The following is a 139960-nucleotide window of genomic DNA, read 5'->3' as shown; positions in this document are numbered from 1 at the left end:
CGTTCTTTTAAGCAGCTCGTGCATTGTGACATATCTGCATGCAACAGTATTATTTGAATTAGGGCACGCGGTAGATATACAAATATAGTTTGTGCAGCTGAGTCACTGACTGTTTAAATCCGGGATCAATAAAGCTATTGTTCCGGCCGGTGCAACAGACTGCAACTGACCGCAGATTAAGACATCAGCACGGAGCAGGGATTAGGAGACAGCTTTTATACACATGTATCCTCAGAATAATAAACTCAAGGAGACTCAGGAGAAAAAAGAGCTGTCTTTTGTATCGCTATAGGCCTCATCTGGCTCATCTCTATTGTTTCACAGGGGGAGTATATCGGAGAGATAAAAGGTGGGCTGCGGCCTTCAATGAAACTGGTTGTGATGGGAATTGTTGACAAAAAAGCCAAGAGGTTAGTGCACACCTGTTTTCATTTTAAGCGTCTAAATGTAGGGGGGGAGTGATTACATTACTATTAAGCTACTGTTGCGCACATTTCAGAATTACCAATGAAATTTTAGAGGGAAAGATGCTCATTTAAAGCAGCTGATGTCTGCAAGTGCTTATGCCAGTCAGCTAGTTCCTGTTTTGGGAATGTCTTGGCAGTGCCAATGCATTTCCTAATTAGGGTTAGTCTGTGAAATGTGCGTGGGAGAGGAGCAAATCCCATGAAATCTAAAGAGTCACTGGAATTTCTTTTGGTTGATAACATCGGCTAGCTATTTTTCCTTAGTAATTTAATAGCCTGAGTGCAATAAGAATTAAAATAAATAGGACAGATTTTACAGTAAGATTAAGCACAAAATAAACTGTGACAGACTTTTTTAAATAAGATTTTTTTTTAAAGTTATTTTTGGTCGAAGTATCTTTAAAGAGCTTGAGGCCAAATGCTGTTAAGTTACATCTTTGTTGTCCATTTAAGGCTATAGATTTTCTAAGCTTCCCTTGTGGATTTATCCAAACAAAGTGCTAATACACTGCGTCCTGATAATAAATACTTCATCATCATCATCATAAAAAAAAATACTGATGCCACACACACACTTACTTTATTATGCTGGTTCCGAGAGAGTATGGAAATAGATTTAAAATGCTGAAGGCAAAATTTAAATTGTCACTGACGCAAAGTTTTGTTGTTTTTTCCACACGAAAAAACTGATTTGACTCAAATCTATAATTTAGAAAACATACAGTCTCCTGCAGGGATTAACTAGCATGCCTTTTGCCTGTTTTCTAGATAGTCACTATGTTCTGAAATGGTCTAACACTGATCAATACACTATGTAATTCAGGAGTGGGGACTTATTTTTCCCAATGGATCACATGAAATTGTGACTAGCTAATACTATTTTTTCTGTTTATGAGCTAGTGGTGCCAGTCTCTGCAACAATCTCAGTTTCTTATGTGGCCCCTTGGGAAAATGAATTGCCCACTCCAGATGTAATTTGCTATTCAGTTATCTCCTTCTTACCTTGTTGACTAATACAACTACTTGTAACAGAGACCAGAGGATGTCACTGTTCTGCTGATGACTGAACTACTTCCTTTAGAAGAAAAGATGACAGAAAATCTGTCACTCCTATCTTTAAACATTGTCTTTGTTTATGTCTGATTTGGCTTTCTGCAGCATTGAGGTGACTCTTTCCACTAAGCCACAGGAAGAGGAAACCGAGGGTGATGTGGGTCTACAGTTAAAAGTCAACTTTAGAGATAAGGCCGTCCAAAGAAATGCGCGCTTGGAAGGAAAATGGGGCTCTTCTGAAAATACCCTCTCCTTCTTTCCCTTTGCACCTGGAGAATCCTTCAAGGTAAAGGTCAAAGAAAAGATTGTTGGGACAAAATTAAGGAAGGTGCTGGACAAGCACAGTATTATTGATAACTTTCAATCTGATTTTAGAAAGTTAAACTCAATGGAAACAGCTTTCCTGAAAGTCTTTTGATGGCTACAGATGAAGTGATTGCTCAGTCGTTGTTTTGCTGGACTTTAGCTCAATTGCCATTGAAACAACTGATACTAATTCATCAGTTAAGCCACATGGTGGGGAACTCCAGCCCTGTCTTGGAGTGGCTCACATCACTTTGGGTCACAGCTGGAAATTTTGGTCTGATGTGGCTGCATTTTCATATGGCGTTCCACAAGGATCCTGTTTAAGTCCCTTGTTATTTTCAATTTTTATTAGTTCTTTTAACCCCATTTTTTTCATCATCTGTATGAAGATGACATTCAACTGTACCTCTCTTTTAAAGCTTGGATAAGCTATCCATTTTAACTGACCGACCTAATGCTATGAATAGTTTGATGGCAAGTAATCTTTAGCGAGTTAGCACAGGAAAGAGACAGAGTGTCTAATTCTTGCTTTGGAGAGCGTTTTCCCCAAATTAGAGAATGTCTGGGTTCTATCCACTGCAAAGCTAATCCACAAAATCTTGGGTTCATTTTTGAAAAATTGCTAAACTCAGGACCGTTGGCTAAAAATGTGAACTGGAAAATCTTGTTCATGAGCTCACCTCCTCCCACTTGGATTATTGTAATGCTCTATTTTCTTGTGTGTCTAAAGCATCTATTAATCACCTCCAATCTGTCCAAGATGCTGCCGCTCACACTCATAGATTCTCTAATATTTCCCTATTCCTAAGGTGTCTACAATGACTTCCGATTAGGTTTAGATATCAGTTTAAAATCTTGATTCTTACTATTATGACTTTACAAAGTGAGACCCCCCACTCACATCAATCTACTCCATCCATATTCTCCAAACTGGAGACCCACAGATGAGGTCTTCCCGTCATCTGAAAACTAAGGGAGATTGTGCATTCCAAACCTTAGCACCAAAACTGTGGAAAAGCCTATCTTTCTCTGCCCCCGCTACCTTGTGGCACCTTTTTTTATAAAAAAAAAAAAAAGAAAAAAGAAAAAGAAAAGAAAAGCTGAAAATACATCCATTCAGACAAGCAGAGTAATGTTTCTTTGTTTTGTATTGTTTCACTTGATTCAGGTGTCTTTATTTGACCTTGTTTTTGATACCCTTATAAAGTACTCCGTGGCAGCTTCTTGTCTTAAAAACTGCTATATAAATTAACTTTACTTACTAGGTACCTTTATAATCTCTGGATTAAGATTTCAAGAGTACAATAAGCTTCAACGCTACAATGTTAAATGTTGTCTAAGTTTAGTCTGTAAAACAGCATCCATGTATTTCATACTGCTGCACCCAAAGGTGAGAGTGAAACATGGTTCATATGTTTACACAGTTTTATCTTTCTTTTTTTTTTAACTTGTTGCCATAACAACACTGAATCTTGTAGTAGTGTGTATGATCTGGCAGTTACTTTTACCTTCATTTTGCATAGTCAGCATTTAAAGCTGTATTATAGCTGTTTGTTTTGCTGCCTCAGTAACAAGTTACTGTTTGCCACTGTTTCCCCAGCATGAGAGAGTGCAAGAGGGGATATGACTGATAGAAAGAAATGCCAGTTATGCTTCTGCTCTGAATTTTCTGCATCATAAAACATTTACAAAAGATGTTTGTGCAAGACTTTGAGTCATAATGCATGGTTGTAAAAATGAATGGGAACTGGACGCTAAAGCCAAAAATGGCAACTGTTCACTTGAATAATAATAATAAAAAAAATTTCTAGCTTCCAGGTTTGCTCATGTTGGTGACTTATAAAAAAATACTCCGTGGGCCACAGGGCATTTTTCCATTGCGATATTGGATATAGGCTGAATAGGATGGATATTTTTAGAATAATTGGATTGTGGATGGCCTCTAATCTGGTCATGGAGAGGTGTTATATATTTGTAAAAAGCTATATATCTGTAAAAGCTTAAAAACCAAACACGTTAGCAGTTGAAGGTATTGTAACAACAGTTTTCCACACAGTGTCTAATGGGATTCCCCCCTGTAATATAATGAATGGCAGCTGGAAAAAAATGTCTACAACTGATCCAGCTTCCTAATCCATCAGTGGTTGTTACATCCAGGGGTCTTCCTCAGTCCTGCCTTTGCTTACTGTTTCTTGGCACATTACTGCTACCAGCTGTCAGTACAAAAAGAAGTAACCATCATGTGGCTGCATGCTTGTGCATACAAGATGTACAAGGCAAAATAGGCCCTACTAACAAAAAGAATTCTCTGCCTTGCAGATAAAGGCTGATAGCGCTAGTGAGTTTAAGTTATAATAAATAGATTTAAATGTATTAATCATCTTAGAGTCATATTAGCAGATGTCATTTTCTGTGAATGGTATTTTTCTTATTATCTTCTCTGATGCAGCATTAGTTTGTGATTCAGGCTCTAGCAGTTTGTTTTTTCACATAAACCTACATGTAAAAACTAACTTTGACTGAATCTATATTTTCTTAGATGGAGATCGTTTGTGAACACCAGCAGTTTCGTATTTTGGTGGATGGGCAGCCTCTGTGCGGCTTCACTCACCGCCTCTCCCAGCTCGCCTCCCTCACAGCCTTAAGAGTTTTTGGCGATCTACAGCTTACCAAGGTGGCCTAACTCCAGCGCCTCATACGCAGACACCTAACATGAGGATGCCCTGGGACAGTATACTATACAATAAATAAGATTAGAATAGACTACTACTTTCTGAGTGCATAAATTTCCCCATGAGGGGAATGTTGTGTTTCCAATTTCAGACAAAGTTACACCTGCCTCGTAATCACATGTTAAGACAAAGTGCCTTCACTAAGATCACCTGTTTGGAGACTTGAAGCTCTTGACTGAATGTACCAGTCATCGATCTCTCAAGTCAAATGAGGAATGTGATTTTAACTAAAGTGAATTAAGTTATAAAAAATGCGATCTGAGCTCTACTATTTTTCCTGAACGTACATTTGTACAAACATGATGTGTTACATCAAAAATGAAGTTTTTGTGATCTAAAAAAAAGAGATTTCAGGCATTTTGTCTTTGATTTCTCTGGGGTTAACCTTTGAAAGCACTTATGTTTACGAGCGCCCACATCAAGGTGAATGTTTCTGAAACTGAATACCTAACAAAGATTGTCATTCTGTGCCAACGAAGTACTGTAACAGGAATAATAATGTAAAACAAAAAAGTTACCCTCCATTACTGCATGCTAGTGTGACAGTGTGCTTGTGTCTTGATCAAACACAATGGTGGATGGATGTGAGTCTGTCAAACCTTCAGTTTTTACCAACTTTGACTTTGAAATCACCCGACAGTTTGTGTGCTTCATTTACAACTAGCACTTTTTATGTGAATGTCTCATAATGACTTTAATTCATTGCAATAAATCAAATTTGTTGTTATGTTTTTGATGTCTGGATTTTTTCCAAAACACATCATCATCTATACAGCTTCATATTCCTGTAGAAACTGCATCATGATTGCTGTGAAAACAAGCATTAAAACACCGCCACCTCAGCTTGAGTCATTCAAATAAAGGCTCGAGTCAGCTTGCTGAGTGGGAGTGTCTGTCTATGATTCCTGGGAGTGTCTCATGCATGCACCTCTTGAGGCTTTTCTAGTCTGTACTTGTATTAAACTTCCCCTTGATGTCATACCCTTTACTTAAGAAAAAGCACCATTGAAAAACAGGCTCACTATTTAGGGATTGCCAGATTAGATTTATGACTTTTTAAGAAAATTTGGCACAACATAGAATGTAATTTAACGCCAATTACACGCTCATGTGGGCCTTCGCATGAAGCTATAGCTAAAACCAGTTATAATGATGTCCTCTATAACTGTTTCCGAGCAGTATGTTACTATTAAGTTGTGCACCTGGACAAACTGTAAGAATAAAGGACAGTGTTTCCAATGAAAAGGACTGATTAGTCACCTTTTTGATAAAATACACACCTTTGATACAATAAACCTCCACTACACCGGCAGTAACTGTGATTCATACAGGTCTTATGGTGCTGATAGAAAATGATTAAACAGGCTCTGTAAGCACCATGCACTTGCACGTGCTTTTAGTTTCTTGTATGTATATAACTCTCTCCAACAGTATGTGCTTTTTATATGTAGTTTATTTTATTTCATTAAACACTGTTTAATAATGTCTAAAGAATTTCTTGAAGGCATCAAAGTCCAAACTTCTTGTTCGGGCAAAAATATGTTTGTTTTTGACTGATATGTTATCATGTGATGCATGAATAGGTTGTTTTTCATTGTTACATCAGGTCTTTTGAAGCTATTCCAGGTGGAGTAAGCGTAATGATCTATTACACAGGTAGTTTAATCCAGTGATTCACAAAGTGTGGGGGTTAGGCCTTATTTACTTTAGTCACAAAGTAAAGCCGAGGCAAACTTGAAACTGTTCAAGCAGTTTGTTTTCCTCTTAAGGCCTTGGCTGTTATTCAAATTAAATAATCTGAGATGTTTGTGACAGCAAAATGTCTCTCAAAGACCTCTATCAACCTCAAAGTCGATCATGGCTTTCACTTTTGCAACTGATTAAATGTCAAAATGTTCAAAACCACTAATTTTTTTAATTTTAACTTTTATTTATATGTTTTTAAGAAACAATCTTCACTTGAAAACCAGTCAAATGTAAAAGGACAAAATACAACCCCAGTTTTTTTTAAAAAAAGTAGTGGCACTGTGTAAAATGTAAATAATAAACAAATGTAAAAATGAGCAAATCTCATAAACCCATTTTATTCACAATAGAACGGAGAAAACAAATCGAGTCGAATCAAATCAAAATGTACCAACTCAATAAAAATGTTGGCTTATTTTCAATTTCATTGCAGGAACAAGTCTCAAAAAACTTTGGACAAGGCCATGTTTACATCCGTGTAGTATCCCTTCTTCAGTTAACAACACTTCGTAAATGTCTGGTAACTGAGGAGACCAGTTGTTGTTTTCCAGTTTTTCCTCAGTCATTTTAAATGAGCTTTGGCAAGGAAAAGACGACGGGATTTCTGGATCATATTTACATACGGTTTCTTCTTTACTTGATTTTTGCTGATTAGTTGCCGCTTCTTTTTAGTACCACTTACTTTTCCAGCCTTTTGTCGCTCCTGTCCAAACTTTTTTGAGACACAAATGCTGCCATTTAACACAAAATAAGCTAATATTTGTCATGAAATTGTAGAATGCCTCAGTTTCAACATCTGATATGGTTTCATTTATTGTGAATAAAATGCGGTTTATTAGAAACACAATGCAAAATATTGCATTCTGATTTTATTTATGTGGCAGAAAATGGAACTGAGAAAAAAAGTAAAGGAAATGTACAGTAAAATTTTTTGTAAATGTACTTTTCACTACTATGTTGTATAAAATTCAGCAAGAGACACAATGTTCATATGCTTATGTTTAATCATTTGCATTTTATTAACACGTAAAAAAAGGTTTAACTTAAACTGTTTACAAGATACACTGCTACAACTTTCAAAACATTCATATCCATTCGTATACTCACAAAGAAAACAATCAAACCAAAAATTGTATTATAGGCACAAATGTACAGAAATGTTATGGAACCAGTAGCTCTGACACTGCTACACATTCTCTGAATATTTAACTTGAATCGTCTTCACCTGCTGAAACATGTTTTTAACATGAATCAGCACTGTGATCTCATTGCATCTAACCAGTCCATTTTCTCCTGGTGAGTTGGTGCCTGGATGAAGTAATGTGTGTCTGTCTGAGTTATAATTTTAAACAAGTTGCCTTGAACGTTGCCTTTAACACCTGCATGGGAAGAGAAAATAAGGTTGGTGAAGTGCATCTGCATGGAAATATCAAACCTGATTTGGATGGAGAGACTGGCAAATAAAACAGACAAAAGCTTAAAATGCTTTTTTATTTCGCTGAGCTTTTTGATCTTAAATAATATAAAAGATAAGATAAATTTTATTAGGAGAACAGGTCTGTAATTGGATTACACAGAAACTTAGCATTGATACACAGGAGGAGTAGGAGCATGTTAGCACACTCACCTTTTTAGTCTTCATCTCAAAAAATGACAAAAACTTAAACAGTCTTATTTAAACTGCATTTCTGATAGTTGTTGGTCCTATTTTGTAATTGTTTGACAAAATGAAACTAGATATTAGAGGGTAACTCACCTGAGGGAACGCCGTTATCCTCTAAAGATGACACAAGGCACCCTCGCAGTGAGAAACCACCAACAGGGCTGATGTCATCCTGCCAAATGACATAAGACAGGAAGTAGATCAGACTGAGTCACTCATGTAGAAGAATTATTGCTAATTATGAGTAGTTACATAGTTTCCAACACATGAAAACACAACAGTTTGGGCAGTTCGGTTTCTCTTATCAAACATATTAGAATTTTATGTCTTTCATTGTTTAGCTGATTTTAATTTTCTAACAGGTATTTTTCTCATTAGCATTGACTTTGCACTCACCTTGGTTGGATCATAATAGTGAAGGAAAGCAGGTTCTGATCGCAAAACAAACAGTCTCACTTTCCAGTTCTTTCTTCTGTGTCCCTGCGTTTAAAGATGAATAAAGTTTGACTAATTCATTCAAACACAGTGCAAACAAATGACCACCTTTAAGTCAAAGTACATGCACATGGTGCAATGCTAATTTTTGAGCTGCTACGACAGTGTTAATAATATTAGTGAATGGTTGATATATTTAGTTTCTTCAGCCTATTCTGTGCCCTCTTTCTTAGGAATTATTAAAAGGTCCAGTCACCCAGCGGTGTTTTCACAACCTGACAACTCAAAGTTCATAAATATTATTATTTATAGCATCTTAACACATCTTCAATACAGTAGTTTTACCTGTTTAAGCAGATATCCTCTTTTTATCACCTTCCCACTTAGCTCCACTGCAGACAACGATGTCTCTGCTTTCACACTGCCTCTCTTCTTTAAGCTGTCAGACTGTAATAAATCACAAAATATATTCTAAACCAAGAAAACGCCAAGTTTTCATTTACTCTCTCAGATCAATGTGATTAATTAATTAACACTAAAAAGCCACACTCAGTGTTTAGAGCCTGCTAGTTTGCCATTATCCAGTGCTACATACAAAGCTGTACAGAGCAGTGGAGTCATCCATGAATTGCGCGCTGAGGCCGGCAGTGCGAAGTGCCTCCACACTCTTCTGACCAACAGTTCGCAGGAAACCCTCCTCCAACAGGGCCGAGGCCAGCGTCACAGCCTCCACACGGGTAAGAACCAGCTGCATGAACACCAGCCAGTCCACCACCGCTGAACCTGTGGGAGGATCACACATGATAGCACATCCGTAGTATAAGATCAAAAGAGCTTTGCAATTAGTATGAGGCTGAAAAACATTGCAGAAGGTCAAAGGTGTGCCTTGTTTCAAATGCTCACCTGAGAAGCAGTTACTATAAGTGCTGCCCTGCTCCACAAGGTTGCTCAGCTTGATGCCACTGTGCACGTCATACATTGAGTCCAACACCTTGCTTTTTGAAAGAAGACAAAACAAGATTGAGACATTTGGAACAAAATATACTAAATAAATTCGATCAGGAGACAGTGAAAACTTGTTTTTTACCTCAAGCTAATGTTGTTCAACTGGGATTCAGCCGGGTCTGGCTTGTCTGTCTTGGACTTGCCATTAGTTGTTTGCAGATTGTTGACTGCAGCATTGATATCAGCTGCCCACTCATCTCTCTCCTCCCTGGAACAAGCCTCCAAATAGTGATCCACCCCATGCTTTGTCTGGAGCTTCATCACCAACTATTACAACAACAAAAAGAGACAGATGTTTGCTTTAATTGGTGCCAAAAAAGAAACGAAAACAAACTGTTCTCAGCAGAGGATGGAAATCAAGTCCAGGCAAAAAAGAAACCTGGGGCAATAAATTATCTCTCTGAGTAGGGTATAAGCCTCACCTGGAGAAACACACCTTCAAAGTGGCTTCTAGCTATAAGGAAATGAACAAAGGACTGACTAGAAAATTAAAGAAACAGTACTGGGAACTATGATTTAAAAAGTACAATATTATATGAATGAACATTAAACTCTTTGTGCATATTAGTCCTCTATCTGCACTTAAAGCAGACTTAAATTTACTAGTTAACTCCTATGTTTTTAATAATTCTTATGGCAATTTTATTATTACGTTAAAGTTTGGAACTTTATTTGATCAATCCACACACATATTATGTCAGAGAACATATTTTTTCAATATTTAAATGAAATGTTCCCTTAAAATCAATTTTTATTTTATCTATTTTGTAATCTTTTGAATTTTTTGCAACTCTCTCATTTTATTTGCAGAACGCAGTTTACAGTAACCTACCGGCCGATTTTCATACTCCAGGAAAGGACATGTAATCACACAGTCCTTCAGCAGGATTTTCCCTCGCTGGCATGAGTCCCTTTTACTTCCTTCATATTTGTAATACAACAATTTGTCTGGGGTCAGCACAAACCAGCGTGCCTTCCAGTTTTGTACAACATGACCCTGTGAAGAGATCCAAAGTTGGAGTTAAAGTTATTAATCATGTCTTATGTGCCAGAGAGCAACTCAATGAAATCTGTCTTACCCTTTTCACCAGAAATCCTTCTCGAAGAATATTGACTTGCTTGTCTGTATCCATGCTCCTCAGTGGGATCTCAACAACTGAGCTTGCCTGTACATGTAAGCTCAGGCTTTTAATGCAGACGGTAAATGTGTCACCCGGTCTACACCCACATTCACACCCACACACTGAGCTTGCTAAACAGTGTGAATAATCATATATTCTGCAATTTCTACGCATTACCACATGAGGGTACTCTGACTCACTTAGAAACTGAGAGACAATGTTTTCTAATGGTATCCACAGATTTAGTTTTCCATCAGTTATAGTATGTGAAAAATTCAGATTTAAGACATGTGACTGTAGGGAACATCCTCCTAACAGACCAGAAAATTTTATCCTATTATGATTTTAAAAACACCAGCTGGTGGTCCACCATAGCCCTTAGGAGCAGCTGTGCCCGATAGGAATAGAGTTTCATTCAAGTCTCCTACAGATGTTTATTACTGCACAGAGCACATCTGCCCAGTTAATGAGACTCCAAGAAACAAGCATTTTACTCAGACCCCTGCTTTCACAACCATCTGTGGCACTGTCTGCTTCATTTTCCTTTCCTGATTCCTGGTTGTAACAAAACTGATAACCTTTGTGGCGCTTTGGAATACATACATTAAAATGATAATATAGTTTGTGTTTATTTATTTAGACTTAGATGTATTATGGCTGTTGTAGTTCTCTAATGAATCAAAACGCTATATATACACACAATATAATAGGCATGAAATTCCAGAAAATTACTTTTCAAAAATGATTTATTTAATATTGTATTAATAAGTGAACAAAGGGCCCTTTTCACATTAAACTGGTGAAGATGTTTTAGGAAAGATTTAAGCTAAATATAGACCTTGGGTTTTTTTCATTGTGACTACTCAAGCTTGTTCTACACAAGTGGGGACTTTATGAACAGAAAATTTGGTTTTGAATTGTATTTGTTGTAATTTTGCATTTTGTCTTAGATGCATTGATGTGCAATATTAAACATTTAGTTGAACTTCTGATCATTCTTTGAAAATGTTTTGTTATATTTTACTATTGAACTCAAGCAGTATGAAACCTGTAAAATGCAAATATTTATAACACTTACAGTATTTTAAAGGAATCAAAAGTTAAATAATCGCCATCCATTCACACCAATGGCCAATTTAGAATGGCCAATTAACCTGACCCCATGCCTTTGGACTGAGGGAGGAAGCCAGGGTACCTGGAGAGAAGATGCAAACTCCACACAGAAAGACCCTGGCGTAGTGGAATTGAGCTCAAACTTCTTCTTGCGAGCCAACAGTGCTAACTACCATGCCACCATGTCACCACATAAACTAAAAGGACTAATAGAAAACTGCCCTAGATCTCTTGTGGCTTGGATAAAGCTTTTTGTAACCCTTTCAGCTGCTCACTTTAGGGTTCATCATCATCTGCCTTCATCTTTTCCTATCCCTGCCATTCACCTCTGTCACGTTGACTCTCTGCATCTCGTCCTTCACCCCAATTAATCTTCTCTGTGCTTTTCCTTCTGCCTGGCAGCAACATAGTCAACATCTTTGTCCCATGTATTCACTACCCACTAACCATCTCAGCGTTGACTCGCTAACTTTGTTACCAAAATGCTCAACCTGAGCTGTCCCACTGATGATCTCGTGTCTAACCTTGTCCATTTCGTTTGTCCAATTTTCACATCTTCAACGCTACCTCCCTTCTTTTTGTCAGTGCAGCCATCTCCACCCACTCTGTCACGCTTTAACTATGTTCTGTACCTCTCTTATGCACTGTCTGTTGCTTTTGAAAGTTAGATCCGAGGTTTTAAGTCAACTTTCACTACCTTGTATCTTCCTAATATTTATTACAACGTTTTTGTAAAACTAATAAAAAACACCCAACGTAAATTACGTAATCTACTGTCTTTCTTGCTTAAATTGGTCAATAGAAGAAAACTTCAGATACCAGAAATCATGATCCTTGCCTACAGATTTTGCACATTCGTATCACATCCATAGTGCGTGTCCAGGGCTTTTATTATGAAAGGTAGGGGCAGGAAACATGTTCTCTTATCGACGGACCGTCATGTTTCCGGTATAGATGCAGGCTCTAGCCTCCAGATGTGTTGTTGACGCTGTGTGATGGCTCCAGGTGAGTCTTTTAAAGATGTTGAAATAGCTGACTACTAATTACCTAGTTGGTGCGTGTGTTGTTAATAAAAATCACAGCATACGCTTCGTAATAATTACGTCGGGCAGCATTGACCGGTTGTGCTATGCTAATATATAATCAGCTACACGAAATTGGCTGCAAAGGGAGGCGACTTTAGCAGAGATGCAGCTCGGAGAAGCACAACTTTGGTTGAAGCATAATTATTTTATTGTGAAAAAGATCAGGTTTCTACCTAGAACAAATTGAAAAAAACAACAAGGACGAATCCAAAGTTTAAGATAAGTGTGCATAGCATTTGGAATGACTTTCATATTTATCATAATGCTGATGAGTATTTTCAAATTTGGCTCTAACCCCAAAAACTCTAGTGCAGAAAGTGTTGCAGGGTTTTATATACAAAACTTGAAATTTCCCTCCAGTATAATTCTTGGAATTCACCATGAATCATTAATGGCTCTGCCACATTGCAGTAAGAATGGACAATGATGATTGCATTATTATTATTATTATTATTATTATTATTATTATTATTATTAAATTACATTCATGGTGGTTGACCAATTTCGATTGGAAAGTGTTTGGCTTATTGTCTCAGACTTTTTGCAATTCCTCCCAGAGAGATTAATGAAGGTCTGCCCATGAATTGCCATCTAATCTGTAACCACAGAAACATTAGCAACATGTTGCAATCAGTTTGAGTCACTCTACAGTGAAGAGTACGACTCTGTGTGTGGAGGAATTTTATGAATTTCTGTGTCAGATCTATGATATCTAGCTTTACTCTGAATACAGATAGTTATCGTTAATTTCTGTGTATATAGACTGCTACAGATTTGCAATTTATGCTTATTTATCACAGCTAATTTTCATATTTTCACAAACAGACTGACCTCATTCGATAGTAAACTGAGTCCATCAAACTGTCTTTTTTATCAGGGCTGCAGTTATTGATTGTTTGAGTGATCAAGCAGATTATTGCATCAAATAAATGTGACATATTTAAATCAAAACAAGAAAACATTTTCTTAATTGCAAAAGTAAATAACTTATAATATCAGTTATAGTTATGTCAGTATATCAGAAATTTTAAAAACGTAAGACATACATACAGCCTAAATTAACTAATAAATTAAAGTAGTTTTTACTCTGTCTTGTTGGAAGGCTTTCTTATATTATTAGGGGGGGGAAACTTATAATATATGTTTTTCTGTTTAGATGTGCTAATAAATGAGCCTGTATGTGTCTGTAAACCTTTAAAGGGTAATGTAGTGGCTGCAGTAAAGAAAAGTGAGCATATTAACTTTCTCAGAACTGAGGTTTTCCCTGTGCAACGTTCTGATGGTGTACATGTTAATAATTAATATTAATAATAACTTAGAGTCCAGCATCACAGCCCCAGGTCAGTAGCTCACAGTTTTACTGCAGCAGAGATGTCCTATTTTGAAATAAAAATATGCTTTAATCAATATAATTTATTGATATTTTATTTTTATATTTTATATGTTCATATCATATCATATTATATTATATTTTGTTGGGCTGTCTTGGTTGACACGCCTCTACAATGTTGCGGTGCTATGGTCCTCAGCTGGAAAAAGGGTGGAGTGCCCACTCCGGGTCAGGGATGAGTTCTTGCCCCAAGTGGAAGCGTGACTGGAGAAGGGTGCGGGAGAACAACAGACGGATTGGTGCTGCGGCTGCAGTGATTCGGATGCTGTACTGGTCTGTTGTGGTGAAGAGAGAGTTGAGCGTGAAAGCGAAGCTCTCAATTTACCGGTTGATCTACGTCCCTACCCTCACCTATGGTCATGAGCTGCGGGTAGTGACCGAAAGAACGAGATCGCGGATAAAAGCGGCAGAAAAGGGCTTCCTCTGAAGGGTGGCTGGCCTCTCCCTTAGAGATAGGGTGATAAGTTCGGCCATTCGGGAGGGGCTCAGAGTCGCCAGTTTGGCATGTGACAAGGGAACGCCTTGGTGTTCCCCCGGATGAGCTGGAGGAGGTGGCTGGGAAGAGGGAGGTCTGGGCTTCTCTGCGTGGGCTGCTGTCCCCGTTACCCAGCCCCAGATAAGCGGAAGAAGATGGATGGATATTTTATATTAATCTTAATCTGCAAAATAATGTTATGAAAGCCTTAAAATAAATATGTTAGCAGAACGTGATGCCCCCACTTTAAACTCACCCCTGCTTGCTTCAGGTGTCACTGCGATAGAAAGTTAAATAAATCCTCTTTTTAAAAACACAACAATTTGCAAACTTTTTATTTACACTTCTGCAGCATTACTGTTGATTTCTGTCATGTAAAACAAACAGCAGCTGTTGTAGTTTGTTGAACAGGTGGTTTAAATTAAGGTTGCAAATTACAGCATCAAGTCCACCTGAGCTCAGAGTCTCGTTAAAGGCTCCTCTCTTTGCACTGCACCACATCGTTGTAGACGGTCTCTGGCTCCACGTTAAACTATGACAGGTTACTACTGCTATTGTGTTATACACACACACACACCTCGGTTTCTATAGCAGGTTGATATTTAGTTGTAAATGTGGGTGAAATACTTACATGGTGACAGCTGTGCGATGCAGAGTCGTGGATTTTAAAAAAAAGCATCGAAGCAAAGAATTTCCATTGAGGATTTTTTTGCAGTTTTTGAATGAGTCGAATGGTTACAGACTCGCATTTCATCGGCACTTTGCACCAAAGTCTCTGTGAACACAGCACCTGATTGTGAGTGGTCGTGGACCTGAAGCAACCATTTCAAAGACAACAAGATCACAAGTTCACTGCACACGCCACAATAATTTTGGTGTCTCCAACCTCTGCTTTCCCTAATCTGACTGTAGTGTAACCAAGCTACAGTCAGTGTTCATGAAAGTTTAACTGTGTCCACTAGAATGTTTATTAACTTCTTTAGCTCAGAACAGTATCTTCAACAGAAATCTGCATTGTTTGCTGTTAGTTCAGGTTACTTTTTGATCATTTAGCAAGAAGAAGAAGAGTGCATATATCGCTGAGTAAATTAAACATCAGGTACATCATAACATTTTATTTCATATTGGCTAGGGGTGAATTTTTATTTCTAGAGATCAATTCCAGCTGTATTTGTGCACTTTTCTTTAGTTGAGATGAAAATACAATTTTTTGAAATTAAATTGTTTAGTGATTTTGAACTAACAGGGCTCTAGACTAACTTTTTGCCATGGGCGTACCGGTACGCCTAACTTTAAAAAGTTAGGCGTACCGGCACAAAAGTTAGGCGCACACAAATTTTATAATAATTTATATAATATAATGTGTTTCAAAGCATTCAAAGATTGATGACACCGTGTCAGAGCACTGGCTATGAATTTCAGAAGGATCAGGCCTTAACTTAACAGAAAAGTTAGCAATAGTTCTTTTCCTATTACAGCTACATCCACTTTTGTCGTGCCTAGGCTGCTCACTAGGGCTGGGTATCATCACTGATTTCTATAATCCATTCGATTCCGGTTTTCAAAGTCCCGATTCGATTCAACTTAGCCTCAGACAGTCAGAAATATTATAATTCTGATCATTTATCAGTACTGACTTCATCAGAATTGTGAACATCACAGCAGATGTTTACGTCTTTGTGTGGAATCCGTGTACCTGCTCTCATTTGCTGTTTGGTTGTTGTTGAAATGGTTTTGTGAGCTTTAACCCTTTAAGACCTATCATAGAACCAAGTCCGCCAGAGCTTATATTATATTTTTACATGCTGTGGAGCCATTTTTGGGAGCATTTCAAGTTGCTATACATCAATACAACCATTATAGCCCAAACTTTAATAATATGTCTGCATTAGGTGCATAATATTTAATTACATAAATTGCAAAAAAGTGCAATAAACTACAAAAAAATTGAAAATCGTTTTTGTTTTTTTAACATATATTTCTAGTTAGAGAAATTTAAGAGGCTCATCCCTCAAAACTGTAAATACAAAAAAGTTGCACAAACTAGTTTCCCACCACAGGAAATTTCTTTTGAGTGTCTTCATAGTTTTATTTTTGAAATACACCAATTTTTATATACTGCAGGAAAAACGAAAATAAATATTATAGTGCAAATTTGCAAAATAACAGTATATGCATCAAAATAAACTATTTCCAGCAGTGCAATATGAGTCCTAAGCATCCCAGAAACGACACAGAAAGGCATAAAGTCAAACATAACTTTTTAAAACACAAGTATAGGCTCATAAGGCCCCGATCGTAAAAAAAACTACATTTCCGCAAAATGACGTCACTTCCGGTTTTGGGCAGGTCATGTGATAGTTCGCGCTGATGGACATAGGAAGTGTTACAAACAGCTGATCGGATCGGCGAAGCGTGTTTCTGGAATATCATGTTTTTGTTGCTGCAAGTGATTTTTATGCAGTTTTTGCAAAGCTTTATGTGGAAGGAAACTGTGACCTAGGACAAGCTGATGGCATAAGATGTAAGTACAACTCCTCCGGTTTCATATGCAAAAAAAATTATTGCGCTAGCTTACGTGGTTGCAGTGCTACCGGGATTTAAAAATGGAGTGTGCCCGCTCCGATCGGCTGTAAAGGGTTAATCTTAGAATCTGACGTTTCTGGCAAAACACAGTTATATTTAAAAGTCGATTCAGGATTTAATGAATTGATATCGCTTTATTCAAGCTACTCACCTCCCACTTCCACCTACACTTTCAACTGGACCACGGCCAATCAGAGAGGTCCCGCCCCTTACTAGCTCTGATTGGTTTAGTCCACAATAGGGGCAAAATGTGTGTCTGTTGTTGACCACAGGGAAGGTTGCAGTTTGTTTTTTTTGTTTTTTTTTGCTACCCGAACATTTGGTCGCACAGGTGCAACCAAATATTTTTTTTTAGTCGCACCACTGAAAAATTTGGTCGCATTTGCGACCAAATTGGTCGCACTCTAGAGCCCTGACTAAGGAAATATATAAAAAGGCAGCCAGTACGGCCCAAATATTTTCTACTGTGGGTGAGAGTGTAGGCCAAAGGGAGCTAGATGGCATCAAATGAAAGGCAACAACTATGTTGTGTTCATTCTTAGGCTACCAAACAGCAAGTTAATTTTTAGCAATAATACTACTAATATTTTAGTTTGAATATTAGGGTAATCATATTATTAAGAAAGCTTCTGGCACCTCACAGAATTAACTGTAACACTTAATTTCCTCCTTCAGTCCAACACTAAATCCACCTTAATCCACCATGTAAGTGAGCAGGATTACTATTGCATAAAAACTCCATCAGTAGAGTAAAATTAACCTGTGTCACAACATTTATAAGGCCTGTGCTAATCTTATAATTCACTGGTGGAAAACCTTAAGTGGTCAAGTTGCCTTCAAATCATAGTTACTTAGGAAACATTGTTACGTTATTGGTGGATTTCATTTTGGCATTTTAATAGTTTTTGCTTTATTGGTTTCTACAAGCAGTTTTATTTAATTTGATCAAATTAAACAGTACTGTGTGTTTGCAGTAGTCATTGAACTCCATAACATAAGGTAATAATACCAGCATGATTACAAAGTTGCCATTGTTCATTATGAGTGTGTGTGTGTTTCAGTGTTTCCTGCAGATGTCCAGCAGCTGTTGGTGATAAAAGAAGAGATTCCCTATGAATGCAGCCCTAATCTGGACCATCATGACTCAGAGCTTCTTCACATAAAGGAGGAACAGGAGGAACTCTGGAAAAGTCAAGAGGGAGAACAGCTCAGTGGGCTGGAGGACAATATCTCTGGGTTCCCATTCACTGCTGTTCATGTGAAGAGTGAAGATGATGATGAGAAACCTCAGTTCTCAACGCTTCATCAAAGCCAAACTGAAAACAGCAGAGAGACAGAGCCTCCAGCTAGCAGCTCAGCTGAACAGATAAAAACAGAAATCAATGAAGAAGACAGTGGACCACCAGAATCAGAACCACATGCAAACTGTCATTTACAATCTAATACTGATGGAGAGACTTCAGAGTCTTCTAAGACGGAAGTCAGTGAGGACGATGATTGGCAGGAACCTTTGTCAGATTTTGGACCAGAAACTGATGACAACGACAGCGGGTTAAACAACAGCAGAGGGTCAAGTGTAAATAAGGATGTGGGATTTAAGATTGCAAAACAGTCTTTAGGTTGCTCTGAGTGTGGTAAACAGTTTGTCTGCAAGCAGTCTCTTCGGAAGCATGTGACATGTCACTCAGAAAAAAGGTCTTCCAACAGTTTGGTTAATGAGAAACATTGTAGAGTGGATCAAAACTGTGATTCTCATATGACCGTCCACACAGGAGAGAAATCAGTTAGCTGTGACGATTGTGGTAAAAGATTTAATCAAATGAGAGATCTTAAAATACACACACGGGTCCACACAGGAGAAAGACCATTTGATTGCAGTGAGTGTGGCAAAAGATTTAGATATCAAGGAAGTTTGTATGTACACATGAGACTCCATGGTGGAGAGAAACCATTTTCTTGTAATAAATGCGGTAAAAGGTTTAACCTCAAGACAAATCTTAACAGACACTTAAGATCCCACACTGAAGAGAAACCGTTTAGCTGTCACATTTGTGGACAAAGATTTAACTATAAAAGAAATCTTAACATGCACATAAGAGTGCACACAGGAGAGAAACCTTTTAGTTGTGACGATTGTGGACAAAAATTTAACCAAAACAGAGATCTTAGGAGACACATGAGAGTTCACACAGAAGAGAAACCGTATGTCTGTGGCGATTGTGGTAAAAAATTTAGTTATCAGTGTAATCTGAAGAGACACATGGCACTTCACAAAGGAGAGAAACATTTTACTTGTGGGGTTTGTGGTAACAGCTTTAACAGAGAGGGGAATTTAAAGATACACATGAGAGTCCACACAGGAGAGAAACCATTTGGCTGTGACACTTGTGGTAAAAGGTTTAACCAAAAGATACATCTTGAGACGCACATCAGAGTTCACACAGGTGAGAAACCTTTTGACTGTGAGTTTTGTGGCAAAAGATTTAGACACCAGTGTAATCTAAAGATACACATGAAAGGTCACACAGAATAGTTTAGTAATAGATACAAATTGAATTTCAGCTGTTCCTTTATTCGCTAGGGGTTGCCACAGTTTTTACACATACCCTTGCTTACGCAGTTGTTCCACATTTTATTCATGTTACAGTTTTACTTCAAAATGTATTACATTTATTTTTCACCTCAAAATTCTACAAACAATAATTTAAAATCAAAAAGCAAAATATAAAATGTACAAAAATACTCACACCCTGTGCCGTGACAATCAAAAGGAAGCTCAGGCAGCTGAGAGATTATGGCAAAAAGGCTTTAGTCAGGGAGGTGACCAAGACCCCAATGGTCACTCTGAGAGAGCTCTAGTATCATTCTGTAGAGAGAGAAGAACCTTCCAGAAGGACAACCATTTCTGCAGTACTCCACCAATCAGGCCTTTATGGTATAGTGACCAGTCAGAAGCCACTCCTTAGTAAAAAGCAAGTGACTGTCCACCTGGAATTTGTCAAAAGGGACCTGAAGAACTCTCAGACCATGAGAAACAAAATTCTCCGGTCTGATGGAACAAAGATTGAACTCTTTAGCCTGAAGGTCATGTGTGGAGGAAACCAGCCACCAATCATCAACTGGCCCATACCATCCCTACATTAAAGCTGCTAGTGGGGGCAACATCATGATGTGGGGATGTTTTCAGCGGCAGGAACTGAAACTAGTCACGGTCAAGGGAAATATGAATGCAGCGGTGTTTAGAGATACCTTGAAATGAGGTGAAGATTGATCTTCCAACTGGACAGCAATCCAAAAAGACTTGAGGCTCTAATTGTTGCCAGAAGTGCTTCAAGGTATTGAAGAAAAAAATGTACATAAGTATTCACAGCCTATGTTTTTCATTTTTTATTTGCAAGAATTTTGAGCAAACATTTTTCACCTTGTCATTATGCGGCAGTGTTTGTCGAGTTAAGAGGTGAAAATGAATTTGTAACATAACAACAAGGAGCAAGAAAACCACTGTGAATGCTTTTCAGGTGCTCTGTGTGTCTCTTCCCAGGATCAAATCTGAAAACCACTACACTATGGAGACATTCATAAATTATATAGAGTAATATATATATGAAGCCATTTGGTTCTGTAGCATATTTTGAGAAACTCCTTCAACATTTTTAACCTTATGTTTTTATGAGTGTGTGACACCAGATTATTAAAGCAACTTCAGATGATAAAGTTCTCTCCAATCTGTATAGGATTGAGGGTCTAGAGGGTATCAATACTTTTTGTAACAGCCTTTTATCTTAATGGAATGATTTCAAGTATCTTTCAGTCATAATTTGTAGGTATTTTGTTGTTTGTAGCGCATAAATAACTCATATGTTGTTCATATGTATATACAGCATGTCACTATTTTGTACATTTATGAGACATTTTGCTTGAATTGGGTTGTATTCATTTTACATGAAGTAAAGTTAAATGCTGATAATAAAAGGAGAGATGTGGTAGTAGGTGAAGTGTCAATAATAAGATCAGTGGCGATGTTACACTGAACAGTAAATAATGTGTTAGTTTCAAACCACAGTGTTGCCATTTTAATGTGTCCTGTGTAATATTTAGAGTATTTTTTTTACTGAATTTGAAATGTGTATTTTTAAAGTTAATATTTGTATATTATGTTTTGAGAGTCAACCTGGAAATTGCACACCAGCAAACTGCATGTGCATCACCTGGGAGACCTGGTCTTCTCTGATTGGTTATCATGTCCATAGCCATCTGAAAAAAAACTCACTGTTTAAGATTAAGACAGAGGCAAATGAGGTGACGAGTGTAAAAAATAGTCAGTGCTCCAAATCCATTAAAATATTTATATTTCACTGTGAGATGTTGATACTTACAGATATTACTCACCAGATTTTGGAGTGAAATAATGCGCTCTTTACCTCACTACACTTACCCGACAGCTGGGATATTAGGAAAAAGTTATGGCACATTACTATTACTCATTTATTTCTCATACCTAACACCTGTTAATATTATTCGTATGAGGTATGAATGATTAAATAATATTTATTAATTATTCATATGGTAGAGTTATATGAATACATATGGTGTATGTTCTTTTTGTTTGCGTCAGCAATCTTTCTTTAGTGTTAGTTCTGTGGGTGTGCATTTGCACATGTGTTTTGTTAAATCTTTGATTAAAATGACAACATGTCTTTAATACATGTTGAGGAAATCTGCTCATTATAATTTCTCAGTTTAAATCATTTTAGGTGGGAAGTCATTAAATATAACTTAATATTTATTACAGTTTTCATAATAGAATTTTTTTCTTCATTTTTTTAACAAAACATAAATAAATGGCTCTGTTGTACCTCATGCTGGATGATGTTCACAACGTAAAAAAAATCTGTAGTTTTTTCACAGGAATATTTGTTATTATTTTTTAATCCCAGAAATATCTGTAAATTGCTTTAATAAACTTCTTCATGAGAGTGTTGCTTTGGTAAACAATCAGTCTGGTACTCTATTACTTCTGCTTAAGTACAAACATGAAACTGCAGAGACAAAGCTTCAATCCTTTTGGTCTAGCCTGTATCTTCAGATAATGGATAATATATCCAGATTGTTTAAAATACAGATAATTTAATCCGGTTGTTCAGTTTGACGTCACTAGCCGTGTCTGGGTCTAAACTCCGCTGCAGGTCCATATATCAAACGATCACTGTGGCATTACTGAGAGTTGAAAAACTGTCTAAAGTCTTCATCTTTAATAAAATGATCAGCGTTCTGCTCTACCAGGTGTAACAATTGAGTTTAACATCCAGGCATCCATGAAAACGGAATTTATGACATTTAACGGAGTTAGAAGTTAGCAGGAAGTTATCAAATCAAATCACAAATCACTTTTTATTGTCACATCACATGTGCAGGCACACTGGCACAGCACATGCGAGTGAAATTCTTGTGTGCGAGCCCCACAAGCAACAGAGATGTGCAAACACAACAACACAAACGAGCAAAATACAAGAATGGCCAACCTGAAACTAATAAATATATGTACAATATATAATAGTGTATGCATTTCTGGATGTGTATACTAAATATTTTCCTACGTGTGTGTGTGTGTGTGTGTGTGTGTGTGTGTGTGTGTGTGTATACACATTTTTACAAATTAAATAGTAAAAAAATAAAATAAAATAATAATAATAATAATAAAATATATAAAATATACAGAGTTGAATATGTGCAAAACAAGTGGCATTTATATACAGTGTGGAGTGCAGTTAGCTCGCTAGCTTCTATCTAAATACAATATAGCATGTCCTGACTGCGGGGTTTTGGAAACAAATTAAAACGTACATCTCTGTTATCACTTCCAACATAAATGAAGACAGAAAACGAAACAGTAGTGACGTTTGTAGGGTTACTGAAGTTTGGCTAGCTGGTATATAATGATGTGCTACGTGACCACTAGCGACACAGCTATGTTAGCATAATATGAACAAACTAACTTTTTTTCCACTCGATAAAAGTTAACGTGAGTGTTGTCGGTGGTCAGGAACAAATGTAATCGCATGGCAGGATGCTGTAAAAGGACAAAACTTCAGCCAGGAGAACAACTGAAATAATCCATCCACAATACGAGGTTAGTCATTCATATACTGCTGTATGGGCTGGGCTGTAGTTACATCCTAAGGTTTTAAAAACTGAGCTTAAATAAATGATTAGTGGTAATAAAAGCCGAGGGAGGTCAACAGTGATCACTGACTGTTTTAGGAGCTTTTTGAGATCAAATAGAAGAAAATACATAGCATTAAATATGTTAACAACACAAAAGCCATATTAAACGCAGACTACTTTAGACCCGGAAGTAGGATTCGTCGCGTCATCACTGAACAACCGGATAGTCATCTATTTCAAGCTTGCATTTTGACCTAATTCATCTCCTTTGCTTCACACACACTTTTTTTTTTTATGTATGTGTTACCGGCACCAGACCTAGGGGAATCTGGACCGGCAGCAAGCGGCACACAGGCTAGAGAGCACTGCGTAGCCAAATATGAGCAAACTGTGGATTAATAGAGAGGACACCGAAGTTAGCGTCTTGCTCAGGCCGGAGCTCATTTATTTCTACATATACACAATACAAATCACACTAGACCATGCATTCTTCCCATAAAATAACAGAGTTCATAAACATAAATAAAGTTACAAAAAGCATTCTCTCAAAAGCAAAATAAATACAAACTAATTCAAAATGACTTTACATACTCACAACTTAAACAAAACACTCGCGGTTAAAGCATAACATCATACCAAAATAACCCATCTCACATTCACACAACCTTTCCCCACATTCGCGCCATATACGCTATTACTTTTGAACATGGCGTCCCCTGAACGCAACACAACATGGCGGCAGACGACTGCAAACGTTGTTTCACCAACAAAAACCTTTCCCCTTAATACATGTACTCAGTACTGCTTGGCTAAAACTAAAACAAACACTAAAACACATTTTCGGAAGTCGCAGGTTGCCACTATCATAGCATATACTTATAGTGCTACGTAGCATTATAGCATTATGCCGATGATACACTAATACTCATTACAACAAAATACCACTCTCATCTCAAAATATAGCCGAACAGTTGTTACTCAACTTACATGACATTTATTACCAGTTCGGTAACATAAAAGTTTGTTTGTCAGTACCTGTGGATTAATAGAGAGGACACTGAAGTTACCGTCTTGCTCAGGCCGGAGCTCATTTATTTCTGAGCTGCGCATGCGCAGAGCCTATAGCTAGAGTCTCTCTGGTAGTTTCACAGCAGTGCAAGAGCACCATCTACTGGCATAATGAAATATAACCATGGTCTGGCAACACATAACAATGTCAAAATAAGTCACAATAATAAACAAAAAATAAGGGGGTAATTGGTTTTCTTGCAAAAACAAACATGTAGCTTTTTCAACCTGCTACATATGCAGCAAAAACCTACTTAAACGTAACTGGTCGAGAAAATTACAAGCCAACTACAGGAAAGCTCATGGTACAAAAAGTGATGGTAGTTTCCCTTAGACAGAGTGTTTTCCTGCTCATTGTACAGAAGGCGATGGTCTTTGCCATACAGATTCACTAATACAGTTTAAGGATAGTAAAGAATGTATCTATGGCTTTTATTATGAAAAATAGACCGGAAGTATGTGCATTATTGCACAGGGGAAGAACAAGTTGTGTTTCCAGTGCGGGTGCGCATCATCAGGCAGGAGCATCCAGAGGTAGAGTAGAAGGTGTATAATGGCTGCGGGTGAGTGTTTTGAACTTGTTGAAATAATTACCGGGTTTTTTGTGAATGAAAATCTCCGCATATGGCTCCAAACAGTGCGCAGCTTGCCACGTTTGCGTCAGTCTGAACAAGCGTCCCCCTAACATGTAGTCAGCTACATGAACTGATACCTTCCAATAGAAGGAGAGAAGGAGCTAAGGGAGGAAGCTAAGCGACACACGGACATTAAGCATGGTCGTATGGGAGCAGTGAAGGCAGATACTCGTCTGATAGATACAACCCCATTTCCAAACAAAGTTGTGTAAAATGTAAACAAAGACTGAATGCAGTGGTTTGCAAATCTCATAAACCCATATTTAATTAACAATAGAACACAGAAAGCATACCACATCTATAAACTGGAAAAATTAACCGTTTTAAGAAAAGAAATGAGATCATTTTGAATTTGATGGCAAGTTGGGACAGGGTCATGGGCACGAGAGCATAGGAACAAGAGCAACCAACTTTGACTGAGGGGCATTTGGCTCAAGTAAATTTACTATTCCATTAAAAAAAAAAAAAATTAAAGGTGCTTGCTCTCACACACAGCCTGCATAACTGCAGCCATGCATGTACACTCAGAGAGCTGTAGCCACAGTTATAAAAGTGCATACATGTCTTTGATTGCAGAGGCAACAAACAACAGAGACATTATCTGTGCAAACAGCTGACTATGAGCTAAAAGTATCCTCAAAACATTAGCATTTGATTTGCAGAATTTTAGTAGACTGATACTTTAAAACTAACAGCACAAGCTGATGTGTGACCTCGTTTTAGAATCAAAGACAAGTCTTCCCAAAGTCTGACCTGCACCTGTCCATCAGCTCAGGGTCCCCCTCGGTCATGCTCGTTAGCACTATTGCTGTACAACCATTAAACCACTGTTAACCAGATAAATAATCTAAGCTCGCAAAACATTTAGCTGTGACATTTGACAGGTTGTCTGTGTTCTATTGTGAATTAAAAAAAATGTGGATTTATGAGACTTGCAAATCTGTTTTATTTACATTTTATGCAGTGTCACAACATTTTTACAATTGTGATGGCATATGCAATTCCTCTAATATTGGATCATTAGCATACAGATTACAGAAAAATTGTACACAAAAAACTTCATAAAATGCAGAAAGTTGAAGTATTAAAAACAAGAAATCCAGCTGTGCAAAGAAGTCAACGTCCATCATTAGCTTGTCCCAGAGGAATGAAAATACTCAGTGAATGTTACCTGCATTTAAAAATATGGAGAAAAGGACCACTTCAAATGATTGATTTTGTATTTCCTGGTCTAAAATGTTTGCCAGTGGATGATCGTTCTTTGTGTAATGGTTAAATGTTAGCTAATCAATCAAATGGTTCACCCTGACAGAGAGAAAAAAATACATTTATAAGTATTCCCTGTTAACTGAAACAGTTCAGTAAAAGGAAATCTATCCTGCTGATTTTTATGTTATAGGTTAGTAGTAGGTAGCAGTAGTGGGTGTAATATTCAGCAATAGGAAATGGTGGGGTGAGAATAAATTTGGAGTATTGTAAAGGTGTATGATACCAATAGCTGTACACAGAGGTGGGACCAAGTCATTGTTTTGCAAGTCTCAAGTAAGTCTCAAGTCTTTATCCTCAAGTCTCAAGTCAAGTCTCAAGTAATGTCAGGCAAGTCAGAGTCGAGTCTCAAGTCACTGGTGTAAAAGTCCGAGTCAAGTCACAAGTCTGAAACTTTGAATTTCAAGTCCTTTCGAGTCTTTAAAAAAAAAAAAAACGAAAAAATAATGTTGCAGTTATATGCTAAATGTAAATATTAGACCATGTAATTTTAAAATCTGTGTTTTTCTCAACACATGACAAAATAGTGAACTTAGAAAATATACACAAATTGTGAAATTGCACCTCTTTAAAATGCAGCTCAATTAAACCTAGCTCCAAGAATAATTTTCACTGATAGTTCTGAGATAAGCTGCATGTTATTCTTGGATGCGGTTGTAGGACTGGCTTTAAAATCGCATGACAAAAATATCATACACATTAAAAAAACTGTATCACCAACGTAGCCTGGACAACATTTGCTAGTTAGATGAAGTCAGCTATCTCATCGTAGCATATTTATATGCATATTTATAATCATACGGTTCTTGGAGTGAGTGCATACACTCATGAAGTTTAGTAACTTCAGGTCACTGCAACAAGCCCAGGTACAGTTTACCGACGGATGGGTGCAGGACCTTGAAATGCACCGTGTAGAACGAAAGACCATCGTACGTATCATAAGTTTACCAGTCTCACAAATCGTCGTCATAAATACACATTCCTTAACCGTTTATTAATAGGACCTTTGAGCTCAACGGTAATTAATTAGTAGTGGAAATAATTTCTGGTACGCGTTACAGAAATGTAGCAGTGACAACAATATTGTATGCTGTAATCGCACTGGGCAATTAGTGATACAAAAAACCTGTTTTATCCTGTGAATAAAAGTATATGTTTTTGTCAATGTACCATAATAACAGAAGCGAAACGCAATATTGTGTCAGGACAATTCACTATTTATGCACAATAAACAAAGGAGCATAGCGCGACAATTTCTGTTCAGCGCCAGACTTGCTTGTAACCTATATCACCAATTATGTTATGAAAATGACGTATTAACTACTAAAAAATACTGACCTTCGTGTAAATGCTTGGAGCAGACTAACCTGTGAGCTGGAGTGTTCTGGGACGTTATATTTGATCTTTGAATGGCTGCAATCCAGGCCATCCGTCACGTCTTTGTTACTTCGGAAACATGGCTCGAACAATTTCTCTTCAACGACGTAATCCGATAACAACCGATCTCTTTACCCGTCGGCTTCCCGTGGCTGTCATGCGACCGGCTATTGCAGTTAATAATACAACAGCTTCTTGACATTTTTGTGTTTCTTTTTATCGCTGTGTGACTGATTTTAATTGAAAGCCTGCGTGCGCTACTACCGCTTGCCACGAGTTCCCAGAATCCTTTGCGGTTCTACCCGTGAATGACGTCACATTTTCAATCTCTATATAATATGCATGTTAAATTTTATATTTGGGGTAAAATATCAAGTCTTTTCAAGTAAACCGGTTCAAGTCCAATTCAAGTCCCAAGTCATTGGTATAAAAGTCCAAGTCAAGTCACAAGTCTTACAACATTTTTTCAAGTCAAGTCTAAAGTCATAAAATTAATGACTCGAGTCTGACTCGAGTCCAAGTCATGTGACTCGAGTCCACACCTCTGGCTGTACATATCAGAAGAGGAGCTGCATGGCTAGTGTTGAGTTGTGTATTTCTGGCACAAATGAAAACTGAATACTCAGTCGGACACTCAGAATTGAAATGATTTTTTGAACTAGGAGAATATACGGGCATTTGTGTACCCTTCAGCCGTAAAAGCCTGATAGGGTATTGTCGACACCCCACCTGATAGGTGGACGATGTGGACACCCAGGTTTGTGCATGTGATAAATCGTCATAGAGGTGATGTATTGTTTTTGAAATTCATAACGTCGGCACATCAACTGAAAGATTACACTAACTTCAAGGTCAAGATGAGAAGTCAACTTTTCTGAAAACTACCCATGATTTTCCAACTTATAACATAGGTTCATCTGCTAAGAGGCTGAGGGGCAGCACTGCTGGCTGGATGGTATTGGATGGCAATGTCATTTTCTATTAGGTGGTCACAGTTAAGATTAATTTAGATTATATTTAATAGCACTGTCTATCCACAGTCATCTCAGATCTCACTAACATGGAGTATTAGTACCAGTGATAAGTTATGTGATTATAGAGTTTTTGCTCTTAATTATGAGTGTGTGTGTTTCAGTCTTCCCTGTAGATGTCCAGCAGCTACTGGTGATAAAAGAAGAGGTTTCCCATGAATGTGAATGGAGCCCCAGTGTGAACCATCCTGACTCAGAGCTGTGGAAAAATCAAGAGCGAGTTCACTGTAATGGGCTGGAGGAGGATATCAAGAGGTTTCCATTTACTGTTGTTCATGTGAAGAGTGAAGATGAAGAAGAGAAGCCTCAGTCATTAAAGGTTCATCAAAACCAAAATAAAAACAAGATAGAGACTGAGACTCAAGCGAGCAACTCCTCTGAACAGAGGAAAATGGACCGAAGTACAAATAACAATATACGAACAAATACTGATGGCGAAGCACCGGAATCTTCTGAGACTGAAGTCAGTGAGGATGGCTGGCAGGAACCTTTGTCAGATTGTGGACCTGAAACTGACGACAGCGACAGCCAATTGAATGACGACAGAACACCTGAGTCAGGTGTAAATAATGCAAAAAGGTCTTCCAGTTGTTTGGTGAATGAGAGAAGTTCTAGAGTGGAGCAAAGTGTCGATTCTCAGATGAAGCGATTTGGATGTGATGATTGTGGTAAACGATTTAACCAAATGAAAGATCTTAGAGTACACATGAGAGTCCACACGGGAGAAAGACCATTCTGTTGTGCAGATTGTGGTAAAAGATTTAGATATCAAGGAAGTCTGAATGTACACATGAGGCTCCATGCTGGAGAGAAACCGTATGCTTGTGATAAATGCGGTAAAAGATTTAGCCTAAAGACAAACCTTACCAGACACATAAGAGTCCACACGGGGGAGAAACCATTTAGCTGTGACATTTGTGGACAAAGATTTAACTATCGAAGAAATCTTAACATGCACATAAGAGTGCACACAGGAGAGAAACCGTTTAGTTGCGACAATTGTGGGCAAAGATTTAACCAAAAGATCGAACTTAGGAGACACATGAGAGTTCACACAGAAGAGAAACCGTATACCTGTGGCGATTGTGGTAAAACGTTTAGTTACCAGTGTAATCTGAAGACACACATGGCACTCCACAAAGGAGAAAAACAGTTTGTTTGTGGTGTTTGTGGTAACATATTTAACCAAGAGGGGAATCTAAAGATACACATGAGAGTCCACACAGGAGAGAAACCATTTGGTTGCGATTTCTGTGGCAAAAGATTTAATCAAAAGATTCATCTTGAGACGCACATTAGAGTTCACACAGGGGAGAAACCTTATAACTGTGGATTTTGTGGCAAAAGATTTAGACACCAGTGTAATCTAAAGATACACACCAAACTCCACAAGGAATAAATAAGTATTGAGAGTCTCAACGGGATTTTTTCCCGTGACTGGGAGTAGCGATGCCCATCAAAATTATCTCTGCAAACACAATGATGTGCAAAACAGTGTTCTTATCAGTGCTGTTTTTATTTTTGACAAAGCTAGCCATAGGGCTGCTCGATTATGGCAAAAATGATAATCACGATTATTTTCACTGAAATTGAGATCTCGATTATTTGACGATATTTATTTAACAATAACAATGTATTGAATAATGACTTTAAAGATTGTCAAAAAATAATATAAAATAGTGTGCAAATACTGATAACAGTGCAAATGTTTGCAATATAAAAAATAAATGAAAAATGTAAACATCTATGTTTAGTGAACTTTGCAGCGTTGCTCTGTGGTGCAGCTACGACACTGTAGCAAAGTTTACACACTATGTCTACTTGATCCACGTCTGACTCCGTGAACCCATAATGTTTCCACACCACTGAAGTTTTCTTTTTTACCTCTCTTTTCAACCAACGGCAGTCACTCTCCTCTCCAAATAACTTCTGCTTAGCTTTCCGAGCTTCCCTCGGGTCCTCTTAATCAGTGGTCCCCAACCCCCAGGCCTCGGACCGGTACCGGTCCGTGAGTCGTTTGGTACCGGGCCGCGAGAGTTGAGGCTCAGGTGTGAAATGTACAGTTTTCAGGGTTTTTATCGGTTTTCAGCGTTATTTTGTTATCGTTTTTATCGTTTACTCGGTTTTCCTTGGTCTTTTCACGTGTGTTATGAATAAATCTTCTTTTTTTCGGTACCGGTGCTAGTTTTATTTTGTTGTATTTATCCGCGACACCTTAAAGGCCGAGTGTTGTGCCAAGTGATTGCCTGCCAAAAACTGATTTCCAATGTTTCTGTTTATTTTTTTTACATGTAATATCTTTACGTATGTTGGTAAATAGACTTCGGTGAACAGGGTTTACGAAGGGGTTATATATAGAATTAAAAAATTATCTGTTTTTCAAGTATCTTTATAACTCTGTGTTATTGTACTTACATTATAACCAATCTGGTCCTTTATCCCCACTTAAAATATTTTTACAGAACTATTGTAATATTTGCTGCCATTTCTGCTGTCCTCTTGGCCAACTTACTCTTACAGAAGACATTTTTAATGTTAATGAGATTTTTGTAACTGCATAAGTAAAGGTTATATAAAAGTCACTGCCAAAAACTGATTGTGGCTTCTACCTTGTTACACGAATGTTGCTTGTGGCTCAAGATGACTTTATGTCATCCATGAGGGATGCATTTGACACGTGTTTCACATGTTATAGCCCAACAAGTTACTTTTAGCAGTTTAAATACGAGCAATCAGTTTTTGGCAAATACCGGAAATCAGTTTTTGGCAGACAATCACTTTTTGGCACAACACCGGTCCATGAAAATATTGTCGGGCATAAACCGGTCCGTGGCGCAAAAAAGGTTGGGGACCGCTGCTCTTAATTGTTGTGACACGTGTTCGAAATGCAGAGAGGTGCGCTCGATTTGCCACACGGAGCAGCGCGAGTAAAGCACGAGGGAGGGGCTAATAATCAGCTCAGTTATTTTTAATGATCGTTGAAAGCCCAGATCGTAATCGTGATTAAAATTCGATTAATTGAGCAGCCCTAGCTAGCCACAACTTCCAATTTTCAAAGGTGGAAAATTTTGTCATTTTGTTGCCAAAATTCAAAAATGTGTTTGTTTGATTGTTTTTCCTTGACATAACTGTGCTTTTCTTACTCATTAATTTTACTGATCTACTGGTCCAATTCTCGTCTTTACGCAGCAACAAACTGTCCTTGAGAGTTCAGTCAGACTTGTGCCACATATCAAACACACGGTTACCACTATAAGAGATCCTTTTCATAATATATATTGTCTTCATCATTCTGGTAAGTGATAGCAGTCTGTCAGTCAGACGTGACAAACTTTAACACTAATACAGGCATCATTAATATAATTGCTGGTGTCAATAATTTCAGAGTCTCAGCTGAATGTTCACTGCTTAGAATAGTTTTCATTTGCTCATTTCTTAACTTACTTATTTGCTTTATCACACAAGATCACCAAAACCCAGATTTCCAAATGAACAAGGACCGGAAATCTTAACACCAGTTATCAGCCTTCACATCTATTTTGTAACATGATGGAAAATTCAGATGACGTCACATTGCAACTACTTTAAACCACTGAAGAATGGAAAGATAGCCTCTGGTATTTTTAAAACTGTTAAAATGATATTTTTGTGTAGTATATAAACATACTACATGATACTGCACAGTCCAAAAAGTACAGTGGCACTATTGTGTAGTGATTAAAGATTTGCCTAACACCTGAAAAGTCTGAGTCAAGCCTGGGAGGAGACGCAAATCCCAAAGAGGGTTGCGTCATGCAGGACACCTGGTGTAAAAATTGTGTAAAATTCAGTATGAGTACAAAACTTCTTTATGATAAGCATATTGTGTATTTGTGGTAGAATATTCTTTTTATTGGTTGATTTCTACTCATTTCCAATAGTATATTTAGCTCATTCAGCCAAAGGACCTGTGAACTTTTCGTTACTCATTAGTCCTCCTATAGAAATGTTCAAATTTACACATAATGGTCTTTGGGCTTTAGCTTACAATATAAAGCGTCTCAAGATAGCATAATTTCCTTAGGGATTATTAAAGTATTCTGATTCTGATTGTGAAGATCAAAGTTACGTTTGTCACTTTACAGGCAATAATCTGAATTGTGAGAAAACTGAGCTGCTGGGTTATTGACATTATGCTCTAGTTTTTGGTACATTAAAAATATGTATATAGAGTATATTCCACTTTGACTTTTATTTAGTACGTTTATGAGATATTTTACTTGAATTAATCATCACTAATTTGCACAGAGATAACTACTTTGGCTTTTTTTAATTCATGTTCTTTTACTGTGCTGTAAATAATGTTTAAACCTGGATTATAACAGCACCATGAGGTATGAACAGTGAAATTTAATGGTGATGTTACATTAAACAGTGGTTTTTGTGTTGGTTATTTGTTAGGTGTTACCATTTTTATTATGTACAATAGTGACAAGGTTTTTGTTTTTGATTTGTTAATCAATCTAAAATTTAAAGTCAAGCCAAGTTTATTTATATCACTCATATCACAACAGACATCAACCGAAGTGCAGCACAACAATCGGTAAAACAATTTAAAAGACCGATTTACATAGCATTAGGAGGACATGCTAAAGAGAAATGGTGAGTCTTCAGTTGAGGTTTGTAAGCTGTTATTGAAGCAGGCAGTCTGACCTGGAAGGGGAGATTGTGCCAGAGTTTCAGAGTTACGTCTTTATACCCCAGTCTGATAGATACTGATACTTGTGTATGACCGATGCAAACATTTACAAGTGAACTAAGGAATTTTATAGTGAACTCTAAACTGCACAGGTGTAACGATGCCAAGGCTGGTGAAATGTGTTCATGTTTTTCTTTACCAGTCAGATAAGGCATCTGGTGTAAAAGATGTCCCAAATCAAACATGTGGAGCTACCCACTTTGGCAATAAGAGAACAGTCAAAAGTAGCTGCTTCAAATTTTCAGACCACAAGTTTTTACCAGACAGATGTGGAGCACCGTCTAGAATTAATTCTTGGCGTCTAGCATTACAATTGCATTAAAATCCACTGATAAAATCCTATGATTTGTTCAGACAGACACTTCTAGTCTCTCTCACTCATACATTCTGAAACTGCACAAATATCAATATAATACATTTTTAGACCAGGACATTTCAGACTGTCTAACGTTTTGCATAAACATCGCTGTGGATTCAATTCTGGGACAGTTTGTGATGTAAGAAACCACAATATAAAGTTAGGCTAATACCCACTGCTCTATTGATTGTTAAAATCCAGATAAATTAACGTGAATGTTTCTCTAAAGAAAAAATTCCATTGAATTTTATTTTGATCTCAATAAAGACAGTTTTGCCGCTCATGATCCAGCAGTGCGTGTATCTATGACTTTTATTTTGACAAAACAGAGACCGGAAGTTGTTGAATTATTGCACAGGGGAAGGACGTGGCGTATTTCCGGTACTGGCGGCATATCCAGAGGTAGAGTTGAAGCTGTCTAATGGCTGCGGGTGAGTGTTTTGATCAAAAAGTTTACACCGAACTGTGAAGCCAGCGGATTTTCTGTGAATGAAAGTCTCCATATGTGAATCCAAACAGTGCGCAGCTTGTCACGTGTGCACATATCAGACATTACTGTCATATTATGCTGTGGCAATCTGCGCTAGCTTCCCCCCTAATATTTAACCAGCTACATGAGAAATGCTGCTTTCAAAAGGAGGAGAGAGCTGATGGAGGCAGCTAAGAAAGCGCTGCAGCAAGTTTTGATCTCTTGTAGTTTATTATTAAAACTGGGAGCTGGTTTGACAGAAGAGGGGCCTGAAAGCTGAAGGCTCTGCTTCTCATTCTGCTTTTAAAAACCCTGGGATCTACAAGTAAACCTGCCGTCCAGCGTTGCCAACTCCTCAGTAAGGAAAATCGCTATCGGCTGTCCTAAAAGTCGCTAGAAGTCGTCAAATGACGTCATCGCCTAATTTGCATAATTGGTCATGCTAATGTCATTGTAACCTACGCTGTTGGAGAGAGAAATAACATCGTAGAAGAGACATAAAGTGAGTAACAAACGTCCTAAATGCAGTTAGAATTTATTTAGAACTACAAATTAAATTTCTTTTAGCAATTATTGTTTTTTTAATGTCACAATTCCAACCCTGCTCCTTTATCCGGGCCTGGACTGGCAAAAGTGACCTGAAATTGGCACTCTGGTGGAGTTACTTTGTGCGTGAGAGTGTGTGTTTATAAGTAGTTTTTAACCTTGTGATCCACAAAACAGCATAACAGTAAAAGAAGAACTGACTACAGTCCACTACAGTCAGTGCGGGAGCAGCGGCTTCGCTCATGCGCGATTCATTTGCTGTTCGGACGCACAGGTGTGAACGTCTCCTGCTCTGATAGCAGCTGGGGAGGACTATCCTCTGCCTGTGAGCACTTTGGCACGGGTGAGGTGCCCAAGGCAGCACTGCTGCTTGTTGAGAGTAAGAGTGATACGCGTTTTCACGTCAAAAAGTAGTCATAAATAAGTCTCCAATAATACCAGAAAAAGTCGCCAGATTTGTCGCTAGTCGCTTTTTAGAAAAAAAAAGTCGCTAAGGGGGTCTGAAAACTCGCTAAATATAGCGACAAAATCGCTAAGTTGGCAACACTGCTGCCGTCTGAGAGCAAAGAGCTCTATTGGGATGATACGGTATATGAGGTCATTAAGGTAAGATGGGCCTGATTATTTAAGACCTTGTATGTGAGAAGCAGGATTTTAAATTTGATTCTGAATTTAACAGGGAGCCAATAAAGAGAAGCCAGTATAGGAGAAATAAGCTCTCTCTTTCTAGTCCATGTCAGTACTCTCACTGCAGCATTGTGGATCAAATGCAGACTTTTCATGCAGTTTTTAGGACATCCTGATAATAATAAATTACAGTCACAATACATACATGAACTAGGTTTTCAGCATCACTCTAAAACAGGATGTTTCTAACTTTAGAGATATGGGACTAATGAAAAAAAACTGTTTAACATTGAGCTAGCTGCCATTGTTCATTATAAGTGTGTGTGTTTCAGTGTTTCCAGCAGATGTCCAGCAGCTTTTGGTGATAAAAGAAGAGGTTCTCCATGAATGCAGTCTCAATCTGGACCATCATGACTCAGAGTTTCTTCACATAAAGGAGGAACAGGAGGAATTCTGGAAAAGTCAAGAGGGAGAACAGCTCAGTGGGCTGGAGGACTATATCTCTGGGTTCCCATTCACTGCTGTTCATGTGAAGAGTGAAGATGATGATGAGAAACCTCAGTTCTCAACGCTTCATCAAAGCCAAACTGAAAACAGCAGAGAGACCGAGCCTCCAGCTAGCAGCTCAGCTGAACAGATAAAAATAGGAAACTATTCTTCACCAGATCCAGTCAGACACCCCCATCCAGATACTCCTTTACAATCAAGTACTGATGGAGAGGCCTCAGAGTTTGAAAAGACTGAAGTCAGTGAGGACGATGATTGGCAGGAACCTTTGTCAGATTGTGGACCTGAAGCTGATGAAAGCAACAGCTGGCTGAATGACAGCACATTAACTGAGTCAGGTGTAAAAAATGATGTGAGATGTAACGCTGCAAAAAAGTTTCTAAGCTGCTCTGAGAGTGGAGAACAGTTTGTCTGCAAGCAGTCTCTTCAGAAACACGTGACATGTCATTCAGAAAAAAGGTCTTCCAACTGTTTGGATAATAAGAAAATTTGTAGAGTGGAGCAAAGTGTTGATTCTCAGGTGAAACGATTTGGATGTGACGATTGTGGTAAACGATTTAACCAAAAGAAAGAGCTTAGAATACACATGAGAGTCCACACGGGAGAGAGACCATTTGGTTGTACTGAGTGTGGTAAAAGATTTAGATATCAAGGAAATCTGAAGATGCACACAAAAGTTCACGCAGATGAAAAACCATTCGGGTGTGATGATTGTGGACAAAGGTTTAGCCGAAAGACAAATCTTACCAGACACATGAGAGTCCACACGGGGGAGAAACCATTTGGCTGTGATGAATGTGGACAAAGATTTAACCATAAGGCAAACCTTAAACTACACATAAGAGTACACACAGGGGAGAAGCCCTTTAGTTGTGAAGACTGTGGACAGAGGTTTTACCACAAGACTGATCTTAAGAGACACATGAGAATTCACACAGAGGAGAAACCATTTGTCTGTGATCACTGTGGTAAACCGTTCAGATATCGATGTAATCTGAGGAGGCACATGTCAGTTCACTCAGGAGAGAAACGGTTTGTTTGCAGCGTTTGTGGTAACACGTTCAACCGGGAGGGAAATCTAAAGATACACATGAGAGTCCACACTGGAGAAAAACCATTTGACTGCGAATTTTGTGGTAAAAGTTACAGACATCAGTACAGTTTTAAAACACACATGAAAATCCACGTAGTGTAGAAACTGCACTGTTGCACTTCATTAAAACAACACATTTCCTAATATATTTAGTATATTTAAAATATTTTATTCTTTATTTAAAAAAGATAACATTTGATCAGTGTACGTTGATCTGTGTCACGAATACAACCCAGGAGTACGAATGCTGCATGTTAGTTAGCATGAAAGGTAGAGGCACTGACAGTCAAAGATGGTGTGGATTTAAAGAAGAAATGAAGTGTGTAACAGTCAACTGTTTTTAATGTGCTTTTTTACTGTTTTGTGTACAATGTGCATATTCAACACCTGCATTAATTTAAAATGTACAGTATTATACTGATGTCCAGAACTTCTTTACACTTCTACTTGTCTTAGGTATCCCAAAATAATTTCATAATGCATATTGAGATACACACTGCTGTGGTGTCCATAAACGTGGAGTCTTTGTGTTTTATATGCGTTGCCAGCAACAAAAGAAAAAGAATGCTGGGACTTCTTCCCCTACTGTGTCGACTCTCTTTGTTATGCGCATTCTGTCTGTAAACATAGTAGCTCAAAAAGTTTTGGATGAATTCTGATAAAGACTTTGCAGGGGTGTGGAGTCATGTTAACAATCCATTAAAATTAGATTTACATCCATTGAGGTCTTAAAGGCCAACGTAATAATTTATTGCTTGAAAATTAGGGCTGTGCGATATGACCAAAATCTCATATCCCAATATAAACCATCTATCAGCCGATAACGATATAAATCACAAAAATTTAACATTTTCTGTAAATTCTGTGAATCTCAGGTTGCTGAACTGTTTCCAGCTGGGCGTCGTGTACATGGAGTTGAGTGTTTTAACCGATGCATGAAACTACACATTTTTAGACATATGTTGTATCGGCTGCTGTTTCCTTTGTGAGTATTTATTACACAGCGTGCTGCGGGGGAAAGCCTGTTCTAACGTTTGAGTCTAAGGTTTATTTTTTAGCACCACACCTCCTTTTTGCTTCTCATCTGTAAATGCTCTGCATACTTTTTCACGTGATTCCGTTTATTTTGAAAAGTCAACAGGATCTTGAGCTTTATTGTGAAAGGTTTATGTGGAAAATAAACAAGCGGACATGCGATGGTTTTACCGTTGTTGTTGCTAACGACAACGCATAAAAACAGCCGCTTGTCCGTCTGTTGTGTAGTTATATTAAATATAAGAGAAAGAGAGAACTTTAATAAATTAATATAACCACTACAGTGACCATCAAAACGATGAGAAAATATTGCCGTAAACAGTTTATTTTGTGACACCGCGAAACAAACGATAGCGTAAAATGAAACGATAGATGTTTTTATATCGTCATCTGATATATATCGTTATATCGAACAGCCCTATTGAAAATTAGTAAAAGTTTTAAAACTAAAGTATAAAAGTATAAATCTAAATCTAAAATATGTCACAATTGACCTCTGACCTCTCCTTCAAGGCCAAAAGATTGATATGAAGTTCAAAGTGATTAAAATGTTAAATAGGTTTTTACCCCACAGCCTTAAAACACTGATGGGAGATTTTTTACCTTGCAGGGCGGGCGCGCCGTGTGGACACCTAATTTTGTGAATGCGATAACTGGAGAACAAGGCGAGAGGTGACAGGTGCATGTACAAGAAAGGTTAGGGAAAATTCATCAGCCACCAGTATCTTTGTAAGACTTCTTTCAAAAAAAATGCCTTATCTTTAAAGCAGTTCTTAAAATTCTACTCCCTTTGTTTGTATTGGAAGCATTTAGGAAATGATATGGGGATTCTAAATATCACATTATAGTTTGCATCCCAATAGCATGTCATGTTTCACCGCTCATCTCAGTTTTACATTTCATGTCTGCCTTTCTGTCAGGTTTACTCCAGAATGTGTTATTTGTACAAACAAAATCTCCTTCCAGGAATTTGCTGACATCTGTTAATCTTTATAATCAGGCAAGAATTATTAATCTCTCACTGAGAAAAGTAAAATTAAAAAACTGTAAATGCAAGTGGGGAAGCTGAGGACTGCATCAATGCAATGTGGAGTTGCATTCCCATGGAAGTGCACGTGAGGTTACTGCATAGATTACCTTGTAGGTTTTCAGAGCATTTGCGGTTAAAACATACCTATTGTCATGGTGAGCTGTGTGGTAGGCCATGGTTGGACTCAGGTGCAGGACTCAGAGACGAAATATTTAACTTAAAGGTGGCAGTTTTTATTCACTGGCAGAAAACAAACCTAGAAACACAATACATAGGCACTAGAAACAAAACCAAAATTCAAACTAGGAAGGATGATCTAAACTGGGAGTTCATTACGTGGCATGACATAACCTGACAAAACATGACAACTGAGGAACACACAACTAACGCAGAGGACGCAACAACAGGCAGGGAAAAACACAGGGCTTAAATACATACTGGCGTAATCAGTGAATGGGAGACAGGAGGGAAACAGCTGGGATAATGCACTCATGACGAGACACGAGGAGCAGAACTGAAATTATAAACATGGGACAAAGACTACCAAAGTAAAACAGGAAACTGAGACAAAGCACCAAGATGCAGACTTGACACTAAGACGCGGAAAGATAGGAAGCTGAAGCACAGAGATGATACAAAACAGAAACCACAATCCAAGGACTAAAGATGTAAGCTAAGCAGAAAATCATAATAATAATCAGAACTATCAGTTCACCAATAAACACAAAGCACTGGGTCTGTGACCCAGTACCGTGACAACCATGGCAATATTAACACAGAAGTGTAAATCCAATGAGCGACTTTAATCAAAAGCCAGACTTCCCAGCATGGTGCAGGTGGTGCACGGATGTGATCGATTGCTCCAGCAGAAGATGAAGGCACCTGAAAAATGCTTTCAGTAAGAAATGCATCAAACAGCTGACACCAAGGTGGATTTCATTTATTATATTGTGTGTATCTGAGCTTATGTCTAGCAAATAAATCATTTTTACTGATGGCAGTAAACAAAAAAAGCTGCCCAAGAGAAAAACTAGAGAGCTCAGAGACTTGATTTTCAAATAGGACTGAATGTTAAGATTGTGTTGTAAAAATTCAGTGGACTGTTAACTCTTTAATTGTATATATAATATACATATATAATATATAATATCTTGCAAGATATTATATCACAGATCTAGGTCAGATCATAACCTGATTCACCTCACCCCCCGCTATGTGCCAATTGTGAGGAGGGAACCTGTGACCACCAGGACTGTTAGGAGGTGGTCAGAGGAGGCAATAGCGGAACTACAGGGCTGTTTCGAGGTGACCGACTGGGAAACACTCTGTGAGCCTCACGCCGAGGACATCAATGGGCTTACTGAGTGTATCACAGACTACATAACTTTCTGCACCGACTCCATTGTTCCAGCTCAGACTGTTCATTGTTACCCAAATAACAAGCCGTGGGTGACTAAGGACATCAAAGCCCTCCTCAACAACAAGAAGAGGGCTTTCAGAGGGGGCAACAAAGAGGAGGTGAGGAAGGTCCAGGTGTTACTAAAGGACAAGATCAGAGAGGCTAAGGACAATTACAGGAGGAAGCTGGAGTGGAAACTCCAGCAGAACAGCATGAGAGAGGTGTGGAGGGGCATGAAGACCATCACTGGATTCAGGCCAACCAACAGCAGGGGAGCTGAGGGAGGTGAGAATAGAGCCGACGAGTTGAATCTGTTTTTCAATAGATTCGACACCACAGTGTCTGCTCCCACCCCCACAACCTCACCTGCAGTCAGCCTGGAATCCAGAGCCACACCACTGTGCCAGCCTCTCTCTTCACATGTTGCCTCCTGTGAGATTCCTGACACCCCTCCCCCACCCATCACCTTCACTCAATACCAGGTTGAGATGCAAATGAGGAGACTTCACTCAGGCAAGTCTGCTGGACCAGACGGAGTGAGTCCCCTTGTCCTCAAGGCCTGTGCCCCCCAGCTGTGTGGAGTCTTTCATAAACTGTTTATGCTGAGTCTGAGTCTGCAGAGGGTCCCGGTGATGTGGAAGACATCATGCCTCGTCCCTGTACCAAAGACGCCTCGTCCCAGTGGCCCCCAGGATTACAGGCCCGTGGCACTGACCTCCCACATCATGAAGACCCTGGAAAGGCTCATCCTGGACCAGCTGCGACCCATAGTAAGACCACATCTGGATCCCCTTCAGTTCGCTTATCAGCCTCGTCTCGGAACAGAGGACGCCATCATCTACCTGCTCAATCGTGTCTACACCCATCTGGACCAGCCGGCGAGCACTGTGAGGGTCATGTTTTTTGACTTTTCCAGTGCTTTCAACACCATCAGGCCGACCCTCCTGGGTGATAAGTTAGCAGCGATGCAGGTGGATGCTTCTCTGGTGTCCTGGATTGTTGATTACCTGACAGGAAGACCACAATATGTACGTCTCCCACAGTGTGTGTCTGACAAGGTGATCAGCAACACAGGGGCACCACAGGGGACTGTCCTCTCCCCCTTCCTCTTCACCCTCTACACCACAGACTTCAGCCACTGCACAGAGACCTGCCATCTTCAGAAGTTTTCTGATGACTCTGCGGTGGTTGGATGCATCAGCAGGGATGATGAGACAGAGTACCGGGCTGTGGTCGACTCCTTTGTCACGTGGTGTGAGCAGAATCATCTGCAGCTCAACGTGGCAAAGACCAAGGAACTGATCGTGGACTTCAGGAAGACCAGGAAACACTTGACCCCTGTTTCAATCCAGGGGGTCAGTGTTGACATTGTGGAGGACTATAAATACCTTGGAGTACACATTGACAATAAACTGGACTGGGCTAAAAACACCACAGCACTTTACAGGAAGGGCCAGAGTCGTCTCTATTTTTTGAGGCGACTGAGGTCCTTCAACATCTGCCAGAAAATGCTGAGGATTTTCTATGAGTCTGTGGTGGCCAGTGCGATCCTCTATGCTGTTGCATGCTGGGGGAGCAGGCTGAGGGTCGCAGATGCCAACAGACTTAATAAACTGATCCGTAAGGCCAGCAATGTTGTGGGGATGGAGCTGGACTCCCTCAAGGTGGTGTCGGAGAGGCGGATGCTGTCCAAGATAAAGACAATGTTGGATAACACCTCCCACCCACTCCATGACATGTTGGTCAGTCACAGGAGCTCGTTCAGTGAGAGACTGAGATTACCGAAAAGCACCACTGAACGACACAGGAAATCATTCCTGCCTGTGGCCATCTCCCTGTACAACGCATCCACTTAACACACTGTTTGCTGCTACAACTACACATGTTTCTTTTCCAAATATTTATTTATAAGTGACTTATGTATGTATGTATGTATATATATGTATATATTGTACTATTCTTAGTTAGCGTATTGTCTGTCTTGTCTTAATGTTGGTTTAAAATGGAGCACTGTAACAAAAAATAATTTCCCCCAGGGATCAATAAAGTATTCTGATTCTGATTCTGATTCTGATTCTGATCTACATTCGGTCAGTCAGCTTTTTCCATAAAGGCCTGCCATCTGTGGAACACACTTCCAACCGAAATCATATTGATTACAGACATCAGATCCTTTGCATTGAAGGTTAAAGGGAAATCAGAGATGTAGTCATTTTAACTAATGATTTTAATTTTATTTGAAATTATTGTCTATTAACTGTAATTGTATTTATGATGTTATTTGGCTTTATGAAAATGTATGTTTTATTGTAAAATGTACCTATTTTGATTGTAAACCCAACAAGGGACAATTGTTGAAAATTAGCAATAGCTATAAACTTATGTGCGTTACATCAGTTTCATGTTTCGTACTTGGACTATGTTAAACCGCACTGTCCCTTTTAAATAAATAAATTCAAATTCAAATATTTTTGGGAAATAAACCTAAAAATTTAGACAGCAAAGTTCCTCCAGATTCCACTAAATATCCAGGTAGGGCATGCCCCTGGACCCCTATATGTCACCTTCTGGACCAACTGGTACAACTTTTACTGCCTTTTCAGGCTTTTTGGGGGAGGATCACTCTCTTATACATAACCTGCTATTCAGTGATAATTTAAAGACTAACAAAAGACCAGAATTAGAGCACAAATTTCTTGGACAGCCTGTACATCGAATGAAATTCTCATATTCTCATAATTCAATTAACATGATCTAAAGAGCACAAACACAATGGAGAGCTTTAGTTTAATGACTCCCAGTTAGTGAAGTCTAGCAGACACCGATTGGCTACAGCTGCTGGAAAGCTTCATGAAAAGCACCAGGATTTTAGAGAGGCTCTGCTCTTTAATTCTATACGCCTATAACCTCTCTGCTGTCTCCCAGGTGAGAAAACCTGCACAGTTAAGCATGCATTCATGAGAAAATGGGAATGTGCTGTGGACTCGGGATGGCAAGCAGCCAAAGGAATCTGTTAAGCACACAGAAGACACAATAACAGCAAATCCTGCTTTTTCAGACACAAGCACCTTACTTAAGTCAGACTCAAACATACTTATCTAAGATAAAAGCCGAGCGTTAAGCCTTTTAACAGATAAGAAATGTCCGTCTGAATTTCCTTCTGTGTAACATTAACCATAAATCAAACATTATTTTCCATAAAATGACAATGTGTTTTGGCACGCCAGGATGTGAGACGCTCTGACGCAGGTCAGCCCACGTGGTGCGCCCGGTTGTCCTGGTCACACACACTTAAGCACAAACACTCGCTGTTTTTTTGGTTCACAGACTCTTTGTTCGGTGGGTGTGTGTTTGCGTGACCACAGCTGGTTACACAGAACACATCGCTGGTCAAGCTCATGCTTTCTGAAACAGAGAAAGGAGTTCCCTTTGGGATGATAAATGGCACCAATTCACATGCCAAAAATGCTACTGATTATTTCATATGCAAATTAGCATTTCTTGCTATTAAATAATTCAAAGAAATTCACATACTTGTTTATTTTTCTTTCTTTTTGGGCACATTTGCTTGGAGTAAAATTTCAGTGCCACAGGAAATTGTTGTCCTTTTTCCACCAACGACAATTGTTCCTTTCTGTAGTCACTCTAGAGATAAGGATAAAATTGGCCATATACAGCAGTGGCATTAAATTACTTTCCAATAACAGTGAAATCGGGGGAAAAAAACAGGATGTCCCTGTCCGGGAGGACACTGTGGATAACTATCTTACTGTTTGCTTTGACAATCTCTCAATCATAGGCTTCTTCAATAAAAAGTGACAATAGTAGCACAGTGGTTTATGGTTGTTGACTTGTCTCATAAGTACTGCAGAGTGTGTGTAACGAGTGTAATGTGCAGTACATGCTGTAATCCAGTCTGGTTTTTTTTTATATGTGCCACTTGTATTTAAACCTGTTTTTTCAATCAACACACTTCACATTTTCAAACAATATGAACTTTTTATTACACTAAACTTTTACATTCAACAGTTTTTATTTACATTCAATATATAAAAAAAATCAGAAGCACAGAGCTAATGTTTGACACAGAAGCCGCTGTTTTCTCCAGTAACATGACACCCTGTGAAGTTCAATTATGGTAAGGGAAAACCTTCTAGCTCACATTTAGGGAATTTTAAAGGAAGTACATTTTGTTTCTCCAAAAATATTTAGTAAAGTGCCGAGAGATACAACTTAAAATTGTTTTTTCTACAAAACACTTGTTCATTCCTCAAGTTAGGTGCCTGATTTATTCATATGTCATTGTTAGAGCCTAATAAAATAAAATAAAAGCTCCTCTGAAACTGGTCAGGTACAAGAACTTGACTAAAAATGAATAAAAAGCAGCCAGTGTCCAAAGAAAAGCTTTGAAAGGCTGTCTGAAAGCCTATTAAAATTACAAGTAAGTCCATGGAAGCAAAATATAAAGACATGATGAGTGGCTCAAAAGTTTTGCACAGGACCAGAAGAAAAATACTATTTTTGTAGGTTTTATAATTATTTTATATTTCATTTTATGCCTAAAACTATGAAATTTCATTCTGCTGTCGTCATGCTAGCCGGCTTGCTTTAAAAAATATAAATGACACTAAATATTTCTGGCTTTTTTAAAAGAATTTTAAAAGATCTTTAGTTAATAAGTGACTGAATAGCAGACTTTCTATGGTTTTAAAAATACAGAATACCACCAACCTTACACTATTAGATGAATCTTCTTTACAGTCTGAAACCACTAAAGTAAATATGGTTTTCCTATCACCTTTCTCCTGCTTGTAAACTTTCTTTGCAAAATGAAGCAGACTCATAAAGCATGATACTTCCACGTCATGCAACTTGCAGAAAACAGCTTATGTACAGTACAGCTAAATGCTAAGCAATTGAATTGTTAATTTAGGAAATGCTCTACTGTTTTTAAGAAATATCCTTCATTTAGTCTACAGTAAACACACACACAAAAAATAACCTTTCGACCATCTACATTTTGTTCGAAACCCTTATTTATAACTGATCACTGAATACGTGCACTGTCTCTGTGGAAATTTCCCAGAGAGCACGTTCAGCAGTTTACAGTCTGGTCAATCAGAGTTGACTATGTCAACGTACAGGACTGTGGCTGGCCAACTGGAAAAGTAAGCAGGCACAGCGAGATGTGCAGCACGAGAGCACTATGTCAGTAGCTGAGAGAAGAGGTTTAGGAAGAACTCAGCCTGTGCCACGCTGCCACCACTTTCTCTGGATGAGCCATTGTGTCCTTCCACTGCTCCACAGCCTCTGGAATAGGGCTATTGAGTCCCAGCTGAATCTGCCACAGACGCAGAGGAGGCAACTCCTCAGTTTGTTGCAAATAACTTAAAAACATTTTGATTTTCAGGCTAAAATAGATGAAATTGTATTCATTATATTAGAAGTAATGAAAGAATAGGCTAATAAAATACACCAAGGGACTCATAACTAAAAGTAAAATCTTTGGTGCTTGACAAACTCACCTGTCCGAGATATTGTTTCCTCCTGACTGAGCTGCGACTGTAGAGTTTCACTGAGAGTGAGTAGGCGTGGTCTAAGGTGGCCAGATGGAAGTGAAACGTCTCAGCCCACTGACACTGACCTCCAGAGGCCTTGAGCACTCGGGTCTTCTTCTTGGTCACCTCCTCTAACTGGGTCATCTCCACTTTGACAAAAAAAGCTTCAGAGGACAGGTGCAAGAGAAGACAAGTTACCATTAAAGCTACAAAGCTACTTATTTTAGGGGTTAAATATTGAAAAATACAGATGTGTATTTTACAGGTACCTTGAGTGAGCGGTGAGGAGGACACTGGGAGGTTTTGAGCAGCAAGGACCTGGACCTGGATGCGTCCATTCACCGGCTGAAAGCACGTAGTAAGATGCAGCTCAGAGTGGCACACCTGTAAGAGAATGGTGTCAATGAGCTTTTACATTTACTAACATTTAGAAAGAAATAATAAACCTCTTGCGAGCCACTGTCCTCAAATAAGAGCATCACATTTCTGCACCTTATAAGTTATAATTACGGTAAGTAAAAATCCATTAGCTGCTTTCTAGTAAATTAGACCCAAAGTAGCTCCAGTCTTGCGCATTTGGAGCTTTAACCACTGTTCTGCCTTTAAAGTAGTCAGTGCAGGTTGTCAGGGCATGTTTTAGTTGCACTCATAACATGAAAGCTTCAACAGATTGAGCTTTAATAATGGTAAAGTGGCTACAGTTACAGTATAGAGTATGCTTTTGGTCTTATCAACAAGGTTTTAGACTACAAGGTGCTTTTACTGCTTTTTCTTGTTACAGGACATATTTCAAAGAATTAAAACAATATAAAGGCTGTTTGTCAAAGGAGGCTATGTAGAGTCATTTAATAATCCAAAATAAATAAAACAAGTTAAACACTGTTGCTCATAAGGCGTTTGGTTTGAAAGAACAGCTGTAAAACTGATGCAGTGACACCATACAGGTTCCTGTTGAACAGCTAAAAACAAAGAAGAGATTGACACGGTTACTTTTCTTTCATTACTCAGTGTTGTGGTTTTTCCCCTTCACTGCCGTCTCCACCATATTGTCAACACTGAGTGCCACACCAGCGCACTGAATCTCATCATGCTTCACAGGCATCTTTGCAGAGCAAGTCCAGCCTCAATGCCAGCCTGGAACAAAACTTACTTCATGGTCTGGAGTAGTACTGGAGTATGAACCCTAATGACCTGATTTCTTCTACATGAAGTGCAATTTTGCTTCATCTCCTACAAATATCCTGAAGTGACATCACATCAGCAGCAGCTGTACTTTGTGTTTGGTGCTACCGAAGTTGACTGAAGGGTAGTCTTCTAATAAGATGAAACTCATAGTCTATAGATGATGAGGTGGGAACATGTCAGCATGTTTACATTATCACCAACACTCTTAACAACTTTTAGACATTAATACAGTTTTGACAATGAGATATTTTGGGACAGTGAAGTATTTTTGGTCATTTGTTTTCTGTACAATAGTCAAGATGAAGTGCAGATTTTGGGCTTTGACTTTAGGGGTTCAACAAAACTATTTCAGTAACTAGTCTGTAATTACAGCCTTTTTATTTTACTTTTCACAGGCTCGAGAGTAACTGGACAAGCTGAATAATCTGAAATACAAGAGATGTTTTAAATACTTGGTTGAGAAGTCTTTGCAGAAACCACAGACCTAACCAGAGGTTGCATTTCCTCTTAAAGATGCTCCACCAAGCTTTTACTGGAGCCATCTTTAGCTGCTGATTATTTGTGGATCTTTCTGCCTTCAGTTTTGTCTTCAGTAACAGAAACACTGCTATGTTGGGCTGATGTCAGTGGACTGCTTAGGCCATTGAAGAACATCCCATTTCTTGGGGTGCTTTTACAGGATGTGTCAGGTCATTATCTGTTTGTACTATGAAGTGCTGTGCAATGAGTTTTGCAAAATTTGGTTGTATCAAAGAGCACAGCCATGTACACTTCACAGTTCATCCTAACCGTAACCATTCTGCCTCTATAAGCAGTCACGTCATCAATAAACTCTAGTAGCCCTGTTTCATACATCCATACATCACCATGCCATGTTGCCTCCACCATGTTTGGCAGATATTCTGGGTGGTAGGGGAGCTTTGGATCATGAAATGCTAAAGAAAAGTTAATCTTGGTAAGAAATTTCTTCTGTCCTAAGACTTTTCCCCAGATCTTTGCTGGCTCTATTAGGTGTTTTCTGACCTTCCTGTTCTTGAGTGTATCCAGTAGTTTGCAGCCTGCTATGAACACCCAACAATGATAAAACCTACTTCTTTGAGTGTGTTCTTAGCGTTGTTAGATGTTGTGAAGATGTGTTTTTCTTAAATAAAGATATGAGGTCAACCAGGCTTTCAGGCCCTTTGGTGTTATTTTGCTGGCCAGTTTATTTCTTCTTGTTGACTTGCCCACTCCACCGGGAGGAGGCCCCGGGGCAGACCCAGGACACGCTGGAGAGATTATATCTCTCGGCAGGCCTGGGAACGCCTTGGTGTTCCTCCGGATAAGCTAGAGGAGGTGGCTGGGGAGAGGGAGGTCTGGGCTTCTCTGCTTAGGCTGCTGCCCCCGCGACCCGGCCCCAGATAAAGCGGATGAAGATGGATGGATGGATGGATGGATGGATGGATGGATGGATGGATGGATGGATGGATGGATGGGTGACTTCCCCACTCTTAAAATCCTTGTTATCTCTCTGACAGGTTTTGGTTTGCAGAAAAATAAAGGGACAGACCTTACCTCACCAAGAAACTCCTTAATAGTCCATTTTTGATCAGTAGGCAGAAGGGGACTATATAAAAATTGCTGTAATTCCTAAACAGATGATGCAATTCTTTTACCAAACCCCTTGAACTGAAGCTAAAAATCTGCAGTTCAATCACATATTGATTGTTTAAGATCAAATCCACTGCAGTGGTGTACAGAGGCAAAACTACAAAGCACATTTCAGTGTCCAAAAACTTATGGGCCTAACTATGGGCTCTCAGAACTCCTAAACATGCTGCAAACCAGTTTTCCCACTTAATAAGTCTACTTTTTTTCTTCATTGGGTTCAGCTGTCTTCAGCCTTAAGAGCCCCCCCTCTGAATGACAGTGATTTGGACAATTTTGCTCTTTTGTGTCCAGCAGATGGGTAAAATAACCGAGTGAATCAATTTGTCCCTCTGAAATCTAATGATGAGTCACCCTCTGATTTTCCAACTATACAGACAGTTTGTATTTTACCATCACTGGCCAGACATAAATCCATTTATCAACAAAACCACTCTGCACTGGTAAAGTGGTTTAAGGTCTGACCTACTTTCCATGTCTCACATTTCCAGGACATGCTTTCTGCTTTTTACTCTCTTATTGTTAAAGCCTGTTTCCTTATTCCCTGAAAAATGAATTCCATTTCTGTTTTTCCTGTGATTATGCAACAAATTCAGCCACAGCATTAATATTTTTCTGTTCAGGCCAAGAGGATAGTGTGTGTCAGTGGACTACCATGCATCATGGGGACAGTTTTATGAGGCACCTATAGCACTTTCTCCTTATTTTCTATACTTTTAAAAAGAAGTGACAAAGGAAAGCAGCCAACACAGGAAATGGTGAAGAATAGGTAGTAAAAATCCAGGAAATTCCCACACAGAGTTTTTGCTCTTGGCCAAAGGAGTTGGAAAGTTGTGGCCAGGTACAAATCACATACATGGTAGTTAACACTTTTCTTATTCTTTGCTTTCAAATAAGTTACAATCTTATCTAAAACTTAGAGCTAACATAAAAGTAAAAACAGCTGCAGAATTCATGCAAAGTACTGATGCAACATTGCCCTAAAACAGCAACAAGATTGGCAGAGATAGATACAGAATAACAACTTTCTCTCTCTGTATACGTCTTTCATTGTCCTGTATTACTATTTAACACATCAGTGATGGAAAGCATCATGGAAACAGCAAACAGACTCTGTAAACCAAGCTTCAGCGCTACAGGCCCACCTAATGAACAATGTAGTGAACTCCTACCGAAGATTTAGACGGAGGGTTGAGTTCAAGCCAGTGCTCCGTCTCCTGAGAACCGAGGTGTCGCAGGGAAAGGACACACTCTGCCACCGTACGTTTTTTGGGGTTGTGTGTCTGCAGTCGCAGCACCAGGGCACTGCAGCGCAACAGCTGGAGATGCAGCGCAAACACAAAGGTCTCCATGAAGGACACATCCTGAAAGCAAAGAAAGGTTAAAGTAGAGATTAGGCAGTTCTGCAATAGCGGTTTAAGGGCCTATAAAAACTTAATAAATATAAACAGCATCAATACCTGACAGTACTCTCTAACTGAGCTCTTGAACTGTATGGGTTTGGGGGTGGTAATGATTGATTTGAAACCAATCATTTGCTGCTCCCCTCCATCCGGATGAAGGTTGAGGTCTGAGCACTGTTAAAAAAAGAAGATGTGGTTCAGTCTGTGTGTAGAACAACAAAGGTTTTATCCACGCCGCTCTACTTGGAACAAAAGATGAAAAAAAAAAAAAAAAAACAGTTCAGGTTTTGTTCTAAGAAAGTCATCAGGCCAGACATTAGTGGCAAGATCAAGTGCCACTAATGTGACCTTAGGATAAAAAACAAACCCAAACCAACAACAAATCCCAAATCAAAGCTGGCAGAAGAGTACACCTTGTGGAGTTAGAGTACATATCTGCAGTAGAAGTTTATTTAGTGTAGGGTTTTGATTTCTGAATAAACATACACTTCCTTAGACGATGTTGGAACTATTGTAACGTCAGTCAGGACAGTTCAGTTCCCTTAGAGGAACTTTTCCTTCTGAGTGTCTGAGCCGGAGTTAATAGAGCATTGAGAGGAGCTAAAAGAGAGCTGTATTCTGGACGCACAGAGGGTCCATTGAGAAATGCTACCAGTGACCACAATAGGGCTTTTTGTCCCTGAATCCCCCTCCTTCATACTGCATGTAACCTTACCTGAACCAGGGTGATCCACACCTGCTCCAGAGCCTCCTGATAGTTCAGCCGGACACACACCTTCCCCAACTCGCGCTCATCCCCAGACAAGGTGACAGACTCTGCAACATTTGGAAACAGACAGCAGGATGTGGCGTTAGCATTTAAATACGAGTTTATGTACTGTATAATATGATGTTTTAAAGATTTTAAAGATGATGCTTTTCAATTGTTAAACTCAAAACTCAAGGCAGAAAGATTTACAAACACACAGTAACTCAAGATTGCTGCACTAAAGGGTGAGAGGAGCATCTCAAGGGAGGAAACACAGAAATTGGTGATGTCCATGAGTTCTAAATTTCAAGCAATTATTTTAATTGTGATATTAAAAACAATCCTTATATTTGGGATTATAATTGTTTTTCCAGCTACTTTTGAACCTCTGAAAATTCCTAAACAGTAAATGCTACATTTTGATTAAACCCCTTAAAAGTCTCCACTTCAGTCACATCTTGATTGTTTAATTTCAAAAACTGTGCCTTTGTCCCAAAAATGATTTGCTTGGCTGTATGAAAAAGCCAGAAACATTATATATCAGGAACTAAGGTTGAAAGTCACTTTTTCTTTTTACATTGGGAAACTGCTAGAACAAAAAGGTTTGTTTGTATGATGTTTACCCAGGCTGCTTGTCATGGAGCTCATCTTGGAGGATGCACTGCTGAGGGACTCAAACCGCTGCAAGGAAAACAGAACAGACGACACGTGTGAGACCAGACTTTCTGCAGTTTCCCCCTTCTTGATCCCACACCCCCTTTTTTTCTTAGCAAATGTGTCACACTTATCATTAAAGAAATTTTAAGAATACAATTTCAGTTATTAGGGGTAAAAAGCTATCCAAACCTACCTGGCCCTGTGTGGAAATGTAATTGCTTCTAAAACAATAACTGGTTGTTCCACCCTTGCACCAAGAACTGCAACCAAGTGTTTGTCATAATTCAAAATGAGTCATTCGCATCATTGTGTAGGAATTTTGGCTCGTTCTGCTTTCCTGAATTGCTTTAAAGAGGCCAAAGTGGAGGAGTTTTTGAGTGTGAACGACCCATGTAAGGTCAGGCTAAAGCATCTCAATCTGATTTTAGTTGAGATTTTGACAAGGTCAGTCCTTTTTTTTTTTTTTTGCTTTTTTTGTGTGTGTTTTTTAACATTCGTAGGTGGACTTGCTGCACTTACTTTCAGATCATTGTGCTATTACATAACCCACATGAACTTTAGCAGGTCCTGAAGCAGCAAAGCATTACACTACCGCCACCATGTTTGACTTGTTTGATGTTCTTTTTATAAAATCCTGTGTTTGTTTTAAACCACACATAAAGGGGCTCAAACCTTCTAAAAAGTTCATATTTTGGCTCATCAGTTTAAGTTTTCTTTTACAAAGAATGTTGTTCATTTTATAAATTGTGGTGCCATTTAGAGTAAAATGGAGAAAAAACATAGTATGATGTGGTGTGTAGCTCCCCTGTGATTGCCCTGCAGTATCCTCTGGATTTTCTGCCTATAAAACTTTTGTTTGCTCATGATGGTGTCAAACTAAACAGCTATGCTAATTTAACTGCAGTTGTGCATGCAATGGATGCCGTAGTGAGCCATCAAGCCAAAAGAAATGCACAGAAATGTATCTGTGTTAGTTCCCAGGAAGAAACTGCTCTGACATTTTTCACACCGTGGGCTCTGAATGAGGTTTTGTAAAGTTTATTTAGGTTTAGGGAGTGACTAGATTGATTGTAAGAGACAGTCAACTATTTATGTAAAGTAACAAGGAGCTGATGACAGGTGTATCACACCACATCCTTTATTGAACAAAGAAATCCAACCCAACCTGGTCTTTTTTTAAATTGGCATTACTGATAAATGGCCACTTTATCAAAGGCAATCAACAGGTATGTTCAATCAAAACAGCTGGAGCTGAATCACATGTGGAAGTAGATTTTATCATAGCTACTAAAGTGGAAGAATAAGCCCAAAAATGAATCACGACTTTCAAATTCATCGTCGTAATTTTAAAACAAAATTATAGGCTTATCTTAGCCATAGATTATTAGTTGAGACTGAAGGTAACTGAATGCTTTAAATGAGGTCTACTACCTAAATAAATTACACAGTTACATAACTAAACGCGACTGTAAACATCATCTAAAGAAGATTTCATCTTTATTTCATTGTCAGATCAGTTGATAACTACTACTTGGCTTAACTAATCTCAGAACACTTATTCTCACTTCTTTTTTCTACCAAGTGTTATGGGACAGGAGTCATACCAATCTCATGTCTGTATGGTAAATATAGAGGTAGCTGCATTACACAGTACACATTACACTCTTTGCTGCTTAAATCAAAATACCAGCTTCTGAGCCTTGTTTGCAATTCTCCACTATGCTGCTGAGGACAGTGGAAACTATAAAAACTATATTTAGTCTAGGTTGAGACAAGGTGAGAATTCTGTGTGAATACAGATTAGATAGAGGACGGTCTCACCTGCATGTGACCCTGGGGGTTGGACAAATCAAACATGGAGCTGCTCAGTCGCTCCTGGCCACCTAACTTCATATTCCAACCTGGGAAAAAAGATAAAAAGATGTTTTGAAGCTGTTTCAATCCTGAGATAATTCTGGTTTTCATGCTTCACTCTGCAGCAATCTGTTGATGAGTTCAAGTAGAGCTCAGTAAACTACTGAATAAACTGCTCAGTACTAAGATGAAACATGTGTCTATGTCCAATTTTGTCATTATTTAATATGTTTACCACAATTTTAGTTAAATCATGCCCAAATTCTTGTTTCATATTCCTTTCATCCATCCGTTTTCTTCCATTTATCCAATTTAGGATCATGTTGGAATTGGAGCCTGTCCCAGCTGCCATTAGGCGAGAGGTGGGTATGGGGTACACCTCGGACAGGTATTCAGTCTGTTGTGTTTCATATTAAACAACAAAATACCACTTTTTCTGGTATTTGGTACCTGGGCTTTGTGGACCAAAGCTTCTCTTCTTCATTGTGTCTCGGCGGCTCGAGCCGGGGGAGATGTGCTCTGCCATGTGACCCTGATGGAAGAAGGACTCAGGGTAGTAGATGAAGGGAGTGGTGCTGACCAGCTCTGCCTTCCTTGCTGCATATGTGCACCGGGCTGAACCTGCAAGCAAACAGCGCAGCTGGTTGTTATCATGCTTCAAGCACATTATTGTTCTCTGCATCTCTAACAAGTATGAATAGCTATTCATCAAGAAACAAAGTGCCTTCACTTCAGTGCATTGAAGAGAGCCGATAATATCTTAATAACCCCTGAGATAGATTTACTGCAGCTTAGATTCTGTTTGTTTGCCGTAGCCTTTGCGTCAAACTAACCCTGAGTTGAGGCATGTTATGTAACTTTCACTTATCTGTCTTGTGGGGCTTCTTGTTGAATTTAAGAGTGAATTAAAATTAAAAGTAAATGTTTCCACTTTTGGCAGTAGGATCCTGCACTAGTTGATCATACCCCAGGTGTAAACTTCCAAGTCAGCGTAGTCATACGTTTTGTTGTGATATTCCCTGGAATCTGAGTGTAGACGTGGGCTGAGTTGAGCAGAAATTCGGCTTCATTTAGAAGGAATTCAGCCCAAATGAGCCAGATTTGGCAAACAATCACCAGCAAAAGTCATTTTTGTTAACTCACATTCTAGTACAGCCAGTCAAATAAAACAGGTACAAACAGCAGTTTTTATTTTATAATTTGTCTGTTAATTTATATGTTTTGCTTTTAGGATAACTCTTAAGGCAGACTGCAAATATTTAAATATTGATATGAAGCAGAACCGAAACCAACAGTTCAGTCTCATTACTGGAAGTATCATTATTTACCAGCCCATCCTATAAGTCATCACTATCCTCTCACACGCTATAACTAATTTGGATCACCACTGTTTGATTCTTTAAATCATATACACACCTTAAGACTTAAAATGTACTAACTGATACAAGTACGTACTCTGTGGCTCAGCCTGTAAATTAGGGTAGCTTGGTTGGACATAGGTCGGCACAACAAACGGAACCTCTCTGCCGTCTGGGGGCATCTTGGAAAGTAAGTAATCTTCAGATACATTTGGTCCTGGGGCTGCTGCCGTGTTAGGGGGCATCTTCAGTGCAATCACTTTAAAACAGAAGATATTATTCAGTGAGACACAAGTAGGTCTGTTGAAACCTGTCTGATACACATCTGTGCAGGACGGCAGCTTACCTTGGGTCTCCCGCTCCTGCTCGTTCTTCTTCATGAAGTTCTTGCAGCAGTTTTTGATGCACTCCATGGCTGAATCTGGAAATATTTAAATGTTGAAATAGTAAGTGGAAGTTGCAGATTGCATGGTAAACAGTAACAAGGTGGATAACAATGAAAAGCCAAAAATTATTCATGGAACATGCCAAAATGACCTGGGTTTGCTACTTCTAATCTAACTGAACACTCAAAGCACTTTGATCTGTAAGCCTCAGTCACTGAGTTACTCTGACATTCATGCAAGCATGCAGACTCAAGGTACCCAGGATTAAACCAGTGACCTTCCAATAAGTGGATGACCTGCTCTGCTTCCTGAGCCGCAGTCACCACCTTTAAAACAAATAGTCCGCTTGCACAAGTCTAATAAATTTTAGGAAAGTCCCCAAAATGTGCTGAACTTGTTTACCTGCTCTGCAGTTGCCACAGTGTGGTAGGCTATTTTATATCTGTTGAATTCCACTCTTTGATATGATCTGAGATCTCAAGGTCCCCTCATATCACCCCCAAATTTAATTTGGTAACATGTCATTTTTTGACAGTGCTTAAATGTGGTATAAGTACCTGTTGCTATGGTGTGACCACACTTTATAAATCGGATACATTAAAAAATATATGTTATCTGTTATATGCTCAAATTAGGAGCACATAAAAAAAATCATAAGACACATAAACATAAGAAAGTTCAGTCATTCCACACCACTTCTACAACTATTCTAGTCCCCAGAAACAAACAACTACATTCACTGCCATGACTTTCTTCAGGGGGCTTTGATTAACCGGGATTATTGATTAACTCACCGCTTAAAACTTAATAACTAGTTATTTAATAAACCAGTTGGGCTGCCAGTGGATGGAGGAATTTCCCTATGGCGCACGCTAAAAATAGCATATCATCAAACATCACTTTAACTTACCAAACAAAACACAGATACAAAAAAAGTTTATAAAAAATAAACTTACCGACGCCTTGTTTTCATTTAAAGAGGATCCGCTTCGACCACCCAGGCCTGAGGTTCACACTCACCGGCAGGCGGGAGAGAAATGCCATCGAGCTCAGGTTTAAGGCTGACTTTCGTTACAGGTCTGGATCCCTCCCTCTCTTACTCCCGCCCACGCTTCTCTCCTCTGTCATTCCCGGACTGACAGTGGCGCGCGCTTCCTTCCCCGAACAGCTGTGATCACAGCGCTTTCTATTATTACCTTTTTGTTTTTCACTTATCGCTGTGTGCTCACTGTCATTTGTTTCTTTTCATCCTCGGTCGATATGTTTGCATTGTGTGCATCATCCCAGCAGGAACTTGGCCATCTCCCGGGATCGGCGCTTACTGACAGATTTACGGCTCCTTGCTGAGATAACAATGACGCAAATAAGAAATTGAAAGAAAACACGTCATAACTTTCTCAAGCTACTGTTTTCCTTCTAAGTCGCCTATACTTGACATATTACCCACCGATTAATTAATGTAGATTGCAAAACATTTGCTGATATGTAAATATATACATTTTTTTCTTTATATACCTAAAAACCGTCATGTGTGCCCAAATCACGCAAATTTTCTCAGTCACCCCTCAAATCTATTAACAGTTTAGACCCTGAAAAAATTTACAAGAGGTGTTAAAAATGTGGTTCCCCATATTCAAATCAAGTGTTGCTATAACATCCATATTAAGTAACCCTCACATGGTATAGCACCCAATGGTTTATTATATGCCCTTTTCACAAATTCTGATACCCAAATAAGTGCTGCTATCAACCCATACTTATCCCAAACTGACACTTTTGTATATATGTGTAAATGCAGTAATTCAAAATGTATCACAGTCCCACATTATAATCCATAAATTAGCTGTTGTTTCAGGAGTTTTTGCTAAAGTGACCCCTAAAATGCATTGATATAATCCCACATTTTGTTATAGTGCCAAAAAAAATCCCCATCCCAAATTCCCCAGAGTATCCACAAAACCAGGTGATGCATTAGTCTGGGAGCCGCCTCATGCCAGGGACAGCTGTTTGTGTGGTGAAGAAGTTTATTGGTCAAAAAGAAACTGTGATCAATAATTCAATTAATGACTTGTTGTTACATCATTTTAAATACTGCCTCTGTAAAATGCACATTTACACTTCTGCTTCGGATAACTGGCTCTCCTCTTGTCAGCTAAGATCAGATGCCACTTGAGAGGAAATGACAACATAAAACTCACAGCTTATGTGAAGGGATGAAGGTTCACAGACAAATGGACGAGCTCGTGTGTATATACACCGATTCTCCGTGATGTTGCTGTTGTCAGGTCGTCCTCTGAAATTGTACACCATAAATATCCCTGCATGTCTGTGTGTGCGTGGGTTTGTGTGTTGAAAGTCAATATCGTAGTCGTAAAAGCTCAGTGTCTATTAAACAAGGGTGGAGATTCCAGCACGGGAAAGTCTTCCCGTCAGCTGTTCTCAGCGGAGTCCTGTTGTGTCTCTACCGAAGGTGACATAATGAGGGGGGAAGGGGGGCAACAAGCAAACTATTACATCAGCTGCAGGTGAAAACAGCTGCTTCATGCTTGACTTTCTTTTGTGGCAATGAAGTTCATTTGGGACCCTCAAAACGGATGCTCTGATACAAATATTGTCAGACGGATGATGGAGCTGCCTCTGAAGTTGATGACATTGTTGACCGTGACCATCTCCAGGTCCAGCACCACCTTCTTCGGCCCCTTGATTGGCCGCGATAAGACGAGCGTGGCGCTCACATTACTGGTTTGCTTTAAGAGAAAGAGGACAGAGACAAAAGGGGAATGTGAGGAATGAATTACAGGAAACACTACTGCACACAGCGGAAGAAACACGTGGCTCAGTGCCTGGTTATACAACTTCCAGTAAATAAAACAAGAGCACACTTGTTTAGAAAGCCAACTTAGCAGTTTCTGATCAAACTCAGCTTCTCAGATACATTACACCATCTGCTGGGTGCACTCTGCATTGTCAGGTTCTTACAACTCATTAAACCTGTGGTACACACATATATATATTTATAATTTATTCAAAATAAACGGTATTCCGTAGCCAATCTTATCTAAACACCTGATATTTCTTTGAAGTGTATCTAGAATTTGATCATAATCACAGCTACAAAAAAAAAGATCTAACCCTAACTTTAGCCCAGGATCAAAACTACCATCTTTTTCTTTCCGTCTCTGAGCACAAACTCGAGTCCTTATTTTAAAACGTCAAATCAGTCCTGTGCAAACTGTAAATAAAAACAGAATGCAATGATTCGAGAATCTCATAAACCCACATTTTACTCATAAAACTACATAGAAACCATGTCAAATGCTTAAACTGAGAAAATGTATCACTTATGAGCTCATTTTAAATTTGATGACACCAACACATCTCAGAAAAGGACAGTGCTATGTTTACCACTGTGTAGCAGCCCCCCTTCTTTTATCAACAGTCTGTAAACATCTGGGAACCGAGAAGACCAGCTGTTGGACTTTTGAGAGGAATGTTGTCCCATTCTTGTCTCGTGGAGGATGTTGGACTGCTCAGAAGTCCTCGTATTTTTGGTTTCACGATACTCTAGTGTTTTCAGCCAGTAAGTCACATGTACTTTTTTACAGATTGGTCAACCTCTGTCCATTTACTTCTGGGTATAAAAAGAACATCAGCTGACTTGTTCCTAATTAACCTCATTAGTCGCGAATTGTTCCTCGAGCTGTTTCTTTTTAGCACCACTTCCTTTTACAGCCTTTTGTTACCCCCATTCCAACTTTTTGAGACATGTTACTGCCACCACAGTCAAAATGAACTCTTTTTTTTTTCGAAATAGCAAAAGGTCTAAATTTAAAATGTCATGTTTTCAATGTTCTATTATGACTAAAATATGGGCTTATTGGATTTTCAGATCATTGCATTCTGTTTTAATTTACATTTTACGCAATGTCCCAATTTTGGGAGAGAATATGGTTTGTATTAGAATGAAGATCAAAAACTTTGTGTAATTATTTGTTGTATTTTCGGTTACATGTCACTCCGTGCTGTGGGTGAACAAATCCCGATCATCTCACTGTGTAATGATACGAGGAAGTGCTGATACTATTCACTTAGATAAGTGCCAATACTAGATGGAAATAATAAAGCATTACAAGGAAAGGTGCTCCAGGTGGTCTTACTTAAATCTCAGATCAAACGCCTATTTTGTTACATTATATCATATTACTGAATCAATAAGATGGATTACATTAAATGTATCTTTTAGACAAAGGTTTTTGTAATGCACTTACATAATTCTTTCAGTTGTTTTCAGTATTTCATTATGAATAAATTTGTATTCATTCATCTTTTTAGATAAATGTCAAGCATTGCATTACTTAACCTTTAAGATAAATGCAATACAATAAAAAGGAGATTTTCTTGCGTCGCATGGTATCTTCTTTGCAGTGATTCTAATATGTTTTTCTCACTATTAAGCTGGTGAATTATCATCATCTAGGACAAGTCCAAGACTGATTTTGGAAACATCTTTGGTAACTAAACAGTCACAGCTGTGGAGTTTCTGGACTGCATTCTTTAACAACCAAACACTACTGTCATTTCCTTTCCTGCCTAGTTCTGCAGTTTCCTTGAATTTCCCCATCTATAGAGTTTGAGTTTCTGTAGGAGTGGGGGCCCACTTTCATTTATTGTGTTACTTTGCATTAATATAGTGCACTAAAGTCTTCCATCTGCCATATCTTCTGTTGATGGGTCTCTGAAAAACGTACCCTCATGTAAAACTCTCGCCCATCGTTGCCCGACTTTATCTGGAAGATGTAGAAGGCGCCGGGATAGCGCGTGGTGGCCTGCATCTGGAAGATATCTGCAGGCACACTGCGCCCCGACGACATGTCCATGTGTCGGTACAAAATGGTGAAGGGCTTATCCCTGCAGGCAGGGTTCTCAGCTGAACACATACACTGACTGCCAAGGAGGAGACACGGTCACTTTAAGCTTTAGAGGATATTTTAAACAAATAAGCAGTGAAACAGTTTAGAATTTGGTGTTAAAAGGCGTCTAGAGAAAGCGAAGAAGTAAGACTCACTTGTCACTAACTTCGATGTAAGGAAGGTTGCACTGTAAAGGATTCAGGCATGTATAGCTTCCCTGGAAATTGAAACACACTTGTGCTGTTGTACAGGTGTTGTTACCAGTGTCACATTCATTGACATCTTTAAGAATCAAACACACAACAATCAAAGTCAGTTTAAACATAATCATCACGAGAGAAGAAGAAGAAGCTTCAACAATGTTGATATTAAAGAAAAATAGATGCATGTGTCCTGAGTCAAGAGAAGTATTTAACTGATAACAATAATAACTTTATCACATAAACTAATGCATTCAGTTAGGAAATGATGTATCTGTGTGAGAGTTCCTCATCTTCTTACCCTCACAGCTCCTGCCGTCCTCATATATATAATATCCAGGTGGACAGATGCAGGAGTAAGAACCGGGGATGTTGACACATCTGTACTGACACAGAAACTCAGAGAAACTGCACTCATCCAAGTCTGCACGAAGCAAGAAACAGAATTAACACCTATCAGAAAAGGACATCAGCACCAACAGTGTTCAGTGTTCAAGCTCAACCAAGCCCGCCTCAATATGTCTGAGTGAAGTCTGCATGTTTTGCACGGTGTCAGTCATGCAGCTTGCTCTTTCTAAACTGTGTCGACCTAGCCTGTGATAAACTGGAACTAGTCTCATACAGCACACCTGCTCTCTGTGATCCTGCTGCCAAAGCAAACATTTTTATTCTGTTCAATTCACCTCTGTCATACGACTTTTTGCTCCTTTTTACAAAAATGCATCTCAGTTTCTGGTTCTTTACCGACTCAATTATTCACACTGCTTCAAAGATAGATTAATATTGATATATCAAAAGAATAAAATCTTCCTCACCGATGCAAGTAGTACCATCAGATGCCAGCTCAAATCCTTCGTCACAGTTGCACATGTAGGACCCGTAGGTATTCAAGCAGCCATGACTACAAGGTTCATCTGCACACTCATCCACATCTGGAACAACAGAAGCTGGAAGCTGACAACACTGGTACACGATATACAGGTGTTTCTTTTCCTGTTGTAAAGCCGTGGCCCGGTGCTTGTGAATGTGTTTACCTTGACAGGTCCGGCTGTCTGGATTGAGGATGAAGCCAGGATTACAGGAACAAGAATATGAGCCGGGCACGTTGGCACACAGCTGCTGGCAGTAACCATAGCGACATTCATCAATATCTGGTACCAAAAAAGAAAAAAAAAGAAGAAAATTTAAGTAGAAGGTAGTCACTGACCATAATACATATTGTGCTGTAGGCAAGTTTACTCTAAGTAAATATACGATTAGTGTTTTGATTTGAACAGACTCTGCTGAGCTGCATTGCACCACAAAGCATGAGGAGGGCGCTGTTCTTCTTTTCTAAATGAGGACAAGTACATGCAGGGACTTTTCTGCATTATCCGACAGTGATCATAAAAATTGACATGACCTCTGATCTATGCTTTTTACAGTGTTAGTACTAAGATATAATAGATTGCTGGTTTTGCATGTCCAAGACTACATTTGCATTTATTAGTGCTTGAAGAAGAAAATCAAAGCTTTTCCATCACTTGGTAATTCCAGAAAATATTGAATTAAAATGCTCAGTGCTTGTTTTCCTAGCTTCCCTTCATTTGATAATTTGCACAAAGTAATGGCAAAATTGAGCGATGGCTGAACAATAATAAACTGACTCTGAGTTCACTTTGTAGAGTATTTGCAGTGATGCAATGTGAATCCCATTGGGTAAAGTGTATTGTTAATATATGCTAATGTTTAAAGAAGTTTCAGGGAAAAACTGGCTCACCCTGACACTGTCCACCAAGGAGCCAGTAACCTTCAGTGCAGGAGCATGTGTAGCCACCTGCTGTGTTGATACAGACCTGGGTGGGGTTACAGTGGTGAGAGTTTGTCTCGCATTCATCAATGTCTGCAATTTAAAAAAAGAAAAAAAAAAAGAGGAGAAAAAATTAACAAAATTCAACAAAATTAAAAAGGACGCTCAAAGAGGCAGAAGCGACATAAAACAAAAAAAAGTTCAGCACATTAACACAAAAAACATGTTTTTCTGTTACATTTGGCAGCCAGCCCTTCAAATCTACACAAAAGTAACACCCAGAGAGACACTTTCAAAGTTTATTGAGAGTTAGGAGAAGAGTATCACGTATCATCTAAAGTATTTCATAAAGTGAGGCATGGATATTTTTAAAATGACATCAAAGTAAACAGATGAGATAAAAGCACACTGATAATACTGATTTCCATGTGGGAGTTATGCTTTTTGCACTTCTCGGACGTCAGTAGATTTGATTCCAAACATTTAGGTTTAGCCTTCACCTCACCTTTTATTGACTAACTCCAATGCAGGATTTGATGCTCATGTGCCTTGCTCGAAAGCACATCAGCTAGGGAACTTTTTCCTGCTGGCTTGAAGATTGCACCAGCAATCTTCTGTTTGAAAATCAGTTTATCCAACACTCAGAGTTTCATCGCCCTGTGCTTAAAAAAAACCCAAACTCTTAACCAAACAGTTATCATTTCAGCGCTTATGATCGTTTCTACACAGATTTGCAGATTTCTCAGATTACAATCTGAATTCCATCAACGCCCCTGGAGCAGCTCACACACTAAATCATAATGCCCTTATGAGGATACGACAAATCGCAAATTCCAACTTCTGTTTATGGTTCTCAGACAATGAAGTCACCGATCTCTAGAAAACCGGTGGGGGGAAGTGGGTGGGAGCCTGGTTTTTTGTTTGAACAGGCAGCTATGATAAGCGATAACGTCTGTCTGTGGGACCGTTGCCCTTTATGCCAGCTGGGACCACTGGCCCTTCACGAGGGTGGAGGAGACCCGGTGCATTAGGCCACTGGCCAAAAGCTACACAGCCACGGCACCTGCTTACAGTTTCCAGTGAAAATCTCCCTGAATGCCCCTCATCTGCACCCCATGTGTAGACCTTACTGCAGATCTCCAACATATACACACACAAGCCGCAGGAGCGTTTCAGTTCACCTCCTTATATAGGCTGTTTTATGAGCTGCCCACAAGTTTTTGGAGTTGCTGACAGCCCTGATCAGCTTCAGAGAAGACATGACAGGGTCAGATGTAGATGCAAAAAAAAAAAACCAAACTCCTGTGCAGAAAGATCTTGACCACATATGGCTGCACAAACTGATTCAAAATAACAGTAAGTGACACAAAACCAGCTTGCTTTTCTTTATCAAGATTCCAATGAAAATATTATAAAGGATAAGAGTTTATAGCTTCACTACCAGAAAAATGCTCTGTTAAAAGATGAGCTGTTGTGCATTTTTGAGTTGACCCACTGGTTTCGAAAGTGCATAAGGCTGGATACTTTTCTCCAGGCACAACGGAGCATGTAAATCCCTGGACTCCAGTAAAAACCTGAAAATCCCTAAAACTGAGTTATGAGCTGTAATGAATATTACAGTCTCTAGTGGGATGAAAAGCACAGCATCTGAACGTTAATGGTTTCTTTTTTTTTTTACTTGGTAGAGAATAAAAAGTGTGCTTAAGCAGTGACAGTTTTGTACAGATTTTCAGCAGGTGTCATTTTTATAATGTTAATTTGATCTATCCTCATCTATCCTAATTATTGTGTGTTTGTCTAGAAAGTAAACTGTAAGCACTTTTATTATGGTCCATTTATTAGAGATAGTGTGGTTAAATAGAGTGAAAGCTCAACCGTATTCAACACCTTCAGGATGAAGCGTATCATTTCTATTGTTCCCCCAGACTGGTTCCATTTGAAACACTGACATACCATTAACTCAGAAACAAAACCACAATTGTTGCAGGTTCAGACGGGAAGTCGCAGTCTGTGTATTTTCTGCCCCACAGCAGCATCAATCAGCAACTAATTACATCACTGCACACACAGTGTGCCAGCCTTCAGGGGTGTGCTGAGTCGCTGCCTCCACAGAGGCATGCCTGTTCTCTTGCCCTGGCCTGGGCACAAATTTGGCAGCATATGACCTCATTTTTGGCACTCACATAGTGTAGTTTACCCAAACAATGTTGCAAGCTGATTCCCTCACAGACCTTCTCCCCTACAAAGAGGGGAAAAAAGTCCATATTTGTCCATGAGCGAACTTCTAGAGCTCTCTTTGGAGGGGGAAAACTGTACCACATATGTACATTTTCCTCCTCCCAGCACAGTCATGGCTAATTTATCCAAAATGACAGGAAAACACCCCAAATGGACCTTAAGGAACCCATTTTTTAACAGCTTGTCCCTGCTAGACCCGCCAAGGAAAGTTTGTGAAGTGTTTATCTAACAGCTGGGAACTCTTGAAGTTGTGAAATTGAAACAGCTCAATTAAAAAAGATGACATTTATTCGCTTTGAAACGTTAAATGGGCCTCTGGGTCGGTGGGGTGACAGCAGACAGGCTGCGGCACAAAACACTAAAAAACATCTGTCCCTGTGATGCGATGGATTCATGTATTTCTCTGGATTTTAACCACACTGAATTCCTATTCTTTATCTTTTCCCACTGATGTTACCTCGTTCATAGCTTGACTCTAATATCTGATAAACAGCAGCAGGTGGCAGATGTCAAGACTGTATTCTGCAAAACATTCAAATTTTTCAGCCACTGCTGAAATCCAGTTAAGAGCCTCAAGACCAGAAACAGCTGCAGCCGCGGATAGACACCTTCCACCCTTATATCTCCTGCAAGCAGTGAGACAGTATAAAAATGAGCTTTGGCAGAGATGGGTTGCAAAGCAACTTGCAGATGTGCAGTAACTTCACGCCCTATGATGAAATTTGCCAGGTGATTTCTGATCAGCTAATCCACAGGGATCCTGGTTGAAATTTGACTTCATAACTTGCCTGAAGTAACTTTAAAGATGCATTAGAGTGGCAGCAAAGGGAAAAGCTGCGATTGTGTTAAGAAAAATACTCCAGAAAATCAAATATGACATTCTTATGTCAGTTAGGGGGTTAGAATCCTCTTAAAGGGTAAGGTAATTAACAAGAGAGGTTACAAGATGACCACACATTTTAATGGAAATTTATGATTAATTATGTCTTCAGTCCCCAAATAGAGTTGTTGAATTTCAGTGTTTTTCTTTGTTTGTTTGTGCGTTTGTTTTTAATAGAAAGGCTGGGATCTAAACCCTGCTTGTGGTTACATTCCCTCACTGTGATGAATGGGTGCAAATGTTGACCCACCGTGAACAATCAAACAAGCGCTTTGTCAGACTGATGTAAGCAAACGACTGAAAACAATAAGCAACTTTGAACTTTCGGGGACTTCTGATGAACACGAACAAAAGACTTGGCTCGAACAATGTTTACTTCATTTTTGAAATTGGCTTGAACGGAAGAATTGTGAAGTTTTCAGCAGAATTTTTTATGAGTCAGTCTCGTATGACTGAACCGAAGCTACGGGAGTTCTCCTGAGCCCAGAGTTAATACTTTCTGCATGCGCAAATATGCAAGCATCCAAGTGACATCAATTTCTAATGGATGCTAATTTTGTCATCAGAGGTTTTACATGATGATTTGCGCAGACAACCACATACCCTATGATTATCAGGATTTAACCCATTAGCAATTACCAGATCATTTCTAAATAGAGTAGTGACTGCACTGGCTTCCTCCAAATGGACAAAAAAGGTTGTATAATAAGAAAAACTGTAAGTATAATCCTGGCTTCAAGCAGGTGACCAGCCCCGTATAGAACAACTGGGGAATGAAATCAGACTGAAAAACCTGCAGTACAATGTTGAGTTACAATACTTTGCAAAAGTCTTGAGCTGGCTCTCACTCCCTTATATTTTGCTTCCAACGGGCCAGACTTTCTTGCCTTTTTTTAAGGGTTCTTGAGCAACAGTTCTCCATCTTTCAGAAGGTCATTGTCTGCTTTTTCACATGAACATTTTCAGAGGAATGTTTTTTGTGTTTGTTTGTTAGGCAACATGGACCTGTGTAATTATGTAAACAATTATTCAAACATAAAAAAGGCACCTAACTCAAGGGATAAACCAGTGTTTTGTCTACAGATCATAGACAACTGAGCAGGCACTTTGTTAACAGCAGCCTGTCTCACAAAAACACATAATTTGTTCAAACTTCTTTAGTTGAATTCTAGAAATTCCAAAGATAAGGCAGTTTGACAGACATAAAGAAGCACTTTTGCACTATTAACTACTAGCAGCTATTAGTTGAAAACTTGTCACACCTCAGCATGGTGTGCAGTCTTTCCTTTAAAGAAGGGAAGCAGGGAGAAAAGATGGAGGGATGTCAAATTACATAGGAACTGGACTGAAAATCAATGGGAACAGGTCTTATGGAGTGATGAATCCAATTCCCCCCCTAAAACTGACAACAATTTGAGGGAAAAATTTGAGGGAGTTGGGGAGAAAGGTACAACAGTAACCTGTGAGCCATCTGTAAAACACGGTGGAGGCTCTGTCATGGCTCGGGGCTTTGTTTCAACCAGTGGTGTTGGAGATCTCATCAAAGTTGATGGAATTATGAAAACTGAAAAGCACCATCAGAATTAAATCCAACATGAAATACCATCTGGAAAGCTTCTGGTTGACAATAAATTCATTTTTCAGCATGACAATGATCCCAAACACACTGCCAATGCAGGAAAGGCATATCTGGACAGACGAACACACAATACTATCAGTCATAAATTGGCCTCCCTAGAGTCCAGACCTCAAAGTTACTGAAGCAGTGTGGGATCATCTGGACTGAGAACAGAACAAAAGGCAGCCAACATCCAAAGAAGAGCTTTGAATGTCCTTCAAGAAGCCTGGAGAACTATTCCTGAAGAGTACTTACAGAAATAACAAGAAATCTGGCCTAAGAGACTTCACACTGTGTAAAGAATAAAGGTTTTCATTTTAAATATTGACTTTCAAGCTTATTCAAATTGTACAAACTGTATTTGTGCCTTTATTTCTGTTTTAATAAATTATTGCAATTATTTCTCATTTGCTTCTCAAAATATAAAGAAATCAGGGGTAGCTCAAAAACACATTACTATATTCTACTTGTGGTAGTAAATATCTTAGACCAGTGAGAACAAACTGCAGAATCCTACTAACCGTTACAGGTGCCATCCTCTGCAAGAGTATATCCCAGGATACATTGCGCAGTGCTGATCACTCTTGGGTAGCTGGGCTCCACAGATCTTGGGGGAGATGGGAGGAAAGAGTTTGGAAATCCAGCTGAAGGGTCCGGGTAAACCGGCTCAGGCACTATGGGATCCGGTCTGTAAGGCTGGTTGTACAAGTTCCTTGGGATGCATAGGTAACCTCCGTTCTGGTTCACACAGCGCATGTCTCCTCGGCAAGCATCTGGCATGGTACGGCACTCATCCACATCTGGAATACAGAGCCGTGCACTGATAAGGACATTCTTGCATCCGGAGCATGTGTGAATCTGTGCTACAACCCATCCCGGTGCTTTGGGATTTGATTTTCTTGCGCACACTGTGTTTGAATTCCAGACACGTCTCTTTGTTCTATAAATGTAACTTTTCAATGCAAAAAAAAAAAACAGAAGTGATGCCACTCACCTATACACTGTCTTGTTCTGGGTTCATATGCGAAACCTTCTGTGCAGGTCTGAAGAGAAGTGATCAAAATGCGGTTTGAGCATGTTTTTTAACGCATTCATTTGCTGAGATGTCAAACTAGTATGAGAAGAATATATGTTATAATGCATAAATATATTAGCTTGCATCAAAGACGCATTTGCATCTTTATTTGGCTTTGGTAAGTTTCAGAGCAACTTTTTAGTTAAGTGATCACAGCCTTAGACTAAATGGATGAAGGTGTCTTACCTGTCCGCGCCCAGGCTGGACACAAAGCAGAATAAATACCAGAGCTGTCAGCATCCTGCAAAGAGGAAATTTTACGTTTTTAGGCCCTTCTCGGAAGGAGTTCGCAGAAGAAAACAGGAACTTGATACAGGCATTTGTCACATATTCATTCAAACATGCAACGTAAGTTTAAAAAAAAGAAAAGAAAAGAAAAAAGAAAAAAAAGTCCGTTACGCAAAAGATGCCTGCGGAGAAAATAAAGTGGAGACTACTGACCTTGAAGGAGAGCAAAACCTGAAGCCACGTCCCTCTAAATGCATGGTTTACGACTCCAACTGAGTTCTCTCAAAGGAAAGATTTGAAACGACCCGTAAATTTGAATCCCCTCGCCACTACTCAGCAGGACTCTCACCACCACCCCCAACTATGCGCCTTTACGCGAAAGCCGACACCAGGTTTTCATTAACCGCTGCCTGGTCGAGCTGAAGCTCCAGTACATTGACCAAGTGTTGGAAGAATGCTTTTTCAAAATGGACTGTTCTGCTTCTTCCCCGCTCTGTCGGCGCTACAGATTATTTAGCAATGCAAATTAACGGGCCCCCTCCGAGCACTTTCCCAACAGCTGGATTCAATCAGGAGAGCCAGCCCCCTCCAGTCAGAGCGCACGGAGACGGCGGCCCCACAGCGGCGCGCTCACTCCGACAAGCGGCTTCTCCTGGGCGGTTAGGAGGCAGAAAAGCATAAAGCTTACACACACAGTGTCTGTTTTCCAAAGATATAAACAGCCCACCCCCTCACCCCCTTCCCCGGGTTGAATGACACTGCACATCTGGCGCAGGAAACGTACGCTGTCCGCGCTGTAGTAGCCACATGTGGTTCAGATGCCTAAAATCTGGCGTTAAAATAAATTTAAAAAAACAAAGCAAAAAACGGTAAAAATGACAAGATGCACACAAACATGGGGTCAGCAGTGGTACCTTTATTTGATGATAAAATTCCAATTAATTCACGGGTACTAAACTTAAGTAAAGCTCATCAAAGTCCGAGGCAACCCGACTCCTTTTAGACGCCCAAGTGTTTCAGATTTTACATCTACAAAAATTATTTTCAAGGAGGATTTACAGTTTGTACATTTAATCATTACACCTGGAGAAGCCCTGTAACATTCCTTCTGCAGCAGCTGATTGATGTCTATACAAAAATGTAGAGCAGCTTCCGCTACTGTGGTCCTTCTAAATGTGCAATTTTGTAAATATATATTTTTTTATATTATTTTTTACAATCCTGATTATACAACTATGAAATTAGGAAAAAAGACAGGCACTTTTTACTTCCACAACATCCTCAGTGCCTATAAATAGAAAACAAAATAACACCACCCATTTTTACACATATATATAACTATATAATAGTACTGTACTTAAACATAAGAGCAGTCTCAAGCTTCCGATCAACCACAGTCAGCAGTTATAGCCATAATTACAACGCTTATTGCATATCACAGTCTAGCCGTCTGGAAAAGACAAGATTTCTGCAGAAATGTCTTTATGGTTTTAACAGATGTACTGAACCACATAAATCTCTATGCAGGCTGCTGCTGCCAGAGTGTTTCAGGCGAGTCCTGGATAAGAAACAGCTCACTGCATTGTTGAAAAGAAAAATAAAAGTATTCAACAAATAAAAAGTTGTCCTGTGAAGGACGTGTTTCCTCTTGCTAACAGAGGTGATGACTAGATTCAGCCCACTTGTATTGTACTGCGCAGACGGAGCTGAAAAAGGTCACTTGTGTTCAGATGTGGTGCGATAAATAAAAATCATAATGTAACTCAGATGACCAGATCTTTGAAAATTCTCACTCTGAATGACTCAAAACTTTAAAATGCTCCGATCCTGCATCGTTTTTGAAGGTAGTCTCATCATTGATCACTTATCAATAATTCTGAGTGGGAAACACTTTCACTGGTGTGTAAAGGGAGAGTCTGTTGCATAGAACAGTAATTGCAAGTGAAACAGAATCTAAAAAAACCAAAGAACTTCCGTTTTAATCATCTCCCCGAAATAGTGACATTAAGCCTTTGTGAACGCTCTGCTCATTTATTTTTGCAGAAAGTAAAGAAAGCAGCAAAAAGAAGCAGATCTGCTCCAAAATCTCAGTCTTTGTAGTGTAAAACTTGTGTTGGCTAAATTAAGACATCTGTGTTGCACTCCTCACAGGGCCGATCACTGCTTTAACAAGTCTTTGAGCACGGCTCCACCGCTGGCCTCAGCTGAGACCGGCACAGGAGTGAAGGTGGGCAGGGTGTCAGAGATGGGCTTCATCAGCAGGTGGCCTCCTGGGCCCCCAGAGCCGGAACCAGCCAGCAGAGGCACCGCTGCAGAGCGAGGGGCCAGGAACGGATTGGAATCACCGGCTCGCTTCTGGGAAACTGGAGCCCCTGAGAAGAAAGAGGCTTAAATTTAAATAAAGCTGGATGCATGAAAGGAAATAAGAAGCAAGTGTTTTTCTTTTAAGTGGGCCATTTACCTGCGGCCATGCTGGAAGTGCCGCTGCTGGTTCTTCCCGCGGGTGGGGCGCTTAGAGGCTTGATGTCATGAACCGGAAGCTTTGGTGCAGGCAGAGAAGGAGTCGACTCCATCTCCAGAAATTTCACAAACATCTCTGAGAAGGACTGCAACAACAAGGAACATGACAGCGAGTGAATGAGATATTTTACTGAGCCAAATGGGGAAATTCTTCCTGAAAACCAAAGTAAAGAGCTAGCATCACAGTAGCATCCTGGTAAAAAGTAAGATGAAATTTTCAAAAAGAAACTTGTTTTCTTATTCTTTAAATGTGGATTCTTCACAAGCACTAATATTAAAAAAGCATTTATTTTGCTAAAAAGCAGTTTTGTGTTGTAAAGGGTTTTATTTATAATTGTTGCTATCATCTCAGCCTTTTGCACATTTCTATATCATTCTGTTCTGTCTGGTGTTGCACTGTCTTTGTTTTTTTTGCAATTTTTGCACATTGCACTTCATGTAGTCCTGTGTTGATTGTGTGTTATATGTCATATGTGGCACCATGGTCGTGGAGGAACGTTGTCTCGTTTGTGTACTCTACCACTGCACGTTCTATACATTTTGAGGACATTTTAGAAGTTAAGACCCTGGATCAAGTCTGCGGACTGTTTTCTGTTTAAAACAACTAAAAAGTCATGTAAAAAAAAAAAAAAAAAAATAGTAGGACTGGGGGTTTGTGGGTCCATGTGTGGTCTTCTGCCAGAATCATGACTTTTCGTTATTTATTGATTTTGTTTGAGACTAATTGTAATTGTGGCTATTAAGTACAGAACACTTGTCAGTATTTCTCATTAATGAATCCTGTGTCAGTGCTACACTGCATGGTGATGAAAGACAGTTTAAGGAACTGTTGGGCTGGGTTCTATTCTTCAGGGCAAAATATATACAGTGAGAACTGTGAATCATGTCTTACAGAGTTGAGCCCTTGGCCACTGGTGGGTCTCTGTGGAGTGTTTGGGACACTTTGTGCTCCTCTGCCTCCCAACCAGTTCGATACCCATCCAGTAACACCGTGGCCCCTGTCCTCCAGCATCTGCAGGTAGGAGAAGTGCAGATAAATATTTGGGATATTTAGAAGAAATACACCGATTTGCTATGATCAAATACACAAAATAGACTTAATTCTTATTTAAACAAGCACAAGGATGAACAGTGCTGGCAAAGAAAAGGTGACACTGATGATTCAGGCTACTTTTTGGGATTTTCTTTTGTCACAAAGTTTTTTTCCCCCTTACAGCGCTTGCCAAAACTTTCTGGAAAGTTACCCCCTGTCACTCACTCCAAGTCCACAGTTTGTAGAAGAAGCTTTACTCACTGTCACACAGTCCTACCTAATCAGAATCATCAGTTCTCTGGCAGGATTTAACTGGACAGAACCCATATAGACTTTATGGATGACAGCATAAGACTTAAAAAGGGGACAAGAAAGGGGGTTAGCTTCTCTACAGAGACAGATTCTGAAAACTTGCCTGGTTTTGTGGGACACTTGGCTCCCATAAACACGAGTTGAGTGGAAAATTTAAATAGCATTAACAGGAAATGAAGAAGGGATGAGGAAAAAAAAAGCAGAATGATTTCCAACACAATAAAATGGCTTTTCTGAGGAGTTTTAATCGCATTGCCCCTCACTCTGTATCTGTTTTCTTTTAGGAGGGTTGGATAATATACTTGGAGTACTCTGGCGGGAGCCCTGTGGGAATCGCGCCAGAGTACTTCAAGATCTGGACAAGAAAATGTTTTTTTTTTCCAGGGCTGAGCTCCGAGAGGATTTTCAGGGACTGCTGGAGTCAAAAGAAACTGTTGGACAACTTTGTAGTTGACTGAACGATATCTGAAGGACATCATTACCCAATTCATCCTGTCAAAAATGTAAAAAAGGCCTGTTGACAGAGTGTCAGTGTGACCTGTGACGGAGAACGCAAATAACGGAATCAGCCACTGAACTAAACTAATATTGATCAGCCTGACATAAATGTAACATTTTGTGAAGCTGACATAAGTAAATGTTTTTGCCAAGTGTGCCAACGCAGCGTTAACGGTGCAACATTTAAAAATACTACACAGGTGCAATTTTGCTGCAATTAATATTTGACTCATTTTAAACTGAACTTGCTGGAGTTTCTTCTACAGAAAAAGGTGTCGCTGGAGAATCTTTTTAAAATACTGATGGAAGAGGGAGTACAGAAGGCTCTTTTTTTTTTCCCCCCTACGGCTTCTGCAGAAATTCTCCTTTTATTTTTCCTGCTGCTACATTCGTCTCCCTCTGTAAGTGCTGTCTGGGAGTCCCATCATCCCACGTGGAAGGAGATGCTCACAAACTCAAGCCTGCTGGACTTTGCATATGCAACTTTCCTGTTATCATTATTTCATCAATTGTGACAAGATCCCCGACAGCACTGCCTGAAACGCAGCCCCAAACCATGACAGAGCCTCCACTGTGTTTCACAGATGGCTGTGGACACTCACTGTTGTTCCGCTCTTCTGACCTTCTCTGTACTTATTGTTGATGACTGAGCCAAAAAAATCAAATTTCATCACTCCATAAGACCTGTTGTTACTGATTTTCAGTCCAATTCTTGTGTAATTTGGCAAACCTCATCCTTTTCTCCCCCTTTCCCTTCCTTAAAAAATGAATTCTTGACATTCACATTTCCACTGAGACTGTGGTGGCGGGTGTGGTTTTGGCTCGGCTACAGGAGGAGATGTGGAGAGGAAGGTTCAGAGGTTCAGTGTTAAGGAAAAGCTGAGTGGCACAGCTGTCGCCGATCTTTTAATCAACCTCATCTATTTATGCAGTAGCATGTTAGGCATGGACACTCATGGAAGTACCGACAGCAGCTAGCTGATGAGTCTATGAATGCACATAAGAGTGAAACACACCTCGCTGGAGTATAAAGTGTAAATATAATAATAATAGTGAAAAGATGAGTTCATGTGTGAGTGTTTGGGAACCCACAGTAGACAAGAGGCCAATCTGATGAGGCTTCAGTGAACAGTAGATGGATCAACAAAAGAGCCATGTGTCATGTGTCAGGCCTTTGCTCGATTTCTTTTCCCATTTCTTAAAGACATGACTTTCAAATACTGCTAGTAACAAAATGTCTAAAGACACTGCTTTGTTGAATTGCCTGTAATGTGTAGACAAAACTAGTTCATCCCTTGAATTAGGTACCTTATAATGCTATAATGGTTCATAGGTCAGTGTGAAGTGGCTAAACAAACATATACACACAAATACATTCCTCTGAAAATGTTCAGATACAAGGACTGAAAATGATTGAAGAAAAAAAAAAAAAAGGCAGCTGATGTCCAAAGAAAAACTTTGAAAGGCCTTTAGATTACTGGAGAATTATTGCCCAAGAGCATTTTAAAATAATTACAAACTGACTCCTTGGAAGGAAAATATGAAATGATGAAGGGTGGGTCGAGAATTTTGCACGTATAAATCTTTAAACACTTAATTAATTTGGCAAATAACCAATATTCAAGACCTTTTAGTGATTACTGCAGAAAGCATAAGGATGTTAAAGAGTCAGTTTTATTTTTAATTAAACAGACTTTCATTTTTTGGTTTTCTACTAATTCAGAGTTTTAACAGAAGCAAACCAGCTGCTACCAGACAGACGCTGTCGCATTGGTGTCTTTTCTTTATCAACAATGCTTACCAACCTTTTAGGTAATTGGACTTTTTGCAAAAAAAAAAAAAAAAAATCAATGAAACAAAATGATTATTGTCAGTCCAGAAATCTCTCACCTTTTCAACATCTTCTCGGTTTAGACCCAAGACACTTCCCATGAGCTTCAGCACATCGGCACGCTTGGTTTTGGGTGTGTGGAAGTATCCTAAGAACAAGTTACGCATCAGGACCCTGCAGAAAGAACAACATGGGCAACAATGCTGACTGATGATGTAATTTCAAGGTTTTAAAAACAACAACAAAAAAAACCCAAAGATGTGGCTATGATCCATTTTTATGCAGCTGCATGAACAATACCTAAATTCAAAATGCATCAATCTTCATCAAAGCTTATTTATAGCACTAAACACTAGAGTGGCTAGAAGGGTACATTTCTTTTCCATAATTGCTGCAATCCTTTAAGACCACGTATCTCTAAAATAATCCAGTTTCTGTGAACTTAGTACAATTTGGAGGGATTTATGTTGCTAAAGATGGAAAGTATTTTTTTCAAGCTAGAAAAAAAAAAAGGATTCAATCACTTCAGTTTAACAGAAAAGGTTTAGTTTGATTCACCTGGTTTTCCCTAAATGGGAACAAACTGCTTCAATCATAAGCTTGATCTTCTCAATTTCACAGTTAAAAAAAATGAGAACTTGAAAGTGGGAAATCTACCTGAGGATTTTATAATAATCCATTAAAAACAATGGAAAAATGTGATCATAATCTAAATAAACTGGAACTAATATTTAACAGAAATGCACTTGAAACTTACTTGTCTATTTTACCCTCTGTGCTGTTCAAAAGGTTCATGAGTTTCCTCTGTGCCTCTTCCAGCATCTCCTGCCTCACATCCACTGCAGCATGGACACAAACAGAGCGACAACTTTAACAGTAATGTTCAGGCCTCTATTGCACATGGGCCACTTTGTGCCTCTTGTGTTTCAACATCTGCAGTGAAACCACAGTGACACAAGTTACAGACTCCTCTAATCCTTCTTGATTAAAAATATAACAACGACTGCACAAATACAACATTTTTCTCTCCCGTTTATCAACAGATGTAACAACAAATGGCAAATGACAAGGAATAAATTGTACTATTTTGTAGGAAATTAGGATAACACAACAACAACAAAAAATAAAAATGTGTATGTTTTCTGGCTAAGGTGGAAAATACAGTGCAAAAAAATGTTTGGCAAAGTCTTAAATGAGTCAGAAAAACTTTCAACAAGCTGTTAGTGTTGCAAAAAGATCTGGATTTACAAAGATTTCAGGCTATTTACTTTTCTGAATCTCAGATATGTTAATCTGTGGTTCAAATGACAGAGCAATGCTCCACAGACATACCAAAGCTCAACTGTTCAGTGCGTTCTCAAAGTTAATCAACCATTTTTAGACACAATGTAAATTTTCATATAGGTGACTGATTTGTAAAGAAAATATAGCGCCTCGTATCAGGTCTGGACAAAGTCTGAACAGCCAGAGAGCAGTAAGGAAAAAAACAACAGTCTGAGAATTTGCTGTGATGTAATGGTCATATCTGATAGGAATGAAATCTGCTGCAGAGTGTGAAACAACGAATGGCTTCCCACTTCAGAGAATTACAGTTTCACTCATTTGGTCCTTTTCTTGGCCTATGCAAGGGAAGTAAGTGTTTCTTCAAAGGCTGGCAGGTAGATGCCTTCCACACGATATTTACAAAGTGCTGTGATCTTTAAACCGACAGCAGTTTTACTGCAACCTCACATTTTTCAGTAAAACTGGAAAGCTGTGTTTTATACAGTCTGATAAAGACACCATTAACACAACATTTATAGTTGAGATTTTTAAAAAAAATAAAAAAATAAAATAAAGACATGTTTAAGTCAGTAGGTGAAAGTGCTTGGCTGAAGCTCACCTTGTTTTTTCAGCTCCTCAATTTGTTCCTCCTTCAGATCGAGCTGATCCGTGAGACGAGATGCTGAATCTAGAGCAGCGTTGGCTTCATCCAGGTTTATCTGACAGAGAAAGTTACAGCGTTACATAACGTTTGTCTTACTGATTTTTATTAAAGTGTGACATCCACCGTCTTCAAAAGATTACCGTATTTTCACGACCATAAGGCGCACTTAAAAGTCTTAGATTTTCTTCAAAAAGTGCGGCGCGCCCTATGTGTTGTAAGGAGGACGTAGTAGAGAACACCATGAGAACGTTAAAGGGTGAAGTGTGGGCGTTGATCGTATATACCGGGACAATCGCACATACCTGTATAAAAGAACAGGTATGTGCATTATGCAGGACATCGTTGTTTTAACAACCCTGAAAATGGCAAAGAGACACGCTTACGAAGCACAGTTTAAACTGAAGGCCATCAGCTACGCGGAGGAACATGGAAATCGAGCAGCGGCGAGAGAATTTAAGATTAACGAATCGATGGTTCGCAAATGGAGGAAGCTGGAAAACAAGCTCCGGCAGGTCAAGAAAACGCAGCTGAGTTTCCGCGGACATAAGGCGAGGTGGCTCGAGTTGGAGGAAAGACTCGAGCTTGCTGTCATTCCGGGAGGCCTGACAAAGGAACTCCAACCGCTGGACATCGGTGTGAACCGCCCGTTCAAAGTAAGGCTGCGAGCGGCCTGGGAGCGATGGATGACCGGTGGAGACCACAGTTTCACTAAGAGTGGAAGGCAGCACCGGGCGAGTTACGCCACAATTTGCCAATGGATTGTAGATGCTTGGGCTAACATGTCTGCTGGCACTGTTGTTCGAGCTTTCGCAAAAGCCGGCATCGTTTCCGAGGAGCTGCACGGCACGGAAAGTGACTCTGACGGTGAAGACAGTGAACCTGGCATGTTTGATGGAGATTTAGCGCAGCTGTTCAATTCAGACACAGAGGATGAGGACTTCGATGGGTTTGATTGATGATAAAAATGTGAGTACCAAACTTTGTTTTGCTCCTGCTTTATTTTTAAATATGCACACTTGTATGCTTGTGTGTTGTTGATGATGACGATTACCGGCAATAGAAATGTGAGTAAGGTACCGAATTCAGGGTTGCTCCCGCTTTATTTTTAAATACGCATACGGTACTTGTATGCGCCCTATGGTCCAGTGCGCCTTATGTGTGTGTTAAATACAGTAAGGGCACACATAACTGAGACTGCGCCTTTTAGCACAGTGCGCCTTATGGTCGTGAAAATACGGTATATGAAATTCTGATATCTAGCAACTTAAAAAAAGAAGAAGAAAAAAATAGCGCTACTGATGCTAATCACAGAAATGATTCTCTGACAGGTGATTGGTTGCTGGTTTACCTGGAGAGCAGAAGCTTGGTCCTCCAGTTTCAGAGCTTTTCTTTTCCACTCCTCTTTCTCCTTCTTGTGCTTCTCAAGTTCTGCCGAGTACATGGCTTTCTCTTCTGTCGGAGAAATGCAGATAAAAGTATTACTAAAAGTAATCAAAAAAGGCATTGCCGGGTACACCAACTGTAAAGTGCTATGAGGAAAACACAGTTTTAAATATTCCAGGATAACAGACACACTTATCCTGCTCGAGTCTGGTCTAAACAGCAAAGATCTCTTTGAAGCCCTCAAACTTGCCTTGTTGGAATTGCTCTAGCACCATCTGCAGGTTGGAGAGTGATACTGCATACTGGTTGACTTGTTCCTGAGAGGTTCTGAGTTGGACCAGCGCATCGTCTCTCTGCTTCACCACCCCAATTAACTGCTCCTGCAGAGACTCTACCTGCATGCTGGCCTGTTGGCTGGAAGAGAGAGGACGGGTAAGTAGAAACACAAAAAGAATGACACAAATAATTTTAAAACATTTTCATGCAAAATTATTTTAAGGTAAACAGCAATGTTGGATCCAAGTGAAAGTAACACAGTTTTATAATCAGTAAATAATTAGCTGTCAACTAGTGGTACAAACAACATTTTAGTTTGACAAAAAATATTTGATCCTACCAGGTTTAAACATGTTATGTAAAAAGGTCAAGGGTGAGGAAAGCCTACTGTAGATGTGTTATTTCTATGCATTTCCGCTTCCTTGTCAATGAGAACAAAGTGCAATATACATAAAGAAAATACCTGAACTAATTAGAGTAAATAACGAAGAGTTCCTGGTGATTTTATCAGTCTTTAATCAAACATTTTAAAACACACATTAGTTTTATGCTAACCTGGCACTCTCCACAGCACTTGAGGATGTCGCCAGTCTCTCATCCAGCAGAGCCACCTTCCTGCGCAGCTCTGTCTCTCTGTCCTCTGCAGCGAGGGCTTCTCTCGTGTATGAATCTTCAATCTCCAACAGGTGATTACGCAACCGCTCTAGCTCCAAGTTTAGGCGGTGCTCTTTGTCTCTCACATGTTGGAGCTGTAAACAATCAAACAAACAAAAACAAAAAAGATAGCTTCAGCAGAGTGCCATTTAATTTGAAGCAGCCATGTGTTATTATCAACAGACTAAGTATTTACTTGACTATACAGTTATAGGGTATATATACACAATGGTTGAGCGACATGATGAAGCAGAGATTCTATACTGCAATAGTCTGAGTATTTAATGAATGAAAACAGAGCATGTATAATGATGCCTGATAATTAAACTTGGTAACCTGGAGGGTTCCATATGAAGTTACAATACCACAAGTAAAATTAAGGGCCATGGGTGAATATCGTTCTTTTACCTCAGACTGTAATGCCGCAGTCTCCATTTGCTTCTGCTTGAGTGCCATCATCACCTGATCCCTCTCCTGCTGAAATGCCACAGCTTTGTCCTGCATGGACTTCACTTCGTTCAGGAGCTGATTCAGCTCACCAGATCTACCCTACAAGAGAGCAATAAACAGTAAATCATAAACAAATTTTGAAAGAATAAATGACAAAGTTTCCTGTCTAAAATGACGCTGATGGATACATTTCATTACTAAAATGCGTCAGTATAAATTCAACTACCAAAAAAAAAAAAGTTACTGACCTGCTCTTTGTCTTTGAGCAGTTTCTCCACAGTGGCAGCCTTCTCGCTCATCGCACTCAGTTCAAACTCCTTCTCTCGTAGCAGGAGGGAAACCTGCATGTTAGTTTCCTGCAGAGCTCTAAACTCTGACTCTTTCTCTCGAGAGCGTGCAGCAACCAGCTCATTCTCTTCCTTTAGCTTCTTCACGTCCATCTCAAGAATGAGCGCACGCTCTTTGAGGTTGGTCACCGCCTGCTTCAGAACCTCGTTGTCATTCTCACGGTTACGCAGTGCTTCACTTACTTGAACTAGTTGGTCTCCTTTGCTTTTGATGAGCAAGTCTTTCTCCCTCACAGACCTCTGCAAGGCCTCCAGTCTCTCTCTGACCTGTCGAGCCTCCTCTGCCTGACTTCGCTGCTCGCTTTCTGAGGCAGACGCGGAGTTGGAGAGTCTGTGGTTGTTTTCTTGAAGAGTCCTGATCGTGTTTTCTTTCTCAGTCAACTGTGCTTTTAGTTGAACAACTTCTTGCTGCATCTTCTCATCTTTTACAGCAGAATCTGGCTGATGGCTTGGAGCATCAGTACTGAGAGAAGAGCCACTACACTGAGTGGCTGTGACTTCAGGTGTCTGTGTGACGCTGTCCAGTTTACCTAACAGGACATCCTTTGTGCTGCTGAGCTGGGTAATAGTTTGTTGAACCTGTGCGAGCTCCAGACTCAGACTTCCCAATCTCCTTTCCTTCTGCTCGTAATTCTGGACCAGTCGAGCGTAGTCCACTGAGAGCTTTGAGCTACAGTCACTGTCGGCAGAAACCTGACTCTGCAGTTTGATCAGCTCCTCGTGCAGCTGAGCCGACTCGTGCTGCATGTTCTTGACTGTTGTGATGACCTGCTGCTTCCACTCCTCCATCTTCTTCACCTGCTGCTTCAGTGTGTCCCGCTCCTGCAGTAGCTCCTCAAACTGGTTGCTGCTGACCCCTCCAGAGCCAGCACCGGGCTCTCCTCCTGAGGACTGCAGTACGGTCACCAGCGTTTGGCACTTCTGGGTCAAGGCATCGATCTCTATGTCCTTCTCCCTAATAATTCGAGACAGATTCTGGATGGTCTCCTTGAACATCTCCTGGCTTCCCGAGGGATCGCTCATGTTAGAGAGGCGCTGATTTTCCTGCTGAAGCTTCAACAGGGCTGCTTCCTTTCCTGCCATGATATCCATGAGGCGGTGATAGTCGGACCGAAGCTGGCTGTTCTCTCTGGTCTTCTCGTTAAGCACGGCAATCACTTGCTCTCTCTCCACAGCGTATGCCTGTAGCTGCTGCTGTAAGAACATGACATCCTGGCTGTGTCCGCCTCCCATGGAAACTCTGGCATGAAGTGCCTGAATTTCCAGGTCCTTCTGCATGATCATCTGTGAGAGTTTTCCCACTTCATCACGAGAAACCACCAGCTGATCCAGCTGCCTGGTCAGTGAGAGGTTCTTCTCATTAAGCTGGGTGATCTCAGTCTCTTTCTCCTTGATGCCCCTCACCAGTCTTTCTATATCTACCTTAGACAGGTCGTGTTTCTCATTGCCATTCTCCTGATTTAGGGTCTGAGTCTTTTCCTCCTGCAAGATGACCTCTCCCTGCACAGACGGAGAGTTGGCTCTGCTCTGACTCTCACTAAGCTGCTCTACATTTTGCTGGAGGCGGGTTATCTCTTCGTCTCTGGCCTGGATGAGTCTGTCATAGTTTAGCGTTGTCTGCTGATGGTGAGCACGGGCCTGTTCAATCTCGCTCTGCTGAGCCTGCAGAGACTGTTGAGAGAGAAGTAGAGAAGCTTGCTGTTCCTCAGTGGTTCTCCTCAGAGTCTGGACCTCCTCTTCCAGGGCATTACGAGAGGATTTGAGTTGAGTGATCTCCGTCTCCAGCTCTGTGATGATGTCCAGAGTCCTGGGCTCAGCCAGAGGTTGAGGTCTGCTCTGTTGATCCCTGAGGCGGTCAATCTCCTCTTTCAGATGGCTGTTCTCCTCCTTCATACCTCCCAGCTGCTTATCCTTTTCATCTAGCGACTGTTTGAGCGTTTCAACTTCCTTGGTGAAAACTGAAACCTTATTATCCAGCTCTGTCTGTAAATCTGCAGCATTTTGTTTTAAAGTGTCCATAAAGACATCTTTCTCTTGCAGCAAATCCGTCAGCTGCTGCTGCCCTGCAACTGTGATCGATAGCATCTCATTGGTGTCTCTGTGGTCAGCTGCCACCTGCTCCACATCTCTTTTCAGCTGAGCAATCTCCATGTCTTTCTCCTGGTTTAGTTTGATGGCACGTTCATGCTCAGTCTGCAAAGCAGAGGCGTCCATAGATCGAGCTCGAGTTAACTCCTCGATGGTCTGCTGGTACTGTTTTACCTGTTCTTTTAGTTTGTTCTCAGCCTGCGTCAATTCACCTTCGAGCTGGTATTTCTCCAGTTTTAAAGCTTCAATACGAGTATCCTTCTCCCTCACAACCCTGTTCAGAACACCCTGGCTTTCCTTCAGCTGCTTGGTTAGTTCTTCCACTTTACCCAAGGTCTGCTCATTGTCCGCCTTGAACCTCCTGTTCTCCACCTTCAACTCATAGTCTTCAGACATCACCTTCTCGTGGGAGCACCTCATCTCATCCAATTCTCTCCTGAGGTCTGACAACTCTCTCTCCTTCTCTGCTAGCGCCTCATTAGCACCCTGTGCCTCACTTGCTCTCTCCCCTCCTTCATAAAGTTTTGCTTTAGCAGCAGATAACAGCTCCTCTTTCTCCTGCAGGGTCTTCTTTAGCTCGGTGACCTCTCTGCGTGCATCCCGGATCTGCTCCTGTGAGTGTCCCAGTTTGTCTTTTAGCTCTTTCACTGTCCGTTCCAACTGTTGTTTTCCCATATGCAGCTCGTTAAGGGTAAAAGCACTCTGGCTCATTTTCTCTTTTTGGGTCTCCAGCTCTTGCTCAAGTGCCATTTTCTGGTCACTGGATGTGTTGAGCTCTGCAGTCATTCTTTTCAGCTCTGTCTCAGCCTCTTTCAGCTGTCCAGAGAGCTGCTCTTTCACTGAGATCATATGCTAAAGTAGAAAAACAAAAGTGTTAATGTTGTCTCTACTGTTGGGCTTTGTTGTGTCAAGTTGGACTGTATTTTAGTTTTTGTTTTTTCAAAACGATGTTTTTTCAGGGTAAACCATACAGACTTCATATAACTGCTGAGGAAAAGGCTGAGTTGTTTATTGTGCATTTTTCTAATCAAGTAAAAAATTTTAAAAGTCCAAAATGTGTCAAGAAATGACAATCTGAGATGCTAAAATGTGACACTTGATATCAATATCTCTAAATAAGTTGCTGAAATACAAATAAACAAAGAGATAAAGCACCAAAGTCATGCAGACCTGTGTAGCTTCCTGGTTTTGTTGGTCTAGTTCCTCCAGTTCAGACATCAGCGTGTCCCGCTCCTCCTCAGTAGCTCTCAGGATCTTTTCTCTCCTCCCCAGTTCTGCCTTCAAATCATCCAATGACTCCAAATCAGACTCGGCTTCATTTCTGCTGACTAGTTGTTCTTCTGCCACTTTAAGTCTTTCTTGCAGATTAAGCTGTGGACAGAAAATCTGAAACTTACTTACAGAGGCTGAGTACCTTCCGCAACCCATTATTGGCAGGAACCAATCAACAAAACCACCTTTTGGTTTTCTTTGGTGACACTGTGTTGTCTAACTGAATACTGTTTTTCTTCTTACCACTAACTGACACAATTACACAGAAAAAATTCAAATAAATTAATGCGACAAGTTCACGGGTGACTAAAATAATATTTATGTACAATATAAACAAACCTTTTCTTGTTCTAAGTCTTCCTTTTCTTGTCTCAGTGCTCCAATAATGGTGTTCAGTTCTAAGATGTCTGCATGCTCGACTTCTTCCTTTGGTTCTGCCTAAAGTTAAAATAAGTCATTAAATTAATTGGAGAAGCCTATGAAGGTGACTCCAGCCATTAAAAGCAAAAACTGCACACCATTTAAATGTATCTGTTGTCCCCATTTAGGTCTTCGTCTTGTGCAACTCTTTTGAAGGTCGCCTTTCTTTGGTGTCACATTTGACATGCACTAGATCTCCTCTTTCTTTTTTAAAGGAATGGTACACAACCTCCTTAAATTTGGCAAGCCTGATCCTGTTTGCACTCCTGACCTGATGTGTTGATTTTGTGCTTAGACAATGCAAGCTTTCCACTTGAGACTGCTGTTTGATCTGAGTCACAGCTGGAAACGCAAATCTTATCATCGGTGATGATCTTCAACAAGAAAGCTGAATCAATGTGACTGAAGTCCATCACAAAGTGTTCAGGATTGAAAATCCAGTGTAAACAAAAAGCAGCATAAGCACATGAAACAGTGCAGCACATCACTAGATGACAAGATTAAAAGAGAGGTAGCCAAACTTGCACACAGATACAGTTTTTGCTTTTATAGCCAGAGTCACTCAGTTTATGCAAACATGTGCACATTGCTGATCTTCATGCTTACCTCCAGGTTTTTCAGTCTCTCTATTTCCTTTTCTGCAGCTAGAAAGTGGACATTTGAGTTAATATACAGATAAGCAATGGCTTAAAATGTAACACCTATGACAATTTTCTGCATCTACATGTTCCTACAATAAAAAATAGAATTAGCAATAGCTGCAACATCAATAAAGAATGTTAATTAAGCAGATAACACATCCATATGAATAAGCCATAATTTAACACAATGAATACCTTCCAAGCTATTTCTTAACATTTGGATCTCATGGTCTAGCTGGGCTTTTTGCAAAGCCTTCCCCTCCTGCTCTTGTACTCGTGTCTGGAGCTCGGCCACGGAAGCCTGCAGCCGCGTGTAGTTCTGCAGGAGCCCGGTATTCTCTTGCTGAGCATCATCCTTCTCAAGCTGTAGTGAGGCTTGTATCTTCTGTGCCTCCTCCAAATTGGCAGACAGTTCGGCCAGCTGCTTCTCATGCTGCTCCGCTGCTTCTTGCAGGGACTGTATGGTTTGATGGAGTTCATGCAGCTTGGAGGTGTCTGACACAGAGGTGGGCTGACCGCCACCTGGAGAAAATTATTAAGAGGACCAATTTAATTTGTGTGCGACACCAGAGTTGTGCGACTGAGATACAACTATTTTACATCAGATGCATTTACATATGTGCCTTGCTCTAACACACTGTAAGAATTTAGGTCATAGCAGATCATTGTTGCAATAAACTCTCAAAACTCTCTAATGGCCCAAGCTTCCCACAGTTATTCCAAAAATGAGCTGACCACTCTGAATCTGTTCCTCCAGCTCCTCTATCCTCTCCTCGTACTCTGCCAGCTCCTGCCTGTGTCGCCGGGTGACATCTGCCAGCTTCTGTCGCTGGGCATCTTGCAGAGCTGCAAGTTCATGCTGGTGTTCATCCACCTCACGACTCATCTCATCTCGAAGCTCCTGAAATGAAAATCCCACAGCAGCAAAGTTAGAAAAATGCAATATCATTTGTACAGACAACAATAACAGACCATAACATTTACCTTAATAGTCCTTTGAAGCTTGAGAATCTCACTGTGGTTGCCATTACCAGCTCCTGTTGCTGTTGATGCCTGTTACAAAAAACAAACAAACAAAAAAAAGTGTGTTCATGTGGTTATTTTTAAAAAAAAAATATTCAAAAGGTAAAACCATCTGTTCCATAGTCATTTAATTATTCTGTAGTCTTACCTGAGACATTCGTCGCCAGTGTGCTACCTCCGACTCCAGACGCATGACTTCTGTCGACAGCCTGTTGATCTCTTGCTGCGACCAGATCACGTCGCTGAGGTCCATTTCTTCACCATGGAAGCCATGGTGAGATCCTGGGTGACGTGACAGGAAAGAGGAAGCAGAAGAGGAGGTAGTGGACGATGACGTAGTGGTTACGGGCAACATCGCAGGGCCAGCTGAAGCAGACTGGGCTGATTGCTGCAGCTTCTGGACTTCTTCTTGAAGCCCACTCTGCCGAGCTTTCAGGTGACTGATCTCCACCTGAAGGGACAAAAATGACAAGACTTTCCCTAAAAGACTTCCAAATGAAACTGGGTTTGTCTTAGTCTAACAAAGCACAAATGCCAAGTTTGATTTAGGCTAGACATACATGTCTATTTAGAGCTAAAATTCCTTTCATAAGTAGCTTTCCATTGCAGATAAATTCCCAGTGTTATTGCCACATCTGCAAACAAGGTTCACATGTTGGTGCATACAAAACCTTTTAATAAATCTAAAACTGAAATAATGTGTCTTAACCACTTTTCAATCTTTTCTCACTTAAAGCCAACACTGTTAAATTCACATGTACATACATCTTTCTGCTGCAGGAGGGTCCTGTATTCTGCAGACTGACGCTTGATTTGGATCTCCGCTGCCTCCAGCTTCTCCTCAAGCTCTGCATGAAGCTTTCGCAATCTCTCATGCTGCAACAAAGACATATCAAGGAGTAAAGACAGAAATACAGAAACATTCAGAAAATTTGAATGTATTTACAACTTTTACAGGGATCACAGTCAACTACAAGGCAGACATATTGGATCTCAGAGACACTAAAATACTGCATTTTCGCCAAAACTAAACCAACAATATTAACCCATTTCTGTCTATTTACAACTTTTCTGTCTACTTTTTTCAGTCGCACTGAGCTCCAAGCTTATTTAATCCTTCCAGAGACTTAAATCTGTTTGTGACCATAAAAAGCACATCACAGAGTACATGGCCTTATGCTTTTATAGGGTTAAATACTGGCCACAAAACAGATGGGAACAGCTGTAGCTTTGAGCAACTGTTACTCAAAAAGGAAGATCTAATGTAGCACATTTGCCCAGGGCTATATTTAGCCACAGATTACAATGCATTTGGAAGAGTAGTGAAAGCAGCAGGATAGTGTGTGAGGGACTCAAAGTCAACTATAGCTTGAGTCATGGTAAGACAGAAGCATACAAACAATGTTTTTCACTAATGTGTTTTTAATAGTTTTGTGGGAGCTCAATGTCACAGAGGAAAAGCAATATGAAGCCTAGAGACAGTGCATGCTACTAGGTCAAATTCACTGTTGGCTTATTTATCTTAATTGGCAGGAAGACAAAATACAGAATGCTGCTACTTTTATTCATTAAGGAAGGACCCATTGCCATCTTTAAAACATAGTTCGATAGTACTGATAAAGTTCAACTATGATTATGGAAGTTTGATGACTTGGGGTATGAGCAAAACAGACAAACCAAACAACAAACCCACAGTTAATAATATTCGTTTCACATTTCCTGTTATGAAAGTGGCCAGAAAGGTTTAAAGTATTGCAGAGTAAAAAGACTAACCTCAGATTTCTGAACACCAAAAGCAGACTCGACTTCAGCCAACTTGGAATTGGAAACCTGCAGTTCCGTGGCAGCATCTGTAGTTGCATGTGGGGGAAAAAAACATTTTAAAAAAGTAGCAGTTCCAAAATTATTCATGACTCAATGTAAAAATCACGCAGCACATGATTTAAATCTGTTGCATCATTTTAATGATACAACTACAATAAACACAGTAAAAACACACTTGTGCATTACTTTTCTTTGTATTGAGAGGGGCTTTTCTGCTTTATTCATCATAGTATATGTAGCACATTTAAGTGATTCTAACTGGAGCCTAACCTTGCTCACATGATAAACAAACACGCTTGGCTGAGCAGGCTGAACATTCCTCGCCATCTTGTCTGAGTTATGTGATCTAACAGCTGAAGGAATCTCAGCCAACACATAACATTCACACCAAGCCTCAGTTAAAGATCCAGCAATAAAAGTTTACTTAAAAGTCCCTCCTGCAGTGATAACAATTCACACTTCTTGTTTCTGTCTGGAGCTGTGAGTTGGATATCTGTGGCCAAAGTTCTCTTTCTGTCAGTGTTTTATCATTCATCACTGTTTGCTTTAGTAAAATGACACTTCAGGGTTTAAGTGGGTAAGGTTGATGGGGCTCTTCTAATCCAATCTCTACAATAACTGCATTTTAGTACTATGCCCAAAACTGGCGAATCAGCAATCAGTATTTTCATATTATGCAGTAGTGTAAAAAAATATATTAAAAAAAAATCAGACTCTTTGCTCCCTTTTTCATATCTAGCAACTGATGAGTTCAAAACAACACTGACAGGAAAATTGTTAAACACCGACTACAGTTTAACTCTTGGTGTAAACAACGAAGCAATTTAGTGAATGATGATGAGTTCAAAAACTAGATATGAACACCCAAATATGAGCAATTCCGGAAATCAAACAACGCCTCTCTATCAGTGTTGACGATATGCTGCTAAACCTCAGCTGACAATGAAAAACAGGGCCCATGTTTGCTTAAGTTTGCACCTAAATGAACTCAGAGTTGGAGCTTTTACTTCGCAGATAGCCTCAGAGGTGAATCGAGTCGCATATTTGGTAACATGCATTTGTAAAAAAAATTAATAAATAAAAAAATTCCAGTTGATAAAATCAAAGGCTGATGGGGAATTAATGTGTTTCAACATACAAGAATGTGTCTACATGGAATATAAATAACCAGTGGTAAAGCTGAATAATCCAGTAGTGTAACAGGAAAATAACATAATGCATAAGAGGGAAAAATCCACTTTAGGATTCTAAAACAAAGAGCTGAATCTACTTTACAGTTAGTTCTTGAATACTGAAGATAGTCTGACCATGTTCTGATAGCAGATTATGCTGCACAATAGCCATCAGTCTAATCAGGCAACAGTCAGTTTGAAACGAGACACCTTTGTAACTGCACCACACCAAAATCACTGGTACAGACTTTTGTGTTACAACAAGTAAACTGCTGTGTTTCTCCGACCCATGTGTCCATATTCAGCTGCTCTCACCTGGAATTTATCTGTCGGTTTACAACTGAATTATTATTTTTAAATTCAGATATTACTGACTTTAATGTACCATTGAGAAAATTTTGAGTGTAATAAACACAAAAGGAAATTTTTACTTTTTCAGGAACTAGGAGTTCTTTCAGTCAACACATGTCTATCAGAAGCTCAACCTTAAATATAGTGCTGTGGTGGTGTGGGAATGCAAGTATGCAAGTATGCTCTAAAACCTACACTGTAAGTCACAGCGGCTGTTTCAGCCCTTCAACAATTTGGAAACTTTTGGAACTTTTAGTTCACTGCTAATGGATATAAAACTCAAACACTGTTATCATACTAGCTGTCCCACTCATTCAGTGCCAAACAGAGGAGCTCCTTTTAAGATCAAAAAAGTTGTTTAACTTTTATAGACTAATAGCACATAACTATAATTATATACAGCACAGCATGGATTGTTTTGGGGGGTGGGGGGGGGGGGGTGGGGGTTGTTGGGATTTTTTACATCTAATGAGGACTCACAGTCACAGGTGTCTAATTAGATACGTAGATATTTTACTGTAAATACACAAGAATACAGAAATGCTTGCAACTTATTTGAACTTCTAAAGACTTGTATGACAGGCCTTTTTAAATTTTTAGTTTTGAATTGCATTGTATATTGTGCTTGATACTGAATTCAAATTTTTCAGAACTCTTAATAAACTTTCAGAAGTTTTAATAAACCAATTTGTTTATATTTTATCCTGCATTTTGAATCAATCACCATTTTGAAAGGTATGCATCCCCGTTTAATACATAGCTAGGTATTTCACTGTCTATATTATGTGCTGCTGTAGAGCACTAATGTTATTATTTATTGGAAATGGCCTATATCTCATTTGAGATTAATTCCAAGCACCTAACAAAGTAAACTACATTTACACACTGATTTGACAATTTATAGCAAAACTAAGCTGAAAATGACAGACTTTAACACAACAGCGCTACTGTAATCGTGATGTCAGTTAAGTTTAAATCTTTATACAAAGAAGATGATTCAACTTCAAGTTGAAGTTTGTGATGGTGTTAGAGTGAGCTGTGCGGCAGTGCAACTCGTTTCTGATCCTGATATAAATGTTTGTATAAGCACGGTGCAGTACTATATTATTTTCTCAATTTCTTTCAACAAAAGTGAGTTGTGTCTGTTATCCGTTGTGTCATATCCAAAATGCTCAGTGAAAGTATAATTCAGAGCTGAGAGGCCACCAAAAAGTTCAGATTTTCTTTGTGATGATGTCTATTTTGGCAAGTATTATCTTGTGTGGGTCAGGCAAAACAAGCAATTTATGCATTTCTGCTCTTTCTGTCACATCTGAAAATTAGAAAATGCACTGCAATATAACCAGTTACTTCAAGTCAAAACTTTTGAGGGATTACTTTTGGACGTTTATGAGCTTTAGTAGCAGTTTATTAGAGTGAGGTTATAGGACATATACCAAAACTGAAAATCATGTCCCTACACGTGTAGAAAAAGCCTCACTCAGGTGTGCTCTAAAGGTGATGTGGACATCGCACGGATCAAACCAGGAACACAAACAAACTTACCTCCTACTTCTTCTACACCCTCCAGCAGCATGTCTTTGGTAAAGTTCGATATCTGCCCGGTGAAAGATGACAGACTCCCGCTAACCTGGCCCAGAGACTGGCCGAGGCCGGAGCCGATTCCCCCCAACCACGATGACATCTTCGGAGGAGACAAAAACCAAACAAAAACAAAGCAGGGCCGAGGAGAACAGGGGAGCTAGCCTAGCGTAGACTCGAAAGATAATACAGCTAGCTCGCTCATCAAGCTCAGCTGGAGACTCTCAGCCACGGGGGACCCGTAAATTCTAAAATCCAATTTCTTTCCTGCGTGACAAAGTCGCTTTCCAAACCGACAGAAGCTCATTTAGCAAGCCCACAACCCGGCTAATGACAGCTGGTCGTCCACACGAAGTAGTTCCTGAAGACCGGCGGACATAATATCGAAGTCTGACAGCTAATACCTGAGATGACGACTTTATGTTGGAGTCTGTGTCGTCTGCGGTCAGCCTGAGAGGAATATTCAGCGGTTTTTTTGGCAAGTCTAAACACCACAGCGACCCAAAAGTGCCACCTCGACTGCAGCCATTATCGACTCGACCGTAGCGAAGGGTGTCAAATTTGACGTGGACACCGCACACGACAGCGGTGCATTGTGGGATACTGGAGGACCAACACACTGAAGGTGCGTTCAAGTCCCGAAGAACACCAAGCGTTGCAGTTCCATTTAAATAGTTTATTATAAATGGTGTAAATTCCACAAAATACACTATACTACTACCAGTGTTGGGCAAGTTACTTTGAAAAAGTAATTAATTATAGTAACTAGTTACTTCTTCAAAAAAGTAACTGAGTTAGTAACTGAGTTACAAGTTTCTAAAAGTAATTAATTACTTAAAAAGTAACTATTGCGTTACTTTAAGAAAATGTTTAATTGGCCATTTTTAACTACTTTTGATGTTTCCTCTACATTTCACCTTTAAAAACTATTTACTTTGCCTTGTTTGGTATCATCCTTTTCAGCACAACCTCACGTGTCTGGATTTACAGTTATGTTTTCATTTTGGCATACTGTATTAACACAATTGATCTAAAATCAGATAAAAAACATTTAACATTGATTGAATAATATTTCATAACTTTAAATGTAAATATAAATTGTAAATTTTAAAATCATATACACAAGTTTTGCAAAACAAACAAAGTTATTTGCAGCCATTTACCTTTTACCCTTTTTTTTAACCATTTCAAACTATTTACATAACAATCAGGTGTTCTGCATTCAATAAGATGCCACACAAATTATTTGTGCCACTCCAAATATTTCTGTCCACTATAAAGGAGAACATCACAGCCTGATACCTGCAAGTCTGACAGCAGCAGGTGTATCACTCCTGTTTCTACCTGGAGACAGCAGTCACCTCATTGTTCTAACACACAACACAAAACTATCCACAACACTACACACTAACTACACAAGACAACACATTAACTACACACTATAAACAAGCTAAACGTCACAAATCTCTCTTCCTAAATAACCAAATGTCGTATTGCCATATCATTTTTGATTGGTCGCGCGCAGCTGCTTAAAGGTGTAGCCCCAGATTACTTACAGCTACTTCCGTACAACTGATGCGGTAAGATGCGGTAAGCTGAGCACAGCTTCAACCGTCTGTTTGTTGAAAAATAGTAACGCGACCGCACCGAATTTTCTTGTTAGTAACGGTAACGGCGTTGTAACGATAGAAATAGTAATTAGTTAGATTACTCATTACTGAAAAAAGTAACGCCATTATTCCCATCACTGACTACTACTATATCTTCTTTTCATAAAATGGAAAATATTATTAAGATAGTTGATTAATTATTGTCAAATAAGCAATAAGTTAGTTTATTACAGTGCTTATATCTTCCACTCAGTATTTTGAGAAAGAGCTTTATCGAAATGCATGCAAACATATCGAAAAACAATTTATAAGGGATAAGCAGAGCTTGAAACTCAGTATTTGGTCTGATCACCTTTATTCTTCAAAACAGCCTGAAGTGTCTTAGGCAAGCTTTATTATAATTTCTTCAGACAGTCTTCAGTTCTCCAGACTTCTTGAAGGACAGTCAAAACCCTTTTTTGGATGTGGACAGCCTTTTGCTCCATTCTGTTTAAAGATGATCCCACACTGCTTCAATAATGTTGATGCCCAGGCTGTGGGAAAGCCAGTCTATGTCTGATAGGGTTCCACTATGTGTTTTCCTATCCAGGTATGCTCTTACACTGGCAGTGTGTTTGGGATCATTGTCATGCTGAAATATGAAGTCGCTGCTTATCAGATGCTTTCCAGATGGTGGCATGGTGGTTCAAAATGTGACTGTACTTTTCTGTATTCAAAATTCCATCAACTGTAACAAGATCCTCAACACCACTGAATGAAGTGGAGCTCCAAACCACAACACTCTGTGTGAGCCTCCACTCTGTTTATGGGCAGTTGTACCTCACTCTTTGCTTGTGGTGCACAACAATGATGATTTCGACCAAAAACTTCACTTCTGGATTCATCACTCTATTAGACCTGTTGCCACAAATTTTCAGTCCAGTTCTTCCTTAATTTGGCGTATCTCAGACTTTCTCCTTGTTTACCCTTCTCCAAATGATTTCTTGACCACCCTTCCACTGCAACCATTTGTCTGGTCTTGTGCCAGGTCTTTGCCGTCTTTCCTGTTTCTGAAGGACATGACCTTCAGATACCGTTTGTCTGCAGTTTTGTCAAACTTTTTAAGGATACATTGCTCACCAAGTCAGGATATGCTGAGTTTTCAGCTAACAACTCTTTGGAAACCATCTTTTTGGTGTGAAAATACTTGTTTGTTTGTCAAACCGTGTTATCACATCATCCTTCTGTTCATCCATTGTGTTCTTCATAGCCCGCAGAATTTTGATTCTGTTCATCTGAACGTATCGTATTCAATCCTCAAATACTTTTAAACTGAGTGTTGTGCAGAAGCTCTGTGAAGGTTCCATTTCTGTTGCTTTGTGGCTCAAACAATGTGACAGAGAAGAGCCAGTCTCTGTTTTTCCTTCTAATTCATTTATTAAAAGATTATTTTTTGTACATAGTGTTAAATACAATCTCTCAGAATTCTGAAACCAACACAGTTTTTGATTCATGTCCATTTAAGAGACCACCGAGACAACATCACTCTGTAATTACTTTAAAACTCAATGCTAACCATCTTGATTTGGAAACAATATAGAAGAAATTAGAGGAAATGTCTTTTAATTCATAGCATATTTGTGCAAAACAGGGAGAGGTCCCAGAGCCCATATTCCAGCAGCTTCCTTACATTAAAGGCCAATGAAAACATCTTTAAATACCCAACCATAAAACTCAGGCCTTCTATCTTCCATCAGGACGACCATGCATTTCTGGTGTGTAGGTCAGAAGAACAATCATGACCCACAGGTGCAGTACCGCCTGCAAAGAAAGAAAAAAGATCATGAATAAACTACAGATGTTACAGACCACTTTACCAGCTACTGAGCACTCTCTCATTGAACAAAGGGTTCATATCATTTCAATACTAACACTGACCATGTACAGGATGACAAAAACTCTGGCCATTGGGTAGCGCCTCAGAAAGATTCCCAGTCTTATGCTGTTAGAAATAAAAGTATTGGTCACAGTGAACAGTTTTTCACTTGTAAAACAATGGAACTGTTGCACAGTAAAACGGTGAACAGTGAAAGCTTACCTGAAGCGGTCAATTGTGCTGGCTGCCTTACGTACTTTTCCATACACTCCTGGACTGTCCTGGTCACTGAAGAGCACAGGTGTGTTTCTTTGTCTTGCCCCTGACAGTCCAAAACAGAGAAATGTAAATGCATATATTATATATTAGGTTTTTTTTAAATAAAACAACTGTTCAAAACAGGTCTCATTTACCAAAACAAAAAGAAAATGACAGCTTCTCCTACCTGCTCCCTCTAAACCGCTCATGTTGATTGCCGGCCCTCCACTTTGTCCTCCCTGAGTATTCTTCAGCTGCTGCTCCAAGCGCTCCAGCTGAAAGACGAGGGAGTTTTTTTCCGTGCCAAGAGCTTCCACCATTGTCTGCTTCTGGATCAGTGTCTCCGTCAGCTGGTGGAGCCGGTTCTCCAGCTCTGTTTGGCTGTTGCTGAGTGTCTTGTTGGTCAACTGCAAAAGGAAATTCATCAGACATTATTATTCAGTGGTTTTAATAGACACAAAGCAAATGTTCCCTAAGTTCTGATCTGGGAAGGAGACTCCTCAATTTTTTTGTATAACTTTAAGGTACTGACCTGGTTCCTGAGTTTTTGGATTTCATCTTCTCTGTCTTTGATTCGACTCTGCAGAGTGGTTTTGGCTCGATGGTGCTCTTCCTCAAGGTACTGAAGCTCCTATAGGCACAAAGATTAAGTTAGTCAAAACAACAGCTTGTGCACAGCTTTTATCATTTTTAGCCTATTATTATTATTGTAACTCTCTTTTACCTGTTTGTAGCGCTCCACCTCAGCCTCTACCTCCTGCTTTGCTCTGTTCTGTAAGGTCTGCTGCTCCTGTAACTGTGCCTGCTGCTCCCTCCACGTCTCTGCATCTGCCAGCGCCTGATTCTCCAAATCCTGTAAGCAAAAATTCAACCTCCACTGAATTACTGGCCTCTCTCGCTAGTAAGTAATTTTGCTTTTTCCTACTGCATATAGTATCTCACCTGTATTTCAGTCCTCAGAGTGAGAACTTGCCCCTGCAGTTTTTGGATCTCCTCCCTCTGCAGGTCCTTTTCATGACGTAGCTCCTCAAGCTCCAGAGCCATGGTCCCACTGCCGTCCAGGGTGTCTAGACCAGATCCCTCCTTCAGACTGCTGATCAACTTCTCTTTGGACTAAACAAACATTTAAAAGTATTAAATAAAAGTTCAAACATATAATAATGAGATTTACTCCACTTTACTCCAGGGTAAAGCTTTCAATGAAATCATTTTTCGGGAGAGCCTCCACAAGCCTTACTTGTAGGATGCGTGAAGCTTTTTGCTTATAGTCTTGTAACTCTTGCTTGGCAGACTCAGCTGCAGCTTTGGCACTTTTTAATTGGTGTTGGAAGTCGTCGACCTTGAACTTCTCCTCTGCTGCTCGCCGCTCAGCTGCAGTCACTGTTTCTGCAAGGGTTTGCCTCTCGGCCTCCAATTTAGAGAGCCGGCCAGCATATTCAGTCTACACAAGAACAGAGAGTTAAGTCTCATCATTTCCATATGACCAGTCTATATTTAACCGTTGTAAATACAGAAAATGAATGGCATCATGTGCACCTGCATCTGCCGGTAGCTGTCCTGTTCTCTTCTGAGCGCCAGTTCAGCCTCTCGCAGCCTCTCCTGTAAGGTTTCCAGAGCTTGGGACTGCATGCTGTTCCCTTCTGTGTGGTCTTGCATAATTCTAAAAAAATCAAACAAGACAAGAAAATGCTATCTAAATCAGTTCTTTATAAGTTTAGTGTAATTTCTATTTAAGACTTTGGCTCCAAAAGCATACTTTGACTTTTCCTTCTGTGCCTCCTCTAATGCAGCACTGCGGGATTTTAGAAGCTGATCGGCTTCATCGAGTCTGATTTTTAGGACTGCAAGCTGACCGTCTTTGGCTGAGAGAGCTTCTGTTAGGTCATCGACTTGTGACCGAAGTTCTCGTAACGTTCGGTCAGTCTGGGACTGCTCCGAGTTCCATTTGTCTGCACGTAGACGGGCCTGGTTTAGCTCTAAGAGAGAAAAAAACAAATTAAATCATAGGAAGAGGTGTAGCCAGGTGAATGTGTGCCATTTTCGGGTTTCAGTATTGGCTTTTTTTTGCTAACCATCTTGTAAGTCTTTTGCTCTCTGGATAACTGAAGCCATCTCTTGATTCAGGGAGGCCACCTCACTGCGCAGCAACTGGTTCTCTAGACGCAGGCTGGACAGGATCTGGTTCTGTGGTTCTTCTGTTGGTGGAGGAGGCTCTTGCCTGCTGGACTCCAGAGGGACAGCCAAGCTTGAGTCTGAACTCTCAGGTGTATCTGTGGTGGCCAGGCAAAATGGTAAATGGCCTGTATTTATATAGCGCTTTACTAGTCCCTAAGGACCCCAAAGCGCTTTACATATCCAGTCATCCACCCATTCACACACACATTCACACACTGGTGATGGCAAGCTACATTGTAGTCACAGCCACCCTGGGGCGCACTGACAGAGGCGAGGCTGCCGGACACTGGCGCCACCGGGCCCTCTGACCACCACCAGTAGGCAACGGGTGAAGTGTCTTGCCCAAGGACACAACGACCGAGACTGTCCAAGCCGGGGCTCGAACTGGCTTGGACAGTTACAAGAGTAAAGAGAAAACAGCATTTACAGATATAAGTGTGGTAGCTCTTATGTTATACTTCTAAACAGCAACAAACTGGCATAATAAAGCATTAATATAAAATTATCTTATTTCATACCATTGTACTTTAAGGTTCCCTGTCAAGTTTTGGACACCAAGTGGGTTAATTCTTTAGTGGGGCGTGGTAAATTTACCATTTTAAAAAGGAGTCCCACAAGGTTCAGTATTAGGTCCCATGTGGTTCATATTAACAATATTGCACCCTCTCTCTATAAGAAAATATACCATCCATCTTTATTCAGATGCTACAGTTCTGTACTGTATTAATAATATTCTTTACTCAGCCACTGAAATCCAACAGCAAGTCTTTCTAAATTGCAAGAACCACATAACTTGAAATTAGCTTTGAAAGCAAACAAGTTATCAAGAGCTTATGAGAGATTATGGAGACTATCTGTAAGTACACCTCTGACTCCATTCTTAAACCCCCTTAATTAATTTCAGCTCTTCAACCAAAGATTTACTAATAAAAACATTGATTCTTGTTTTTACTGGGTTTCATATAGAAAAAGCTGAGTTATGACTGTGGCACAGTAGTCACTGGTTTTCATTCACTTTCTTTAAAGACCTTTATTTTGTTGTAAAATATTTTTATCCCTTCAAGCAATTGACTATTTCAATATGCAATTACAAACCAGAATGTTCTTGAAGGTAACTTTTATCTTACCAAGTGACTAATTATTAGTTCCTTTTCATGTGTTTATTCACTCCATTTTCACTGTACTCTTTAAATCTTTGCAAATTAGAGCATGCTATCACTGATTTATTTAAACAAAGGCTGCTTTCATGTGCACCTGCACATAATTTTTCTCTCATAGTCATGAGAGCCTATCAGTAGAAGTAATGTGACAAAAATGCACTGATGCGCCAATAAAGGTGAAGAAGAAGTTTAAAAAAAAGTGTCTTAACTGTAAGCTGAAATTTTCTTCTCCTGTGAATAAAGTTTATTGTTTATAAAATGTTTGAGTGTTGTTAATTAGTCAGACAGTGCGCTGTTGGCTTTGCTCATACCTTGGCCTTGCTCTTTAGCAGAGTTCTCCTCTGTTTTGATGCTGTGAGCAGATAATGAGCTCATGCTTGAAGCTCTTGATACACCCCGGGTGGAAGGGGGTGTGGAGGGGACTGATGGGGTTGTATGAGAAGTGGTGGAAGCGGGAAATGTTGGGTTTTGGGCCTCTACCACTTTTACAAGGTCCTTTCTTGAATCTCTCCGATTGCTGACTTGAGGCTCAGAGCTATTCAGAAAATCAAAGAGCATGTCATCGTCCACATTCTGCTCACTCTTTTTGGGCCTCACAAACCCAGATGAAGTCTTGCCAGTGTTGGGGGCGCTGCTACCAGAGCCCAAGGGTGTACTGGTCATGTTGGCAGACCCAGCCAGCATGGTTGCATTAGATTTCTTGATGTTGCCAGCTGCAGCAGAGATGTAGCCCTGGGCATCATGAGAGGATGCATAGGTATGATGTGTCACAGCTGGGTTGGTCTTGTAACCTGCAGAGTTGTAGTCCGTTTTAGCAGTGGATTCTTCTCCATAGGCTATTGAGAAGGAGGAGGATTTTTCCTGGCCTTTACTCAGGGCAGTAGCAGCTCCCTGGTCCACTTTATTAAGGAAGTCTTCAGCTTTCCCAGCCAAGTCAGTAAACCAAGACATTTTGCAACCTAGCGATAGAGACAAACAGCAACATGTAAAGATTTATTTGACGGATAATATATTTATTTACTTTCCAAGTTCTTGGATTTCTATTTAACAACATAAGGAAGGTCAGTGGTGGAGTAACGGTCACTATGTCAATGACAGACGCTAAATCTAGACACGCAGTTTAACTGTAAATAGCATTTCACCTCCCCTCATCATTATCACCACTGAGATACCATCCAGTGAGGCCTTCAGTTTCGAAAGCTCAGGATACACTGCCTAACTGTACCTGTGCATGACAGAGCTACTTCTGGTGTGGCTACTATCAGCCCAGGTAACCATAGCAGATCTTCTGCCTTCATCCCCCTCTTTCTCTAAGGCTACGTTCACACTGCAAGTCTTAATGCCCAATTCCGATTTTTTGATCAAATCCGATTTTTTTGGTCTGCTTGTTCACACTACAAATAAAATGTGACAGCAAACACGCTCTAGTGTGAACCCTCAAAGCGGCCCGCATGGGCAAAAGAAGATGTCACACACAACGCGCTCTGTTTAGACCCAGACCAAACAGTATTGTTTGACTGATGGACCTTAATATAAAGACTTGTTTTGGACTTTACATTTCCCAATTTTGCTTTAAGTTATAAAGTTATTTTATTATTTACATATGGCCTAATAATTATCCTTATTGCTGTTTTAGAGAGGAGCGGTGCTTCAAAGGATAGTTGCAGATTTCTGTCAGAATCTGCAGATTATACAGTACAAATAAAATGTTCACATTTCTCCAACGTTGTCTTCCCAACAGTTTCACTAACATCTACACTGGATGGCCAGGAAGCGTTCACATTGTCTTCTCGGGCGCTGATAATTGGCGTCTGTCTTGTTCAGTGACGTAAAAGACAGATTTAATGTCTGCCGGTCTGATTTTTAGGACTGCAAGCTGACCGTCTTTGGCTGAGAGAGCTTCTGTTAGGTCATCGACTTGTGACCGAAGTTCTCGTAACGTTCGGTCAGTCTGGGACTGTTCCGACATGACCATTAAAACAGCAGTCGCTTTCTAAAACATCAGATATGTATCGGATTCAGTATCACATGCGAAAGTGACCCAGGTCGGATTTGTGCTGTTCACACTGTCATACCATGATCGCATATGGGTCGCATAGGGTCAAAAAAGTCGGATTTGATGCGCTTCCGCCTGCAGTATGAACGTAGCCTAACAGTCTCCTCTGTTACATCACACCACTGTATGCCCTCCTTCATTAGATCTATAATTCTACTCTGATGTCTTCCTGTAGACTACAGGAAGAGCAGAGCAAACCCCCTCCCCCTGGCTGTCAACAAAGGCTGTGTAGAGAGGGTTTCTCAGAACCTTTATTGCTGACAACCTCACCTGGTCTGCTAACACAACAGCTGCAGGTAAGACAGCTCAGTGGCGCATTCGCTTAATAAGGTTCCTGAAGAATAACTGTCACGGATGAGAAACTACTTTTGGTAACACTGCAATATGCCAACTGCTTTGCAGCAGCTATACATGTTATCCACAGGGTTATAAAGACAACAGAAAAGATCAATGCCTGTGCTCTTCCCTTTCTCAAAGCAACTGCAAAAGCAAGAATCCACTCAAGAGGGTCAAAACAGCTCTCACCCTGGGCACTTGCTGTTTGACCTGTTGCCCTCTAGTAGGCACTACTGATCCAACAAAGCAAATGCAGGCAGTTTTGGGTTTTGTTTTTTTTAATCCAAGTGCATATTGTCCAAAATAAATGTGGCAATAAATGCATTCTGAGGATAGCATTGAAACTAGACAGGACCGAGCTAGATGGGAAGAAAAACTGCGAATTGATCCATATTAAATAAACAGGATCGCAGCAACAAATTGTAGACAGTTAAAGTTGGGACTCTTCCAGCTTTGTGAGCAGCCTCTCAAGTTCTACTCAGGACTAAAACGGTCCCTGCGACAAATGCTGCACAGCTAGCATGCTATAACAAAAAACTAAGCAGCGAAATTTAATCAGCTATAATTTTTAACGACACCACGCTTTTTTTTTGTAAAACGTAAATGAACAAATGGGGGGTTATTGGTTGTGTTTTAACTCTAACGTTATCGTAAAACGATGTAAACACAGTTGTTCAGGATCAACTCCATCAGTGCTGCGGCTAACAGGCTAGCTGGCTGTTAAAGGAAACATTTAAAGGTACCGTTTGACAAGAGGTATCAGTCTCAGGGTGTCTCCAGTCACCTGGCTGCCGCCGAGGTTAAACAGATCAGAGTGAAAGAATAAAACTGCTTGGAAAACGAAGTCAAATATCATCATCTGTCAAGGAGGATGTTGGTGATCCTCTCAATACGTGGACCAGGAAGCGCTGCAAATAAGGACCCGACAACAGAGCGCCCAGAGAAAAGCCTGATCGAAAGCGCAGAACTCACCTCTGTTAAGGACTTTACTTTACTGTAAATAAAAATAAATTAATGGAGAACAACAACAACAGCAACAATAATACTAAGAAGAAGGAGGCGGAGGAGAAGACCTGACCAACTGGTAAGTTGTTTACTGTATTTTTTAAAGAAAATTAAACATAGTTTTTAAGTTTAAATATGATCCTATTTTAATTAATATTCGGATAAACACGTATAAAGTACTCATCTTTGGATAAAAGCTTGCCGTTTGAAACAAATGAAGCTAAACACTGGGAAAACTACTATAAAATAAAAAATAAGAAATAAATTACAGACTATGGCCAGAGTACTTTATTTTGTTAAGACAATCGAGATATTATTGAAGTGCAGACTTTCAGTTTTATTTCAAGGGGTTTACCAAAAGTTTTATCAATTTTGTAGATTGTACCTCATTTTCAGAAGACCAAAAGTATTTAAGATATTAAAAAATAATTGCTTGTTTGTTTGTTTGCTTTAGTCCACTAACCTTAATTATGGAACACATGGACGTTGCCAAGTAGATGTTCTGCTAACCCTTTACTACTGTCACCTTCCAGTCCTTGTGACACTTTCCGTATTCAGTTTTTAATTTTTTTTGCTGTATGCAGCTGTATGGGTTGCCTGTGAAGGTTCTCAGTCATCCAGGTCATAGTAGTCTAAGGAACTTGGAAAGAAAAGCCTCTGGACTTCTTTATGTTTCTTCAAGACGTTTCACCTCTCAACTGAGAAGCTTCTTCAGTTCTAAGACCAATTGGTGGAGAGTCCCTTTGAGCTATTATCCATTTGCACTATGAAGCACTGTTCAATGAGTTTGGGAGTATTTGGCTGAATCTGAGCAGAGAATATAGGTCTGTAGACTGTACATTTCATCCTGCTACTTCTATCAGCAGTCACATCATCAGTAACAACTAGTGACCCGGTTCCACTGACAGCCACACAGGCATATGCTGTAATATTATTTCCATTACATTGGATGCGGTATGGTTCAGCTGTTTCTGTGCTTCTTCGTACTTTTCTCTCCCATCATTCAAGTGCAAGTTCTTCTTGGTTTCATCTGTTCAAAGATTTTTTTCTCAGAACTGCACATTTGAGGGTTTTCTGGCAAACTAATCTGTCCTTCTTGTTCCTGAGTGTAATCAGTGTTATTGTAAACCTTCTCTATACATCTCCTAAATGTAGATCTTGACAATGATATGCCTACCTGCTTGAGAGTGTTCTCAACTTGGTTAGATGTTAAGTTTTTCATCTTAACCATGGATATAATTCTTTTACCGTGCCCTTTAGCTGTCTTGTTTTTTTTGGGCCATTTAATGTTGCTGAGCTGCCCAGTGCATTCATACCTTTTAAGAATTTACCAGAATGTTGTTATGCAGTTCCTGTGACATTCAGCCTAAGGATGACCTCCAGCCTAAGGATGACCTCCTTTGCTTGCATCTGCATGTCTTTGGACTTCCTACTTAAGAGTTGTCAAATACAAATTCAACATTTGGAATCAGCTCCAGCCTTTTTATTGGCTTCATTTGTCAACAAATGGTGAACACTTGTCAGTTAATTGCCTTCTTACTTTTGAGTGGGGCACTAGCATACAATCGAATGCGACTGTCTTCTTTGAGGGCACAATTCATTTGCTCATGTCTTGGCAGCTGTATCCAGACAAAACTGTCACTAGTTTTCTTTCCAGTCTTTGAAATCTCTCTCTTCTTACCTCTGCTGAGCTTGTTCTGTACTTGAAGGCTCTCTTTAAATTTCTTGATTACTTCTAACTCCAGTTCCTGAAACTTGGAAACATTGTTCTAACTTTGTATATTCACTTGTCCTCATCTGTAGTCCATGCAGAAGACAGACAAAATGACACAGAAGTTATGAAACAGTGCCCCTTTATTTTTTTCCGCACTCACTCAAAAATGCATATTTACATGGCATGCCACATCAAAACAGGAACTGACTATGGACACAATCAATAACACATAGAATCTGCTCTGGGAGTTGAGGGCATGGGAGTTATCCCATGAACAACCAACCGAGGGAAACCAAAAATGAAGCAACACTTAGAATAAGGTCGGCCATACAAAAGAGTTCCTCTTTATTTAGGTTGATTAAAAAGTGACAGATGTCCAGCTGACCTGTACTGAACGTTTTACATTTTTCATGAAGGGCCAACACTGTGGTTAAGTCAGAGATGATGATAGTGTGAACTCTGCAAATAACCACAATGCTGTTGAAATTTAGGATGGAATGCAAGTACAGATGTTCATACATACAGAGGGGGAAAATGTACTATTTTAATTTATTACTGATGAGAACAAGCTGGTCAAATCTGAAGATGTCCATAGACTTTAAAATGTCTAAACAACCTAAATTTTCTAAGATAGGTTCCTTGTTCAAGGTAATAATCCACAAGCGTCATGTTGTCTTTGTCCTCTTGGAGAAAAATTTAAAAAAAAAAATTAAAAAAGGGAGTTGACTCCAGAAGATCCAGAAGAGTAGGAGAGAAGTTAAATACATTAAAAAAAACAAACAAACACACAAACAAACTCCGTATACAAGTTTGTCTGTGAATGCAAAAAGAACAAAAAAAAAAAAAAACCCAAAAAACAAACATAACTGGACAAGGTTTTCTTTTTTCTTTTTCCCGAGAAAGATCCTTTGAGAAAAATGTTGTCTCCGTTTAATCAGTATTTCCTTTGTGTTGGATGAACAGTCTATTTTATCATCATTCAAACACACATCCTTCAGGACATTCTCGCTCTTGCTCATACATACAAACACCCAGTCTCTCACTTTCACTCACACACACACAAACTCTTGCTTACACATGCAATGTGGGTTCTCGATGAGGTTCTGCCACATCAAATCAGCCCCCTCCTCTTCTTGTAGTCTTCCAGGTTGAGGGACCTGCGGGGAGCGCCGTCCTTCACTGGCAACGCGTTAGAGCTCACAGACAGAGACTTCGCCTCTGCAGACGAAGAGCAAAATTACACAACTTCACTATATCACTGTGATACACACTGGCATTCACCTTGTGCTCCAAGCAAGCAGAACATCTAGGTCGTATAGCTTCAACAGTACCACAAAACACACAAGGTTAAAACGAGGGTCTCACCTGCATTGGGAACCTGTAGGTCAATCTTTACATCAAAGTCGTGAACTTTAAACAAGTCTTCCGAGAGGTCAGTGGTTGGCTTCGGGACATCTTTGTCTTTCGGGTTTGTTTGACCCTAAAACAAACAAAGTAAAGATTTCTTCAGGATAAAGAGCTACAGTTCAGGTTAGTACTCATTTCCAGTCCAATCTCTTTTAACAAGACCTCAAAGAAAAATACATTATTTTCTGCTATAGTTTTGCCATATTCTAAAATAATAGTTTTGTTTTCATTCTTTTAAATATGACAGCTTATAATTCATGAATTCACCAAAAAACAAAAAAAACAAAACAAAAAAACAAAACAAAACACTACAGTGCTGAACTCAGTTTAGTCTTTCAAAAAGTTGAGTTTATCTCAAAATGTCTTTCCTTGGATAAAGCCAAACTTCAACACCAGTTTTGGCATAATTTTTATGAGCTATCAGAGAGGGTCCTGCTTACCAGTTTGTTCTTCTCTGGACTTGAATTGTCTGGTGTTGAACCAGAGCCATATTTCTGGTTTAGGTGAGCAAGAATAGCTGCATGGACTGACGGATCTCTGGCCTGCCAAATTAAAAGAATCACAGTGACAGATCAGATCAACGGAAGTAGAAGTAGTGGTAGTTTAGGGACATTTCAGACTGCTGTTATGCTGCGTGCACATAATTAAGCATGTCTTCAGTCTTATTTATAACAATTCAGTCATTTAAACTGTCACCTTCATGATTCAGGTATAAGTGTTTGTGAAAATGAGGCACGTGTTATTTCAGTGTGTTTAAACAAGCACAATTATCCAATCTGATAAATTTATTATAGAATACTTACATTAGACACCATGGTGGGTTTGCACTGTCTTCGTGTGAAAGGATCCATTTGTTGGTTTTTGGCATTTTGTCCTTCAGCCTGTTGGAAAATAATTAATAATATAAAAATGAATAAACTAAAAATTAGTATATAGAAACCCGCACTATCAAGGTGATGTATAATCATGAAAGCTGCATTAAAATTCATAGGTATGTTATTTTTACTACACATGCAATAGGACGTGACGGTTTTAAGCCTCTGCAGGTTGTCTTGGACATACAGGTGCTATAGTATAAAACTCTTAGGCTGGCAGATGCCTGAAGTGAACCACAGTGATACTGAACATGGTCACAGTAAAGCAGCACCAGATTAAGAAAACACCTGACATGAGGAAGCACTTTGAGGAAGATTATGAATGTACCTTTTTTATAAAATGCTGCAAAAACAGACTCCAAGTGTAAGAAAACAGACTTTATAGCCTGATGCTTGAGTCATTTATGGTTTTCCTATCCATAGATGTATTAATATGGTGTTATGCTGTCAATATTTTAGCATAAAGTTATGAATAATGAGTAATTGCATTATGTAATATAGCTTTTTTTTTTTTTTTTTTTTAGCTCATCTAAGGTTGTGATGACTGTCTATGGTGCTGTTTAAGAAGGTGAACACTTACCACAAGAGCTTTCTCAGATTCAACAATGTTCCAGCTTCTGTTCCTCTGATTAATGTAGCTGGGTGGCAAAAGAACAGTTTAAGGTCATTACAGAGTAATGATAAAGGACTGTATTTACATATCACAAAAAGTTTTTTTAAACATAATACCTGGCACTACCAACAAAACACAATTTAGCTGTTTTTCTGTAGTTTCCAATAACTTTATTTAACATTAGGTTTACTAAAACCAGTGTTTTAAACTATGTATTTTAATTCAGGAACTTTGGATAAGCAGTTTTATTAAACAGTAAAATGTTTATAAGTGTAGATTGTGTACCTAATAGCAGAGATGTTCTTGGTCCTTTGTCTGTCGAGGGCTTCTGCCCTTTCCTCAAGCTCATTCAGTTCATCCTGGATCACTTTCACTCGTTCACCATCTCCACTTTCCTCTGCCATGGCCTTCAAACCAAAAGAGAAAAAGAAATGAAAAGGTAAGCCTGATTAGCCTTTGTCTCTCATCAAAGTTCAGTTCAATGACATTTGCTGTCAGTGTCCATGTTTTGTTGGTACAGATTTACAGGTTATCAGGGTGACATTTAAAGGGCTACGATAATTCCACCTTAACTTGGAGTTTAAAAAAAAAAAAAAAAAAATTCTGGTTTTCTTTTACCTTATCTTTGAGTAACTGCGTTTTCTTCATGGCATAATTTGGTGGTGCTTTCCGGAATCTGTCCTTTTCTTTTACAATCTGCAGAGAGTTTAGACAAAATTTTTTATGATCGCTCATAATTAATGACGTCAGAAAAAAGAATGAAGACCTAGTAAAAAAAACAACAACAAAAAAACGACTTACATCCTCAATGTCTTTATCATTGAACTTGTAGTTGAGAGCTTCTTTGATGGATTGCTCCTTCTTGGTGATTTCATCCAGAGTTGGTACTTGCATTCCAGCAGCAATCATCTGAGAAAAATCGATGAAACACATTTCAGCATCACTTTATCGATTATATATTTAGGACTGTTTAAACATTCTTCTTTTTTAAAAATCACCTACCGCCTCTTTCCACTTCATGAATTCACTTTCTGTGAACTCTTGATTTGATACAAACTCAAGCCTGAAAACCCGTGTGTCACCACCATGCCTGTAGATGATTTACAACATTAAGAGTTGTGTTTTTGGAAACCAGGACAACTAAATGATCCATGTATCCATGACAGTATACCTACCTTAACTGTAATCCCTTGTTTGTTCGTGTTGATCCAAGCTGGTAAACCTTTGCCGTCTCTACTACATCAACAATTTCAGCAACCTTTCAACAACAAGGGAACAAGAAACTCAAACATAAGTAAAAATACTTCCAAAATAAATAAATAAACCTTACAATAATATATTGGTGGTAGAGGAGATGTAACGAGAATATAAGCTCACCCTATAAACTGGTTTACTGCTGCTGTTCCCGATTCCTATCCTTACAAAGCAGCCAGTCACAGTCTTAGCAAAGAAGGGCATGTGGCACCAGCGCTCCAGCTTGTGTCTGGACAGGCGGATCCTGTTGAGTTCATCTGGCAGGGAAACGGGCTGTGACTTTGGTGGAGTCTCCTCTTTTCTGGTAGCAGAACACAGTTTAAAAAGTTACTCAGAATCAAGAGAAAAGCATCAAACTTGACCATTGCTCTTGTGATGGCACTGTGGTGAATGCACTGGTTGATACACTTACTCGTCTTCATCGTAAGATGATGAACGGGAGCTGCGATCGCTTTTGACAGATGACTTGTCATCATCCTCCTCCTCTTCTTCCTCATCGTCAGAGTAAACCTCACTCGTCTTCAGCGGCTGACGCTTAGCCAGCAACTCCGCTGTTAAGAGACGACACGTCAGCGTTTGAAAGACAATCAGATTGGCACAACAACCTGTCACAAAGGAGTACAAGGCATGCCAACCTGTTTTATTTTTCTTCTTCTCTCGTTCAGCCTTTAGTTCTTCCATAGCCTGGGATTTTTTGTCAAGTTTTTCATCACGCTTGGATCGTCTTTCCTTGTTGTGGGACATGACCTGTAGACATGAGCACTTAGAGGTTAGAATTAGAAATATGATAAAGACAACGTGTAATACCACTCCTTCTCATACCAGGCAGAAATGAGAAGCAAAAGAGGAATCTGATTTCACTTAAATTACTGAGTGAAATTAAAACTTCAGTTCAAGCTCCTATTTAGGCAAGACTATCAATTATTGATAGAGGCTTCATTAATCCTACACTGGGGAAAATCAGTTGAATTAGACACCCTAAAGTATTATAGAAGTGTAATTTGTACTATATACAGATTACTACTATATACAGTAAAAGGCACTAAAAGACGTCACAGAGATTTTTTTGTTGTTGTATATATTATAAAGTGCAGTGGGAGTACTAATATACTCCCACTGCACTAAAAACATATTGCTAAAACAATATGTTTTAGCAGGTACTGATACACACTGTTGTATAGTATGTAGAGCAGGGCGATATGGCCAAAAATATTTCGCACGATTGAGTGGAAAAGTGTTAGCATTCATCCTGCAGCTTCACTGTGTTTATGTTATGCTAACATAGCTGTGTCGCTAGCGATCACGTAGCACATCATTATATACCAGCTAGCTCACCTTCAGTAACCCTACAAACGTCACTGCTGTTTAGTTTTGTCTTCATTTATGTTGGAAGTGATAGCAGAGCTGTACGTTTGACTTTTTTCAGAAATCTCTCAGTCAGAACATGCTATGTCATAGGGCTGTGCAATATGACCAAAATCTCATATGCCGATATAAGAATTCTATCGTCCGATAACGATATAAATCACAAAAATTTAACATTTTCTGTAAATTCTGTGAATCTCGGGCAGCTCGACTTGCGTGACGTGTTTCCAGCTGCGCGTCCTTCAACCGGAGTAGAGTGTTTTAACCAATGCATGAAATTATACATTTTTAGACATAAGTTGTAACGGCCGCCGTTTTCTTTGTATTTATTACACGGCGTGCTGCGGGTTGCCTGTTCTAACGTTTTGTCAAAGGTTTATTTTTTAGCACCTGGCGGCTCTTTTTTAATTCTCATCCATAAATAATCTGCTCTTTCACGTGATTCAATTTATTTTGAAAAGTCTCAACAGGATCTTGAGCTTTATTGTGAAAGGTTTATGTGGAACATAAACAAGCGGAGACGCGAAGGTGTTACTGTCATTGTTGCTAACGACAACGCATAAAAACAGGCGCTTGTCCGTCCGTAGTGTGGTTATATTACATATAAGAGAAAGAGAGAACTTAAGAAATTAATATAACCACTACAGTGACCATCAGAACGATGAAAAAATATTGCCGTAAATCGGTTTATTTTGCGACACCACGAAACAAACGATAGCATAAAATGAAACGATTGACGTTTTTATATTGTCATCCGATATATATCGTTATATGAACAGCCCCACTATGTCATGCTTAGGTAACTAGTGAAACTAGCGAGCTGACCTCCGCTAACTTCCTGCTAACGTCTAACTCTCTTAAATGTAATAAATTCTGTTTTCATGGATGCCTGGATGTTAAACTTAATTGTTACACCTGGTAAAGCAGCAGTGCTGATCATTTTATTAAGATGAAAGAATTTAGACAGTTTTTAACTCTCAGTGATGCTGCAGTGTTCGTTTGACTTTGGGACCTGAAGAGGACGGAGTTTTGGTCCCAGATTACTCCCAGATTTACGAGCACCTTAGTCCGACAAATACAGCAATAACAACAGCCCGCTTGCATGTTGTACAAAACAATGTGCTTTGGTGGGTATCTGACAGACAAACACTAAACCAGTTCCACATCACTGAAGTTGCAACATTTTTACAAACCAATTCTGTTTCATCCGTTTCACTCAACGATCCGCTTTCCCCCCCTTCTCATTCTCAGTTGCCGCCATGCTTTTTCGGCCATGTGCGTATGAAAACAAAGGCACTGTGCATGCGCGTTTTACCCATTTTCTATCGCGATATTTTATTTTCTTATCGTTGCCCAACATTGTACCGGTATTACCGTGAACAGTATAATATGGCCCAGCCCTAATAGTGTGTCTAATATTGTTTTAGATGTGTGTGAAACTAGACTCACCACTTGTGTATCTTGAACCTGAGATTGCTTCCTTTTTTCTTGCTCTTCTTCCTGCTTTTTCTTCTTCTCCTCCTTCTCCTTCTTCTTTGCTGTCTTTAGTTTCTTCTTGATTTCAAACCTTTGAAAACAAGCAGAATCCTGAGTGAATAAACTGTGAGCTCACGTCATAACTTAAAAATGCCACGTTTTTGCATTTTTTGGCAAATTTGTTGAAGTAAAATAGGAGTGCTCTAGTGTATTTTAACAAATAACTATCTTGTAGGATTTTTTTTAACAACTAAGAAAAAGTTATTTATGCCAAGTACAACTTTTTTTAACGATTTTTATTCCCCACTCACCGTCTCTTTAGCACCTCTCTTTTCTCAATTCTGTTGAACAGCTCTTGTTCTCTCTCCTTTTCTGTCATCTGCTCAAGTCGAGCTCTGTCCTCAGCATCACCCATCAAGTCATCATCATAACCATCCCTGAACACCTCGTCCTCAGAGGAATCCGAGTCAGAGCTGGAGGACGAACTGTTGCTCTCTGAATCAGACACCTCGCCTAAAAAATTTCAAGGAACCAGAGACAGGGAACACAAAAAAAAAAAAAAAAGCTGTTTTCAAATCAATTACAAAACAAAAAGGTAGACACGTCATCAGAGAGATTTTAATTCTAATATATCTGACTTTTGTCTACGAAATGTGTCATAAACAGCTTTTATAAGCAGAATTTGGAAGGGAAGCTTTTAACTATGAAGCAGTTCTAAATCCTTTTAACATTGCCAATGTAATTAGGTCCCAAAAAAAGTAAATAAATAAGTGTAAATGGCTTAGTGAAGTTGTACTGTAGGCTTTTCCTCACTCAATGTAGACAGTTTCATGTTAGTGGATTACCAAAACTGAATTGGATTTGTGAACAACCACAAATTCCCAGGAGAATTTTTTTCCAGGTTTTTCTTAATGCTGTCAGCCAGTTCACACCAGGACAATGTGACAAAAATAAACAACAGCTTAGATGCTTTGCTGTGAGACACCTGAGATAAACAGGATGAGGGAGTGAGTCATGTAATCCTAACCTCTTGAAAAACCTGTGGATGCAGCACTCTAGTGATGTATAATCTACAGTTCGTAATATGTCTGGATGTCCCGCTCTACACTTCATGGAACATGTTTTGAACATGAGAACGCGTGCAAGTCTGTTTTGCTCACCAGTTTAGTAGCATTTCAAGGATACTAAACTTATGAATAGATGTGTGACTTAATAATAACTTAATCTTAATAATAGATTTAAAAAAAAAAAAGGCTGCAAAGAAGCCTTATTTGAGAGCAGGGAAAATCTTTTTCAATGTGAACACTGAATTAAGAAACCCACCTTCCTCCGGTGCAGAGCTTTCAGCTGAGCTGTCCCCATCTGAGCTACCAGACGCTGTCGCTTTATTAACCTTCTTCTTTGTAGCGTTCTTCTTTTCAGACCCTTTGCCCTGCTTAACCTTCTTTTTGCCTTTGGTGCCACCGACCGTCCACTACACAAAAGGAATGAAAATGTAACTTTTGATTATATAATTGACAGAGAATTGAGGTTTAGTCTCCTGTGCCTCACATGTCCAAAACTGTAAGGTCTTTTAGAGTAAATACTAATAGTGCTATACCTCGTCATCACTGTCAGATGTCTCAGAGTCTGTGGAAGCTGCTGCTTTGCCAACAGGTTCTTCTTGCTCACCCGAATCAACCCTTTTCCTCTTTGCCAAAGACAGCAGCTCCTGAAAGTGACAAAACAGCGATGTGGTTCACCTACAGTGAGGGAAATAATTATTTGATGCCCTACTGAATTTGTAAGTTTGCTCACTTACAAAGAACTGAACAGTCTTTAATTTTGTTCCACTTTAATGAAGAGACAGAATATCAATCAAAACATCCAGAAACAACACATTACATAAAAGTTATAAGTTGATTTGCATGTCACTGAGTGAAATTAGTACTTGTTTGATTGACTAAAGCCCAGCCAGAATTAAGGCTCCACAGGTTAGTACTCCTGCCTACAGAATCAATTTCTTCCATTCTGATCTCATGACCACCATAAGTAAGACCAAAGAGCTGTCAAAGGATGTCAGATATAAGATTGTACACCTGCACAAGGCTTGAATGGACTACAAGACCACCAGCAAGAAGCTTAGTGAGAAGGTGACAACTGTTGGTGCAATTATTTTGATCTGAAGACAGTTGGGACCACAGTCAGTAAAACACCATTCGTAACACATTACACATAATGAACTGAAACCTTTCAGTGTCCACAAGGTCCCCCTGCTCAAGAAGGCACATGTACAGGCCTGTCTTACGTTTGCCATTGAACATCTAAATCACACGTGTCAAAGTCAAGGCCCATCAAGTATGGATGTACTATTATTGTTATTCATGGCCCGGCGATATGAGGCGCTAATAATATACAAACTACATATCCCATAATGCAGCGCTGCAGCCTCCTTGCTGAACGCTAGGCTAACTGGGAACATTCCAGCGTCAATCAAGTCAAACTTCTGTTATTGCGAAGCTAGCCGCTCACAATGGTGGAGAGAAAAGTTGATTCTGAAAGCAGAGCCTTTCAGCGCCAGTGGGTGACTGAATATATGTTTACAGACATTGCTGGTAAACCCGTGTGTCTTATTACTGGAGCTAATGTGGCTGTAATTAAGGAATTTAATTTAAGATGGCACTACGAGACAAAACGTCAGGATAAGTTGAAAAACCTAAATGCAGAGCAGAAACTACAGAAAGTAGAAGAGCTAAAGAAGAATCTGACATTTCAGCAGACGTTTTTCACCAGAGCAAAATCAAAGTGAAGCTGTTGTGAAAGCAAGTTTTATTGTAGCAGAGGAGATAGCCAAATCAGCCCGGTACCACTCTGAAAAGCTGCATGATGAAGGTGTGCGGCGTCTTGTGTCCAGACAAAACGCAGATTTTGGCAAATGTGAGCCTGAGGAGAAATACGATTGCTGATCGGGTTTGGCCACTGATTTAAGAACACAGTTAGAAGCAAAAACTTTATTGCATACTCTCCTGCTGTAGATGAAAGTACAGACATGATGGACATTGCACAGCTGGTCATCTTCATCCGTGGAGAGGAAATATTGAACATTAAATCGATGCACGGGACGACGACAGAAAAAGACATTTTTTAAAAGGTATGTCAAAGTGTAACCGACATGAAACTGCCCTGGGACAAACTTGATGGACTTACAACAGATGGAGCGCCGGTGTTGTGCGGTGAAAAAAGCGGACTAGTCAGCAGGATGTGAGTAAAGATGCAGGAGGAGAACTGTACCGGTGAGTTATCAGCATATGACTGCATCGTACACCAGGAAAGGCTGTGTGGTAAAGTCCTAAAAATGGAGCATGTAATGATCACTGTAACGCAAACCGTAAATTTCATCTGAGCAAAAAGTTTAAATCACCGTCAATTTCAGTCTTTATGTGGGAAATAGATTCAGAGTTTGCCGACATTCCTTATCACACAGAGGTCCGTTGGCTGAGTTGGGATAAAAATGCTCAATAGAGTTTTTGAGCTCAGCAAGGAAATCTGTCAGTTCATGGACATGGCATGTATGATGCGGTGAAGGCATTTCAAGTGAAGCTGCCACAAATGCACCAGTGCAACCTGCCTCACTTTCCCTGTTGCCAAGTAATGTTGAACCAAGTCAGCGGACTTTGCTGAACTGCACCTGTGCAGATTCAGATGGAGCTGCAGTGTAATGATACACTCAAGGCAAAGGACGACACTGAATGGCCCACACAGTTTATTAGTTCCATTCCTGAAGCAATGCCCAGCTCCGTCTATATGCGTCTCGAACCTTGCGTATGCTTTCATTTATTTTTTCGGGGGTTTTTGGCAGCATGTTCATATTTCTAACTTGCATAATTTTGACAGGATATATTTTTATTTTATTTAAAGTTAAAGTTTATTTTTTTAAGTTTATTTAATCTGGAATAATATTCCTGTCTGTTTTTATTCATATTTATGTTTAAAAAAACATTGTTTTAGTGTGTTCAATAAATGTTTATCTTGTTTGGCCCGCGACCTAAAGTGTGCCTTGAGTTTTGGCCCCTGTGCAATTGAGTTTGACACCCCTGATCTAAATGATTCACAGGTTTGGTGAGAAAGTGCTGTAGTCAGACAAAACCAAAAATCAAGTTCTTTGTCATCAACTCAACCTGGCGTGGTTAGAGTAAGACAAATGCCAAGTATGATCCAAAAAACACCTTGCCCACAGCCAAGCACAGAGGTAGAAACATTACGCTTTGGGGCTGTTTTTCTACTAAGGGTAAAGAACATCACTACATTGAAGAGTCAAGTACCAGAAGATTTTCTGGTATGTGAAGAGTTTTAGATAAGAGACCCTTTCCGTCAGGCAGAACACTCCGGAGAGGTCGTGGATGGGTCTTCCAGCATGACAATGGACAAAAGCATACCACCAAGGGATCAGGAGTGGCTAAAGAAGCAGCAGATTAAGATAATGCAGTGACCTAGCCAGTCTGAAAAGTGTGAAGGGAGCTGAAGCTTTGAGTTGCCAAGCAGCAGCCAAGAAAATTAAAGAACTTCTTTATAAATGAGCAAACATAAAAATTCAGCAACGGGGTCAAAAAAAAATTATTTACCCATACTGCAGTACAAATGGACAGAACTTCTCAAGCCACTTGAACTGAAATTCATATAGTGGGACAAAGTCAGCAGAAGTAGAACACTTTAAATTTAATGATCAAACCCATGGAAAGCTTCTCTTTCTTATTATTTAGCAGCAATCTGTTTCCCAGAAGTAAAATTACATGTGCCTTGTATTTCTCAAAACACCTTCTGATACTAGTTTGATGATTAACTTGCCTCATTAATGCGGTTATTCAAGACAACTACTCAAACAGACCTGATAACACACAAAAAGAAAGTGAACCTGCATACTCCACTACTATAAAATGTAGAAAAAGAAAAACAAAACTATGCTCTCTCTCTCTCACTTGAGAGCTTTCATTAAATATAATTTCTTTCCCTGTGACATAATATAATGCAGGGAGGATCAAGTCGGGACACTGGTCAAAGATGGTTTCTCTCGTGAAGTTCACAATAGCAGCTTGCTTGTTTAACAAAGACTCCATTTGGTTTATTCAAGGTTACCGATTGTATAGAGCAGCAAAGAATGTAAAGCCTGACAAAACTGCTATATTCTCACATGGATGAAGCAAGACATGTGGTATTTGTACTAAAGAGCAAGCAGCGTGGAGAACATTCGCAATTCAGCTTAGAAAAACAACCGCATTTTCATATACAGCTCCTGCAGTTAATGTTAAGATTCACAGCCACATGCCTGTGAAAACAACCTGTTATACTATAGCTCCTCCAAAACACTGAGGGCATCTCTTTAGCTTTACATGCATTTATTAACCATTGCTCCATATCATTAACAAGTCCTCTCAGTCTTGCAGTTTCTACTTTTTACCTGTACCCAAAGAAAGCCATGTACGTCTGCAGTTATTGTCCTCAATAATTTGGCCAAACACATATCCATTAACTCTGAGTCTGCTTCTATTGGAGGTCTCTTCTTGTTACAAAGGAGCTTTCCTCACCGCTGTCTTGAAATGTTTGCTTTGGGGCTAATTTGAGGGTTCATCTCTATGTTAAAAAGATCTAGAAATTCAATTTGTAAAAAAAAAATCAAAAACCTTAACTTAAATTTAGCTAATTTAAATTTTCCAATGACCTGACTTATTTGGGTTCGGAAACTGCTGGCTCTTCCAATGAAAACTCAAATTCAATCTTTGGGAGACTCAAACCAAGTTTCTTCAGCAGCGATTATACTCATTGTGAATTTTGCTTGAGTGTTTAAGGTCCATGGCGAAACTTTTAATATCCACACTGAAGTGCTCAGAAAAGGAGTTCCAGGAACCAATCTCAAAATAGCATTGCAGGAAGAACCAGCGCAGAGACTGGACATGAGAAGAACGGCGCCTTGGCTACAAAATAAGGTTGGTGAATTAGAGGCTTATTAAAATGCCTTCTCCTACATGCATGTTCTGGCTGTCATCTTTGACACATTGTGCCACGGATTCACAGACGTCTTACACACCCATTTTCTAGTGCAATTACAAAACAAATTTGGTTATTCAGACCATGAGGGTACTATTGAGAAATACCAACAACACTATCATGCTGTAAACATGAATTGATGCATGTTGCTCAGATTAATGTCAGGCTTAAACAGCAGCAGCGTTGTCGTCTTTCTCACAAACTGTGTAAACAGGCATGCATGACAATGAGTAACTATGGTTACAGTGTGACGCTGTGAAGCTCATGATTGCCAAGAAAAGATCTTAAATTATTATGCATACGCAAAATCAAGTATGAACCTCAGTGCTTACGTTTAAGTAATATGGATATATACTCTGTGGGTGGCTGTAGCTCAGGAGGTAATCACAGGGTTGGTAGTTCAATCCCTAGCTGTTCCAGTCTGCATGATAATATCATTAGGCAAGATACTAACCCTGGCTTGCTCTCAGATATATCCATCGGAGTGTGAACGCTAGATAGGAAGCACTTAACCATAGAAAAGGTCCTTTTATGAATAGGTCAATGAGACAAGATGTATAAAGCGCTTTGAGTCCTCAGAATAAAATAGTGCTATACAAAAAACAGTCAATTTACTATGTAGCATAGATTACCTTTTCAAACATAATATTATTGACACAAAACTATATACTGTGTGAATAATCATATTTTAGAAGGAAACAATTAACCATCTGTGTGCATTTTATGTAACTTACCCTATAAACATTTGTTGTGCTATTCAGAGCTATGCATGTCTATTTATTCAAAGTGTGCCATAATAAGAAGAATATTTGAGTCTGATTAGTGCATACTGATTCTTTTTATATCCTGGACAGGAGGAGAACTGATTGCGTACTTAAAAAAGAAAGGCAGGCTAACACACTTGATTGCAACTGTTACAGAGTATGATATTTTACTATAATGTCTAATTAACAACTTTAAAAAGTTGCTGTTATCAAGTGAAAATCCAAAATATTTCTGGGTCCTTTTAATCACCCAAAGTTTCAAGACCCGAGCAATGCCTCTGGTAACATTCGACACCTCATTCCTCAAATTTAAGGCTCACCACAGTGGATCATCTGCCTTGAGCTCACACCATCCCTAGAATACCTGCATGTACTCCTTTACTACATCCATGAACTACATCTGTGGCTTCTATTTTTCTCCTGCCTCACAGATCCATATTCAACACCTTTTTTTCCAATATATCCACTATCCCTCATCTGCATATTTCCAAACCATCTCTAACCGTCTCCAAACTGCTCAATCTGAATTGTCCCTTTGATGTTAAATCTTGGCATTTTCTGATCACTCCCACTGATCAGTGATCATCTCTACCTACTCTACCCTGTCTGCACTCTCTTTTTCACCTCTCTTGTCTGTTGCTTTGGATGGTTAACATCAGGTATTTAAATGCATGTATCTTCACTACCTCCTTGCAGCTTTAGTTACACCTGTTTCCCTCTCGTTCACATACGTTTTCTGTTTTGGTTCTACTGACTTTTATTCCTCATCTCTCCAGATTTACTTCCATCTGCTCCCAGCTCTCAATACAGATCACTATGTCATCTGCAAACATCTTAGTCCATGGAGACTCCTGCCTGATCTCACCTGTCAACCTGTCCATCAACACTGAGAAGAAGAAGGGGCTCAGAGCAGATCTTTCAATGTAATCCCATCCCCACCTTAAACCCTTTCTCTTACCACACACCTCACTACTGTCTGTGTCCTTATACATTATCCTGCACCAGCCTCACCTGACTTCCTCATGCAGCACCACAGATCCTCTCATGGCACCCTATCACACGCTTTCTCGAAATCCACAAAGACCGTGCAACTACTGAAGATAACTATATTAATCCGCACTTGGTCAAAAAACACGCACGATCAAACCTACTGACGGTTTGAGCAACCAAAGAAGCTCGTCTTACTGACCCAGTCTGATCTTCTGTGGTCACAGTTTCTGTTTTCTCGGGGGGGGGGGGGGAACAAACGGGTCAAATACACGTGAGTTTACAGGTGATGTAAACAGCGTTGGCAGCTCTTCAGACTGACATGTTTCTCTGCCAGCTCCAGTTTGACAACAACACCACCGAAATAGAACTTCGTCTCATGACGTCATGCAGGAGATAATGTTCTGACTAAAGCAAACGCGACTCCAGAACGATTTCACTTTATCAAAAAACAAACAAACAACACACTCCATTCCAGTTTAGTCTGAACGCTAACGCACCAATTATTCAACAGAGCACGGCTGCAGTCACGCAGCTTACGGCTCGAAACCAGTCAAAGGCCCACGGCGCGGCATTTTCATGGCTACTTAATACTGCATGATTGCAAGCGTTGGGTACCTTTCATAACTTAACGAGCTGGCTCTGTTCAAACTCAAACACTTTCCATTTTATCCAGTACCAACCCGTAAACGCTTAGTAGAAACCTAGCTCCGTGTTAAGATTTGAGTGTTTTATCACAAAGGAAACAGCGGTTGTAAATAAAATAGGCCCACTCAACGCAATCAGCTAGCACACATTAGCGTCAGCCTGAAACTGTTGTCAACTTCAGAATCCACCGGTGGGGAAAAGGGTAAAAATAACACCTACCTGATCTAAATTATCGTCACTAGCGCTGTCTTCGGAGTCAGAGTCAATAACGACTCGACCTTTCCGCTTCTTTACATTCACCATGATTAGCTGCAGAGCTAACCCACTAGCTACCACTGTGTCGTCTAATGTAATGTTCTCTACGATAGCTGTCGCTGCTACCTGGCTAACTCCGGAGTCGATCACACAAAGGCGGCACTGCGCATGCGCGCCTGTATTACCAGCTTGATTGACGAAAACATGTTTAAGTGAGATATAACAAAAATTTCTGTTCTTGGTCCCTGTGTATTAAATACGAAGATTCAACCAAAGAACATACCGCAGAAACGGAACCGCTGGATATAAGAGCATATACAGTTAGCAGAGAGAGGAACCATATATGAGTACAGGAGTCAGGACAGTAATCTTTGATGCACGGAAGCTGTGTTGAGTGATTACCTTGTGGCTCATTCAGTGACATTTCTGGTCGAAGGTTTGCTGAAGGAATTTCAGTCGTGTTGGTTTACCTATTTTTACTAGGACAGCGTACACCGGCAGTCTATATATTCTTTTGTACCTCATAGCACAGTGTATGATGAAACCTAACCCAAACAAGCCCTGATGTATCTACGAGACATTTGCTTCTACATCGTGGTCAAGGTAAATGTAAACAGTTTACACTGTGTTAAGTTATTAACTGTAGTTTACGTCATGTAATTCTTTCCACGAAGTAAACAGTTTCAATCATTCCAGTATGGTTAAGCTTTTGATTAATTTGTGTGTTTAGACAAATATAATTCGAAATGTATCTGACAGTCATTCTAAACGAATAGCACGCAATCAATTTTAATTCTAAGGACTTAGAGGTAACAGTCTTTATTCACCAACTGTGTAGACAGAAAAAAGTAAGTAAACCTCCTCATGACCTCTCCCGAAACAACCTGGAGTCAGGTGATCGAATTAAGAAGTGAGAGTGGGAGTGTGATTATAGAAATGCCCCTCCCTATTCTAGTAAGTGTCTTGGGTTGAATTTCTCTGTCTTTAATGTTTTCCCTGTTGTGAATAATTTTTCGCGTTGTAAAACCCTTCCAGAAACCTCTTTATGATCTTTGCTAATGTCATTTTTCATCATTGTGTTTACACACGTGAATGCTCCAGACCAGCAAACTGACAAAACTTCTGCTCACACTTGCCGATATGTGAGCAAGTGTGAAAATGGGATTATACGTAAAGAAAACCCATGAACACATAATTCAAACAAGAAACCTTTCATTTTTCTACATAAATATAGTTGTTTGAAGTGGGACATTTTAAATGCCCTCTATTGGATAATTATACAAAACGATATAAATATTGTTTTAAGTGTGTCAGGCCATTATTTTGTTTTTGAGAAACATATTCTTATTTATATTCATTTTGACTCTGTTACTCTGTTTTGTATCTCAGCAGTGAAACCTGCAGATCAGCGTTGAAATGTCCCTGCCGAGGATCACACACCTCCCTTCTGGGAGGCTGCTGAGCACCATCCTCCACCACCAGCCGCTTCTCCCCTCCATCATTCCTCTCACTGTGCCCAAAAGAGCTGTGATCCAGGGTGAATACAGACGACCTGGCCAGCCCAAAAAGACCAAGTTTGCCTGGCAAAAGATTAACTTTAATTTCTCAAAAGGTTTGGAGGGGATAAAGAAACATTTCACACTCCTAAAAAAGGAGTTTACTGACCGCTGGGTTGGCCCTGAGGGTAAACCGATTGTTGAGCACATGCTGGAGCAGAACAGAGTTGTATGGGAGTTCAGAGGTCCAGAGAGCCTGAGGGAGTGGACGGTGTCCTCTGATCGTGAGATTGGAGGCCATAGTGAAGCTTACCTGAAGCTGGGAAGGAACAATAATACCTGTTTTCTGTACGGGACACTGAGCTCTACTCCTCCACGAGATGGAGAAACACGCTACAGTGGATACTGCACTATGCGCTCAAAGCAGCCTCTGGTTAGTGTTAACTGCTGGATACCATGTTTTTGTTGAATTCAGTAGCGCAGAGAGAGATTAGTCTCCCTCCCGTGATTACTTTTCATTTAGAACATAATGTAGGATGGATGCAGAGGGGAGGAGGGGGTTCCCCCATTGCAGTTTATCAATGAAAGTTTATGTAAATGCCAATTTCCAAGTCTTTTGTGTCTTCTAGGCTTCCTTTGACAGAAAAAAACACCATGATTGGAGCAGTTTTAACACTCTGCAATTACGTGTACGTGGTGATGGTCGCCCATGGATGATTAACGTCTCAGCAGAAACATACTTCTCTCACCAGAAGGATGACATATACTGTTATTTCCTATATACCAGAGGAGGGCCCTACTGGCAGGATGTTAAGGTGAAGTTTGTTTGGTTTTTTTTTTAAAGTAAAATTATTTAATAAATCTATATAGGTCTGTTTAAGAGGCATGATAGTATCAAATACGTTGATCAGCCTGACTTCAAATGCTCTTCTGCAGATACCTTTCTCCAAGTTCTTCCTTACACATCGAGGGAGGGTACAAGATGACCAGCATCCTGTCTGGCTGGACAAGGTAGTGCAAAGAAAAATTCCCTCACAAAGTGATGATAAAACTGATGTATCATTACCCTAATCCCTTTTTAGCTTGTGGCCTTCACATTGTTTTTCATATTTGTATTTACAGGTTAACACCATTGGGTTTACTTTGGGAGACAAAGCTGATGGCCCATTCCAGCTTGAAATTGATTTCATTGGTGTTTGCAAAGACTATGCACACACAGAGGAGTTTGCCTATGAAGCATACAAGAGGAACCCAGAAGTCTAAGAACGGTTAATGCTGCAGTCAGACTGTTGGGAAAAATTTGAACTTATATTGACACCATTTCTGTAATGTCATTATAGATTTCAAACTATTAATATTAATGACTTGTGCAGACCGTTTATTATTAAATTATGTATTAAATACCACAATAGAACAAATATAAAAAGACAAGATCTTGGGTCTTATGAGTGCCTCAATTGTAGCAAAGTAATAAAGCAAATGAAATTTTTAATTAGTAGTTTCAAAATGCAGCAAAACAGGACAGACTTATATCACATCAAAATATCCTTTTAAAAAAGGTATTAGCGTTTGAGCTAAAAGTATTTAAAAGAAATGCAGGATTTGAACCTCAAAGACGCTGGACAGTATATGTAAGCTTCTACTACTTTTCTATAGGGGCTACAAAATGCTGAAACTGAAGCTGCAGACAATGAAATATTTACACTTCAACAGGGTTTACAAACGGCCCCAAGCAGGCACAATATTTTATGCCATGACAAGGCCTCTTCTTGCCCCAAGCATACTTTCTTTCTTCTGCTTCCGATCTTGTATCTGCTTTGCTCTCCTGCCTTGCCTAAAATAAGAATAAAGATATTCAGAGATGTGGCATGAGCCAACTGCAATGGGAGAATTTTCAGCATCAATTAAAAACCTACCTTGACTGGACTTTGTGCTGTTTGTAAGCTTCCTGGTGCGGATTTGAGACAGACTTGTTCATGGCCGTGTTTTCTTTGACATCTTCAAATGGCTTCAGTTTACCTATGTATAAAATAAATAACTCAATGCTACATCTTGTCCAATCAAATGGTGTTTCACACGAACAGGGAAAATGAGAACATTTTTATACCTTTATGAGGCTTGTAGGTGAGGGGACGTGACAGACTCGCCTTCAGATCAAAGCTGGGTTTCTTGTTTGTGCCAGGCGTTGAAGTGCTTGTGTTGCCAGTGAAAACAAAAGGTCCTTTCAGAGGGGGGGAAAAAAAAACAAAAAAAAAAAAACCAAAACATAATCATCTACTTTTTAGAAACATACTTCAAATATATCATTCCAAGGGTTGAAAGGCCAAAGTACCTGGAGTTTTTGTTGCAGAGAACGATGCAGTTTTGACACTGCTGGGCTTTAATCCATTGGCAGTCGGTTTCTGCGGGGTGCTGGAAGCCACGCAGGGTGACATGCGTGCAGGTGTCTTCACCAGTGACCTTTTATATTCATTGTCATGAGTAGCTTCTGAGAACCTGTATGTAGACAGTTCTCATTAAAGCATTAGATTTAATACAAAACTTAAATTTGAATGTTTCCACTTTGCAATACCACTTAAAGTTTATTTTGGAATATCCACTCTTGAATTCAGGTTTATCCTTTAGAATGAACCATTATTTAACAAGTGTTTGCAAACAGAGACTGCATCGCTAAGTCATAAGTTTTATACACCTGTGCGAAAGTGATTGATAACTAATGAGAAGATTAAAAGACTGTGGCTCAGTACTTTTGTCCATTTAAAAGACACAGATCCCGAAGAAATTCATTAGATTTGTTGTATCAAAAGGCCAGAGGATAAAACGGTGACTCACCGAACATTGATCCTGCGAGTAGAAAGAACAGACGGCCTGAAGGAGGTGACCTCCTTTGAAAGAGGTTTTTTGGTGGCTGAAAGCACAGTGTGCCTGCGGTTTTTGTCACCTGGTGTCTTGTTCACTGGGGCAGGGCTGAACATGGAAGCACGAGTTGGATTTGCCCTCTGTGGGATTATATACATGTGTCATTAGTGTGCTTCAGAAGTAATCAATATATACATCAAATGTGGGTGACCAGTAGATGGTGGTGCTTACCACTTGATCTTTGCCATCAACTTGCAGCAGTTTAGTTTTGTCTGACAGACTCTACAGGTAAAAAAAATAAAAATAAGACAAAGTTCAAGTAAAAGTTACCTTTAATTTTTCCTGAATAAAACTAAGCCAAGATAATTTGGCACCTTTAATTCCTTCACTGAATTTCTGTACGTCTCCATCTGTTTCGTCTTCCGCTGAACATAGGAATCAATGGACTCCATCTTGTTGAAATGAGCCTCGTGAAGTTTTTTGAAATCTGGATAAACAAATAAAATGTATAACATATTCAAAGATTTATTTATGCATTTTTTTTGGGGGGGGGGTTTAGTTTTTTCTTTTTAATCGATTAAGGTTTTATTTACTCAAGCAAAATAGTTGTGCATCTATAGAAAACAGGAAAATGTACACATTTCTCTGAAATAAAGTAGGACAGGCTCTGCTGTACATAGCAGAGACTCCAAAAAAGCTTTTGCTGAATCAAGCACAAAAAGAACCATATCATTGAAAGAGGAACAAACAAAACTTACTGGGGGTAACAGGCTTCAACAAAGGCTTACTCTTCTGCTGGAGACGAGGAATTCTACCAGCTTTTGCCCCTTTTGGTGCCTTTTCTGGACACAGACCTTTAAAGGTAAAATTTGTGCAAAAGTACATGATCGTAAAGTCCAAGGAAGAAAACATAAGTGTGTATCAGCTTTTATCAACTATTGCTAACCTGTTTCAGCAGTCACTGGTGCTTCATCCTTAATGGCAGGCTGTAGCTGCTGCTCCTCACGGTCAGCAGTCTGGATCTTTTTAGGAGGCTCATTTTTTTCTTTATCGTTTGTAGAGGACACCTTTCTCTTCTTACCACCCCTGGCATTGCAAGGTGCAGTAAGTGCATCAGCTTCAGTGTCATCCTTAAAAAGAAAAATAAGCATAAAGGTTTTAAACCTCCAGAATGCAAAGAACTTAAACAGCTGCAAAGCAACCCTATGCACAGGGATATAGAGTGCTTCAGATGTATTTATGTTGAATGCAGTGTAATGTATAACACCTTTGCAGCAACTGGAGGCATCTTGGCATCGCTTTTAGTCGGTGTCGCAGTATCAGAGATTTTTCTCTTGTTACCCTTTCCTTTACCTCGACGTGTGTTCACAAATCCAGTAGTGCTGGAAACTTCTTCCTTGCAAGCTGAATCCAGGACAACCTCAGATTTCTCCTGAGCTTCATCATTAATATCTTGCCCCTGGAACAGTCATAAACGCATTAGCGCTGTGCACATGAGATGCTGACAACAAAGCCAATACATTACAAAACAGCAGTAAGTTACCTGCTCCTTCGCCTCTTTGTTCTTTTCTTCTTGATAATGCTGCTTTATGGCCTTCAGAAGTTTGTCGGCCTAATGTTGCCGAAAAAAAACGGGAAAAAATGCATTTGAGTGTAGTCTGCCCAACACACGTTGACGTTAGAGAACAGCCAGCTACCGTTAGCGAATACAAGGTAAGTCTACCATAACCCCGCTAGAAGCAAATTTTTAAAAGTACCGCTTCATTACCTTCATGTTCGCCTTGAGTCCCAGCTCCTTAGCGAGACTTCGCAATTCTGCATATTTCATAGAGTCCAAATCCATGCCGGTATGACAGTTTATTTCGCTTTTTTTAAGAAAAAAAATCCGCGCACACGTCGGTGTTTCTCCTCACCACAAACGGCGTCGGTTAAAACTACCCTCCGATTCAAAACACAGAAGCGCGACACATTTGATTGGCTCTTCACTCTAACCGGATATGCCTCTCAGCCAATCAGAACAACCGTGCATTTTCGGGATTTTGTTTTTATCCCCCATGCTTATTTTTTCTTTCTAAAATCTTATTTTTTATTAGACATTTTATACATTTAAAATATTAAAATTTAATCAGTCACAATTTTTTTGTTAAACTTGTAGAAAAGTGTTATTTGGTATCTTGCACATTTCTTTGTAAGGGCGTGGTTACGCTGAGGGCGTGCTTTCCTCTGTTGTTCAAATTCGCGAGGAGGCCAAGTTGCTGGCTAGGCACCGTGAAGCATGGAATTTAACGACAGCTTTTTAATTAAACACACCGATGACTTAAAGCTGCCGGTCACAGGAACAGTGCACAGACAGCAGATGACTTTCCACTGTCAGCAGTGCAACGCCGTCCTGGCGGACTCCACAGGCGTCTGTGGAGAGATGAAAAGCATGGACTCGCTTATGTGCTTAAGTAAGTACACTTCATTTCTAAAAGCTTGTTCGCTGAGGCATTGGGCTTGTGTTAAATGCAGTATCAGTTTACAGTGCTAACTAAACTCATAGTAGATGGATTTTGACTTGTTTTTATGGCGACTGTTTACATCATATGACCTAATATGTTCGAGTAAGATAATCAATGAGATGATAAATACATTATTCAATAGCAATATGGTAGTATGCCTGGTGATAGATGCCTTTCCTGTAGCTGCAAAGCTGAATCAGTCTTTTAGAGAGACTGCCTATTCAGCACAGTGGTGGATTATCAATGATGGATAAGTTTCATCACAATATCCTCAAAGTTTCCAATTTACAGCCAGTTACAGAGTCAGCCTTTATTCAGTCTTCTCCCCCAGCAGAGTTCAGCCTATTGTTGATGCGGACACCCAGGTACCTGTACTCCTCCACCACCTCAAAAGGAACCTTCTGAACTAGATCACATTCCCTCTGGTCTTATTCATATTCAGAAGCAGATGAATCCTCCCAGGCCATGACACAAAATCATCCACTAGTGCTCTCTACTCTCCATCCTGCCTCTAAAATCAAACCGTTGCATACTCATTAGAGTATTTCTGTAGGTGCCACAACCCAGAGCTAAACTCCTCAGTGTCTTAGGTGTGCAAGGTGAACAACAATGGAGATTGCAGAGTCCCCTGCAGAGCTCCTGAACTGAACATCACCAAACACACGGAGTACTTCCCCAGTCTCATGTGCTGTGACCTGTCTGTCAGTGGATGTGTTTCCTGACATTTCCTGTAGATTCTCTCTCAGTAGCAGCAGATGAAATTGTGTTAAATGCACTTGCGAAATCAAAGAAGGTAATCCTCACTGTGCAGCCATTACTGTCTAGATGGCAGTAAGCTCCCTGCAGGATGTAGGTGATTGCTTCCACATTTGTTCTGTGTGCAAACTGCTGAGGGTCAAGAGATGATTTCGCCTGTGGTCTCAGCTGGGCCAAGATTAGTGTCTACAGTACCTTTGTCACATGCCGTGAGGGCAGCTGTTTGATAATCGTTAAGCTTTGGCGATGTTGACTTCTTTGGTACTACTTGGGCCAGCGCACTTGCTCTAGTGTAGTTTCTTCTGCTGTCTGTTTGGGAGTGGAGGGGATGGAATAGTATCTCGGGGTCTTGTTCGCGAGTGATGGGAGAAGGGAGCCGGAGATCGACAGACGGATTGGGGCTCCAGCTGCAGTAATGCGGACGCTGCACCGGTCCGTCGTGGTGAAGAGGGAGCTGAGTATAAAAGCGAAGCTCTCAATTTACCGGTCGATCTACGTCCCTACCCTCACCTATGGCCACGAGCTGTGGGTAGTGACCGAAAGAACGAGATCGCGGATACAAGCGGCAGAAATGAGCTTCCTCCGAAGGGTGGCTGGCCTCTCCCTTAGAGATAGGGTGAGAAGTTCGGCCATCCGGGAGGGGCTCAGAGTAGAGCAGCTGCTGCTCCACATCGAAAGGAGCCAGCTGAGGTGGTTCGGGCATCTGACAAGGATGCCCCCTGGGCGCCTCCTGGGTGAGGTGTTCCAGACATGTCCCACCGGGAGGAGGCCCCGGGGCAGACCCAGGACACGCTGGAGAGATTATATCTCTCGGCTGGCCTGGGAACGCCTTGGTATTCCCCCGGACAAGCTGGAGGAGGTGGCTGGGGAGAGGGAGGTCTGGGCCTCTTTGCTTAGGCTGCTGCCCCCGCGACCCGGCCCCGGACAAAGCGGATGAAGATGGATGGATGGATGGGGATGGAATAGCCTGCCTGTAGTCCTGTCCTCAACACCATTGAACACTTGTGGGATCAACTGGGACGTGCTGTTCGTGCCAGAGTGACAAAAACAACCACATTTGCTCCCTAATGCTCTTTTAATGTCTGTTTTTTCAGGGGTACTATACTTAAACTCCACTGATGATTTTCAAAAGTTTTATGCCAATATGATATTTCTACCTAATGTCTTTCTACCTAATTTTCTTTAGGAGTAACCAATGATGTAGTCATTAGTGACAAGATGGAGTCAGAACATAAAGGGGAAATGACTAATTGGTGAGTAGGGTTAAGCTGCAGCGTTTATTGACCTTGTAGAGGAAATTTGTTTTGTACCACAAAGCATTGTCATGAGCACAGCTTAGACTTTAGTAGTATAGACAGGTTGATAATGAATGTCTTGATCACTCCCAGCATCTACAGCTCTTTAAAATGCCGTGGCTGCCGCTGTGCTCTGGGGAAAGTCATTCACTCAGCACCCTCACGTTTGGCTCTGATTCGGTCCATCTTTCTCCTCTACAAAGCAAACATCAACTGGTAAGCCCTCCGGTTTCTACTAACCACACGACCATATTGACTACTTGTGTACATGTTTGTCTGGGGAGGGTAGAATAAACATGTGGCTTATGAGCTTTCTTTGTTCACTTCATATTGTGAGCTCAGGTCAGAGATGAAACAAACCCTGTATATGTTGTACACTTGATGAGTAGGTTTAACTATTCACTTTATAAATAAGTGTGTGTGGTAATTATATTTTTCATTCTTTAATGGAAACCATTTCATTGAAGTTATTTTTTGCATCCCTCGATCTTCAAGAACTTGCTTAATTCTCTCTGCAGTTACATCCTCAACAGCAGCTCCTTGGTGAAGGCATCCACACTCACATTTGATCAGAAGCCGCTCAGACAAAGCATGAATGAGGTGGGACACTGAAATAATAATATCATGTCGGAGCAAGAGAACCAATTTTACTTTTTTCATTGGGTTTTATTGTGGTTCATCAGTGCACACACTCACTTCACAATAGAAGAGATTAGTGCATAAAGCAATCCAGTTAGGAATGAAATAAATTATAATTGCCTCTGCTGAGCAAATAAATGTGTTACTTGCTTTCCGTTGCAGGTGAGACAACAGTTTGAAGCACAGCTGGAACAGATGTCACGCATTAAGAACAGACTGGTAGACAGAAGTGTTACCAGTAATATGGTCAACTAGTGTACACAGGACACCCAGCTCAACCTGGGATTAGGGAAAATATGTTCTTCAGTCTGCTGCGTACTGTAGATGGTTTTTGGTGATGGTGGCATTTATGCGCCTCCATATGCTTGTAAAGAAAATTATATCACTAATAATGGATTAGAGCTGAAATGTGTTTGTTCCATCGGAAAATAAAGGGAAGATCAGTGAACACTAATATGTCAGATTGTATGTAAACAATGGATGCAGCTCCAGCATTCAAGAGTGTGAATACTTAAACCGGACACAGACCTGCATTCTTTAGAAGAACCAGCAGAGGGCGCCTCCTCATTAAAAAATCAATTCTTAAGGTAAAGATGGAAAAACCCTCCCGCTTCTTTGATCTGCCGCTTTCCTGTTGAGTTTATGGCCTCCGTCACTATTTTTATGTCTTACTGAATACAGCATGATTGTTTTATTTTGTAAATTATGGCCCCGCTTAGGCTATAAGGATACAAAACAAAATGGTATGCTTTATGATAGGCTAGTTGCTACTGTGTGACCATGAAGTGTCCTTGGTTAATCTGTCAGATTCACCCCTCCCTTCGGATGTGTTGCTTGCTGACCAGAATGCTTCAGAACTGGACCTCACTGTGCCAACATCCATCTTTTATATACAGTCTATGTTGACAGCTACTAAGTGAAATTACTTTTTATTATTCATTTTCTTAATTGTTGTAGGTTAAATCAGGGCATTGTTGTGAAATATAAACGTCATTCCACCTGTATTGTTACTTTGGTTCAAAACATTGTTGCTGGTACCCTCACAAGGTATTTGTGAGGGTGGCAGAATGCAGATATTAACAATTGTTACAGATGATAGCAACAGTTGTTGACACAGCTTCTCAGATCCCTTCTCTGCTGCTGATAATGACTTCTTGCCAACGTTTGAGATATATGGTCAATGTTCAGTCACGCTCAGTTCAGTTCAATTAAAATGTCAAAGTAATCTTGATTTACTGTAGTTTGTTTGTAATGGACAGCATACACTCAGTGGCCACTTTATTAAGTACATCTTGCCAGTACTGTTTTTGCCTTCTGATCTACTCTAATTCTTCATGGCACAGATTCAACAAGATGTTTGAAACATTTCTCAGGGATATTGGTCCATTTAGAGATGATAGCATCACACAGTTACTGCACATCCATGTTGTGGATGACCTGTTTCACCACATTCTAAAGGGATTATTGGATTGGATTGAGATCTGGTGACTGTGCAGGCCACCACTACCAGTCTGAACCTTTAATTATGAAAGTGAGATCGATCCATACTTGCATATTGTTTATGCCAAATTCTGACCCTACCATCCTCTTGTTCTCGTAACTTTCTGTTGTTCAGTTTTTGTAGCCTGAGTTTCCCATTCTTAGCTTTGCCTTAATTTTCTTATGCTTGCATAATGACAATAAGACAATCCCCTCTTACTGAGAGGAGTGGCACCTGCTGCGATCATCTCTATCTGCTTCAAGGCTGGACATATTATGTTTTAAGACATGTTTTTTTTTTTTTGCATAGCCTGAATGGGTGCATAACTGCTAATCTAAATTATTATTGTTGACAGCAGTTTCTGCCATACTCATTCAAACAACCATGTCACATTCAGTGTCAGTAAATTACTTTTTCTCCCCGCTCTGACGCTCGGTTTAAACGTCAGTAGATCATCTCAACAACAAACACAGCCCTCAATGCTTTGAATTGCTGCCATGTGATCGACTGCTTAGATAATTCTATTATAAAGCAGTTGAACCTAATAAAGTGGCCAGTGAGTGTATATCTCATGTATTTGCTGTAAATGCTATTTTGTTAATAAAGTTAATTGTTCCCACGATTTTAGGATCAACAGTTCAGTGAGAGCAAAGGTGGTTTTGTTCCTGCTTACAATCTTCAAAACAAGCTAGAATTAGGTTCAAATCTTCCTTCAGTAATCATTTTCTGGTGTGTAACCAGCCTCAGAGTGGTATTAAGGACAACAAACTTTTGGTTTGTTGGTTTGTGTTATATGGCATTCAAACTGTAGTCGACACCCAAAAATTTAATTGGCACCATGCTGCGTTTTATTGCTTAACTTCTGATACAGATTCTTTTTTCTTTTTAAAGTTAATACAAAACCAGACAAGAGGCTCACACATAACAAGCATGCCCATTTCCTCCCTCTGGAGTGCATAGTTTCTACACAGTCCACGTCCTCTGTGGGAAAAGTTGATCAACAAAGTGATGTCGTTAATCTTACCTAAGCTCTTGATATATATATTTTTTTTTCCTTAATGGGAACAAAGGTTGATTTGTTTTTCAGCTGCACTGTGGCTACACTGTCAGGTCATATTTGACACAATGGAGAACTACTCTGTTCTTTACTGTATCAAACTAGCAGGTAGTCTGTAAAGCCGTTGTGTCAAACAAGTCCTGACAGAACATCCAAAATGAACATTTCAGTTTCCTAATTACACTCATTCACATTACAAAGTTGGATTATTGCATGCAATACAAATCATTCATTATTCTGCTAAGACATGCATATTTTTCAAACCCATATATTAATGTTGCTAGATGTCTACTTGCTTATAAATTTTTGATTACAAATTCCAAGAAAGAGCATTACAGGGTTGTTAGAACAAAGTATCCAAGACAGGGTGGAGATGATGACGGTGCAAGTCAGTACATAGAGAGAGAAAGTGCTTTTCAAACAAGTGTCAAGTTCGCTCAGTGAGGCCTTTACAGTTACAGAATTACTTCAATATTTATTTCTAAATAAGAAGTGGGCTTTGAATGGATGTAAAAATGCTACGATTGAAGTTTAAAGCATCTCTCGTGTACTGATGTAATAACATGACGCTACAGCTGTTCTAGAATACACTTTGTTCTGCAGAAAATATCCTAAGCTTTCACTGATAAATCCATAACTCCCCAATGAAAGAAGTGTAATCGACTGCATGAGCAAAAAATAAATAAAATAAAAACGGGTGAATATAACCCTTTCCATGTGATGCTACAGAAACCTTTAAAACACTTTCACCCGGGCACTAAACTCATGCATTATTGTAGGTTATTGCTTCTAAAACTCTAATCAAATACAATTTTATGGAATTAAATATAACGCTCTGAATCCCAAAACTATGAGGTAATATGTACAATGTGATGTCATTGAGAGATCATTATTCTAGGACTAAAAGTCAATTTCAGATCCTTACCAATCAGATCCAAATCTAGGATTAAATTTAATCTCATTCCCAATAGAACATTTCTTCGTCACCATCACACGTGAGACTTGAGAGATTTTTGGCTTTTGCATATTAACTAATTCTTTTAATGCTTTATAGTGCATAAATAAAAGAAGTTACTTATTTTAAGCATATATGCTATAGTAAATGACTTGTTTAAATACTTAACTTACCCTGATTGTGCCTTACATTAGTTGTATTTCGATTGCACAAACTAGCCATGTGATGAAAATGAGATTTTGCAGTAGAGTTTAGAGTAAAGCTGTGTCTCTATGCAGTGTATTTAAATGTACCTAAGTCTACCACCCTTTAACTTCGCTGAAATAGTTTCCAAAGTTTGGCGCTCCAGCTTAGCCTAGAAATCGATTTCACTATTCCTCATGAAGCAAGCATCACTACTGGTCATGCACGGCTACTATAATGTTGGCACCACAGTCCCGCTAAATAAGCTAATGCACATGAGTCTATACATATCTTAATGGAAGACATTGGTGATTTTGTTGCTTTCAAACAACTTGTCACTTGTTTATACAATATACAGTTTGGTCAACAACATGACAGTTAGGATAAAATATTGCACAAATCCCGGTAAAATGTGATTTTTTTTCCTTTGAAAAATCACAAACGTGAACAAAAGAAAGAAAATGCACAGAAGCAGCATGCATTCACTTGAGGAACAATTATGCATTTCATTAGATTACGTTACCATTATCATGAGAAGCTCTGACCAGCCTACTCTTTGCCACTTGTTTATGCTTTCAAATAACATACCTGAATGCAGTTTAGATGCATGAACATCAACTGAGCTGCGAAGAATTTTTTTGTTCGGCTGATCCTAAAGAAACACCATAATGTCCGACAGACCAAGATGAGCTATCTACCTAAAGAAAAAGCTACACTAGATTAAAATAAACAAGCAGGACTTTGTTTGATTCCATTGGGTGGATCTCTAAATTAAATGTAAAGCTTCTTCTAGGAGTAATTTCACTAATCTCTGAAATCTGAGATAATTACCTGGGTAATTCAGTGGGAAACTGTCATTTTCTTCCTCAAGTGACTGCATTTTACTTCTGTTAAAATAAAGAAAAAGAAAAATGAGACCAGGTTTTTGGATGAGATAAAGCATGTTTGATAAAGAAAATCTGATTGCATCTTCTCACAATTCCTTAAAAGAAATCAAAACTGAAAATCTATCTCAACCTGAATGTCCCATTATACACGCCCTACATGCAGGAGGGGGGGAAAAAACCTCCCAGCAATTTACATGGGAAAAAACGAAATAAAAACATGTTAAATTGAAAATTTAAATTGAAAGAGACCAGATGAAGGAAAACTGAATCAGAATGCTTCAGGAGACAAATCTGAAATAATACAAGTTGCCAGATTTCTACGTAAAGGACTCAACATTAAAAGGAAAACTTCCCAATTTTATCTCTATGTGCTATTTGTAAAGAAACACCTGCCGACCTGACAAAGGAGAGCACAATACAATGCAAAACAGATGCATAGGAGACCACAGTTTGAGTGGTTCAGTGGTTTTTTGTTTTTGTTTTACCCAAAATGAGTGAAAGTGTGCATCGTGTGCTTGTGTGCTGCTCAGTCTTCTCCCATTTACAACCTCACTTTTTGACCCCCAGAAACAAAACTAATCATCCAACATTATACAACTTTCTGTGGCACTTGACAGCCTTTTAGCTAATTCACCACTCTCCTCGTCCATGCTGTTGGACTTCCCATGGCAATGAGGTAGAGCAAAAAACAAAACATTAACACACCCAATGAGTCTAATGAAAATCACAGGCCTTGATCTTTGCTACAGTATCTTGTGTCTTTTGCTATGTTTCCCAGAAAATTGGGAGCAGTTACTTTGTTCTTTATCAAACTGTTTTTTGTAACTGTGGTGAAGTAATTTTTTCCTTTCTTACTATTTGGGAAGTAGAGACTATGTTTACATGCAGCCTGACGAGAATGTCACGCGTATTTCTAAAGGACTTTCAGGCAGACAAAATAATACTAGGCTACATGTAGGCATAAGCAGTGTGCATCATGCAAGTCCGACCGCCCAAAATTTCAACAGATGGTGTTCACTGATGATCCGTGGGATGCTGTGGAGGAGAAGTGGTTAATGTCCCAGCAGGAAGGAGAGCACCAGTGTCCCAGAAGCCCAAATGAGGTCATCTTGATAGTGTCCGTTTACCTCCAAATGTCTTGGTGGTGGCGGATGTTACATGTTGGTGTTGCTGGGGTAAATTTGCAAAGCAATATCACTTGCAGAGGATTCATGACTCCATTAAATGACGGTTTATTCCTAAAATAACAATTCACATGTTACCTTCATAGAAGAAATATGACCATTATTCATAATTATACTCAGCACATTCTCTCATTGCATTTGGAACAATTAGATATGCAGTGATGTACAAAAATCTTAAGCCATTCTTGATTTCTTTATATTTTATCTCAGCAAATGGTAAATATTCAATATTGAAGTAAATTCAAAACTCTTCTTTGGATGTTCACTGCCTTTGTTTTGTTCTGTCCCAAAAATCTGTTTTATTTTCTCTAAGCTGTCTGTTATGTGTAAACAGAAGAACACAGGTCATCCCTTGAGCTAAGTGCCTTTTTTGTGCTTCAATGACGAGGTGATTATTAAATGGCTTAAACACTTAACGAAAACATGTTTAAGTGAGATATAACAAAAATTTCTGTTCTTGGTCCCTGTGTATTAAATACGAAGATTCAACCAAAGAACATACCGCAGAAACGGAACCGCTGGATATAAGAGCATATACAGTTAGCAGAGAGAGGAACCATATATGAGTACAGGAGTCAGGACAGTAATCTTTGATGCACGGAAGCTGTGTTGAGTGATTACCTTGTGGCTCATTCAGTGACATTTCTGGTCGAAGGTTTGCTGAAGGAATTTCAGTCGTGTTGGTTTACCTATTTTTACTAGGACAGCGTACACCGGCAGTCTATATATTCTTTTGTACCTCATAGCATAGTGTATGATGAAACCTAACCCAAACAAGCCCTGATGTATCTACGAGACATTTGCTTCTACATCGTGGTCAAGGTAAATGTAAACAGTTTACACTGTGTTAAGTTATTAACTGTAGTTTACGTCATGTAATTCTTTCCACGAAGTAAACAGTTTCAATCATTCCAGTATGGTTAAGCTTTTGATTAATTTGTGTGTTTAGACAAATATAATTCGAAATGTATCTGACAGTCATTCTAAACGAATAGCACGCAATCAATTTTAATTCTAAGGACTTAGAGGTAACAGTCTTTATTCACCAACTGTGTAGACAGAAAAAAGTAAGTAAACCTCCTCATGACCTCTCCCGAAACAACCTGGAGTCAGGTGATCGAATTAAGAAGTGAGAGTGGGAGTGTGATTATAGAAATGCCCCTCCCTATTCTAGTAAGTGTCTTGGGTTGAATTTCTCTGTCTTTAATGTTTTCCCTGTTGTGAATAATTTTTCGCGTTGTAAAACCCTTCCAGAAACCTCTTTATGATCTTTGCTAATGTCATTTTTCATCAGCATTGTGTTTACACACATGTGAATGCTCCAGACCAGCAAACTGCCAAAACTTCTGCTCACACTTGCCGATATGTGAGCAAGTGTGAAAATGGGATTATACGTAAAGAAAACCCATGAACACATAATTCAAACAAGAAACCTTTCATTTTTCTACATAAATATAGTTGTTTGAAGTGGGACATTTTAAATGCCCTCTATTGGATAATTATACAAAACGATATAAATATTGTTTTAAGTGTGTCAGGCCATTATTTTGTTTTTGAGAAACATATTCTTATTTATATTCATTTTGACTCTGTTACTCTGTTTTGTATCTCAGCAGTGAAACCTGCAGATCAGCGTTGAAATGTCCCTGCCGAGGATCACACACCTCCCTTCTGGGAGGCTGCTGAGCACCATCCTCCACCACCAGCCGCTTCTCCCCTCCATCATTCCTCTCACTGTGCCCAAAAGAGCTGTGATCCAGGGTGAATACAGACGACCTGGCCAGCCCAAAAAGACCAAGTTTGCCTGGCAAAAGATTAACTTTAATTTCTCAAAAGGTTTGGAGGGGATAAAGAAACATTTCACACTCCTAAAAAAGGAGTTTACCGACCGCTGGGTTGGCCCTGAGGGTAAACCGATTGTTGAGCACATGCTGGAGCAGAACAGAGTTGTATGGGAGTTCAGAGGTCCAGAGAGCCTGAGGGAGTGGACGGTGTCCTCTGATCGTGAGATTGGAGGCCATAGTGAAGCTTACCTGAAGCTGGGAAGGAACAATAATACCTGTTTTCTGTACGGGACACTGAGCTCTACTCCCCCACGAGATGGAGAAACACGCTACAGTGGATACTGCACTATGCGCTCAAAGCAGCCTCTGGTTAGTGTTAACTGCTGGATACCATGTTTTTGTTGAATTCAGTAGCGCAGAGAGAGATTAGTCTCCCTCCCGTGATTACTTTTCATTTAGAACATAATATAGGATGGATGCAGAGGGGAGGAGGGGGTTCCCCCATTGCAGTTTATCAATGAAAGTTTATGTAAATGCCAATTTCCAAGTCTTTTGTGTCTTCTAGGCTTCCTTTGACAGAAAAAAAACACCATGATTGGAGCAGTTTTAACACTCTGCAATTACGTGTACGTGGTGATGGTCGCCCATGGATGATTAACGTCTCAGCAGAAACATACTTCTCTCACCAGAAGGATGACATATACTGTTATTTCCTATATACCAGAGGAGGGCCCTACTGGCAGGATGTTATGGTGAAGTTTGTTTTTTTTTTTTTTAAAGTAAAATTATTTAATAAATCTATATAGGTCTGTTTAAGAGGCATGATAGTATCAAATACGTTGATCAGCCTGACTTCAAATGCTCTTCTGCAGATACCTTTCTCCAAGTTCTTCCTTACACATCGAGGGAGGGTACAAGATGACCAGCATCCTGTCTGGCTGGACAAGGTAGTGCAAAGAAAAATTCCCTCACAAAGTGATGATAAAACTGATGTATCATTACCCTAATCCCTTTTTAGCTTGTGGCCTTCACATTGTTTTTCATATTTGTATTTACAGGTTAACACCATTGGGTTTACTTTGGGAGACAAAGCTGATGGCCCATTCCAGCTTGAAATTGATTTCATTGGTGTTTGCAAAGATTATGCACACACAGAGGAGTTTGCCTATGAAGCATACAAGAGGAACCCAGAAGTCTAAGAACGGTTAATGCTGCAGTCAGACTGTTGGGAAAAATTTGAACTTATATTGACACCATTTCTGTAATGTCATTATAGATTTCAAACTATTAATATTAATGACTTGTGCAGACCGTTTATTATTAAATTATGTATTAAATACCACAATAGAACAAATATAAAAAGACAAGATCTTGGGTCTTATGAGTGCCTCAATTCTAGCAAAGTAATAAAGCAAATGAAATTTTTAATTAGTAGTTTCAAAATGCAGCAAAACAGGACAGACTTATATCACATCAAAATATCCTTTTAAAAAAAGGTATTAGCGTTTGAGCTAAAAGTATTTAAAAGAAATGCAGGATTTGAACCTCAAAGACGCTGGACAGTATATGTAAGCTTCTACTACTTTTCTATAGGGGCTACAAAATGCTGAAACTGAAGCTGCAGACAATGAAATATTTACACTTCAACAGGGTTTACAAACGGCCCCAAGCAGGCACAATATTTTATGCCATGACAAGGCCTCTTCTTGCCCCAAGCATACTTTCTTTCTTCTGCTTCCGATCTTGTATCTGCTTTGCTCTCCTGCCCTGCCTAAAATAAGAATAAAGATATTCAGAGATGTGGCATGAGCCAACTGCAATGGGAGAATTTTCAGCATCAATTAAAAACCTACCTTGACTGGACTTTGTGCTGTTTGTAAGCTTCCTGGTGCGGATTTGAGACAGACTTGTTCATGGCCGTGTTTTCTTTGACATCTTCAAATGGCTTCAGTTTACCTATGTATAAAATAAATAACTCAATGCTACATCTTGTCCAATCAAATGGTGTTTCACACGAACAGGGAAAATGAGAACATTTTTATACCTTTATGAGGCTTGTAGGTGAGGGGACGTGACAGACTCGCCTTCAGATCAAAGCTGGGTTTCTTGTTTGTGCCAGGCGTTGTTGAAGTGCTTGTGTTGCCAGTGAAAACAAATGGTCCTTTCAGAGGGGGGGAAAAAACCAAAAAAAAAAACCCAAAACATAATCATCTACTTTTTAGAAACATACTTCAAATATATCATTCCAAGGGTTGAAAGGCCAAAGTACCTGGAGTTTTTGTTGCAGAGAACGATGCAGTTTTGACACTGCTGGGCTTTAATCCATTGGCAGTCGGTTTCTGCGGGGTGCTGGAAGCCACGCAGGGTGACATGCGTGCAGGTGTCTTCACCAGTGACCTTTTATATTCATTGTCATGAGTAGCTTCTGAGAACCTGTATGTAGACAGGTTCTCAGTCCTACAAATTTTGCCTAAAATTTGTGAAAAAGGCATATCCAAAATAAATTGCATGCTGCTCTTGAACCATTTGGAGTATATGCATGGTTTTGGTCTCTTTTGAAAGGAGACAATCTGTAGTTTGTTCCTGAGGTGTCAGAATCACTTTATGTCATACTGCTATTGAGTAATAGAACTTTGAACACACTAAAAAAGAGAGAAAAAAAAAATCCGCCCAAGTTTTTTTTTGTAAGGAATGCATGCAGATGCCTACCTTGTGAGGTATTAGCTGGAAAACACAACAGGATCAAAGCATGAAGCCTTACCAAGCCACAATTCAAATTTGATAACAATATCTTAGAAAATGAGTGTTCTATGCAAGTTTATTTAGGTCTATGTATAGGCGCTACCCAAAAAAGGCCACTTGGAGACTCCAAATGGCCCTTTGTAACAATCAACACATAAAAGGCTGTAATTCTTGAATGCTTTTATGTACAGTCCTAATTTTGGTCTCTAATTAAAGGTTACACTCAGAGCTATTCTTACATCCAGATTTATTGTCAATACTTTACAAAATTACAGGAGCATAAACATTATACAGTGTTTTTTTTTCAATTTCGAAACAAATGTAAAGGGAAAAAAAAGTATTATGGCATTAAAACTCACTATATATACACATTATGTATATGCATCTGTGGGTGTATAAATATATATATAGTTTTTCACACAAATGTATTTTTACAATTATATTTTTTAGAGATCATTGGCATCATGCCAGTCTTTATAACAATCTCGACTTGGCAAAAAGCACAAAGGCACATCACAGGAGGAGCACTTTACTGGTGTCTTTGCCTGGCAGTGTCTGCACCTCATACGACCTGTGGTGCTGTGTCCACTGATATGCACAGGCTTGTGATGTGCTCTGTTTGGAGAGGGTGATGGTGCGGGCGATGGAGCAAGGCTGCCAGCTGCCGCTGCCAGCTCCTCAATAAGTGTCTCCCGAAAAGCCTTTTGGTGCATGGGTACCTCTCCTTTACCCTTTGTGATGCTCTTGTGAAGCAGGAAGGCATTCACAACAGCAATGTCCAGAAAATGATAAAAAAATGTCTTATACCACCTCTGAGTCTTGTGGATGACTTTATAGTAGTTTATCAAGGCATCGGAGTGGTCCACCCCACCCATGCACCTGCATTGACAGAAAAAACAAGAACAAACAGAATTGAATAACAAGAACAAACAAAATTGGATTTCCAAAAAACAAAATAAATAACATAATAGTTATATAGATTGTTGAATATAAAATACATACCGATTATACTCCTTCACTGCTGGTGGAACAGAGATTTCTTTCAGCACCCAGTGTCCATCTGCATCTCTAACTCTCCTTTGAACAGTGTCCCCAGCATGGGCTGTGTGGAGGGTTGAGCACAGGAACACATCCCTTGTGTCTCGCCACTGAACGAAGAGAAGGGAGTCCTTTCGGATCCATCTTATGCTGCCACGGGGAGATTTAGAGTCCAGGCAATTTTTTTTGGTTTTTGGAAATCCAATTGTATTTGTTCGTATTGTTCCACATGCCCAGATCCTCTTCTGAAGGAGGTCACAGAAAAGGGAGGGACTACTATAAAAATTATCTACAAAAAGTTTGTATCCTGTGCCAAGCAACCGTGTATCGATAAGCTCCATCACGGATTCATAACCTAGTCCCTTGCCACTGTTTCCCTGCAGCTTCCCTTCATACACGAAAAAGTCCCATGTATATCCGTTGCTCGAATCTGCCAAAACAAAAAGTTTGTATCCCCAGCGAACAGGCTTATTTTTCATGTATTGCTTTATTCCAATACGTGCTTTGGAGGCAACCATTCGCTCGTCAATGGAAATTTCTTGGCCAGGGTTATAGTTTATTTTACAGACCTCCCTCATCTCCGTGTATAATGGTTTTATTTTGCAGAGACGGTCAAAATCTGCCGTACCTCTTCTCTGCTCATTAGCAGCATTGTCCTCCAAACTGCTTAGGTGAAGGGAGCGGCAGATCCTTTGAAACTTCTTACCAGACATTATTTTTTTAGGGAATGGAAGGCTGTACAGTTTACTACCTCGCCAGTAATCAGTGATTGCAGGGAGTTTGACCAGACCCATATAAATCACCATGGCCATAAAAGCATACATGTCCTGTAAAGTCAAGTCAATCCATGGGTTAGAGGGCTTGTGGCATGTTGATCCAAAAACATTTGTGTTTTTAATTATTGTCAGCAACATGGAGTTTGTGAAATAAAGTTGAAAAAGCTGTAAAAGTGTGTATGAAGCTGTAGGTATGATCTGAGGTCCTGGTGATTTGATGGGCCTGAAGGTGGGCTGTGGTGGTATTATGTCTGGAGCATCTGTATCATTCCATCCCTCTTCAGATGTACTGGCTGGCATCTCAGCTTGACTGCTGCCAGTTCTCCCTCTTCCTCTCCCCCTCCCTCTTGGCCTTCTGCTTCCAGAAACTCTTTGGAAAGTGGAAGGATGTGGCTCCTCTTCTGACGAAATGCTGTCATCGTGTTCCTCTGTACTTGTCTTTTTACTGGCTGGCTCCCATAGTTCATCTGATTCTGATGATTGTCTGTGATATACAAAAAAACAACAACGATATAAGTTAGCAGGAACACCTCAAAACACACACAATATATTATTTATATAATATATATATATATATATATATATATATATATATATATATATATATATATATATATATATATATATATATATATA

At 39.6% G+C, this 139960-nt stretch overlaps 13 protein-coding genes and 1 pseudogene across 18 annotated transcripts in view; 7 read left to right on the top strand and 7 right to left on the bottom strand.

Moving 5' to 3' along the window:
- LOC113012780 (galectin-related protein B) overlaps positions 1 to 5285 on the top strand; it is a 5475-nt gene extending 190 nt beyond the window's left edge. The window contains exons 2-4 of the mRNA XM_026153106.2: positions 325 to 410; positions 1626 to 1806; positions 4366 to 5285. Coding sequence (XP_026008891.2) covers positions 325 to 410; positions 1626 to 1806; positions 4366 to 4509 — 411 coding nt within the window. The 3' untranslated portion in view covers positions 4510 to 5285. The remainder of the gene's footprint in view (positions 1 to 324; positions 411 to 1625; positions 1807 to 4365) is intronic.
- A 2005-nt stretch (positions 5286 to 7290) lies between these two features.
- On the bottom strand, positions 7291 to 10640 carry plek2 (pleckstrin 2). Its single transcript, XM_026152252.2, has 9 exons — positions 10487 to 10640; positions 10240 to 10404; positions 9490 to 9674; positions 9306 to 9397; positions 8998 to 9185; positions 8748 to 8849; positions 8364 to 8447; positions 8061 to 8139; positions 7291 to 7683 (listed from the first exon to the last, which is right to left on the bottom strand). Exons 1-9 carry the CDS (start codon positions 10538 to 10540, stop codon positions 7556 to 7558), a joined length of 1077 nt encoding a protein of 358 aa, XP_026008037.2. The 5' UTR covers positions 10541 to 10640; the 3' UTR covers positions 7291 to 7555.
- A 1892-nt stretch (positions 10641 to 12532) lies between these two features.
- On the top strand, positions 12533 to 22169 carry LOC113012145 (uncharacterized). Its single transcript, XM_026152163.2, has 2 exons — positions 12533 to 12646; positions 18239 to 22169. The coding sequence occupies exons 1-2, from the start codon at positions 12637 to 12639 to the stop codon at positions 19708 to 19710; spliced, it is 1482 nt and encodes a 493-aa protein (XP_026007948.1). The 5' UTR covers positions 12533 to 12636; the 3' UTR covers positions 19711 to 22169.
- Positions 22170 to 24882: 2713 nt separating this feature from the next.
- Positions 24883 to 33151, top strand: LOC113012147 (uncharacterized). The gene is made up of 2 exons (XM_026152166.2): positions 24883 to 24973; positions 28824 to 33151. The coding sequence occupies exons 1-2, from the start codon at positions 24964 to 24966 to the stop codon at positions 30116 to 30118; spliced, it is 1305 nt and encodes a 434-aa protein (XP_026007951.2). The 5' UTR covers positions 24883 to 24963; the 3' UTR covers positions 30119 to 33151.
- A 947-nt stretch (positions 33152 to 34098) lies between these two features.
- On the top strand, positions 34099 to 37637 carry LOC113012146 (uncharacterized). 2 transcript variants are annotated; one of them, XM_026152164.2, is made up of 2 exons: positions 34099 to 34246; positions 35790 to 37637. In XM_026152164.2, exons 1-2 carry the CDS (start codon positions 34237 to 34239, stop codon positions 37157 to 37159), a joined length of 1380 nt encoding a protein of 459 aa, XP_026007949.2. In that variant the 5' UTR covers positions 34099 to 34236; the 3' UTR covers positions 37160 to 37637. The 2 variants fall into 2 exon arrangements, with proteins under 2 accessions (XP_026007949.2, XP_026007950.2); XM_026152165.2 differs by lacking the exon at positions 34099 to 34246 and adding an exon at positions 34315 to 34786.
- A 6863-nt stretch (positions 37638 to 44500) lies between these two features.
- On the bottom strand, positions 44501 to 56680 carry tc2n (tandem C2 domains, nuclear). 2 transcript variants are annotated; one of them, XM_026152659.2, is made up of 12 exons: positions 56274 to 56675; positions 55278 to 55352; positions 55029 to 55190; positions 54024 to 54194; positions 53541 to 53620; positions 51686 to 51743; positions 51030 to 51130; positions 50372 to 50488; positions 50084 to 50275; positions 46349 to 46463; positions 46047 to 46243; positions 44501 to 45862 (listed from the first exon to the last, which is right to left on the bottom strand). In XM_026152659.2, exons 2-12 carry the CDS (start codon positions 55342 to 55344, stop codon positions 45752 to 45754), a joined length of 1371 nt encoding a protein of 456 aa, XP_026008444.1. In that variant the 5' UTR covers positions 55345 to 55352; positions 56274 to 56675; the 3' UTR covers positions 44501 to 45751. The 2 variants fall into 2 exon arrangements, with proteins under 2 accessions (XP_026008444.1, XP_080149877.1); XM_080293751.1 differs by lacking the exon at positions 55029 to 55190 and having other exon boundaries at positions 56274 to 56680.
- A 643-nt stretch (positions 56681 to 57323) lies between these two features.
- fbln5 (fibulin 5) lies at positions 57324 to 68932 on the bottom strand. The gene is made up of 11 exons (XM_026152658.2): positions 68469 to 68932; positions 68214 to 68268; positions 67947 to 67995; positions 67474 to 67752; positions 62187 to 62309; positions 61462 to 61578; positions 61243 to 61359; positions 60729 to 60851; positions 60383 to 60509; positions 60066 to 60261; positions 57324 to 58064 (listed from the first exon to the last, which is right to left on the bottom strand). The coding sequence occupies exons 1-11, from the start codon at positions 68510 to 68512 to the stop codon at positions 57903 to 57905; spliced, it is 1392 nt and encodes a 463-aa protein (XP_026008443.1). The 5' UTR covers positions 68513 to 68932; the 3' UTR covers positions 57324 to 57902.
- A 219-nt stretch (positions 68933 to 69151) lies between these two features.
- Positions 69152 to 90391, bottom strand: trip11 (thyroid hormone receptor interactor 11). The gene is made up of 21 exons (XM_026151765.2): positions 89823 to 90391; positions 86704 to 86780; positions 85696 to 85806; positions 85079 to 85381; positions 84892 to 84960; positions 84643 to 84808; positions 84103 to 84429; positions 83873 to 83910; positions 83186 to 83284; positions 82745 to 82945; positions 79388 to 82426; positions 79098 to 79238; positions 78591 to 78784; positions 78010 to 78173; positions 77725 to 77828; positions 76332 to 76431; positions 75207 to 75288; positions 74509 to 74623; positions 71668 to 71787; positions 70717 to 70861; positions 69152 to 70627 (listed from the first exon to the last, which is right to left on the bottom strand). Exons 1-21 carry the CDS (start codon positions 89959 to 89961, stop codon positions 70413 to 70415), a joined length of 5949 nt encoding a protein of 1982 aa, XP_026007550.1. The 5' UTR covers positions 89962 to 90391; the 3' UTR covers positions 69152 to 70412.
- Positions 90392 to 92864: 2473 nt separating this feature from the next.
- golga5 (golgin A5) lies at positions 92865 to 100227 on the bottom strand. Of its 2 annotated transcripts, none has more exons than XM_026151278.2 (13): positions 100052 to 100227; positions 97228 to 97875; positions 95654 to 95851; positions 95338 to 95557; positions 95118 to 95241; positions 94819 to 95022; positions 94524 to 94694; positions 94306 to 94434; positions 94114 to 94212; positions 93769 to 93988; positions 93546 to 93645; positions 93386 to 93449; positions 92865 to 93268 (listed from the first exon to the last, which is right to left on the bottom strand). In XM_026151278.2, the coding sequence occupies exons 2-13, from the start codon at positions 97865 to 97867 to the stop codon at positions 93191 to 93193; spliced, it is 2247 nt and encodes a 748-aa protein (XP_026007063.2). In that variant the 5' UTR covers positions 97868 to 97875; positions 100052 to 100227; the 3' UTR covers positions 92865 to 93190. The 2 variants fall into 2 exon arrangements, with proteins under 2 accessions (XP_026007063.2, XP_080149875.1); XM_080293749.1 differs by having other exon boundaries at positions 100093 to 100219.
- Positions 100228 to 102149: 1922 nt separating this feature from the next.
- rtf1 (RTF1 homolog, Paf1/RNA polymerase II complex component) lies at positions 102150 to 117851 on the bottom strand. The gene is made up of 18 exons (XM_026151279.2): positions 117657 to 117851; positions 110618 to 110728; positions 110341 to 110491; positions 109329 to 109530; positions 108991 to 109108; positions 106812 to 106923; positions 106589 to 106727; positions 106300 to 106477; positions 106098 to 106180; positions 105925 to 106012; positions 105724 to 105831; positions 105541 to 105618; positions 105208 to 105329; positions 104890 to 104947; positions 104238 to 104315; positions 103875 to 103976; positions 103393 to 103507; positions 102150 to 103245 (listed from the first exon to the last, which is right to left on the bottom strand). Exons 1-18 carry the CDS (start codon positions 117738 to 117740, stop codon positions 103139 to 103141), a joined length of 2034 nt encoding a protein of 677 aa, XP_026007064.1. The 5' UTR covers positions 117741 to 117851; the 3' UTR covers positions 102150 to 103138.
- On the top strand, positions 116613 to 121236 carry ndufaf1 (NADH:ubiquinone oxidoreductase complex assembly factor 1). Of its 2 annotated transcripts, none has more exons than XM_080293746.1 (5): positions 116613 to 116725; positions 119082 to 119621; positions 119818 to 120003; positions 120125 to 120199; positions 120311 to 121236. In XM_080293746.1, the coding sequence occupies exons 2-5, from the start codon at positions 119109 to 119111 to the stop codon at positions 120449 to 120451; spliced, it is 915 nt and encodes a 304-aa protein (XP_080149872.1). In that variant the 5' UTR covers positions 116613 to 116725; positions 119082 to 119108; the 3' UTR covers positions 120452 to 121236. The 2 variants fall into 2 exon arrangements, with proteins under 2 accessions (XP_080149872.1, XP_026007066.1); XM_026151281.2 differs by lacking the exon at positions 116613 to 116725 and adding an exon at positions 118060 to 118295.
- On the bottom strand, positions 120550 to 124101 carry LOC113011662 (nucleolar and spindle-associated protein 1). Its single transcript, XM_026151280.2, has 12 exons — positions 123816 to 124101; positions 123591 to 123659; positions 123315 to 123506; positions 122994 to 123177; positions 122806 to 122901; positions 122422 to 122534; positions 122279 to 122329; positions 122021 to 122187; positions 121521 to 121684; positions 121296 to 121409; positions 121105 to 121207; positions 120550 to 121022 (listed from the first exon to the last, which is right to left on the bottom strand). The coding sequence occupies exons 1-12, from the start codon at positions 123888 to 123890 to the stop codon at positions 120935 to 120937; spliced, it is 1416 nt and encodes a 471-aa protein (XP_026007065.2). The 5' UTR covers positions 123891 to 124101; the 3' UTR covers positions 120550 to 120934.
- A 221-nt stretch (positions 124102 to 124322) lies between these two features.
- Positions 124323 to 129340, top strand: oip5 (opa interacting protein 5). The gene is made up of 5 exons (XM_026152141.2): positions 124323 to 124497; positions 126491 to 126557; positions 126693 to 126815; positions 127118 to 127199; positions 127401 to 129340. Exons 1-5 carry the CDS (start codon positions 124323 to 124325, stop codon positions 127491 to 127493), a joined length of 540 nt encoding a protein of 179 aa, XP_026007926.1. The 3' UTR covers positions 127494 to 129340.
- Positions 129341 to 133590: 4250 nt separating this feature from the next.
- Positions 133591 to 136631, top strand: LOC145422402 (complex I intermediate-associated protein 30, mitochondrial-like; annotated as a pseudogene). The gene is made up of 5 exons (XR_013903684.1): positions 133591 to 133806; positions 134598 to 135150; positions 135348 to 135520; positions 135641 to 135715; positions 135827 to 136631. The product of XR_013903684.1 is annotated as a complex I intermediate-associated protein 30, mitochondrial-like (transcript).
- The last annotated feature ends 3329 nt before the right edge of the window (positions 136632 to 139960 follow it).

The sequence above is a fragment of the Astatotilapia calliptera genome, chromosome 19, assembly GCF_964374335.1.
Source record: "Astatotilapia calliptera chromosome 19, fAstCal68.1, whole genome shotgun sequence".
Taxonomy (NCBI): Eukaryota; Metazoa; Chordata; class Actinopteri; order Cichliformes; family Cichlidae; genus Astatotilapia; species Astatotilapia calliptera.
Note: the sequence above shows the minus strand (reverse complement) of the source record. Positions and strands in the feature narration are given on the sequence as shown.

Excerpts from the sequence above, each read along its gene's own strand:
- tc2n (XM_026152659.2), bottom strand. The coding sequence starts at position 55,344 with ATGGAGTGCATCAAAAACTGCTGCAAGAACTTCATGAAGAAGAACGAG. Across the intron at positions 51,131-51,685 it reads CTCCATGACAAGCAGCCTGG|AGTCTGTCACCTTGTCTGGG; the intron begins GTAAACATCATA and ends CAAATGTTGCAG. Across the intron at positions 46,244-46,348 it reads CTCCTCACCGCTCACTCAAG|CTTTTTTTGTCAAAGTGGAG; the intron begins GTACCTGTAAAA and ends TGTCCTCTGAAG.
- ndufaf1 (XM_080293746.1), top strand. The coding sequence starts at position 119,109 with ATGTCCCTGCCGAGGATCACACACCTCCCTTCTGGGAGGCTGCTGAGC. Across the intron at positions 119,622-119,817 it reads TGCGCTCAAAGCAGCCTCTG|GCTTCCTTTGACAGAAAAAA; the intron begins GTTAGTGTTAAC and ends TGTGTCTTCTAG. Across the intron at positions 120,200-120,310 it reads ATCCTGTCTGGCTGGACAAG|GTTAACACCATTGGGTTTAC; the intron begins GTAGTGCAAAGA and ends TTGTATTTACAG.
- oip5 (XM_026152141.2), top strand. The coding sequence starts at position 124,323 with ATGGAATTTAACGACAGCTTTTTAATTAAACACACCGATGACTTAAAG. Across the intron at positions 124,498-126,490 it reads GGACTCGCTTATGTGCTTAA|GAGTAACCAATGATGTAGTC; the intron begins GTAAGTACACTT and ends AATTTTCTTTAG. Across the intron at positions 127,200-127,400 it reads TCAGACAAAGCATGAATGAG|GTGAGACAACAGTTTGAAGC; the intron begins GTGGGACACTGA and ends TTTCCGTTGCAG.
- golga5 (XM_026151278.2), bottom strand. The coding sequence starts at position 97,867 with ATGTCTTGGTTTACTGACTTGGCTGGGAAAGCTGAAGACTTCCTTAAT. Across the intron at positions 95,558-95,653 it reads AGCAAAAGACTTACAAGATG|AGCTAAACCAGGCCCGTCTA; the intron begins GTTAGCAAAAAA and ends TTTCTCTCTTAG. Across the intron at positions 95,023-95,117 it reads ACAGCTACCGGCAGATGCAG|ACTGAATATGCTGGCCGGCT; the intron begins GTGCACATGATG and ends GTTCTTGTGTAG.
- LOC113011662 (XM_026151280.2), bottom strand. The coding sequence starts at position 123,890 with ATGGATTTGGACTCTATGAAATATGCAGAATTGCGAAGTCTCGCTAAG. Across the intron at positions 123,507-123,590 it reads ACAAAGAGGCGAAGGAGCAG|GGGCAAGATATTAATGATGA; the intron begins GTAACTTACTGC and ends TGACTGTTCCAG. Across the intron at positions 122,535-122,805 it reads GTTGAAGCCTGTTACCCCCA|ATTTCAAAAAACTTCACGAG; the intron begins GTAAGTTTTGTT and ends TTGTTTATCCAG.
- plek2 (XM_026152252.2), bottom strand. The coding sequence starts at position 10,540 with ATGGATACAGACAAGCAAGTCAATATTCTTCGAGAAGGATTTCTGGTG. Across the intron at positions 9,398-9,489 it reads TTGAACAACATTAGCTTGAG|CAAGGTGTTGGACTCAATGT; the intron begins GTAAAAAACAAG and ends TCTTTCAAAAAG. Across the intron at positions 8,448-8,747 it reads GAGGATATCTGCTTAAACAG|GGACACAGAAGAAAGAACTG; the intron begins GTAAAACTACTG and ends CTTTAAACGCAG.
- trip11 (XM_026151765.2), bottom strand. The coding sequence starts at position 89,961 with ATGTCATCGTGGTTGGGGGGAATCGGCTCCGGCCTCGGCCAGTCTCTG. Across the intron at positions 84,961-85,078 it reads ACTGGCGACGAATGTCTCAG|GCATCAACAGCAACAGGAGC; the intron begins GTAAGACTACAG and ends TTTTTGTAACAG. Across the intron at positions 75,289-76,331 it reads TGAGGAGCTGAAAAAACAAG|TGGATGTGAGGCAGGAGATG; the intron begins GTGAGCTTCAGC and ends TCCATGCTGCAG.
- rtf1 (XM_026151279.2), bottom strand. The coding sequence starts at position 117,740 with ATGGTGAATGTAAAGAAGCGGAAAGGTCGAGTCGTTATTGACTCTGAC. Across the intron at positions 110,492-110,617 it reads CATCTGACAGTGATGACGAG|TGGACGGTCGGTGGCACCAA; the intron begins GTATAGCACTAT and ends CCTTTTGTGTAG. Across the intron at positions 106,013-106,097 it reads AACAAGGGATTACAGTTAAG|GCATGGTGGTGACACACGGG; the intron begins GTAGGTATACTG and ends AATCATCTACAG.
- fbln5 (XM_026152658.2), bottom strand. The coding sequence starts at position 68,512 with ATGCATTTAGAGGGACGTGGCTTCAGGTTTTGCTCTCCTTCAAG. Across the intron at positions 62,310-67,473 it reads AGAGGATGGCACCTGTAACG|ACATTGATGAATGCGAGACA; the intron begins GTTAGTAGGATT and ends TTTAAATTGCAG. Across the intron at positions 60,852-61,242 it reads TGATGGTACTACTTGCATCG|ACTTGGATGAGTGCAGTTTC; the intron begins GTGAGGAAGATT and ends TGCTTCGTGCAG.